This window comes from Leptonotus elevatus, chromosome 1, assembly GCF_054856555.1.
Source record: "Leptonotus elevatus isolate MCC_2025b chromosome 1, RoL_Lele_1.0, whole genome shotgun sequence".
Lineage (NCBI taxonomy): Eukaryota > Metazoa > Chordata > Actinopteri > Syngnathiformes > Syngnathidae > Leptonotus > Leptonotus elevatus.
This window is the reverse complement of record NC_141239.1, coordinates 295036-426273: the sequence shown is the minus strand read 5'-3', so window position 1 is coordinate 426273 and position 131238 is coordinate 295036. Positions and strand designations below refer to the sequence as shown.

Here is a 131238-nt window from a genome sequence, read left to right as displayed (position 1 = left end):
TCTGCTGAGGTTAGTTCCCAAGAAATACCCGTAATAAATGAAATCCGCAAAGTAGATAGCTTTGTGTTTTACATTCATTATAAATGTTATAAGGCTCTAAAACCCCTCACCGAATATTTTATTCACTTTTCTCATTGAGGCATTTACATTTTCTCACATTTCTCTTGTTTAAACATTCTCAATGCCCAAACCTTCATAAATTTAATAAAATGGGTACGTTACTGTAAAAACAACAACAAAAAAACAGCAAAATTGCACACACAGAAAACTGCGACCGCAAGAAGTGAATGGCGAGCGAACACGATGCAGCAGCAGGACATGATTTCAAGTTGACTGTGCCGAAAACGCTAACCTCGAGTATGAGCTGCGAATAATCGATTTTTGTGACCTTACCACGGAAATCGGCCAATCGCAATTGGTGGCCAATCGATTGAAGTGCCGATTGTAAGAAGTATTAGCCGCGTTTGCTGGTGATCGTAAGGTAAGGCCTCAACTAACGATTCTCTTAAATAATCCACTTATATGGTGATTATTTTTGGGATTATTCAATAAAAGACTTGTTTTTTTAAGCAACTAATTCTGATACCTTTATTCAGAACGGCATTATTTGAAATGGACAGTGCAGAAAACGCACAAAAACAAATATATTATGATTAAATTCCCTATTTTTTGTCTAACTTCCAAAAATCGGCCAAATATTGATCATTGATTTGTTTTACAAGTAAAAGCAGACTTGTTATGAAAAACTGAATCCATGTGCTTCTGCCGAGGAAGGACTACAGAAATGGACGAATGTTAATGTCATCAAAAGTCAAACACTGTTGACAGGATGAAGAGATCTGGAAGTACCGGTAGTTATTAGTCAATTAATTTGACTATTGATTAGTTGTGCATTGGTGGTGGCCGATGTCTCCTTGAACAACAAAACAAAAGTCACTTCATCTCCATGATAGGATGAAGCACTTTATTTATTTTTACATTTATTGAACATGGAGAACAAATACCAGTCAATCCAATTTACATGAATTGATAAATAAAATAAAAATATAGTTATAATAAATCATAAACATTAATAATAAATCATAAACAATAATAATAAATCATAAACAATAGCTCCAAGAGTTTTTTTTTTATATGCATGGATGTTATCAAATGACTTCTTGTTCGTTGCAAATTTTAGAGATTTTAAATAATTGTCAATTTCAATCAAAAATAATTTGAATAGAAGTTTCAAGTTTAGAAATTTACATTTATGGATTATTTTATAATTTTCATTTATTTCCCCAATAAGACAACCAAAGTTGACCCTTTTTTTCTTAAATTTGAAAAGGGTCATGTTTTTACCATCTAATATAATCTTGTTTTGATTCACACAATTTATATTAATAATTTAAATTAAAAATATATATATACAACTTTACAAGCAAACAAAACATTTTCCTCAATATTCATTGTCATGAAACATGTTTGTTGTGTAATATATTTTAATGTAGTTCTCTAACTTTAATGAAGAACTCAAAAGGAGCACGCCATACTTTACTCCGACTAAGATTCCTAAATTGAGGATTAACAAAACAAAACAAAAAGCACTTTTTAAAATTTTGGAATCCGGCGAGTGTGTGACGCTGGCTAGAAACGAAGTCATTTCCGGTGCGGGGTCGCGTTTCAAGCAGGTAAGCGGAAGTGACGCACGTCCTGATACCAGCAGGCGTCTCGGCCAAGGCGACACTTGTTGGTGACGCGAGGCGTGAAGAAAAGGAAAAAAATGTTCCCGCCGCCGGCGTGCGCGCTGCTGCTCGTCGCTGTCGCGCTCGTGCTCGTGCTCGTCATCAGTCGCCGCCGCCGGAAGAGGTTCGTGGCGCCAAATCACGGCCGCTCGCTCACTCGTGACGTCACAATCCAACTTTGTTGTTGTCTTAAGCTTGCGCACTTGATGGGCGCTTAGTTGTCACCAAAAAGCAAGCCACTTAAATGAAGTTTGTATCTAAAAATCGATTGGTTAGCAAATGATTGATCAAGTGATAAGAAGCTTGAGTGTAAAGGTTGTCCATCCGTTTTGCTGATGTTTCACTTTCCCTCGTTTGCTGAAGGGCGGGAAAGTCCCTCGACGGGTCGCGGTTCAATTCCAATCAATATTGGAGCATTCAAACTACTGTACAGTTATTTAATATGTCATTATTACTATGCACGAGAAAACTCATCCAACTTTTCAGACTCGTGTGGCCTGGCGAAAATGTTGACATGAAAGTCGTCATGCACGGTTCAAAAAAAGAAGAAGCTCTTTAGCATTCGTGACGTCACGCGCACGTCACCCTTGCTGGCTTTTAAGATCTTCTCATCACAAACAAGAATTGGGCACAAAAAGAAAAGCACGAAACGTTCTAGGTTTGCTCTTTAAAGAATAACTCAACACTTTTCCAACATTTTTTTTGCTGATAAACTGCTGTCGACGTGTACTGGTCATAAGTTGAGGACATGTTTTGTTTCACGCTTGAATTTGGGTCAAAAACTGTTTGGTGCCATCTTAAGGTTAAACACTGAGATCACAATTGAACTGTTTGTCATTACACGAGCCAAAATTCTAAATAAATGACTAAAAGTGAAAAAAAAAATATATCATTCAAAAATGTAATCCAAAAAAATTATATAAATGGAAATAATATAAAAAATATATATAAATACATTTGTATTTAATTTTTTTATTCCATTTTTTATGCTCGTTTTTCATTCATTTTTAGTCTTTTATTTATTTTGAATTTTGGTCCACACTGCAACGAGTTGAGGGCGTACCCGCCTACTGCCCGAAGCCAGCTGGGATAGGCTCCAGCACCCCCCGCGACCCTTGTGAGGACAAGCGCTTAAGAAAATGGATGGTCCGCACTGCCAGGACGAAATGTTTTTTAAATGAGGGGGCGGTCCTAAGCGTGTCTTGGGTTGGGCTCCGTCGTCGCAAACTGTCTTTCATTGGTGGAGTGAGTCAGCGAACAAGAAAGTCTCGGCGGTCGGCTTGCTCCGAGAACTCCAGCAATGGACGACCGTCTTGTCCGCCGTCGCCGCAACTTGTCGCCGAGCAGTTTTTTCACCCGGAATGCAATTCTTCATGGGAAATCAGGTCTTCCTTCAGACGTAACATTACCGTTTTTGTCCATAGGGTGGCGCCGTAATCAACGCAAACAAACCAAACAACAACAAAATGCGTGTTGAGCCAGCACGTAACACTTTAGATTGGCCAATCAATAGTTCAAACAGCTGTGGGCGGAGCAATAATAAAACATCTGGGGGAAATGGGCACGTTCACCAAATTTGGACAGAAGCGATCAACTGTTTACAGGGGCGTAGCCAGAAATGTTTCATTGGGGTGGCCAGGGGGAAACCATGACTCATTTAGGGGTGGCCATGAGTTCATACCTGAAATGTCTAAATTTGTGCTTCTTAACCATCAATACGTTTTATTTCATTTATTTTTCAAAGAAAAAAAGCAATACTCAAATTCAAAGTAAAGCAAAAGAATGAAAGGCGACAGAAAGAAGTCAAACTTGTTCCGTCTGCTCCTAATCAACAAAAAAACAAAACGCAGATTCAATGACAACGAGCGGTCAAGACGCTTTCGGTGTCACAACAAGATCATTGAAAATAATTCAGCGATTGTGCTTTTATGATTAAAAACAAGATTTTGTTTTACAACGCGGACAACTTGAGTTGAAATACATCCTTTTTGTTTTGTTCTGTATTTCGGTTTGGAAGAAATATCTGTTCCTCTTCCTTCGTGCTCACTTTCTCTTTTTTGGGGGGAATTTGATTTGCATGTTCATTGGTCCGATTTCATGCTGGGCTTTAAAGTCAAAGGTCAAAGCGTTCAATTTCAACGTTTTTAGTTGTATAAATTATGGATTCGTGCGGTCTCTGTATCCACATCCGAAAACGACAGGAATAGCACGTTTCTGTAGAAGAAAGATGGGTTCGATGTCGGTTTTTCAATGAAGGATTTAAGAAGAATGTTGTTGAATGATTCTCTCGCTTTGTGTAACGCGGCTTCGGTTTGGCGTACGCGCTTTCCATGTTCAAACCTCGAATTTTCATTTCCTTCGTCAGTATTGCTTCGACATCCGTATTTCTACAACTGAAAATCATAAACCTGGCACCACTTCGTAATATTCTTTTATTACTTGTAATACATTGACTATATTTTTCCCGGCATAAAACAAAAATGGCGTCATCTGCAAACAAAATACATTTGAACAATTTCAAAATGCTCGTAATATCATTCGCGTTACGAAGAAAAAGTACTGGCCCCGGAATGGATCCCTGGGGCACCCCACAGTTGACATCACTGTGTTTTGATTCAATTCAACATATTGTTTCCTAATTCTGACAACAACTGCGACAGTAAATCTGCGTGTGTTTGTTCACTAATCTCCGAACTGTTGAACTGAACAAAACTTTCCTTCCATCCTCGATCCCATATTCAAAAATTCCAAATTCAGTTGCGTCCCTCCATCCACTCCTTTATTCTATCTATGCATGTGCAACATCAAACAGTAAATGAGAGAGCGTAAAAGCTTGCGCCAGCCCGAATGGCAAATACCCGCGTTCCTCCCGTCCCTTGGCCAATTCCCACCAACCGACGGCATTTTGGCGAGAGGGACGTCGACGCCTTCAGCTGCGCCGCCGTCCATGAGTTGTGTCCAGAAGGCAGCGTGTCCGTCTGTGGACACGCCCTCAGCGCGTGCCCCCGTTTCGTCCATCGGCCGTATTTCGTCATCGCTTGACGGAGTTGACGGAGTTGACGGAGTTGACGGAGGAGCCATTGGCACGTTCACAAGTCCAACTTCAAATACATTTGTCCTTTTGCGAAGCTCGAAGTCCCGCCAACTGCCGAACGTTGTCTTCCTGGTGACGTGTTGTCTTCTTGTGTGTGTGCGTGCCAGTCGTGCTGGCGAACCTCCGCTGGTCAACGGCTGGATTCCGTTTCTGGGGAAAGCCTTGGAGTTCAGGAAGGACGCTCACGCCTTCCTGGAGGAGCAGCGGGACAACTTCGGAGACGTCTTCACCGTTCACATCGCAGGTTGGTCGCTCGCTCCCATTGTGGGGGGGGCCTCCAAGGGTCCCCTCGGGATCCTGACGGTTGGCATACAAATGGCCGCCACGTGTGTCCATCTTTTTCATTCGGACCACGTCCACCGGTGAGAGAAAAGCTGAGCCGAAAACGCAACGTGTGCAAAAGCTCGTGATGGCAAAATGAAGCTTCATGAAGCACTTGTCATACTTTTTGCCTCCTCTAGATGGCGCTCTTGGTTGAAGGATGCAGTGGAAATGTCATCAATTTCCTTTGCACTCGCCTTTATATTTAAACCAAGAGCACCATCTAGTGGAGTCAGAAAATATCACAAGCGCTTCATGAAGCTTCATTTTGCCATCACGAGCAAAAGCAGTTGAAATTGAAATCAAATCTTGCTGCCAGCAAACGAGAGATTGTCTGAATGCGCTGCCCGAGTTGCTCTTCGCTTCCGCCTTCCAAACTTGTTCCAGCACAATGTTAAGAACAAATTGTGGACTCGAACCCGTTCCTGTCTTCTTTTTCTTGCTGACGTCTTGTCACACGACGGACAGTGCGGGACGCCGTTCGGCATTTTGCCACTTTATTGTTAGCAACCGTCTTTGATATGCCAGGAAGGCTTGCGATCGACACGCCCAACCAGGAAGTGGGTGCGATTTTTCATGCCACAAACGAACAAATCTCGTTGGTTTGATGTCAGCAGGTCGTAGCAGGAAAAACGACCGGTTGACAGTCCAAGATGGACCACGTTGCGTTGCCAGTTTGTCTATCCGAAATAGTCAAATAAAAAGACCCCCCCCCCAAAAAAGCAAGGTGCCAATAAGCGGTTGCCATTTCCTGAAGAGTGGGCGGGAAGTTACCCGAGCTTGCGCGGTTAGCGACGGTCGTCCGTAATCTCCAGAAAAGACGCCTTGTGAGGAGAACCGGGCCAAGGCGAGCAACCTGCCAAGATGGTTGCCGTTGGGAAAAGATTGGATTTGTGGTCACAAATCCAGCTGAGGTCGACGCGTCGTCCTCAAAAGCGCTCCAAGATTTCCTCGGGTTTTTGCCCCCCCCCCCAAAACAAACGCCCCCAAAACTCTTTCTTGGAGTTCCTCATTGATTCGGTCCAGACGCGCTGACCGGACTGCGCTCGGTGGTCCATCTGTTGATTTGCGGGACCGGACTTATCTGGTGGTTCGCAGGCGTCCCGAGATCTCGGCTTCCCGGGTCCGACTCGACGACGGCGCGTTCCTCAAGTTGCTTGCAATTGCGAGTTGCTGCATGTGAAAGTGCAGCAACGCGTGCGTCAGGCGCTCGCGTGTCTTGTGTCGCAGGTCGCTACATGACCTTCGTCATGGACCCCCTGATGTACCCCAGCATCATCAAGGAGGGCCGGCGGCTGGACTTCCAGCAGTTCAGCGGGCGCGCGGCGCCCGCGGCGTTCGGCTACCCGGCCGTCACCGAAGGCAGCTTCCCGGGCCTGGCCGAGCAGATCCGCCGCTCCTTCCGCCTCCTCCAAGGCGAGCAGCTGACGGCGCTGACGCGGGGCATGATGGGAAACCTCATGATGCTCTTCCGCCGAGACCACCTGCGGCCGGACGGCGGCTGGCGCACGCGCGGCCTCTACGACTTCTGCCTGGACCTCGTGTTCGAGGCCAGCCTCCTGACCTTGTACGGCCGCCCGGCCGACGGGCTCCGCCCCTCCGACGCGGCGCGACTCCGGGCCCGATTCGTCCGCTTCGACGACGCCTTCCCGCTGCTCATCGCTCAGGTTCCCGTGCGGCTGCTGGGCGACGTCGGCGCCGTCCGCCAGAAGCTGATGGACTACTTTGCGCCGCCGAGGATGTTGGGCTGGTTGGGGGCGTCGCAGTTCATCCGGCGCCGTGCGCAGCTCTTGGAGCAGCACCCGGTCCTGGCCGATGGCGACAAGGCAGGTCAGTAGAACTTCTTAAAAGACTTTTTATCTGCGCGCAGGGGCGGGATTGGGAGAAAGGGCCCCCACCGATCGGAACCCGAAGCGATGACGATGTGGTGCCGTTTGCTTCTTCTTCAACTCTCACTGGAGCGCCTCACAGGGTTCGAGTGAAGCGGTTGGGATGAAAATCAGCACCTCCAAATCTGTCTGAAAAGGGCGGAGCGCTCTCTCCGGGTCGGGGACGAGATCCTTGGCCGGGTTCGACTGCATTGACCATGTTTGCCTTGCTTGCATTTGGACCAATGTCGCTCCTTTCCTGCCGTGTTGGGAAAGCACGTTGGCTCCATTGAGCGGCGAGAAATGGCGGGCGGGCGGTTGCGGGTCAACGTGAGCGGGCACACGCTGACTTTGGGCCACTGGCGTTGCTTTTCAGCGCACCACTTGGCCATGCTGTGGGCGTCGGTGGCCAACACGGCGCCGGCCGCCTTCTGGGCGGCGTACCACCTCCTGAGGCACCCGGAGGCGCTGCACGCCGTCCGCCAGGAGATCCGAGGCGTGCTGCGGCGCAGCGGACGCAGCTTCAGCGCGGGCTCGGACCTGCTGCTCACCGCGCAGCAGCTGGACGACATGATTCTTCTGGGTAGGGAAGGTCCGATAGCGAAATGCCGTGTCTTGGGTCTGACTTCCCACGGGTCCTCAGAGAGCGCCGTCCACGAGAGCCTGCGTCTGTCCTCGTCGTCCCTCAACATCCGCGTCGCTCAGGAGGACCTGACGCTGCGTCTCAATGGCGAGCGCGACGTGGCGGTGCGGAGAGGCGACATCGTGGCGCTGTACCCGCGCAGCGTGCACATGGACGGCGCCGTCTACGACCAGCCGCAGGTAGCGCTCGCCGCAGGTAGCGCTCGCCGCATCGCTGCCCGAACCGTCCGTCACGCTTGTCGTCCCGTCTTTGTTTTTGTCCCGTCAGACGTTTCGCTTCGACCGCTTTGCCCGCCAGACGGAATTCTTCAAGGACGGCCAGAAGCTCCGCCACCACCTGATGCCGTTCGGCTCGGGCGCCTCCATCTGCCCGGGACGCTTCTTTGCCGTCAACGAGATCAAGCAGTTCGTGTGTCTGCTGCTGCTCTACTTTGAGCTGCGGCTGGACGCGGGGCAGCCCGACGCGCGCCCCGACGCCAGCCGCGCCGGCCTCGGCATCCCGCGACCCGCCCGTGACGTGAGCTTCTGCTACCGCGCGCGCGGCGCCGCGAGTTAGCATTGCCCGGCAGTTATCGGATCTTCCGCCAAGCCGTTGTGAGCCGAGCTCCTCCGAAAACACCGTTTTTCATTTCCGTGGGCTGAAGGTTCGAGTAGTGCTCAACATAAATAACATCAACGTTTTAACGCGCTGGAGGTCGACGGGCTAATGAGACACGCCTGGAAACACAATCGGCTGAGGGCGCTGATTGGTCAAACACACACAGGGGGGCGTGGTCAGACATAACGATTGTCAAGGGGAGAAATGCGACAAACGCGAACCACAGACGAAAACACCCAAAACTAAACAAAAACCCAAACACACAGAACCAAAACATGACAATTTTCTTTTGCTGTGTAACTTTTCATACATTTTTAGAATTTTCTGCATTTCTGTCAATGTTGTGAACATATTTGGTCCTTTTCTGCCTCTCTTCTTCCTTTTTGGGACATTTTATGGCTTTTGCTGACATTTTTTTCTGCCAGCAATTTTCTGACATTTGATGGTCATTTTCAGGATTTCTTCTTTTGTGTTTTGGACTTTTTGAATGTTTTCTTTTCTTCAAATACATTCCAAAAATATGTTATGGTGATTTTATGTCCTTTCTTTTGTTTTTGGACATTTTAGGTTATGTTTTGAACATTTGCTTTTCTGTCTTTTTTAGAATTCAATTCACTGACATTTTTGGCAATTTCATCTTTTCTTTTTGGACATTTTAATGTAATAAAAAACGTTTTCATCTTTTTGCGATATTTAATGATATATATATATATATATATATATTAATCGAAATCAGTAATGAATTTGCAGAATATTGATCTGAAAGAATACAAATAATAAATAAATGAATGAATATCCCGATACCGGGCACGAAAGCACCGGCAGCCATCTTTTAGTGAGCAGCAAAATAGAGTCCAAAATACAACTCATAGGGTTCCGTTTATGCTTGGGTTCAGGCAATCGGTTGCGATGGTTAAGATTTGGGTGAGACCGCCCGGCAAGCGGCTCGGAAATGCCGTAACGCACGACGGTGCTGACCGGCCGCGGACGGCGCCGTGCGATCGCAAAAATGGACAACAGAAGATCTGGAAGTCCAAAAGCTTACTTTATTAAAAGGGACACAAAAGCAGCCCGTTTCATCACAATAATGACTCGTACGCGTCCGCAATGTCCGCGGCCTCAAAAACATTGAGGGCCAAAACAAAAAAGCGCGGCACATGCACAACTAAAATGAAGAAGCGCCACCCAGTGGCGCGGTGCCACACTGCGGATTGTCAAAATGCATTATGTCAATGAGATGTCTTCACTTGAAATGGAGAAACGTGCACGTGCGCGTGCACGTTATTAAAGAGACTCGGCAGTGTGTGCAAATCTCAAAGGTGTTGCCTGCGTGGCGCCATCTTGGCCGTCCAATCCAAAACATTGGGCCGATTGTTTGAATCTTTCTGAATATTAAATATGGAGAGGCCATGCAATAATTTGACATTTCAAGTCAACGGACGAATGATGCTGCATTCGAGGACGGTCCGAAGTCGGATATGCCAGTTTCTTTTTCCCAGTTCCCGCCTGAAAGCGTTTGAGGCAAAAGTAAACAAGCAACATGGCGGATCCCGGTCAATTGTTTTCTACTTTGGTCCTAAAAGCTCATTTTGTCAATTGGGATTTCCGAGTTCAAGGGCGCGTTCCCGTACACACTTCCTGCTTTGAACTCGGAAAAGTCCCACTTGCGACCATCCTGGAACGCGCCATTGGAATTTGAATTGGGATGGACCCCATCACCACGGGATGACGAATTGAATGGGAATGACAGGAATTGAATCCGGTGCAATTGAGAGTCTCATTTGACGGCGCACGGCGGCGCGTCCTCCTCCGCAACAGCGCGTATGGCGGCGAGTGGCGAGCGAGCGCTCAACTTCTCAGCAGGACGGCGCAGAAGAAGGAGTCAGGCAAGACGCTGATGCTGGCGCCGCTGGCGTTGTCCACGTAGACCGACGCGTACTCGCCAGCCTGAGCCACAAACAAAATGGCGTCACTTTCCGCCACCCTCGTGGTCGACCTCCTTCACGTAAAGACTTCAGGGTTAGCAACGTGCTCATTAGCATACGTTAGCATTAACGTGAAGCTCAGTAACCTTTAAGAAGAGCGTTCCTGTCAGAGTGATGCCGAAGGCTCCTCCCACACTGGCCACGCCCACCACCGACGCGATGGCGCTGGAACGCACACGTGCACGCAGACATCAGCGCGCGCACACAACCAGAGGCGGACGTTCCGTCAACGCGGACGCACGTTTTGTTGACGATTGACGAGAAGCTTCCAAAACGGACAGACCGGCGGGTTTTCGTCCATCGGTGTAAATCATCAATAATCGGGCAAGTACCGATTGACAGACTCCCGTTGTGTATTTATCGACACGTCCGTATGCCGGCGCGCACATTGTGGCGTTGTTGCCGTAGTAAGAGAAAATGCGAGAACGCCGCAGAGAAATCAATGGATTTAAGCTAGGCGCACTTAGCGAGTGGCAACGTAAGATGGCCGCCGGTGCCGCCGGCTTCACCTCTCACTACGGCAACTTATGCTGCATTTGAGGAAAGTGGCAAAGTGTGCGCGGGAACGCCCCTTTTCAACTTGAAGATCAGAGTTCAAAGTTGGAGCAAATGAAAGGAGAGCGAGCGACGGCGCCTCCCGTGCGCCGAGCTCGTGACTCCTCCCATCTCACAAGCAGAATTCCGTAGAAACTACAATTATATTCGTAGAGATGAAACCTCGGACGAGGTCTGATTAGACACGGAGCCCACGGATTGGTCGAACACTCCGAGCCCGTTTTGCAGCACTTGCAAAATAGAGTTGGACGAAACGACTCACGAGCCCAAAAAGACATTTTGTGGAAACGGCGGACGATCTTTACGTCTGCGGCGAACCTGGACCAGCGCTGCGATGCGTTTGCAAGTCGTCAATCAGTACCTTTTGGGAGACAAATTGTTTACTACTCTTTTAGAAATGTAAGTCATATTTCCATCAACACTCTTCACTGCCTCCTACAGGCCGGGAGAATATCGACCACCGCGTCTGCCGGTCGCCAATAAACGAAAAGAAGAAGAAGAAGAAGAAGAAGAAGTCGTCCTCGCAGCTGCGGAATGGAAGAAAATCGTGGTTTTTCAAGACAATACCAGCTGGTCGCGTCAAAAAAAGAAAAAAATGACGGACGGTGAAATTTACCGACGGTCCTTAAATGTAGCGCGTTTCAAATAACGATGACCAATTGGCGTTTACAGTTTGAATGAACGATGACGAAGCGTCCAAATGGGTTGACGTCCCGCCCACGTCTGCGCAATACTCACAGGTTGGCGTGACAACGTGAGTCGACGCAGATGGCCGCCTTCACGCGACCGCCGGGACGCACCTGAACGCGCTCGCCTGACTCTGAATGCACAAACACACAAACACACACGTTGGTCAGGCGTGTGTGTGCCGATGATGACGATGACGATGACGATGACATCACACGTCACATGACTGACTCAGACGGAGGCCGACGCTCAGCAGGTAAAATCCGCTCAGCGCGGCCACGTAGCGGCCGTCGCTAATGATGAAGCCGCGACCGCGTTGAAAAGCTGGCGTGGGGGGCGGGGCCTGCGGGGTCAGAGGTCACGGACGTCACCCAGCCGTTAAGCGTGATCACCGACTTACATGTGACCGGACTGTCAATGCCGCTTACTCGCCGTTGGGAGAAGCGAAGCCACCGGCGGCCATCTTACGTTGCCACTCGCCTTGAATACGTGGATTTCACATGATTATAAATCCGGGCGCGACTCAAAGACTGCTTCGCATCACGTTGTCGTCAACAATCAAGTGAAAGTAAAGCCATCTGGAGAAAAATAGAAATGTAACCTCTGACTAATAATTGAGATTCACTTTTATTCTTTGGCTTTTAGTTCAGCATGAATCGGGTGATCGTCGGGGCTATTTTCGTGTTCTGTTTTTTAAAATATAATTTCTTTATTTTAATGTATTTATCTTACTTATTGTATTTTATGGAGTGTTTTTTAATGTTTTTAATACTCGATTTGATGTGCAGCACTTTGGAAACGCTAGTTCATCAAACGGATTGGATATTGTGATCGGTCTGAATAGTGGATGCAAAGCGTGACGGCGACCCGAGCACAAAACGCGCGCGCTGCTAAGAGCGTTGTCAGCGGAAACAGATCCAAAGTTGTCATCAATGTGGCAACGCAAGATGGCGCCAATTGACAGTCCAGTCACGTAGAAGTCCGCGGTTGTGATGATGTCACCTGACTGAAGGGGCGGAGCTCCATCAGGCTGCGACGGGCCACCCGCACCTCCCGGGGGAGGCGACCGAGGAAGGAGGCGGAGACTGGAGGGGGGCGCTCTTCAGAAGACGCGCCTGCAACGAGAAATGCAGGTCGCCGATTGGTCGTGCTACGCTAGCTTAGCGTAACGTGATTAGCTGTGTGATGCTACCGAGAAAGTTGTGGATGGGCTGCAGCGGAAGTGGGTCCTGTGAGTCCTTGTGGTCCTGGCGGTCCCTGGAGGACATCATGACATCATCGACAACTGCGACGTCATCGGCTGACAACTTGACTGCCGTGCGTGCGTGTGTGCGTGTCGTCTTGCAAGTGACCTTTGGCCTTCTCCGGGAGATTTTGCGCACGGCGGAGTTGTTGACCAACATGTGCCAGGCGGTCTGAGACAAAGATGGCGAACGTGGAGACCCGCCCGAGGGCGGCAAGTCCTGGACGGAGGAAAGACGTCACAGCGAGTCAGCCGCCAACGACCACAATGACAAAGACGGCGAGAACATGGAGGACAAAAAGGACATTCGGGATGTTGAGGACAACAAAGAATGGATTTGAAATGTGCTTCGTTGTGCAGACGTTTTCAGCTGCTGTTTTATCGATCCGTCGACTCGGACTGCTGAACGTCCCACCTGCAGCCATCAAGTCTTTGCTCTTTGGCTTCTAAAGACGTTTTCTAAGCGCAATCCCCTTTTCTTGATCGCTTCCATTTTGTTTTGGTTCAGCTGAAGGAAACGCTGCTTCGTGTCGCCGTGCATTTGTTGCCGACAGCAGAGTTTGGATTTGGCTGCGTCCAAACTTCTTTCTGGTCATTAGCGAGAGTGCGCGTGTGCGCTCAGAGACGTAGCTTGCCATTGGGCAAGGCAGGCAATCGCTTGGGGCCAGCGGGGGCCCCAAGAGGGCACACACATTTCACGCAAACCACATCATCTTCACATTAGCGGCGCAACAACGACAACTCACCGGCTCAAATTCAGTCAGGTGGGTTTTTTTTCTTAAATGAACAAAAAAACAGTAGAAGGTTTGGTTATTTTATGATTATTATTATTATTTTTATAAATGACCCTGAATAGTAGTAAAGCTTTTATTTTAAAAACTAACAAACAAAACAACCATGTAGTAAAGCTTTATTTATTTGTTTGTTTATTTATTTTAATTTAAAAAAATGACCATGTAAGTCTTTTTCTTTTTATCCAAAAACGATCATGTATGGTACGACTTTTTTTGTTGCTTAAGTTAAACAAAGTAAAACAAAACAAGTCATTTGAATGAAGCACAATTAATGGTGATTGTTAATTGGAGGTACAGCTGTGCAATTTTAAAATGACGTACCATGTACGCTACGAATGGCCGCTGGGGCCCCCAAACTTCTTGCTGGGGGCCCCTGAGGAATGTTGCTACGCCACTGTGCGCTTCTTACCTGGACCACTTTGTCACCCCGGACCACCAGAACCTCCTGACTGCTGCTCATCGTCATCATCGTCATCATCGTCATCATCGTCATCATCGTCATCATCGTCATCTTCATCATCATCAGGCGTCTGAAGGCAACGGTTGACCTTCTTCCGCTCGTCGTCGTCGCACAAACTTGCCGTCTTCTTCCCTTTTTATCTGCGGCGGTCAGCACACATACATTGACGCGCACGCGCACACACACATGCTGGAGATAAGGCGGGCGGGGACAAGATGATGAAATATTCTGGCTAAGGACCTGATAGGCTAGAGCCCCGCCCCTTTTATTGCATCACCCCCATGTCATCATCTTCTGCTTGACCAATATGACATCATCACCTTCTTTCTTCATTTTCAATATCATGCTCGCAATTATTTACTTTTTTTCTTGCACTGCACAAAAAGTTTGTACTGTAAAGTTTGATCACTGATGGTATGTTGGTAAATAATACATCCAATAATAAATAAGATTCCCAATTTGTGCGCTAATTTCGTTACGGTCAACATCAAAAGTTCTGAGAGCAATCGAGAAGTGAGCAAGTTGCGCTTCTCTTTCCTGCCCCCAGGAGGCGACACTTTGAATGAGCAATGAACAGCCAGTCACGTGCTCTACAACAGTTATTATAGTTTGGGAATTTTCATTTTGGTTCGTTTTTCATTAGTTTTATTTCAAGTTTAGTTTTTTAATTCAAGTTAGTTTTTAGGATGGTTTTGTTTTACTTATTTAAAAAATGTTTTGTTTTAGTTTACTTTTACTTAGTTTCAGTATTAGTTTTCGAGGTATTTAAAAAAAAAAAGTGTATTACTTGTGCGCAGAGGTGGCAAATCCAGGTTCAGAAAGTCAAAGCCATTGATGCTAGCTAGCTAGCTGGCTAGCACCTGAGCAGGTAAACGAGCACCCTGGGAGCTAGCCAGGGAGCTAGCTAGCTGGCTAGCACCTGGGGTTAAAGCCAAACTGTAACAGGGTTTTGACTTTTTAATATTTATTAAACACCAATATTAAAATCATGAGAAAAGTAACTCATTTCTTAGCTTGCGTTGCATTTGGTTGTGGCCTCGGAGCGACGTCATCTCAAGGTGCTTTTCTATTGGCTGCTGCTTGATGACGTCACTTCTGTGTGACACTTTCAAACGTCCTTATTCCGGTTCATATCAAAATAAATCCACTTCAAATCACATTAAAAATCAACCCCAAAGGCTCATGTATTAAATGAATGACCAAAGACTAAAACCAAGGACATTTTTGCTGTAATTATATATTAGTTCATTTTTTAAACCTAAAATGTAGTTTCAGTTAGTTAAGTAAAAAAAAAAAAAAAAAACATTTTTGTTTTTATTTTATTTCGTTAACGAATTAATTTTGGGGGGGAATTTTACTTTTGTTTTTTTGGTTAGTTTTCGTTAACTAAAATAACCCTGCTTCCACACACGCTAAAACGTGCTTCCTTGTTGACATGTGCCAGACCATGAAGTGCATGTTGCTGCTCTCGGCAAGCGCTCGCCACAAACGACGGCAATTTTGGCCGTGGAGACGCAGATTCAGACATCTTTTTTCTTGTTTTTATTTTATTCTGTGCGTGTCTTTTGTTTTGATTTGGTTCTTTCGTCAGGTGACCTGGTTCCAGTGAGTCCGTTCTCGCCGACGACTGGGATCGGACCGCTCAAACGGCATGACGCCCATCACTGGAAATCAACGGTTAGGCAAGTTTAGCGAGTGGCAACGCAAGATGGCCGCCAGTGCCGTTAATTATAAACGTTGTCTTGTAAGGTCCGGTATATCTGCGAGGCTGGTCCGCATCACGTCGTCACAACCAAAAACATGAGGACAAAAAGAAAAAGAAAAAGAAGAAGTGCTGCTAAGCCGCCAGTAACCGTAGCAACGCAAGATGGCTGCCCTTTGGCTTCAGCTGCGAGGGCGCAATTGGGAGTCCGGAGGGGCTCGAGGGATTCCGTTTTTTCCCCTTTCCTAGCCTATCAGTTCCGGAAAGATGCCTATAAAGGTTACTCCCGTCCAGGGGTGACAAATCCGGTTCCAGAAAGTCAAAACCTTGAAAGACTTTAGCGTTTTCGGTCATCAGGTGGAGACGAGCTGCTTTACCTGCCAGTTAGTTGAACCAGTAGAAGCACCTTCATGTGGCAGGCTTTGGACTTTCACGACTGGACCTGCTGGATTCTCCAACCACGTGACACGCTCCCGCCTCTCGCCCATACTTTACCCACGATGCTTTACGGCAGCAACATGTGAAGTGAAGAGAAGTCGCTCGACTTTCACGCTCAAGGCTTTGAAAACAATTTGGAAAAATGTATTTTCATTTTCCAAAAGTACTGCATCAACAAACATGCATGAACAGAACATGGTGAAGTCGGCGCACACGACCGAAAGAATTCATGACAAAAAGTTGAAGGACAAGCGGCCGACTGGCCAAACAAATTAAAGTGGCGCCATCGTGTGGCGTGCTACCATACTACCATAATCATGATTTATAGAAAAGAAAATGTAAAACTAGAAAGTAAGGAACCGTATTGTTTTCATATACTTATGTTTTGTTGTATTTGTACTCAATCAACGAGAGAGAAAAAGTTTCAATTTAACCAATATCCACAAACAGGAAATAATAACATCAATACAAAAAAATTTTAAAGGAAGATTTTGTGTCCTTCAAAAGGCAGCTTAACGTCCCTAAATAAAAAAGGAGTCCTCGAGCTACGTCGCACGCGACCGACGTCGTTTCGAGTTTACGGCGCCCGTGCCTCGTCCATAGAACCTTCTTTTCGTTAATTTCCCACAGTAACCACGTCATTTTAAAATGATTTAAAGTTGTGTTGCTGTTACCTCCAGCAACGGACGTCGATCAGACGGTCGGCTCGCCATCAGGCGCGTCATATTTGCGTGTTTATAAACTTGGATTAGCTCCCTCTGCCGTCCGTCAGCAATGAATGTCCGTGCGGAAACGCCATACATTGTTTCCGGCATCTTTTGGGTCACGCCAATATGTTTTTCTGAAGATTCACCCCTCAACAAATGTGGTGTCTTGGAAAAAGTATGTATGTAATCATTTGGTCCTTCCTTGGTGTTTTCGGACTGGGTGGTTTTGTTTTGCTCGTGTCACGCTTCTGGCGTCCTCCGGGGGTCGCTATTAGGCTGACAATGCGCCACAAGAGCCCGCGAAGAAGCGAAAGCGTCTGTCGCATTAGCATGTTAGCCGAAAGGCTCGCAGTGTCGTCGTCGTCATGGCGGAGTTGAACCGGCAGCTTCAGGAGTATTTGTCGCAGTCCAGAGGCAAGAGCGCCCCCGCGTCGTCTTCGTCCGACTGCAGCACCGCGGTGGAGCTCGGCGAGCCGGAGCCGGTTGGCGGGAGTTGGTTCGGACGATGGTCCAGCCCGTGGTCCGGCGGCTCCGCGGCGGCTCCGAGCTCCGGCGGCAGCTGGCCCTGGTCGTCCGAGCCGGACCCGTGCCTGCCGGGCGTGAGTCGCCGCCAGCGGCTGGCCGTCTCCGGGATGCTGGCCGCCCTGTCGGCGCTGTGCTTCGGCCTGTCGGCTCTGTACGCGCCGCTGCTGCTGCTCTACGCCCGCAAGTTCGCGTTGCTCTGGTCGCTGGGCTCCGCCTTCGCCATCGCGGCCGCGGCGGTCCTGCGGGGGCCCAGCAGGCTCGCGGCCGGCCTGCCCGGCTCGCCGGGGGCCGCCGTGTACCTGTGCGCCCTCGGCGGGACGCTGTACGCGGCGCTGAGCCTGCACAGCACCGCGCTGACGGCGCTCGGGGCCGCCGCGCAGGTGGCCGCCCTGCTCGGCTACGCGGTGTCGCTGATGCCGGGAGGCAGCGCCGGGATCCGCTTCGTGGGCGGCGTGGCCGCGTCCGCCATCAAGAGGACCGTGGCCGGGAAGAGCCTGGCCATCTAAGCCGAACCGGGGCCCGTGACGTCGGGACCCGTGACGTCAGGACCCGTCTAGTGCCTTTTTGCGGACCCGAAGCCAACTCGGCTGCGCGGTCGCTTGGCCGGGAAGGGACGAGGACCTCCCCAACTCCCTCCCGCCCGGGTGCGGAGCTGTCAAACTCATCATTTTTGTCGAGGGGCCGCATCGGGGTTCTGAGGGCCCTCGTGACTGATGTCATGTCGATGTATGGTCTACTTTTGGGTAAAAAAAAGAAAAGAAAAAAAGTTTCCATTTATCTGAACTGTGGGATCGTAAACAAAGTGGGCACACGATTTGCCCCACATCAAATCATTTTGCATTTGGCCCCGGGTTTAGAGTTTCACACTTGTGCACGAGCGGGACCACCAACAATCCCTCAATTAAACACATTCAAACCAAGCTTATAGTTGAGGAAACTTTTGTTGTAAATCCACTACCATATTTTCAAATGTCCCCCTTTTTTAATAGTAACATTTGAAGTACACTTAAGTTGTATTTTACTTGACTACAAAAAATGTGCTTTTTAGGACCAGAACTTTTTTTTTTTGATAAGCCATGTGCAGTGGAATAATGGATGCCCTTATAATTGCCATGGATTTGAGTTAAAGGCAACTGTTTCCAGCCTATTTGTGGATTTTTGATTTCTTTTGGGGAGGGTGGGGGGAACCTCTCCTCCAGTTCTTACACCTATTCAGGTTTTTGTTGTTGTTGTGCTCAGCCCAAAGCACTTCCTATGTAAACAAATTGAATGAGTGGCCAGGCAGGAAGTTGAAGTGAGTTGAGGAGCTTCATGTAGCACGTCGTATCCATCTGGAGGCAGTTTGGAAGCTTTCTTGGGGGGGGGGTGTAAATGAGTCCCACATCTGCAGCAGGTCTCGACTCCCCACAAATAGAACAATCCAATCGAGTCATCGAGCAGAATTCGACGAATCGTTTAAAGATGGCGAATGCCGAATGATTGCCAGCACGACTCTCTCATCACCACAAAAGGATTTCTGGCGGACATCATCGCAGCTATCTCGGTCCACGATGTCCAAATCTGTCAGTGAATGATTGACGGATGAAGTTGAGATGCTATACTAATAATAAAATAAGCTAAGCTAGTGACAAAGCTTCCACGTGGGTGTTTATTGTCCAGTCAGTGAAAAGACAAAACATAGAAATTTCTTACAAAAAAAACCAAGGAGGAAAGATTGGCGGCCGATGAAGCGGCTCCATCCCGCCGGCCGCCGTCTAGCGTCCGCCGTCTAGCGCCCGCCGGCCGCCGTCTAGCGCCCGCCGGCCGCCGTCTAGCGCCCGCCGGCCGCCGTCTAGCGTCCGCCGTCTAGCGCCCGCCGGCCGCCGTCTAGCGTCCGCCGTCTAGCGCCCGCCGGCCGCCGTCTAGCGTCCGCGGCCGCCTCCCCTCAGCAGGCCGCCGCGCATGGGGGGGCCCCCTCTCCTGAGGCCGGGCCCCCAGCCGCCGCCGCCCCGCACGCCTCGAACGGGTGGGCCGTATCCGCCGCCGTCATCCCGCTGAGGAGGTCGACCTGCGGGCGGGGCACACGCGCGCATCGTCGTCAAGATGGCCGAGCGCTTTCAATTCAAAACCATTTTTGCTTGCGTCGCTTACGAAGGACAATCAACGTTCTCAAATCTTTCATTCCAGTTTTAATTCATTCTAAGGAAATCACAATGTCCCATCACTGCTGCGCTCATTTTAGAGCAGACCCCATGGTCTACTCATGTTGTCCCTGGGGCTAACTAATACACGCTGGCACCTTTCATCAGAAGGTATTTGTCAACTCTTCTTAGGAGTCTCTTCATCTCATTCCTGGAAGCAGCAGTAGTATTAGCAGGATTGACGACGTGCACCCTGGAACCAACTGGCGACCAATCCAAGGCACATCCGTCAGCCAGGATAGGCCGCACACGATCCCGGTCTCAATGAGGACAAACCCGGCGGGACGCACAATCAAAGGTCACCTGTATCTGCGGCTGCCGCGTCTCGTTCTCGGGGGTCGGCCGTTCCCGGGCCGTCCTGCCAGGGTCGCTTCCGCGGCGGCAGAGACGCCATGTCCATCCCCTGCAGGGACAGCGAGCGCTCACGGTTCGCCGGAGACGTGCCGTCGTGTAGGGGGGGTCCGTCGCGGTAGCCGTCGTGACCTCAACACAGCAAACCGTCAGCGCATGCGGCCGGGCCGGGCCGGGCCCCTGACGAGCAAATCAAAAGTGTGAGCCTACCTCCTCTCGGGGGGCCCCCGCCTCTGGGTCTGCCCCTGAGCCCGCCGTCCCAGCCCCTCACGTCTTCGGGGGCATCAAAGCCCTCTTCCTGGCCCGCGTAGTCTTCGGGGTAGCCTCGGCCTCCGGGCCGTCCCGGGCCTCCTCTGAACCTGAACCGTCGACAGTTTCAGTGTTCGGGTTCCAATCCCGAACCCCAAAAATGCGCCCGGCTCACCTGTCGTCTCGCCGTCCTCTGAACTCGCCCGTGTCCCGGGGGGGCCGGTCTTCGGGACCCCAGTTGGCCGCCGCCCCGCCTCCTCGGGGACCCGCCCCGACCCGGTGTCCCGCGCCCCCCGGAAAGGCGGGTCCCGGTCTCCAGGCCTCCTCCCCGCGGCCGTGGAAGTCCTGGCCCCCGTCAAAGTCCTGCGCTTTGTGCTGGCCGTCTCCCCAGAAGTGCTCGTGCCCCCCCGCGCCTTGGCGGTCCGGGGGGCCCATGTGGTGGTTGGGGGCCGGGCCCCGGGGGTCTGAGGGACAGCCAGACACAATGTCAGCATTTTCTCTCCGCATGCTTCTTGCGAAGCTTGCGACGTTTCACAGAAATGAAAAAACACTTTCACATTTCAATCTGGACCTCACAAGTTTCTCGCAAACGAAAGGACGCCATTGCTGGATGTTCACATCGCTGGCACGCAGGGCAGCTAAATGCCACAAAATTGGGGGGAATGAACAGGAATTTATGGGATTAAAAAAGAAAGATACAAAATTGGCGTTCAACAGGGAACCTGAAGGTGCAAATAATTTGTAGCAGAGAAATTTGGTTGATGTTGAAAATGTGATGGCGAGTATAAAGACTGCGTTGCGTGCCCTCGCACCACTTTGCCGTTTCGTCAGATTCTTATTGCAGCGCTATTGAGGCCACGCCCCCCGTCAAGTACGTTTCAGCTCAAAAAGTTTGTTTCAAGTCAAAATGTATTCACAGCTAAATGAACGTTACTTTTCATTTCATCGGCCATTTAAGAGCTTAAAAGCTATTAAATTGTACAGTTTGTTTGTTTTTGAGAATCTAAAATATGAATACTACGACGGCGTATTAGGGCCACGTGTAAATATATTTTTTTAGTGGGCGGCGGCGATATTCTGAGATTCTTTATAAACGTGCAAATTTGCGATTTTTTTTCACATTTTCACATGAAAGATGATTTGCTTAACGAAGGCTCTCTGCAAAAATGATTGCCATTTTTCAAACTATTGCACCAAATATGAAAGACATAAATGACTGAAAAGACTTGCATCAAGAAAATCATCATGGAAATATTTTTTAATGATTATCTCAATATAGAGACAATTTGAAGAATCAAAGTCATTTTCAAATCGAGCGACATCAAAATCCCCCCCCCCCCCCCCCCCCCTTGGCCCCAAAATGTTGATTGGAGCGAATAATACGGAAGATTGAAAACACTCAAAAAAAGGCGTGGCTCCGTCCGTGGTCGCCGGGAACCCTCGACAGCACACCTGATTGATCAACAAGATCGTTATCGGGCTTCGACAGTGTTTGCTGATGAGCTGATCATTTGAGTCAGCTGTGTTGGAGGAGAGAGACATGGAAAAAATCTGGAGGGCTTCCCTATCTTTGGTGCGGATGATTTTCATTCCAATCCAATCATGAGCGTCTTTCAAAGCATTTTTAAAATCATGTTTTCCGAAACGATTGGTCGCTCACCGATCCCCCAAAATGAAGGAAATGACGGCACCCCGACAATCCGACATTATTTTTGCTCAAGTAAGGATGAAGGCAATTTTGAGCATGAAGGCAAAAATGCAACATCGGCCATCACGTTGGCAAGCGAACCATAGACCGTTTTTTTTTGGTAATTTTTCTGTAAACACTTTTCTTCCATGGAATGGGGGGGGGGGGGGGCAGAACTCCAAAGCTCACCTTTGTTGTTGGGGTTCTGCTGGCTCCTCCCGTGCATGGGGGGTCCCGAACTCTGCGCCTGTAAAGAGCAAGACGGGGTCAGAAGGAACTTGGTGACAAGCCCGAGCACAGGTGCTAGCGCTCACCTGGTGCTGCATGTAGGGGGGCGCCGGCATGTTTCCCGGCGGCGGAGGCCCGTGCATCCCCCCCACCCCAAAGTTATTATGCGTCCTGGACGGGGGTCCCATCATCCCCCCCTGAGGTCCCATCATGTTTCCTTGGGGCGGTGGCATCATGGCCCCCTGAGGCGGAGGCCCCTGTAGCTCCCGGGGCCCCATCCCTCTGGTGGGGGGCCCCAACATCCCGCCTGGCATTCCTCTGGCTCCGGGCCCCATGTTGTGAGGTCCCTGAGCGCCCATGTTCCTGGAAGGGGCGGGGTGTCTCTGCATGTCCGGCGGGCCCATCATGCCCTGCCCGTGTCCTGACGAAGCGGAGGGCATGAAAGAGGGCCCCATTGAGGGGGGTCCCATGCTGTTGGACTGGGGAGGAGGAAAGTTCTGCTGTCCGGCGGGGCCCGGGAATGGGGGCATTGGGCCCGGTCCCTGCTGGGGGCCGTCCGAGCTCTTCTGGCTGATGCGCTCAATCTTCATCTGCTGCTGAAAGACAGCGGCCCATCAGCAGACGTCATTCCCGCCCGCCCGCCACCCACGGCACTCACCTCCAGCAGCTTGGGGTTGGTGTACTGCAGCGCTGCCATCTCCTGCTCCAGCTCCACCTGATTTTTCTTCTTGCCGTCCGCTTTGGGTTCCACCTTGCGTTCTTTGGGGCCGTCTCCAGGAGTGGGCATGGAGGGAACTCGATTCTCCGCCCAGGCCTGCGGAAAAAGGGGCCCGGCCGGGCGTTTTCCTCATTCAGACGTCACAAACTTGGTACAAAAATGTCCGCTCCGACAACGTTGTGTGATTGACGAGCGACAGCTGACCTGCTGGAACTGCGCCGGGATGGGTTTGGCGTAGGGGACTTTCTTCTGCGGGACCCGCTTGTTGTCCTTGCCCATTACCTCGTCCATGCCCCAGTCCAGTCCCGGGATGGACATCTCGTCTGGCTCCGCCTCCTTATCTGGACAGTGCGGCGCAGTTTCTGGAATCAATCAATGTTCTTGAGGGCTGACAAAGGCTTGGCGAGAACTTACCCGTCTGTTCCTGCTCCATGGCGACCTTCAGCTGCTCGGGAATTCCCATGCCTGGGATGGCGGCCATGTTGTTGGGCTCCATATCATCTGGCATGACACAGCATGACCACGCAAGTGAAAAAAAAAGTTGCTCCCACCAGTGCAAAACATTTGTCATTTCTAACCGCTGTGAATTATTTGCAGCGACTTGTACGTCTTTACGTTAGTGATTTTCCGAAACCAAAGACGTATTTTATTGTTCCAACTACAAGATGATTTTCCTGCTTTCCTTAGCCACGTTAGCAAGAATGCTAACAAACATGCTAAGAAATGTTGAGCAGCAAACAATCAAGGTGTGCACGTGGTGTGCACGTGGTGTCATGTCGTGTCACGCGTGACTGACCGTACTCCACGCCGTCCTCCGACATGCCAGGCAGAAGGTTGAGGTTGTAGCGGTCCCTCATTTTGTCGCCGGGTCGATTCCTGGTCCAGAATTTACTAACAAACATGCAGCACAGTCACTTTCTGTGTGCGCCATCACACGCGTGTAGTCATAGCATCGTCATCACATAGCATGCTGCACACGGCTAACATGTTTTTGCCGCGTTTTACACATGACGTGAGCGAGCAGGTTTGTACGCTTGTACATGAAGAAGGAATTTCACACGTTTGTACTACACACGCGCGTCGTATGTTGTTGCCATGTGACGAGTACTCGTGATCTATGGAACATTTGGAATATTTGACTTTTTATACCGTTTCCACGATGCCTCAAGGCTTGATTGGCGTCATTGTTGGAAAAAGAGAAATGAAAGGAAAAAGTGGGCGCGAGTCTGAATGGTGGCCTCATTGTTGGACCCGTGTGCTCCAGTCACAAGCAGCAAGTGTGCATCGCGGAGACTGCGAGGACCGACTTGGGAACGAGTCGGCAACATGTTCATGCGCAGTCGTAGCAAGTTGAAGCTCGTGGCGATTGCGAGCTGCTGCGTCGTATGCGCTGATCTGAATGTATGACTGGACAGCCCGTACAAGCAGTGCAAGCCATTGAAGCCACGGGGCGGCCATCTTGCTCCTCCCAGCTCGCCAGCAGACTACTGTTTAAGATCTACGCCAATATAATGGACGGATGAGACATACAGTTTAAGAGCGAGTAGCGCTGACGGATCAACTTTGGAATTTGTCAGCATCCGGTTGGATTCCTCACCGTCGTTTGCCGCACACGTCAGTCACCTGCAAGCTGAGGTTCAAGCCAGACGAGCTTTCCTTTTTGGCAATAAAGCCTCGTTCCCTCATGCCACAAAGTGCATGCCAGTGAAGACGACATTGTTGCCTATTCCTGACTATGGAGAGCTTATTTACAGAATAGCAGCAAACTCCACTCCTCAAAAAACTGGACACGCTTCATCGTTCAGCTCTCCGATTTGTGACAAATGCCCCATTTGGGACTCTTTACAAATGAGTGGGCTGGCCATCTCTTCAAACACGGCGGCCTCGTCACTATTATCTACCACACTTTTCTTGGCATGACACCATCCTACCTGTCATCACTTCTTCATCTTGCTCAGAATACTTACAGTACTAAGTCGAGTGGGTTTATTACGTTTTCCTTTTGCAAACATCATTTAGACAGGCAAGTTATTTAAGGCAAGGAGCAGAAAAGCGGGGGAGGAGGAGCCAGAGGCGTGGAGGTGGAGGTTTGCCCTGGAAAGGAGGGGAATGAAGGTGAGCCGTAGCGAGACGGAGCATCTGCGTGCGAATGGGAGGGACCCGAGCGGAAGAGGGAGCTTACAGGGAGAAGACACCAACATGGCGGAGGAGTTGAAGTATTTGGGGTCAACAGTCCAGAGCAATGGAGAGTGTGGAAAAGAAGTGTGTGCAGGCAGGCTGGAACGGGTGGAGAAAAGTGTCAGGTGCGATAGAAGAGTTTCAGCTCAAATGAAAGGAGAGCTTGATCAAACTGTGGTGAGAGCAGCCATGTTGTTTGGTCTGGAGGCAGAGATGAAGATGCTGAGCTTCTCTTTGGGAGTGACCAGGATGGAGAGAATCAGGAAGGAGGACATCCGAGGGACAGCTCAGATGTTAGACACTTTGGAGATCAAGTCTGAGAGGGTTTGGACATGAACAGAGGAAAGATAGTCCGTTTATTGGCAGAAGGAGGAGTTTCCAAATGCCGGGCAGGAGGTCGAGAGGAAGACAAAAGAGGACACGAAGGTCGTAGGTGTGAGAGCAAAGGATGCAAAGGACAGGGTTAGATGGAGGCAACTGATTGGCTGTGGCGACCCCTGAAGGGAAAGTCGTAAGGAAAAGAAGAAGAAGAAGATTTAAGGCCAGTAGTAAAATGTCTGAAGTCCTCTTGTTGATGTTGAACAAACTGAAAACATCCTAAATCCTGCCGTCTCTACCAAATGTTCTCCAATTTGGATACTGTAAACGTATAAGATTGTATGGCGAGAAACGTTTCTTGGGAGGAGCAATATGGCGGCCTGGCGACTTCAAAAGTCCAGTCCTATATTTAGATCAGCGGTCGTCTGTAACATCCACCTCACCCGGACCTGCCGGCGACACGCTCGTCGGTGACGTAGGCAGCCCAGCCACGCGTTTGGGCTCGTGTTGATGAGGCGCAAAATGGCTTATTTCAAGCTTTGTGTATTTAAAGGAGCAGCCAGCGTGCCTTGAGGATAGCTTTGTTTGTGTAAATACTTTTGAGTTATTGTAAGTCGTTAATTCATTCCCATTTGTTATTTGTGTGTATGAACCCAACTTGTTGATTGATTTTCATTGATGGTTATGTTTAATTTAGCTGTGTAAGGTTGTCACTTCTGTCCACCGTGTTCCATAGATTGTGAGTCAGTCTGCCACCTGGTGGCAGCTGCGTGGAACACGTGTCATAAAACCCTTAGATTCTGTCCTACTTATTGTTTGCTGTAAATGACAAATAATGAAAGTGACTCGACGACGACGACGACATATGCGGTCATGTTACACACGTTGTTGGAAAGCCGCAGCCATATTAGATGGAATCATCACATTGGAGCGTCGTTTGTTTTTTGCGCACGCGTCGTTAGTATGTTGCAGCCATGTCGTAAGGGTCTTCTCGTAGGAGTTACCTGGTGTGGTCATTGGATCCCGAACAGAGGATGTGACCCAGCGGGTGCCAGGCCAAACTCCAAATCATTCCCTCGTGCGCCATCTCCATGCCTCCCACTTCCTTCTCCACCCTGGCGCGCGCACGCACACGCAAAAGCACATGTTGAGGCGTTGGCAACGAAAGGGGGCGGCAGGCCGATCCCCGGCGTGTCGCTTACCCCGCGTTCCAGAAAAGCAACGAACCGTCCGAGCCTCCGCTGGCGAACAGCCCTTCGTGGATGGGATGCCAGGCCACCGCTGCCGACAGGAAAACGGTTTGCCGTCAGACCTTTGATTTGCTTCTTCTGTTTCACTCCCGTGGAAACGCGGCTCAAGTTTGGCATTCGTGCCAAAAGGCTCCCTCTAGTGGTACCTTGCTGAAGTACTTGTTTTCAACACAATTTGCAAGCAATCTTAAGGAACTTGGAAGGAGGATGACTTTTGTTTTTGTTGAGAAAAAAAACAAAGCCAACAACTTTCTTTCCAAACAAAACAGAAAAATTTAATATTTCTCATGCGTTTGACTTTCCTCCCTTCCCAGGTGACGTCCCTTGTTTTCAGTCAAATAAAATAAAAAGGGGGGGGGGGATATTGGCATCACATTTTTTTTTTTTTTAAGTACAAATGGCAATCTTGTAATGTCTCAAAGCATGTTTACTGAACAATTCTTCTGACTTCAAAATAGAGACTTTTTTATTTATTTATTCTTTAAACAATAGACAACCTTTTACATTTCTAACAAAATGTTCAGGGTTATCAGCACGCTTTAAAAAGTTACATTTCAATTACTATTGAAAATATATACGATATTGTATTGTAGCACAAAATTATGCTGTTGAATTAATTTGGTAAAATTGTTCTGTTAAAAATGTCTTTTGTGTTGATCGGGGCAGATCGAAGTTTGACTTCTTTTTGTCTCCTTTCATTTCTTTAAAGAGTGAAACAAAATAAATAATGGCAATTTAAACAAGTAACTGTCATAGCTCTCTATATTTTTCTACCGTAAATATTTATTTTCCAAAATTTTTAACTAACTAAAATGTCACAATTCTTAATGTCGAACAGAAACAAAAGGTTCAGAAGGTTGGCCGTCATGTTTTTGAAAAACGCCCAATATCGGCGCCTTATCCCGAATGTATAAAACGTCCATTTTGTATTTTTGGGATTGCGTGTCGAGGACGATTTTGGACGATTTGTCGGCGACCACTCGTCAAATGAGGATGAGCGAGCTGGGCTTCATTGGCGTTGTGAATGTGTTGGGAGCAGGACAGGTGATTGTGGCGCGGGCTCACCTGTGGCCTCCTTCTTGTGCCCTCGGAACACCTGCAGCTCCTCCTTCAGGTTGCGGATGTCGAAGAGTTTGCAGAGGTGGTCGCGCGACGCCGTCAGCAGCCAGTTGCCGTTAGTGTTCCACTTCACCTCCATCACCGTGTTCTTGTGGGCGTGGCTGAGGGGTGAAAGGTCACACAGGCTCCAACTCACTGCAAATCAGGCCTCTTTGTCTACGCGTGTCAATTGGGACGAGCTCATCAATACTTTCGCCGTCCGACGCATTGGCGACGCCTCAAACTGCGCGGCGGGCAAACGTTGCTCGTACTTTGAATGCATGTCATCGCCTGACATGCACTCAAAGCTATGAAAGCGCACTTGGCACAAATTGTATTTCAAAAATTCTCAATTCTCAATTGACATTTGACTTTCGACAGGAAGTTGAAATGAATCGAGTGTGATTGGGATTTATATCGCTGCGACTAACATAATGCATACTTTTCATTCATGTCGGAAAGCTGAGAAATATATGATCATGATTTCAAAGTAATGGAAAAAAAACAAAAAAAAACTTGTTGTTACAGATAAGCGAGTATCAGTAGCAGGTATCGGTATCGAGACAATAGCCGTCATTATTTCAAAGTATCAGGAATTTGAAATAAGAATAGAAAATGTCTTGCAATTTGAAGGGGAAAAATGCTCATTGGTTATTAAGAAAACAAGTCAGCTTTGTTTCTTTTTCTGGCGTGCGAACGCGTGTTGTGTCAAAGCGTGGCCTTCCTTCACTCACAGGGTTGCCAGACTCTGTCCCGTCTTGGGGTCCCAGAATTTGATGGGCTGCTGGCTGTCTTTGCTGCCGGACACCACCAGACCTTTGGAGGGGTGCCAGTCCACGCACTTGACATCCGCACCGTGACCTGCGCGCGCGCACACACACGTCAGCTTTCCTCATTGTGTTAGCAGCAAAAAACAAAAAAACACAAACAAGATGAAAAAGCTCCAGAAAGAAAGAAACGACAACAAGCGCCGATTTTCTCTGGACTTTTTTCGGGCAAGCGATTCCATTTGAGACGTTTCCGAGTCGGGCTAATGCGAGCTCAGCAGTGGAGATTTTCAAGTGAAACTTGCCAGCCAATCACAAAAGGCTTTCCCCGACTAGCGCATCAAACAAGTGTTGAGAAACAATAAAGTTGAACTTTTGACATTTTTTCGACAGGTGAGGTCACACAAAATAACACTCGTCGGCTCAAAGGTCAAAAGATGGAAGCAACGCTTTGAAACCTGTCGAAGCAAATAAAAGCCCAAGTGACAAACGCAGGTGTGATTTTAGACTCCCATCTTAACTTTATTAGTTCTTTTTGTTCCCATGTTCGGAATCTAGTCAAGTAAAAACATTAAAATTCATTGAGTTGATGGAGTTTAACCGCCTTTTATCAAATGTATAAAGCCCATCATGAAATTTGACCAAATAATATGCAAATCCCAAAAAAAAAAAAAAAGGGGAAAGTGAGTACAAATGAAGAGAACAGGTATTTTTTTTCTAAACCTAAATAAAGAACAAAACAGAAAGAAAAACAAATGTATAAAAGCTCAATTAGTGGAAAAATATATATAGCACAAGGCAATGCTTTCATAAACAAGCAGCAGCGTACGTCAGCGATCGCCTTTCATTTGACAGAAACTCCATTTCGAGCGTAATGGCGGAAATATTTCTTACTCGGGATGTAACGATAGACACACATCACGATATGAAGGTCACAATACGATAATTAGCACGATTTTGTGGGGAGGTTGGCGATAAAAAAAAAAAAAAAAAGGTCACAATATTGTAAAAAATTAATAAATTGAGCTCATACTAAAAAACACACACTCTAAACTTAACTTTGAGTCAAGAAATGGGTCTTTCAGCATAAAACAACTCATAACTATTAGTCACTTCCTTGACTTGGGTCAGAAAATGGGCTTGTTTTGTACAAAACAAGCCAGAAAGTTGCCTCAAAGTGGATCGGTCCATTTTTGACCCGCAATTGGCTTACTTTTGACCCAACTGGTTTTAGACTGCACAATATTGTGCTTTGTACATCACAGCAATGAAAACTTTCTAAACGTTATCGAAGAAGTTTCCAACGCTGTGAAAGCGCCCTGAATGCACCATTTTGCTAGTGTAGCATTAGCAACTAGCAAGTGTGTAGCGTATGTTATTCTGTTGTCCCCCCTAAGCGTCCTTTAAGCTGTTTTAATGACATCCCAGATGGAGTTAACTGTGCTAACCGTTAACTATGCTAACCGGAAGTTAGCATTAACTTCGTTTTTCCTTCAAATAATGAATATCCACACACAAATGTTGTGGGAACACATACACACAGGTAAGCTAACACTACACCAATGCACAAATTCTTCCCAATGTGTGAAAAAGTTGTTATTTTAAAATAATTCAAACCCAACTTTCTTCTCTACTCACTTTAAGTGTGTACACCATGGATGCACGGCACCACACTGCCCCCATGGGGCCAAAAGTATTTGTACTTGTATTTCCAGTTGCTATTATTTGAGTACAGTATATTCTCTTCTTATGTCACTTTAATTTTTATTCCGCAATAGACCTTTCAAGTAAAGAAGTTTTTAAAAAAACATCCAAGGATTTTTTGTTGTTGTCATGTAGTGTGTAAGTGATGCCCATTGAAAAGGAATGGAATGAAAAGAAAATATATATATATATATATTTTTAAATAATCATCCCATTAATCGGTATTTTTTTTCTGCCAAAAATCAGCATCGGCATCAACCTAAAAAACCCGCATATCGGCCGGGCCCTAGTGTGGTGTGGTGCGTTGAGGGCGGGACTCTACTACCTCGAAGGATGCGCTCCTCGTGGCAGCGCTGGAAGTCCCAAATCCGGACGGTGCCGTCGTCCGAGCAGGTGGCGAACTTACTATCAGTGGGCGAGAAACTAGAGAGGACACACAGGAAGTGACACGTCACACACAGGAAGTGACACGCCAAGGCCTCCGCCGGGCCGATGACTCCCCGAGCGCTTGGACGCCGGTTTCCGTGGCGACATGACAACTGCAAACGTTGCCGAGACTTTTGTTGACTTCAAAAAGGAAACTTTGACAATGTTGTTGGGAAGATGTCAATCAATACGTGCACCGTGACCTACTCTGACCGTCTCCCCCTGCTGGATGGCGACTGCAACAACGCGTCAGAGTGGCACCTCGTGTCTTTGACCAATCCATCGTCAAGGAGTGACAACAAAACCTCCTCCTTGGCCCAACCACACGCCAGAAAGGGGGGGTGAATATTTCCCAATCTTTTTGTGCTTCTTCTCATCAAGTTGCATTTTTAGAAGAAAGAGTTCAACAAAAACTGCTCAGCTTTTCCACACTCAACCTGTCACTTTTCACACCTTTAGGCAAAGTCCAAGTTTAGACCTTGGTTTGGGTCTGAGTTCAAGGACCGAGTTCAAGGTTCTAGACTATGGTCCAGAGTTCAAGGTTCAGTCTATGATCAGGACCGATGGGTTGCAGATTGCGGTTCGATTTAAATCTCGGTTTGGGGTCCACTTGGCGGTCCGGGTCTCAGGACCTAACGAGTCGTGCTTCAGAAATGATTTCGGTTCTAGATTCAGTACTGAGTTACAGCCCAGGTTAAGGACTGAGTACGAGCCTCCAATTCAGGTTTCGGACTGTAGTGTCGTTCGGTCGGAGCTCGGCACTGGATGCAAGTCCGGAATGAATGTCTAGTAGGCTTTTCATGCTGTCCATTCTGACCAAGCGCGAGTGAGATCGCTTGATACCGATTCAGACCGTGGATTAGCTGCAATTTTAGAGCCCCTTGATTATTTTAACAATCCTTTATTCTGCCAAATGTTTTTTTCAATGAATTGATCAGATGAAGGGGAAAGAAAAGCAAACAATCTGACCTCATTTTCATCTTTCAAGCATATAACAACAGAACTTCGTTTCCATTTGAGAGTGCTGAAAATGCACAAACTTAAATGATGATTTCAGTTCCCGTTTTGGTGCAAAAGAAAAGGGGCGGGGACGTGACGCTCCGCACAGGACGGTCTCGGGTTGGCCGCAGGCTGCAAAGCACGAGTTTCAGGTGATCGATTTTTGCCATCGGCAATGAAAGGCATCGATCGACATACGCCGATACGAGAATCGGCCGGTCGCGATCGGCGGCCGGCTGATCCATCGGTCAGTCCTAAAGCGAGTGTCTAGGTTCACTTCTGGGTTTAAGGAACAGGTCTGAGTTCAAGGTTCAGCACCGAGTGCAGGTCTGTGCTCATGACTGAAATCAGGTCTAGACTGAGAGGAAAGTTTCAGGCTCAGTTCAAGGTTTAGGACTGGGCTCGTCCAGCTGAATGACTGAAATTGGCTCTGTCTGATTTGAGACTTTGTGTCTTTGTTTCGGTTTGAGGTCCAGGGTCTTGGTTCAGGACTGTGCTCAAGCACCAGAACCCCGAGTTGACGCACTGAGTGGCTTTGGCGCGGACTAGCCGGGAGGAAGTGCACGTGCTTGCAGCTAGGTGGCGCCTTCACACACACGCAAAGTGTCAAGTGTGAAAAACTTTATTGATCCCTGACAGAGTGCCAGTCCGGCCTTTATTGACGCCACTTTATTAGCACACACATCAACAAGACATGAGAGCAGCTCGAGTAGGGAAAAGTGGAGATGGCGTGTAAACCTGGCTTCTCTCACGGCCTCCTTGTGCGCCTGGAACATCTTGACGTTGTTCATGTTGGACTGCCAGTACTTGACGTAGCCGCCGTGGTCCGCCGTCAGCATCCACATGTCGTTGTGGGACCAGGTCATGGCGCGCACCGGACTGTCGTGGGCCTGACGGCACAAAAGTCGGCGCGCATCAGACACAAAAGACAACGTCCAAAAGTCGCACCTTTGCAAATTCCTCACCAGGCAACTGGCAAGTTTTAAATTGACTAACTCAAGATTCGACGATACTGTGACGAAACGGTGACGATACGTGGCCCACGATAACCATCGTATCACGATATCGACGCTATATTGTCAGAAATGTGATTCATCACGATATTCGCTAAGTGAGCAAAAATGCAAATGTGTTGTTGGGTCTTGGCCAATAGACCGCAGACCTTCGCCACTGCTTCCGACGACTTGAGCTCCATTTAGGGGGTTAGCGCCCCCACCAACGCCACAGGACAGATTAAGTACTAACGGTGACAACTACTGGTGCAACGGATCACAAAAGTCACGGTTCGGATTGGAACGTGGATTTGAGTCACAGGATCAGAAAAATAAAAGATAAATAGTACTCGTCTTCCTTTATTTTGTAAAACGCTTTTGTCCATTTAATTCCATTTTCATAGCCACTTAAAACGTTTTTCTTTTATCAACTCAAAAGGGTCAAATATGGCCATTTTGGACTTAGGAACAACTTTAAGTGCAATGTAATGCAGCATTAGAGCCAAGAATTGGTCGGGGACAAAGAGGGTTCTGAAGTGGCCATCGACGCGTCCGATTCTAAATCCCCAAATGGTGTATTTTGTGGAAAATGTTGCCAATAATTTGGTCCATGACTGTATATGTTTATTTACGTGAGCAGAAACTTGGAGTTGGGGTGCAGCGTGTGCAGTCTGGCTTTCATGCGCCTCAAAACAACTCAAAATGTATATTATTAGCGCTGCAGCCGTCAAATATTTTGCTATTCGGGTTTTATCCGACTGAACATTCTAGCGAACAATCGGGTATTTGGATAGATATAAAAAAATATAAATATACTTTCTTGGTTAAAGAACAATTATAAATGGAGAAGACAAAAAAAGACATTTGCATGTAATAATGAACAACCAACTGGTTTTCATTTTTACATCATCAGCAATTTTGTCATTGTGGAGTGCAGGCATCGGCCAATATTACTTTTTGACGGTATGATAACCGAGAGCGAAAATATTGCGATGTCACGATACCACAGTATTAAAATTACAGCTCTAAAATGTCCCTTTGAAAACTATTTGGACTTAATAAAAAAAATGTTTTTAACACATTTTATTTCATTTTTAAACTAAATATAGAATATTTGGCACATTAAGAAACATGTACTATGCTAAGCTTAAATAAATAAGTGTTGACATTCTTCTTGTTTGGATTCTTCTTAGCAAGTCACAATGTCCCATCACTGGTGAGCTATTTTTAGAACAGACCCCAGGCTACTCATTGTCCACGAGGACACGCTTACACCTACATATGTAAACTTATTATTTATGTATTTATTTATTTTAAAGACAATAAGTTAGAAGAAGAAAGTTAATTGAAGGCAATTAACTTCAAATTGTCTCGTTTACGCAAGAGTTCATTACCGATGACAGACAGTATTAGCGGTTATTGATCTTTTAAAACCACGGTAAACCGCTAAACCAGTTATCGGCCCACGCCTAATGGAGTGCAATCATCAAAATCGTAATTGACTTTCGATTAATTGCCCAGCCCTACAACAATATATTGCAATATTGATTGGATTTCAATGTGTGTCGTTTAGCGATTGGAGGAGGCTCACCTGTAAAATGGTCTCAAAGTTGAACGTCAGTCCGTTCCACAGCGTGAACTCGCCACTGGACGCTCCCGTCACCAGCCGACGCCCCTCGGGAGTCCACTGCGCGCGCACACACAAAATCAATACCAACGTCGGCACTCAACGTCGGCCCGCCCGCCTCCCAAACTCACCCGGATGACAAAGACGGGACATTTGACTTTGTTGGTGGACGTGCGCACAAACTTGGTGGTGACGGCGTTCATGGGATTGTTCAGCATTCCGAGAGGAGGGACCAACTGTGGGACACAAACGCACGGCGGTTAGTCACACTCTTTGATTTGTACATTCGCCAACAGCAAAGCGCACACGCGACCACGGCTGGGATGGAAACGCTGAGGTCAAACACGCTGCTCACAGACAGGTCACGCTGACCAATCAGAAAGCGCCGCGTGCACGTCGGGCTTTCCCGGCTGCTGGCCAATGCTAGCCACTAAGCTAACTTGCGCTACACGGTGCAGCAGGAGTTTTGAGAGCTGCACGCTGCCGATCCAATCATCGCCTTCGTAGCAGAAAAAGTAGCGCTGTCACTCGAGGTGTCAAATCCAGGTCCAGAAAGTCTAAACCCTGCCACAGTTTGGCTTTAGCCATTGATGCTAGCTAGCTCCCCAGCAGGTAAACGAGCACCATGGGAGCTAGCTAGCTAACACCTGGGATCAAAGCCAAACTGTGGCAGGGTTTTGACTTTCTGGACCCGGATTTGCCACCAGTCTGCTTGTGCGCAATATTTAATAAACACCATCAAATCATGAGAAAAGTAACTCATTTCTTAGCTAGCGTTGCATTTGGTTGTGGCCTCGGAGCGACGTCATCGGAAGGTGCTTTTCTATTGGCTGCTGCTCGATGACGTCACTTCTGTGTGACACTTTCAAATGTCCTTATTCCGGTCAAATCGACTTCAAACCACATTTAAAATCATCCCTAAAGGCTCATGCATGAAATGAATTTTTGCTATAATTAGAGTTAGTTTTGTAAACCTAAAATGTCGTTTCAGTTAGTTTTCGTTTAAAAGAAAAAACAATTTTCGTTTTTATTTTATTCCGTTAAAATTGTTTTTTGAATTTTCGTTTTGGGTAACTAAAATAACCTTTGGAGACACAATTTACTCTTAACAAATGAACCATCACTGCCGTATCTTGGAGACGCACAATTTCATGAGTTTTAATCACACATAAATACTAAATGAATTTGTAAAGCTGAAATGGACCAAGAGCAGAGCCGCAAGGTCAGAGGTCAGAGGAGACTGTGACGTGCCTTACAGACAAACTACTTTTGGACAGACACGGAACACTGACTGGACCGCTCAACATCAGAAAATGCCCCACTTTTTATTCCTTCAAGACTGAAGTCAAAACATAGCTCAAGCCAATCAGTCATTTAATCGTGTTTTTAATCAATATTTGTGCTTTTTCTTTTTGATGTTTTGTTTCCGTTTCTGTGATCGATCTGGGGACAACGGATGGAAATTAAATGAGCCTACGGCTCTAATCCAATGTGGTGTGATTACTTGCAAGTGTCCCATGTGGTGTTCAGGGTTCATTCCTGTGAAGTGTTCAAAGTAGGGGTCGGTGAACACAAATCACAATTTTCTGGCCGATCGCCGACCTTTTAAGAAGTCTGACCTGCCAATCCCGATTTTTTCCGTTCTCCATTTTTTTCATACCAAGCAGCATACGCCTTCAGAGTTCCAATCGTATTTTATTGGAAAACATTGAACAATATCTGTGAAATAATACAAATGGATAGTTTTAACTGCAAATTAAGTAGTTCTCTGAAATAAAAATGAAAAGCTCATTAGTCATCTCAGCAGAAGAGGACAATGGCTGACTTTTTCAGACCCCTGAGGAGGGAAATGAGATCGGTGGAAAAGATCGGTTAATATTTAAGGGATTGGCTGATCACCGATCCCCCAAAACCAAGGAAATTGGGGCCGATAAATCGTCCGGAAGATCGATCGATGCACCCTAGTTCAAAGTCCGAATTGTTCAACCTCTGAAACATTTTATCCCATAGGAAATAATGTAAATGCAATTAATCCGTTCCTAAGCTCCAGAAACAGAAAATTCCTATTTTAATTTCTATTTTTTACATTTACAGCACAGTGCAGTATTTAAACAATTTTACATTGGGCATATTGTTAAACTACTAAGGGGTCCTTGTGCGCAGTTTATCGTCAGGCATGTTGTTGAACAGCTAAGGGTGGTCCTCGTGCCAGTATTTACGATAGTAGTTACGACGACGTGATAATCTCCTTCCTAAATCCATTGTGGTTTGTAACACTGTAGGTTTGTCTCTGCTGTCTTTCTTTGGTCCCATGTCAAAGAAAATTGTCGTGGGAAAATCCAAATGCACTGGCGAACGTACGGAGCACCTCCGGGAGCGTTCGCCCGCTCTGACTGGAAACGAGCAGCGCTTCGTCTCCACCATCGCAACGTGAGCATTCGGCATCGCTCGGCGACCCGATCAAGCGACGTTCGGCTTTACTTGAGTGTACAAACTCCGAGAATGAGAGGTCAAACTCTGAGGCATTTTTTACTCCCATTTTTGGGCCAAAGTCCGATTTGTACGAATTCCGAGACGTTAGAACTCCGAAGGTTCCACTGTATATAGTTTTACTTCAAAAATGTGTTGAAGCCAGAAAATGATTTTATTTCCTGCACCCACGTGACGAAATCAAACTGGTAAAACCATATTTTCTAGTGTAACTCGAACATTTTTGGTTTGGCCCGCTTCTTGATTGGATGACGAGTTTCACTTGAAAATATCCACCAATAAAAAATTCTGACCAGTCAAAATGACTAAAACGCCCCAAAAGTCCCACTTGAATAGCGTAGAAGTGACAGAAACATCTTTGTGAGACGTCAGCACGCACTCAATCGTGGCTTGAATGATTTGCTGGGAACGATTTGACACGAAAAACGCAAACAAGATGGTGGCCACCTGCCAAGGAGATGAGAGGAAGACAAAAAGGCCAGAAGGAAACGAGGAGGACTCACGTCATTGTAGCATCCGGCATCGGGTTGGATGGCTCGCAGGTCGCGATGGTCTCGTTGCCACTGACGATTCTGTCCGCAAAAACACGTCACAAAAGTCACAATCGGCCGCACGCACAAAAACTACGGACAATAAATACACAAATATGTAACAATAACTCAACAGTGCGGAAAAGAGTACTACATAAGATAAAAGGTGTATCTTATATAGGACTCTTTTCCGCACTGCTTAGACATTTACTGTTGGTACCTTAATAATAAAATAGAATGATTTATTTATTTATTTTAAATAGAACTGCTCCATCGTCTGATTGAATCTGTGACCAGTTATTGCTTTTTTTTTTCCTTTCTTTTTTTTTTACTTGTTGATCGCAGATCAGACGAAAGATCTTGAATGTGTGAAAAACCTGCCACTTGTTGTGCTCATGGGTACGAGTAGCACCGTTTATCTTTTACAACAAAGTTGGCATCATCATCATCATCATCATCATCATCATCACGTTGCACTTTATTGCTACATGCATCATTTGTTTTCACAAGGATTTGATTCAAGGCAGAAGTTCTGCACTTTAATTGCAAACAGGCTTACCTAACGTATGTTAACTCATCAACTAAAAGCAAAACTTATTGTGATTTTTTTCTGGGGTTTTTCATTATCGTTTTCGTTAAAGGTCAAATTAGAGAATAAATTGTAAAGTGAAATGCGTTTGTAGGAAACTAATTGAGATTTGACTTTCGTCATCCTTGCCCAATCGTGCATGCAAATGGCAGTTTGCGACGTCACGGGCAAGAAAAATGTCCTCTTCGAGCCCAAATACTGCATCAATTCTGATTGAAATTGAAATCGTAATCATCAGCGCGTCAGGTTCGAGGTCATTTCGTGCGCCTCTCCCAATGTGGGCTAAAGTGCGCATAACATGCAGCTGCTGTGCGTGGCAGAGGAAAAGTCAGCCAGATGTTTACCGTCCGGGTACGAGTGAGCAATCGTGGAAAATTTGAATATCAACATTTTTTTAATTAGAAAATCACTATTTTGATTTGATCATGATTCTTTAAAAATTCATATGAAATAGAAATTTGAGTCGTATTGAATCAATACTAGGCTAGTAAGGCTGCACTTATGAGTTTGTGAAAATGAACACTGCAATACTAAATAAATGTTGTAAAGAAATATATTATTATAAAGCAGCAAAACAATAACAAAAGTCACCGTTCTGTTGTCAAAATAGCAAATATCTTAAAGTGCACACAACTTGGCTGATATAAAGTCATGAGGGAAAAAAGAGAGAAGCAAGTTAAAAGCACCTTTTATAAATAAAGGGCAATATTGTAACAAGTTGGATCACGGGTTATGTAGTTTCCTATGGTCTGAACGGGCCTTGAATGCAACACAGACAGACTTTTTTTTTTCTTTTTCTTTCTCGCTACGCTACGCACGTTAGCGAGTTGTTTTCTGGCATGGACGGGTAACTTTTAAAAATTGGCATTAAGGTGTTAGTTTGCCGCTTGGCCTGATCATTTCACAAACGCTACAGAGGTGGCTTGTAAAAAAAAACGGCACGTTTTGTATTTTTTGCGCCGCTGCCACTATTTGTCTACAATTTGCATACTTGCGAGGAATGGCGGCCGGGGTTGGGGATGGGGGGGGGGGGGGTGCGAAGTGTGTGCGCTACTTGACCACACTGCTAAATGAGCTGACAGTCAAATTGTGCTGAAATGCTTGACATCGCGATCCGACAGAAATGACAGACGGTCCGCCCTGCATATCGATCGTCACACGGTGGAATATCGTCACATCGCCCAACCCTGCGTCCAGGTTAGGGACCGTCCACAACAAGAGTGACCGATGGTAATGGTGACTTGAGCCAACTTGCAGACGGTCCCTAACTTCGACTCGCTAACGGGCTGGCTGAATCCGTCCTTATCTTTTTCTTTTAGAGAGTTCAGTACCGATTCAACATGTCATCATCATTGCTCTCGCTCTCTTCTTTTTTGGGGGGTAATCGTAATCCATCCTTATTGAGCCACACTTTCATCTTCCCTTTCCGCCTGACACAAATCTTCGGCGGCTGAACGACTTTTGAAGAAATGCTTCCTTGCTTTTGGGCGCAATTCCACCGCGATAATTCCTCGTGAGTCTCTTTGCAGTCATTGGCAGCCATGTTATTCTATGCGCGTTTATAGCACGCGATACGTCACGATGATCACGTGACTGACCAAACGTGGCCGACGGTACGACACTTAATATACTTGGTGCAAAAGGATTCATAAAAAGTGCGATAAAAAAATATTCCGCTCAACATAAATTGTCAATATTTTCAGGGACGTGTATAAATGAACCATTTCACAGAATAGCCGGTTAGTTTTTAATAAATCCTGTATTGCTTTAATAATTGGTTCTTCATCCTGTCAATCAATCGGACACAATGTCGTGCATGCTGGTTCCGAGCTGCGCGCGTTTGTAGCATGTCGCTGGTGCGCTTTGGATTTCGCCATTCTCGGTTGCAGCGCCGCTGATCTCACTGCGTTTTTTGAAAATGGCTGAGGGGCGCAAGAGGACACGCGTGTGTGAAGCCAGGCCGGCTGCAGGGACAGTAAACACAACTGTGCACGCTCCCAACATTTTATAGCTCAGGGCAGGGGTGTCAAACATACAGATCAGTTTTGTAAAGTAAAAAAAAAAAATGAGTCGTCGGATGGCCACAATCAAAACATATCAATTGGTCGTTTCACAATCCTCAGATGACATCAACCTGCCAATCGCCAGGTTGATGTTGTGCTGCACCCGAGGGCGTTCGCCACAATATCAATGTGGGACTGCGCCGCGTTGATTTGCTCGAGAAAGGCGGGACATTCTGCAAAATACTTCCAGCTGATTGAACAATGCGGCATCTTGTAAACGTTTGTTTTGACCAATCACGGCCACGGACGAAAATGGCGTCTTTGTTCTCGTCGAAGGGGAAAAATAAAAAATATAAACCACGAACATATTTACCTTACCAGCCCAAAAAGCTCCTCTCGCTGTTCAACATTCAACAAGGAAAGGGTGAGTCATTCTGCCAGAACTGAATTCATTGCAGCGTCCATTGGCTTCCTGAGTTCATCCGCCTGGATGTCATTATTTTACACACCACCTCAAGTTACGCTTTGTTTAAAATAAATAAATCATAGACCGACACATAAACGTGTTAAATACGACACAGATTCAATTACTGCCAACATAAACACTTACGACAGGTATTTATGTCCTTATAACGTCATTAACTGCACAACAATGCATTCTGGGAACAATATACGAATATGCAAAACGGGTCGCTTGAACACGTCCAGAACTCATACAGGCAAAGTGTTGCTGGGTTTCATTTGCATTCATGTTATTTTATGGAACAATATAATTACAGTTGAGCCCCGTAATGCAGGGTTAGCCCACAAATGGCGAAAATCTGTGTATAATTGACAGCAATTGTTTTGAACTTATCGACCATGATTTTACCGATCTGGCCCGCTTGGCAATATATTTTCCTCCATGTGGCCCTCGAGCTCGGGCCCGGCGATGTGGCCCAAAATTCATATCACCGTATAAACTGCATCCCTTCACGGTAACGGTACATAGTGTTCATTATTTAGCTTACTGGTTTACGTAGTCCTTCATAGAAGCTAAATTGATTTTTTTTTTTAACAATGAAAGAATAAATTTACTTTCGATAACATTTACTGTGCAAATCTTAAATTTCTCAAAATTATGCTATATGCAGTATGGCTTGTGGTGTGCAAGCCACAAAACTAACTAAAAATGTATATTAGGGCTGCAGCTATCAAATATTTTGGTATTCAGATAACCTACTGAAAATTCTAGCGAATAATCGGGTATTTGGATAGAAGTATGTATTCTTGATTGGTTAAAGAACAATTATAAATGCAGAAGACAAAAAACACATTTGCACGTAATAATGAATAACCAACTAGTTTTCCTTTTTTAGATAATCAACTTTTTTTTTTTACTTTACACTATTTTCCTCTCTCAATCCCTCCCCATAGATTTTGGTCTATGCGACGATAAGTGACGTCAGAACCACAGTAGCGATTTGGGCCAACTTTAGCACTGCTAACTAGCGCGGTTAGCTTGCTGCTGCTAGCTGGCAGCCTCCGTTAAAAGCTGGCAACGTCAACGGTATGTTGTGCGCGCCGGCGTATTTACGGTAGTTGGGACAGTCCTGATGTGATGACGTCATCAACATGCGCTACCGCGATAAGACGGTAGAGTCTAAATCTCCTTTTGGCAAAATGTATACCTTTTATTGAATATACCGTTTATATCGCCCAGCCCTACCTTGAGCTAATATGAGTTTGACACCCCTGGGTTAGGATTTGCCCCTGGACGAGCAGGAGAGCTGCTTGGGTGGTCTTCCGCATGCGCATTTTTTAAAAAGGGACAAAGACGTTTGGCTTCTACTTTTCAAGAAAATCATCTGTTCCACCACCTTGAAGTTGTACGTTGGCTTAACCATGTATGAGGTCGAGTACGCAGTTTTCCTCCTCACTCATCAGTGCATTCACGGTCACTCACCCCGATACCTTAAAGAAGCGTTTGTGCGCTGGATGAGAGAGACGGCGAACACATTTTCACCAAGCTGGGAGGTAGCGTCGGGCGAGTACGCCATCGCATGTGAATGGATTGTGAACGCCGGGGCGGACGTGTCTGCTGGCACTGTTGTTGGAACTTTTGCGAAAGCCGGCATCATTGCTAAACAGCCGCACGGAAACGAGACGAGGGGGAACCTGCCATGTTTGAACCAGCTGTTCAATTTGGATACAGAAGATGAGGACTTTGATGGATTTGTGGATGAAGACTGATCAAAAAAGTACATTGTTAAATTGTTGACTAAATTACAACTCAACTCACTGTTTTGATGCTACCGAGGCAAGAAACACTGAGTGGTCATGCCCAAGACCTCCTCAGACCTCCGTTCTACATCCTCAAACCTCCTTCAAGCCCCCAAAACTAAGCTCCGCTGTGCACTATGGGCGACCGGAACGTCTCCTCGGTGGCTTCCAGGCTGAGGAATGCTTTCCCCGACCGCATACTGGCGTTTTTAAACAGGCTCTTAAGAACTTTCTTTTTGCAAAAGGCTTTTTACTTTGTAGCACTTTGCTGAAACACAAATAAAAATGTATTATTATTATTATTATTATTATTAGAGAAGCGTGTCGACTCAGTGACCAGAATGCACGTGACAATAGCGCTAGTGGCGACAAGGCAGCCATTTAAAAAAACAACTCCACAATCTCCACTCGACAGCAGACTGTGATTTAAGCAAATGTAGAACCTGCAGATGAAATAGTGAGGTGTGTCTTAAGTGGATAAAACTCAAAATATCGCCTATGAGAGATGAAAAACGTAACAAAGTGTTGATTTCATCACATCATGTATTTGTAAAAAGTGTACTGCTGGCCCAACGGCGACCCCGGGCCACCATCAGACGACCGCGGCGGTCAAAAGCAATCGGACCGGTTTCAAATTCATCAGCCACGTCGTGGGTAGTCAGGGATGGATTTTTTCAGCGCCAAATACGGTGGCCAGCATCGGCCTCCCAACTTCCCAAGTCAAGCGGGCCTACCTGCAGGTATCGGATGACGGAGGGGTTGTAGTCGATGGTCTTGCGGTTGACGGCCTTGCGCATGCGCTTGCCGTCGAAGGTGAGCTGCTGCATGGCCTGCTGCTGAGCAAAGTCGGGCCGCTTGTAGAAGACCTGCCGCGGCGCCTGGTGCTGGAAGCGCGGCATGTGGAAGAAGCGCTGCGGCGAGCTCACGTCTGTCGCCATGGCGACACGCCCCACCGACCTGCCACAAGACGGAACATGCGGGAAAACTCATTTAGCATACGACTCAAGACTGGCATCCATCGGCCATTCTTCGGCCCTTCTCAACAATTTCATTGAAGTGCATTTAAGCTAGCGATGCACCGAATATTCGGCCGCCCAAAATTTGCGGCCAAAGTAAAATGAAAGCCGAAAGAATATGGCCGAAATAGGATGTTGTGGTGACGCAAGCAAAAAAAAAAAATAACGCTGTAAGCAGCGAACGCGGGGGTGAGCGTCGGCCTTTTCTTCTCGCTGGCTTTTCACCGTGCGAGTTTGCACCGGTCGGCAGCAGCAGCTCCCGGGGTCATTGCGCACACCGGAGGACAGCGGCGTCGCTTGGTGTACAACATTTAAGTGGGTCGCAAAAAAGACAGAACTGCCGTGTAGTGCAGTACAGGTGAGACACTTTCTCCTGCAGCGCTTTCCCTTCTTCTTCTTCTTTTTTTTTTTTTTTATAAGAGCCCCTCGAACGCTTCCACTTTTTCCCCGGCATCCCGGTGGCCGTGCTAAATACTTGAGCTAAAGCTAGCACTATTGCTATCAACAGTTTTAAACACGCAAACACTTACCGCTATCTCCGGGCGGCAACAGACCCGTACAGGACTGACTTGGCAGTCCGTACCCGAAGCCGATGAGCGTGAACGTGCCGATTTTAAGTGCGCCGCACGCGTCCGTCCCCGCCGGTGCCAACTACATTGACTATAAGGTGCAATGGCAGCGCCAAAAAATGCACAACCCTCGTTTGGTGTTTAACGTAGCATTAGCCAACATGTCCGCGGTGTGGCCACATTTCTATTTATACTGTGCTTGGTTAAAATGCCAGTGCTAAATAAATATTTTAGAATAATCTTATAATTTTAATTAATTATAATAAATGCAATTATAGTAAAAATTCCCCCCCCCCCCGCTTCGACTTTTTGGCCAAGCATTTTTCATTTTCGGTTTTGGCTAAAAAATGTCGGTGCATTCCTAATTTAAGCCAACTGACAAAGTTTGAAGAACAATTTGGACCCGTACGAGCTTATTTAACTATTTAACGAAGAGTATTTTCCTGCAGGCCTTCAAGTAAAAACAATTCCTGAGTCTGAACTTTTTGGGGGGAGCGGTGGTACAGTGTCCAACGTGCCGATTGGTTGTTCGACCGATATCAAGTCAATAATTACTATTGGATTCGTGGCCGTGGATGGACTGGCCATTTGGGAAATTACCGATGGCCAGTCCAACCCAAATGTCAGCTCATCTCTTTCATTACCCATTTATATTTTGTATAGTGTATATATATATATATATATATATATATATATATATATATATATATATATATATATATATATATATATATATATATTGCAGTCCCCTCTTGTGCTGCAGCTATCGAATATTTAGGTATTTAAATATCCCACGGATTTTTTTATTGAATAATCAGGTATTTGGATACAAATAATTATATAATTATGAATACAGAAGACATTAAAAATATATTTCCACTTACTGATGATCGACCGAGTTACTTTTTTTTTTTTTTTCTTAAATTGTGCTTAACTCTTTGACTGCCATAAACGTTATAAAACGTTTAGCATAAACCTAGGGAAGGGCGCCGAGGACGTTAAAAGACGTCCCCTATGTTTTTTTTTTTTTTTTTCAAAAACGGGTGCAGGAAAGCCTTGGGCAGCTGTGCTGAAAGAATCAGGCTGATCTGATTAGTCAAAGACTCGTTTTGGCCCCTAGAGGGCAGCGATGACTCTCTTTGCACAAGGTTGGATGGGCCGCCCACCGTGGGCGTCAGTAGAAGACGTGAGGCGGAGCTAGAGTGTTGAGGAGACAATGGCTGATCCAAGCCACAATGGCTAGACCAAGCAACCGGTTACAAGCAGCTCACGCTTGAGCATTTTTTTCAAAGACGGAAAGCATCAATCAATACTAAAAAGCGCATTGATGTCAACGATGATGATGACAACGAGCTCTACGCCAAAGTTGGAAGCTTTGGCCTGTTACTATCACGTAGTAAGCCTCACCGGCTACGCGCGGCTAGCGCGGCTAGCGCTGCTAAGGCCGGAAAACGCGCACAATAGCCGGCCGGGTACTTCTACACAATCGGACATTCGATCGGGCGATGGAGAGTTGGCATCGACCAATGCAGATTGATGATGATGATGATGAAGATGACAACGAGCTCTACGCCAAAGTTGGAAGCTTTGGCGTGACTGTTATGAACAAGTAGTAAGCCTCATCGGCAAAGCGCGGCTAGCGCGGCTAGCGCTGCTAAGGCCGGAAAACGCGGAGCTGCACAAGCGGACATTCGATCGGACAATGAAGAGTACCCCGAGTCCAATGCATATTCATCGGAGGAGCGGGTACAGTCTGATCACGGAGAAGACACTGTTTCTGGACTACGATGCCACCATGAATGGAGTGGATAAAATGGATCAGAATATCTCCTACCAACCCGGTATAGCAACTGAAGGACACGGGGAAGCGAGACGTAACACCACCGTAACGTAACCGTAGCATGATCCTGATATTAGACGTGATGACACACTGCAGTATATACTTGCTATTCCCCGGAAAAAAACGGCCTGCAAGAAAGTGGCACACGCGAAGAGGCAATCTGTTGTGCAAATGCTGTTACGTCTCTTTGCACGCAGGAGAGTGTTACAAAAAGAAAAACTCGTTGAAACATCCACATATTTGTAAATAGCACCACAGTTGCACACATTTGTAAATAGTTTGCCAAATTGTTACACTGTTGAATGTAAATAAACGTATTTTGCTATCAAAAAACACTTTTTCATTCTTGGTGGTAGTGTTTTATAGAAGTAAAGCACTATTTAGGTGTTTGTGGCATCATTCATGGACAAAAAGAAGTGTCAAATTCACTAGAATGCATGAAATAATATCGTTTCACTAAAAGCTTGATTTCTCCGTATTTTGGTCCAACACAGGCGAAATTGGGTCAAACTAACCATTTTCTATTGTTGATTACTAAAGAACGGAATAAGGTAGAAACAAACTCTTTTTTTCTGATGAAAGATGAAAGTCCAATCTTTCATTTGGTAGTACGTGTGTTTCCATAGTCCAAACAGAACATTTTCTGTGGACCTTGAAAATCAGTCAAAATGCTTAAATCGGCTGGCACTGGCGGCATCCCTTTTCTGAAAACGTCTGGCAGTCAAAGAGTTAACAGCACATTATTTTCCTGTCTAGAAAGTTGGTGAGATTTTCAACAAATCTCTCCCCATGGATTTTGGAATGACCTTCCGTTAAATATTAGGCAACCTCCCTCTCTACGCACTTTTAAAACACATCTTTGTTCTTTGGCGTTTGACCCGGCATGAGACTCATTGTTTGAATGTTTTATGGCGCCTGCTGGATTTTGTTATTAATGCATTTAGTTTATTTACTTACCTACTTGTTATTTTATTGACTTATTCATTTACCCACTTAAGATCATTATTAATTGATTTGGTGTTCTTTTTGTTTGACCTCTCTTTATTCCATGACTGGTTTTTACTGCAAATGAAATTCCGAGTTGAGTACATTTTGGTCCGTGAGACAAAGTGACGTCAGAACCGCAGTTGTGATTTTGCCGACCGTCCAGTACACAATTGAGTGAGCTCGGTTTATTAAACCGATTTCTGGAAACGGCAACTGTGTCCGGCTGTCAGTAGCAAAGTGTGCAAATCATCACTTCGATGAGACTGCCGTCGAAAAGTAGCTCGATGACTCTTGCTGCAGCCGCCTAGCATCGTTAGCATGCTAACACCGTAGAAAGCCAAAACACTGGCACCGTGCAATACAATGCCGGCGTAATTTAGTGTTCGTTTCGTGCCCTTATTCGGTGATCGAATGTGATTTCTGTACAAAGTTGTTTTGTTGACTTTTGGCCCATACAATATGCATATCGTAAAAATATTTTTTTAATGAACAATCAGATGCAAACGTGCATCACCATCCAATAGATGAACATTATCTAAGGTAATTACAATTAACTAAGAGTGCTTATTGTGCTGCATGAAAAGAAATTAAATTCTTACATTCGATAATAATTTCATTGTCATTTCTTTAGGTACATTTTTAAATATCGCAATAATATTAATATCACTATATTTAACAACTATATCGCCGATCGCATGTTTTTCCAATATCGTGCAGCATGCTCAGCCACGTGTGGATCAAATAGCGGCCTTCGATGGGAATTCCTGTGCCAAAAAACGCAAGTTTTTTCAAGTGCAGCTGTCCAAGTATCACTGACATTCATATGTGTGATTTTCATCAAAGTTGTAACCCCACCTACAAATGTTGTCTCAATGTAGTTGCCGTCTGTAGCAAGCTTCTCCCCAAGCGCAGCAGATCGTGCAGAGGCCGCAAATAAACGCTTCACAAATCAGGCGCGGAGCCATAGCTGCCGTCGACTGGGCTTTTTACTTGACTACTACTTTCCTGTCGTTGATATCATTCTAAGCAGCAAAATTGCCAAAACAACAACTGCTGCTGCAACGTCTGATGTCTCGGATCGACCACAATGGCACAAGTTGATGACATCACAAGACGCGCTGTCCCAATTCTGCAATTTCCGCATGCTTGTAAACTTGCGCCCTCCAACACGACATGCACCTCCATTAAGTGAACACTCCATTGAGGAGCGTAGAGTGTAGTTTGGGGTATAGCGACGAGGCCAAAAATCAAAACATGGAGTACCTTGCCAGTTGGCGCTACAAGGTGACACTTCGGAAAATGATCACATGCACTTGAAAGAAAGGTTTTCGTTAAAAGCAAAAGTAAACCCCTACCTTTATGTGTGTGTGTTTTCAACTTGAACACATCACTTGTGTGACCACAAATGAATAGATATTTATTCTGGTCAACATTAATTGGGGTCAATGTTGCATTGGTGGAATAAGAACAAAGCAGAATACAAACAGCAATCATCATCAATCTCAGGGGGTAAGTAGCATGACCTTCTGCTGGCTCCCCAAATAAACGTCACAACTATCGTGGCGAATATTGTGAACGTCACGTGAGCAAACCCGGACAACAGGTGGATGACGTCATACAACATTTTAGCAAGATCAGTTTCAAACAATCAGAGGGTTGATTTTTAGATTGATTTTAAGTGGGACATTGGCTATAAACAATTAATCCATGATCAAAATTGGTTGTCGATTAAATTGAGAATTAATCAGTTAATTGTTGCCCCTCTACGCAACACACACACACACACACACACTACTATAACACACTAAACAGTGCGTAAGGTGAGGATTCGATCAATCGGTGACGCCAAAAATCTAACAAGTTTAAGTTAAAAGGTGATCAATTAAATGAATCAAATTCCGATGAAATGCGTTGCTATCGCCACAAAGCCTTCAAATTGTTAGTGAGCCTCAATGTTAGCATGGCGCCTCGCTAGCTAGCTAGCTCGCTAGCGCGGTTAGCGCGAGCGGCTCAATCGTGAAAACAAGCTGAGCGCGTGTCAGAGCGACCCGCTGGCGTCCAAAAGAGTTTGAGGCATCCTGTAAATGTTGAACGGCTGGAGAGTTGCTTCGGTTCGGACACATTTCGGGCGAGTGCGCGCTTTCTCCGGCTTGTTTTGTCGCGTTGGTTAGCCGCGAGGCTAACTCGGCGGCCCGCTGCTCCGGAGGGCTCCGAAGGTTTCCGAAAGCTCGTCGCCAATCGCCACTCACCCAAAGTCTCCGCGGCAAGCTTAGCTCGCAAGCTAGCGAGCGAACACCAGCTGCGGGCTCCACCCGCCGAGCTTCTCTCGCAACTCGGCACCACAGATCTGCTCCAATGAGTCCACTTGGTGCCGCTTTAGCCGGCAGCTATCGTGAGTGGCGGCGCAAACATGGATCGCGACGTCACCACGCTCATGCGTACGCCCCGCCTCGAAACCAACAGTGCGCGGTCACGTCATCACGCATGGTGACGTCACCGAGGCGTCGCAAACCAAAACAGCCGAGGCGCAATAAGCGAAGTGCGCATTACGTTTGCGCATGCGTGAAAATCCCCCCACAAAAAACTTGCTACCAAACAAAGTCGCCATTTGAATGGCGGCGAATGGAGTGCTGAAAGTGTTTGCGTGACTGCACACCTCAAAGCTTGCAAGCATTTTTTAAACGACTTTTAGCCAAAACAGCAGGTGCACTTGGTGCCATTTTTAACTGTCCTAATGGAGTTTATCGGCAAAAAAACACCATTGCAAAGCTGGAGAAGACAGAAGTGTACGCTTGTAAACGTCCGTTCACTCTTCCCAATTTCCAGACAGAAAAGAAAGATCCAAACAGACGTAAAAGAGGCTGAAATTGATTTTTTTTTTTCAGAAAAGAAAGATCCAAACAGACGTAAAAGAGGCTGAAATTGATTTTTTTTTTTTAAACACATTTATTTTGTCAATATCCTGAAAGCGAGGGAACAGACGCAAGCATCACGAAGCTCGCTAGCGGACGTACGTAATTGAAGTGACGGTCATTTAAGAACCTGCTTCAACCTTCAGTGAAGAAAGCTCGTCCCGGTGTTGTGTCCTCGGTCCAACTCCCGCTACAGTGCACTCATTCATTCAAATAATAAGCACTTAAATAGGCTTAAGTGTCGCGTCCCGGCAGTGGGCAGTCAGTAACGACACGCTATGCATGTTTAAAATAGATTCGATTCAAAAAAATATCCACTTTCCAACGGTTGAAATGGTCCAAATCAGCGCTTGCCCCGTTAGGTTTTCAATGACAAGTGACGGCCTACCCATAATGCACCGCGCTGCCGAGATGCGCACTTGGCTTATTTATAGTCCAGTTTACTATGTTCGGACAAATGAGTGTGTATGATTTTTGGGGAAATTTGGCAAACCTTAAACCCTAACAAATCAGAAAATGTTTTTTGCCAGTTTTTTTCGAGGTTGTTAAAGTAGCCATATTGGATCTTTAAAAATGGCTACTTTCCAAAACGAATTTCTCAACAGCTCGCCTTCAAGATGACCTAAAATCATAGTTGAAGCGGTCAAACCTGTATTTCTGGGGCCAAAGAATCAAATGGAGCTGATTCCATTGTGAATGAGACATGTATTTGTGGACCTTTTGCGTTTTTAAGCATATAATGTGTGATTAAATGGCATTAATGGTAGTCCTATTTTTCTGGTAAACTGGACATGTATATATCTTCCAAATCATATGGAATATTTCCATATTGCATACTTTGGAATGTTCATACTCAAAAGTAATCTCACATCAGAAGATTTCTTCCACTAGGGGGCGCCTGACTACAGGAGGCGAACTCAAAACCAGAACGTTTTCAGACCAGTTGCCATGTTGACAAATGGTCCTTAAATGCTGGTTTTAGTCATTGCTCATGATTCCACTGTGAAAATCATAGTCATCATGAAAATTATGAAATCATACACCCACACACACACCAGATGCATGTTGTTGTTTTTTTTATCATTGTGAGTTTAGTACCGCCTTTTGTTCCGCCTTCTAAACTTGTGAATAAATGTGTAGAGCAGGGAGGTGGAGGCAGGAAGTCCTTTGGTGCTGAGAGCATCCACTTCCTTCTTTCTGCAGAAAGACAAATGTGGGTGTGGTCCTTGATTCCTGTCTCACGGAGTTGCATCATTTGAGGAAGATTTCAACGTAACCCTGACAGTTCGTACCGGAACGCAGGCGGAACTTGTGATTCGAATCACTGATCCGAGACCTGCTTCAGAATCACAATGTCACGTGACTGTTTTATTCCGCCTTCCTTCTCTCACAGTAAATTAAGTAGAGTATATTTTGCTGAGAAAAAAAAAAAGGGAAAAAATAAATGAAACTGAGTCAAGTCTACACTTGGAAGACAGTAAAATATATAACACTATAAATAAATCAAATCACTACAAGGTTGCGCAACGATAGCAGAACTGTCACGTGGGAAGACAGCCTATGTACTGACCCATGCTTGTCCAGCTGTTAATCATGACATCTCTGATGACATCTGTGGTGTCAGGTTGAATAGAGCGCACATTTATGAATCTGCAGGCAGAACCCGGCGCACCTCAAGTTTATCCAGTGGTCATCTCCCATGCTGAACTGGGCGGGTTCGCTCCTCATCCCGAGAGTGATTCTTTCTTTTTTTTGCCCTTAAATATTCTACTCTCTTCCAAGTGTGAAGTTTGCTCTGCTGAGTGGTCCCGAATATAGTTTTTTTTTTGTACTGAGTGCAATTAACTGCATCGGCGCATTGCAAGCAACGCAGATGTGCATTGCGCCACCTACTGTACAAGAGCGTGTAGCACTCATGTCAACACCTACAAAAAAGCTTCCTCGTCGTCATTTGCATCCCGCGTTCCATGACACCTCCAACTGATTCGAAACGTCACGTGACCATATTGATCATGTCCTCGTAAACAATATGCCCTTGCAACAGTAGTTTGACAGCTGCTGCTTGGCTCGCTTGCTTTTCTTATTGTTTCAATACAGCTATTGTGGACCTGCGCTCTTTTCTAATCCACTGTCCGTGTTTAAACGAAGGGAATGAATGTGCCTTTAATTGCACTTAGATGTATTTTTCATGATGAAAATAAATAAGCAGAACTTTGCCTTCATGTATAATTATTTTTTATAAAACACTAGCTTTAAAAAAACAAACAAACAAAAAAACATTCCAAATGTCCAATACGGCCATTTTGATTTTAGGAACACAACTTCAAGTGCATTACAAGTGCAATATAACAAAAGGCAGGATCAGGATACCTTGTTATTTTAGACGCGGACATGTCGAAAACAAAGTTGTCTTCCTAAATCCTAATGGCCATATTAGACATTTTAAGTTGATATATTAAAAAAAATAATGGGCAAAAGCATTTTGTAAAATAAATGAAGACAAAATTCTATTGATCTGATTTCAGTTTGTTTTTGTTTTTTGAAAAACAATCCGATCCGTGACGTTTGTGATCCATTGCACCACTAGTTGTTTGGCTACAAAAACGATGGGGAAAAAAATTAATGAATTGCTGAATGTACAAGATGACGTCACTGACAAAGAGGCAACAACTTCAAACTTTGTTCAGCATCTGAAGTTGCACAAAGAACGGTAAGTAAGCTCATGTCAGTTGTTTATCAGCTAATTATTGTTGCTCGCTGCGAAGTTAACGAGACAGTCGACAATGTTGACAATCTGTTGTCTGGGTTCACATAACCCAGAGTGAGCATCAAAGTAGGAGTCATGACTCCTACTTTGATGCTCTCCCGAAATAATATCATCGACGATGTTGTTAAAAGGACTCGAAAGGACACTCAAAACGTGGAGGACTTGTGAGTCGCTTGAGACTTGTCAGTCTTGACTCGGGACTTGACGGCAAAGACTTGAGACTGACTTGTGACTGACTCCCACCTCTGCTCATACGTCGCATATTGTTGAACATTATTTTTATCGTGATCTAATCATTTGGTGTAATAATCCTTCTTACATGCCATCATAATACTTTTTAATGTTATTTTGGATTTCCTATACCTTTGTTCTGCCTCTTTCGTTTTAAAATTGATAAATAACCTACACAGAGTATTCCACGGATTACACGCACATTATTTACTCTTATCACTGTACGATGTTGGAGGTTCTAATATTGGTGTTCCTAATGAAACGACTGCTTCATATTTCATTTCACTGGATGGATGGATGTTTATCATGACGTCGTTTTGAGATGAAAAACAAGCAAATCAAAAAAGCAACCCTCAAACTTGTTCCCCCTCCCAGCAATTTCGTCACAAAGACGAGGTGGCGTACAAAGAGTGACGTCATGGGCGAAAGCGTCTTTGATCGGGCGGGCGGCGGTTGGAGGTCAGCCGTTGGACGCTCGCTCGCCGGCGGGGCGGATGGACGGACGAGTGACTTTTGACTTTTGACTTTGGGACGTCACCCGCACTTTCGCCTGCCGCCGCCGCTTCCTGCCGCTTTGAGGGATGACACCGCGCCCGCTCGCAGCGGCCAACGACCCAACGGCTGCCCGCCGAGTTTAGCTCATTTGCGCTCACTTTTGTTTAGCATAGCTTAGCTTAGCTTAGCTTCGCGAGCGTTTGATCTTTCAGGTGAGTTCCATCATCAAACACACGTCGCGTCACTTCCTTGCAATCCACATCAAAGGGCTTCTTTCAACTTCTTTGGACACTTTCAACTCATTTCTTGTTGCCGTTCGAAAGTTTGATCTCTTTGTGATTAGGAATGTACCTTTAATGCCGAAGTTAATGGATGTACTTTAGTTTTTTTTTAAGAATGCCACAGACGCATTTAGTGCCAAGACATGTGACGGTATGACAAATGTAGCCCGTGTATGTTTTTATTTAACTGGAATATATGAGGCGAGGCCAATTGCAATGCCGTGTGTTGCTTTTGCGCCAACTTGATGTTATGGAGCGACGTCGAAGCGAGGGGAGGAGCTTCATTTTGACCTGCCGTGCTTTGCCGCCATCTTGTGGCATCTGTGGGTGGCCAGCAAAAAGGTTTTTCGGGCTGTCAGTGCTCAGTTGCTGATGTTGAAGGGCCCTGTTCCAACACTATACCACACTATTAAGCGTGCACTTCATTTTGGTGCACGTAGTATTTGAGAGTGCAGGTTACAAGTGTGCAAAAATTCAGCAACTTGCGCCACTGGTCGAGCAGCAGTTGTTGTTTTGCCACTTTTGCTGTTTAAAATGATATCAGAATGGCAGGAAAGTAGTAGTCAAGTAAAAAGCCCACTCGATGGCTCCTACGGGTCAAGGTTTTTATTTGCGAATCATTTATCTGAAGCATGAGCTGCGTCTCGTGCGTGCGCAGAAGCTCGCGCAGTACGGCAACGACGCTAGGACAAAATATGTTGGTGACATTAAAACAGAATATGAATGACACGACACGCGAGCAAATGAATGATACTCCAATACTTTGACTTGAAAAAGCTTCTTTTTTTAAATGTATTTGTATTTTTTAGGGGCGGCATGGCTCAGTGGTAGAGTGGCCGTCTCCCATCCGTGAGGTTGTGGGTTCGATCCGCACCCCTGGTGACCACGTCAAAGTGTCCTTGAGCAAGACACTGAATTCCGACTTGCTCCCAGTGGACCTGGCAGCGCCGACCGCTGGTGCGTGAATGTGTGTATGAATGGGTGAATGCGAGGAAGAAATAAAAAGGAAAACGCTTTTTTTTCCGGCACAGAAATTGCCATCGAATGCCGCCATTTGCCGCTATCTTGGTCAAATCCGCAATGAATTGTGGGTAGTACAAGTTTGCAAATGGGACGGGGCGACTTTGGACAACTGGGACACCCGACACTCTCACACCCATCAACGGGAACGCGCAATTGAGGGGCACAAGGATAGGAGTGCGAGTATTTGGAACAGGGCCGAAATCAAGCGCCTCCCCAACAAAAAGTGCGCCCAAATGTTTTCCTTGGCACCAAGATGGATGACGGTGTTGATATTTTTGCCGACATGTTCATCGTGTTTTTTTTGTTTGTTTTTTGGCAGGCCCACTTGGAACGTTGCCGCCAGCCGCGCCATGAGCGGCCGAAGCCACAGAACCGGGTCAGAACTCACGCACGCACGCACGCACACGCCGCGCCATTGCTTCCCAACCGTCATTGTCTCAATTTGAAATGTGACAGGACGTGCTGCCAAAACCAAAAGTAGCCTGAAACACGATGACCTTGTCTCGGTGCACTTTGTGAGCGAGGTCACACAAAGTTCAGCCTGCTCGTCATCATACATTTAATTGCGTTTCAGGCAAAGGTGCGAATTCAATTTATTCCTTTATTTAACCAGATGAGAAACTCATTGAGATTAAAAATCTCTTTTCCAAGAGTGACCTGGCAACAGGGCAACAAAAACACACAATTGTTACAACAATTTAAGACAAACAACAATAGATATGCATACACAAAATTCTCAACATACTATCAATTAGGGATGTAACGATAATGGCAATATCGTGATATCGCAATATTACAACTGCCGCAATATATTGTCGTTGTCATGTCAACATATTAAAAGCAGCACATCTGTTCAAAAGGTCGGGTTTATTTGTGCAGTTCTAGCACCCTCTGGTGGCTAGTTTTTTTTTTTTTTTAGTGCTGTTTAATTTTCACAAGGCATCTTTTAGCCCTTTTATGTTTAAAATCCTGGTCAGGTCAAGGGGAACATCATATGCTTGTGAAGCGAGTTCATACGTGGAGGAGCTCAACGTGCGCGTGTTTAATGATTAAGTGCCTCAATATGAAGCGTTGTTCGAGATTGTCGGTTGTTTGTATGCATTGCTGTTATGTACAAAAGCACAATATTGGACTTCCGGTATGGCGGCGTGCCAAGAGGCTGGGCGTCCCGCAAATTCTCGCCCAAAATTCTGCAAATAAACGCAACCGAGCAACTCGGGGTGAGCCAGGCAGGCGGTCACTGAAAATCACCCGATGGCGACTGCGCTGGCGAAGCAGGGCAAAGGACGCCGCCAAACGACGACGCGTCTGCGCGGAGAAGCTACATCGAAGTGCTAGCACGATGGCGGAGGTTGAAGCGAGCGGCAGCATGGAAGAAAGAAAATGCTCATCCCCAGCACGGCCGTCCTCGAAGCCACGAAGGAGCTAAAGACAGACTTTGGCAGCAGGTTTGATGGCGTTTTGGCGGCCATCGAAAGTGTGAGGAAAGAAATCGGTGAATGTTTCGAACGAGTTACGGCCGCGGAGATTCGCATTGGCGAAGCGGAGGACGCGGTGGATCGCCTTGCGGCTAAGGTCCGATATGGAGGAGGAGATTGAGGACCTCCAAGCAAGATCCAGAAGATCAGACCTAAGGCCGGTCAATCTGCCGGAGGGGGCCGAAGCCTGCGCTTTCCTTGAGACGGGTTCCGGAGCTGCTGGGCGTGGCTTGGCTCAATACGAGGCCAACCATTGAACGTCGCCGCGTTGGACCGAGAGGCCACCCGGCCGCGCCTCCGACAACTCTGATCAAGAAGTTCTTGAGCGATCGTGAACAAAAAGCAAATACTGTACAAGGACAGAAGCGTGCGGTTCTGTCCAGGCCCGGCGGCACGGATGCACCAGAAGCACAAGGCTTTCCACTCCGCGAGGCCGAGGTTGCGCAACATGGGGATAAGAAATGGAATCTGGTTCCCGGCGAAACTTCGACTGACGTACGAGGGCGTCCGTCGCACGCACCTTCCAAAGGCCGTCCCCGGCGGACCACGTCATGAAAAACATCCCAGAAGTGCAGAGACTGATTAACGGCGTCGGTCAACACGCTAACCGGCGCTGATACCAACAGAGCGTGCGGGACGAGCTCATGCTTCTTTCAAGCGCCTTCGATTTGGACACGACGTCTTTGACTGGCCTGCTCATTGTTGGTTAATAACTGGCAAACATTTCTCTTTGTCTCCTCGTTTCGATTCAAGATGGCCACTCATGTCAATTGAGGGCTGGAATGACTGGTTCGAGTCGAGCGAGCGAGCGCCATCTTATTTAGCTTGACTTGCGTTTTCTGTCCGTATTCAATCACGTTACAGTTGCTCATAAAGCATCTATAGAAGCTGCTCGTTCAGTTTAATAGCATAAAAATGACATTTCAGCATTTATACACGTTTAGGTTTCTAGTTTTCCTCCAATTGAAATACTTGCGGTTGCAACGCACATCTTTACTTTTGGACGACGTTGTACGTCTTTAAACAACAACAACAACATCTCTTATCATTTAAGTACAAGGATTTATGTGGCAAGTTCTCTGAATTGGTTTTATTCATTGTTGGAGGCAAAAATCCAAATGTTGCAGGATACTTTTTTCAGCAATCCCGCCGCTCACTTATTGAGGCTCAAGCGGCGCGTTTTCGATGGAGGGGAAAAGCCAGGAAAAATTCTAGCCTGGCGAATAAATGGAAAATTCGTCTTAAAAACAATAACGGAAATCCTATCGTGGATCCTTTTTGATAAATGAGGAATTTAATACTTTTTATTAAAAACAAAAAAGATATACATCTGAACTAGATGCTCGTTTGACAGGTTGTGGTTTGGATTTGTTTGTAAATGACGTACATTTCCTCCATATTGAAGAAGGAGAGGTCATTGCTGGGGTCAAATTTGACATTGGAAGAGATTTCAGCAGCGATAAGAAGTATGAATTCTGATTCTCTGCCCATTGAAATCCATCAAATATGAAATACCGCTTCTCAAAATGTTTACAGAATCTCTCCAAAGGGGGGCGGGGGGGGGGGGGGGATTGTACTTTCCCCTTCCCTCATGGGTGCTCTGATTACTCTTACTTCCAAAACCGGGCAAACCTCATCAGTGCGCGAATACGAGACCAATAAGTCGTTTGAATTCTGATTGAAGACTTGTACTTTATCGGCCTTTAATAGATCAAAAGGGTTCGGTGTGAGGTCGTCAGGGTTCCATAATGTGAATCTTGAATATCCTGCATGATCAGCAGGGGGTTCCGGAAACTGCCTTCCACAGAGTTGAGTGGACTTTTTTAGTTGCGGGCTTTTGTAATTGGCTTAAACTCTTGTACAAGAGTCCAAATGCAGAAATCATCGCCGACAAGAACATTTCACTCCCGATAGAGATCAATGGAGTCTGTAGGCGGGGCTGCCCCCGATCACCTTGACTTTGCGTTCTTGCAATGGCCGTGAGAGACCATAATACGATTACATTAAGATAGCAGACGCCGATCATCGATCATCGGATTGCGCTTCACGCCGATGATGTTATTCTATTTCTTAGAAAAATTGGAGCAAACTATTCCTTCCCTTCTGGACTCGATTCTGTCATGTGGCAACATTTCGGGCTATCAAATGAAACATTAAATCATCTTTAATGTTCCTTCATTTGTGATGTAAAAGATTGAATTGGACATGCAGTTGTTTTTTTAAAACTTTTTTACTTCGTTTAATATTGATACATATTCTGTATGCAAACACACTACATGTTGTTTGTTTTGTTTAATATTTCTATTAAAAAAAAAATAAAGATAATGTTGGGGAAAAAGCACAATATTGTGTGTTTTTTAGTATGAGCTCTTTTGTTACAATATTGTGACCTTTGTTTGTATCGCCAGCCTCCCCACAATGTTGTGATAATTACCGTATCGTGACCTTCATATCGTGATGTTCAGATATCGTTACATTCCTCCTATCAAAACATTCCACCGAGTAGAATAAGACGAACAAGGACACGTTGTTTGTGGTAATTGTTGTCAAAAGCGAACGCGCCGCCGCCGCCGCTTGGGCGTCATCGCGACGCCACACGTACGACGTACCGACGTGCTCTGCTTGTGTTGTGTGCCGTTGCCGTGTGCCAGCGCCAAGCGATGTTGCTGCTGCTCACCGGCCAAAGACGAGCGCGGACGATTTACCAGAGTCAACCAAGTCAAGCCGGACTGGGCCAAAGACGAGGCAAGTGCGCCGCGCCGACGTGTCCTTTCTGTTGCGTCCGCGGCCAAGAGCTGAAAAATGGGACAGCTGTGGACGGTGGGACCGCGTGACTGGCCCAAAAGAAGAAGACAAAAAAAAGAGGAATTGAAAGGCGACAGGCCAATTAGTCAAATGCGTCCACTCAGTTTGGAGCCCAAAGCATTTTAGACATTTGATTGGAATTTGGAATGAAATCCTTCTCGTCGTTTGCTATATGGCGGATCAGAAAAGTCGACCCAAGACCAGACCTGAAAAGTGGACATGTGCTTGCGTGTGATTGGTCAGTTGTCAACATGGCCACACCCACTCGTGTTATTAGTTAGTTCATGAAAAAATTCTAATTGAAAAAACAAAAAATAAAAGGAAAATGCTTTATAAGAACTGAAACTACATTTTATGTTTACAAAACTATAATTAGAGAAAAAATGTCCTTGGTTTTAGTCTTTGGTCATTCATTTCATACACGAGCCTTTGGGAATGATTTCAAATGTGATTTTAAGTATATTTATTTTAATATTAAAATAATGTAAAAATCTATATATGGTGTTAAATTTTAGGGCTGGGACGATCCCATACATACTGCGATCCTTTTTTTAAATTTTTGCTCGTTTTGGGGCGGGGGGGGGGGGGGGGGGGCTTCCCCGATGATGGAGAGCCGTCGGGCTGTCGCTGTCGCTTCGACCTCCGTTCCGTTCCTCCGAGCGCAGAACGAGCGCTGGGCCGGCCCGCGTCCCTCGCCAATGCCGGTGGAGAGGACCCGTTCCCTCGTTCCCTCGTCCCCCGTTCCCTCGTTCCCTCGACCCTCGCGTGCAGCCCGCGTCGCGGCTGCTGAGGCAGCCGCCTCCAAGTCTCGCCCCCGCTGAGAGGCCATTCGTAAAGCGGGGAGCCCCTCGCTCGCCCCTCGCTCGCCCCTCGCTCGCCCCTCGCTCGCCCCTCGCTCGCCCCTCGCTCGCTCCTCGCGTTACGAATATGTTTATTGGTTATTGGTATTGCAAAAACGTTATTGTTTCTACGCATATTCCCCCGCGCACAGCCCGCAGGCCAAGTCGCGGCCCGAGGGGGCCACTTTGAAAACCTGGACGAGGCGGCGGATTCCTCACACCGCCGACCGCTTCTCTGACCTGAGATCAGACAAGACGACCTGCGGAATTTAAGCACATTACTAAAAGCAGAGGAAAAGAAACGAAGCGATAGCGAGTGAAGAGCGGCGGCGCAATGCGACTCCCCCTCTGGGATCGCAGATTAACATATGGCTGGCTAATAGTTACTAGTTACTAGTTACTCGTTACTCGTTACTCGTACTTGTAATGCAGCCGCACTGCACGCCAATGTATGGTATCGATGAAGAATTACGATAGCACCTAATGGATCGATACTGCAGATCGTGTGAACAAGTATCGCGATGTATTGCCAAATGATATTTTGTCCCAGCCTATTAAATATTACGCACATCCAAATAAATAACGAAAACTCATCGAAACTAACTAAATCATTCGAGCATTTTTCTTTGAATAAAAAACTAAAACTAATAAAAACTAACAGAAGCATACTGAAAACTACATTGAAATAACAAAACAAAATAAAAAGTCATTCCAAAACTATAATAATTCTGCTGCACATAGAGATTGATTTCTTTTTTGTCCCATCACAGAAATCGGGGGGGTGTTGACTTTTCCTTGCTTGCCATGCTCTTTTCAAATCCCAATCACCTCCTTGCTGATCCCAACATCAACCCTTGACAATTTTGTGTATAGAAAAAGTCCACACACCCTCGGGTGTGTGGACTTTTTCTATCCCGTTGAGCTGTCCGGCGCTCGGAAGGGCGATAATGACGCCGACTTGGCCGCCATCAGGGCGAGGCCTCGGCGGCCGAGTGGACGCAGGAGAAGTCGAGCGTGGAGCCGGTGAAAGGCCCGTGGACGCTGGAGGAGGACAAGCGGGTGAGTGCGCGCGGCGAGGCGAGACGCGGCGAGGCGAGACGCGGCGAGGCGGGGCGGGGCCAGGCCGGCGCGTGACGCTGCCGTGCGGCAGGTGGTGGAGTTGGTGCGCAAGTTCGGCAAGAAGCACTGGTCGCTGATCGCCAAGAACATGCGCAGCCGCAACGGGAAGCAGTGCCGCGAGCGCTGGCTCAACCACCTCAACCCCAAAGTCATCAAGAGCCGCTGGACGCCGGAGGAGGACCGCATCATCTGCCAGGCGCAGCGCGTGCTGGGCAACCGCTGGGCCAACATCTCCAAGCTTCTGCCCGGCAGGTAGGCGCGCCGCGCTCACCCGGGGCCGGGCCGGGTCCGAGCCGGGTCCGAGCCGCCGCCATCGCCACCGCCGCCTGCCCTGTGCGTGTCTCCTCAGACCGGACAACGCCATCAAGAACCGCTGGAACTCCTCCCTGAAGAGGAAGGTGCAGAGGGAGAGCGCTCGCCAGATGCTGCGGCGACGCCCCGACTCGGCCGCGCACCGCACCACCTCGTCCAGCTCCTCCGAGTCCAGCTCCTCCGACTCCACCTCCTCCTCCTCCTCCTCCTCCTCCTCTTCCTCCTCCTCCGCCGGACAGGTGGCCTTCAAGGCGGACGCGGCGGCCAAGGTGAGCGGCAACGGAGCAAAGTCGTAGCGAGGTGAACACGAGATCTTGCGTTTGATCAACAATTGCAATTCATCCAAATTCAATTTCAATGTCAATTATGACACTCCACAATTACAAAAAGGAAGATGAAACCACTCAAAAATGTTTTTGAAACTTGAAACTGAAAATTGTTGATCTTGAATTTTGCAAAATAGGTGGGTCAAGCGTTTTTGTGTTTTTTTGGCTCAAACATAATTTGGATTTACTTTGGTCATTCTTTTGAATGAATGATTTATTTTCCCTTTTGCTTCCCCCCAAAAAAATTGAAACTGAATTTTTTGGGGGGGAAACTGTAAAAAAATCGGAATCTGAAAACTAAGAAAAAATTATGCAACTGAAAAAAGATCTCAAATGTCAAAACAGTGAAAAGTAAAAATAAATGAAAAGAATGACCAAAGTGAATGCAAACGATGTTGTTGTTTTTTTACTTTATTTTTGTAACTTTTTCAGGTCTAACAAAACAAAACAACAAATATTCATTTGGTCATCAATTTGACATTACAGAATAATAAAATGCAGTCATTACAGGTCTTTTTATACAGCAATGGTTCAAGAGTCGCATTTTTGATTTAGAAACGCAATCCATTTTTCCCAAATGTTTCCATTTTTTGGTGTCCAGAGAAGGTCATTCGCTCCAAACTTTCGGTCTGCGTTGGAGGTTCGGATTGCAGCCGTCCCCTCGTTACGGCCGCCATTTTTATTTTTAGCAGATATTTGTCCCTGTTTGGAAGGCGGAGTCAATTGTTGTTTTGAAAACTTTGTATTTGACGCCATCACCACCTGAATCCGTGGACACGCCCAAAATGGTCGTCCATCTGTTCTCGCACTTCCTCCAACAGCGGATTTTTGGAGTGAGAATCCAAATGATGTTTGACACAAAAAAACACGTGTATTTCGAATACATTTGTATCATTTGTCAAATTCACGATCAACGCAACAATTGTCAGTTTCAAGTTTTGTTTTGACAAGTGGACAAACTAATTGAACTCCATATTGTTGAGGCACGCCCGTTTTCATACGTAGCCACGGCGGAGCCGCAAGACTCGCGCATCTCGAGTCCCGTCGAGTTCCGGAAGCTCCGCCCATGCGCCATTTTCTTCAAATGGCGGCCGGCTCGCTCGCAAGCGTGCGATGAAGGAAGACGTGAACCGGATGAAGCCCGTGTCACGTGTGCGCCGCAGGAACACCTGATGAGCAGCGAGATTCTCAACATGCTGACGGACTGGAGCCCCGCCCACAGCGGCGAGCACAAGGACCGGGCCGCCATCTTGTCCGTGTCGGAGGTAAGCGGATAAATGATGGAGGGATGTTAACTGCTGAGATGTTACGACTGCCACTTGATTACAATTCAATCGTAAGTCATCGCATCATTTATAATATCATTTTTTTAAAACGTCTTGTTAATCAACCGAAAAGTGGACTCATAAGAGTTCGATCTTTTACTTCATTCAAACTAATTTTCTAGAAAAGTCATCATAAAGTCAAAAGGATAAACAGTTCAAAGGAGTGCGAGTTTAACATTTGTGTCACTTGGTGGCATCGCCGTTGGTGCAGTTACGACTCGTCTCCGCACAAAAAAAAATCGTCATATTGCTAAATTGTGTTCTTGTCACACTTTTGCACAATGTTGTATGCGTTTATTTTGTTAAAGAGGAAGTCAACCCACCGAAGATTTCTTGACAATAATGTTCTATGCAACCCGAGTCTACATACGATATTCTGCTTAACTCATTTGCTCCCCAAAACATATAATTACGTTCTATTTGAAATGTTTTACGTGTCCCAAAGACGTATTTATATGTTTTTTTAAATATGCTAGAGTAAATTCATATCACGGTATGAACTGCATCCATTTTAAGGTAATGGCATATATCACGCCACGGCATAGAATTACGTGGTTTTTTTTTATAAATATTTTGCTTACTGGTTTACGTAGTCCTTTATAGAAGCTAAATGGATTTATTTTTTTTAAACAATGAAAGAATCAATTTACTTTGGATAACATTTATTGTGCAAATCTCAAATCAAAAAATAAATCAAAAATCCCGTCCCGTGACTTGGAGTCATTCCAAGTGTCCCTCAAAGGGGGGGGGGGGGGACGCGTGAGTGCCCGTGCAGACCTCTTTGAGGGATGGCGCAACCTCGCTCGCTGCGAACCGGCAGCCCGCCAAGCCAACGCCTTTGTTTTGACAAACTTCCTCAGTCAGCCACGCAAATGTGCCGACCTGTTGAGCTCGTCGGCAGGACGGCACGTTACAAACGTTCCGACTTTTTGGGTTTCAATTAGGAAACGTTTCGATGATCACAATAAAGTGTGCGGCATTGAAACGAGGGCCCGGTTCGGCAAGTGCGTGGCGTTGCATTGAAAGCGGGCGGACGGAAAAGGCGAGGTTGGGAAAAATGCAGACGATGCAGTGAAAGCCAAAAGCGGAACTGTGGTTGAGTGTTTACGTTTCAGGATCATCCCATGAGCGGCGAGATTCTCAGCATGCTGAGCGAGTGGAGCCCCTCCCACAGCGGCGAGAACAGGGACCGAGCCGCCATGTTGTCTCGCTCCGAGGTGAATCACCGTCCGTGGCGCCCCTCCGGCCTGCCGCCATTAATCCTCACTGGATTTGCGTCCAGCTGTTGAGTCTGGGCGGCGTGGAGACGTCCTTTGAGGACGAAATCCTGGTGGGCGGCGCGCAGCCGCCGGGAGGTCCCCGTGCATTGCAAGGACGCGCGGCGGCGGCGGCGGCGGATGACGGCGAACTCTTGTGCTTCCCCATGGTGGGACAGGAAGTGTGGTGGTGCCTGCAGCCCGTGGACAACGCCGATGTCGGCGAAACGCTGAGAATCAAAAGCGAAACCTTTGAGGTGAACACCGCACACGCACACGAATGCAAAAAACGAGAGCAGATGTCGGCCGGCGAATTTGGCAAAGTGGCGACTCGCGGCAGCGATTCCCGAAGCAGGCTGCCGTAGGAAAGCACACCGTTGCTCTTGATTGGTACCTGAGGGTGACACGGGAGTGGATTTTCAGTCCCGTGTCATCCCGCTCCAGTCACAATTACTCCCACTCGTACCGCTTCCAATATGGAGGTCAACTGTATCATTAAAAAAACAAAAACGCGTATGGAAAGAAAAACACAAATGGTTGCGCAAGTGTGCATTCCCAAACGGATATTGAATTAATCCCGTGAAGATTTGATCATGTCCCATCCCAATCCTGGTTAAATTCACTCTGGAGAATATAAAACTATTTTGCACGCCTTTCTTTTGAGGAAAAACGCCATCTTTTGAAGGATGGCAGACCAAAGCCTTCGCTACCGGACCTTGGGCAAAGTAAGGGACCAAGAATTATTCGTGCTTTTCACAAAGTGGTGCAAAAGGAAAGATTGGCTTTGTGGGTGTGCTTGGATTCACTGGCTGCTTGACTTTGGTGTTTGGCTTTGCTAATGCTATTGCTAGCTTGATTTTGTGAGAAATTGGGCAGTTTTTCAGAGAGATATTCACTTTATGACGTTCTTTCCGGCGTCCGGGCGGGTTTGAAATTGTGCGTTTTTCGTTGTGCGGCAAATGGGAGGCGGCGTGCACGGCAACGTTTACCGGGGCTGGCAGACGGCGCACTGGCTGACGGTGGCCCACAACTTGAGCTGAGTGGCAAATGTTGAGCTGCCGCACCGGAGGCGATGGGTACGAACCCCGCTCAAAGGAAAAAAAGAAAAGAAAAAAGATTGCGGGAGCAAAAAATGTGAGACTTCAAAAGAGAGCAATGTTTTTTTGCTTTGATTTTCTACCTAATACTTTGAATGTCCTCTTTTTTGGAAATGGAAATATGGTCACCCTCGGATAACTTGCGTGTGCGTCTCAATTGGCGACTGCCTGCCTACCCAAACCACGTCACTGATGCGGACCCGTTTAGCCTCAAAATGTAGGACACTCGCGCGTACGCTGGGGACGGCGACACGCAGGGGCAAGGGGGGGCACAGCTCCCCCAAATAAATGTCTTGCCCCCTCAAATCACAAGTTCAAAATCACATTTTTAATATACGCGCAAAATCAATAAATTACAAGCTGACAAATGGCGTAAATATGCGCCCAAAAGTGGACACGAAGACGACATTTGGGTGCCGACTTGTCTTCTTGTAACGCCCGCTTTCTCCTCCGGCGTCAACTTGCGTGACTTGCTGCGCGCTGCGGAAGAAATGATGGTGCGATGCTTTGGGAACGTAACATGCAACCAACAGGTGTAGTAAAAGTTTTGCATGCAAGGGAGGTGACACCTCAAATTTGAATGAAACACTTTTGGCGACTCGTGGAGTCCGTCGTATAAAAGCTGAGCAGTGCGCGGCGTTTACGTGCCCGAAATCCAAGCACTCGAAGCAGCAGCAGTCGGACACGGACATCTAAAACAAAGTCCCGCTCGCGGCCCTGCCACTCGCTGCCGGTATGTTTGAAATGGCAGACGACATTGATGACTGCGGTCGGGTTACCATCCAAATGGTTCGAAATTTTGATGCCAATTTTGTGACATGCGACTTTTATGCCCGTCGTTTCCATCAGCTCTGCTTTTGCGAATATGCGCCGTATTTGTGACATTCGGTGCTGTGACATGGACACGTTTGGTTCAACTCTCAAACCTGTACAAACTTCACTGGAGTCTTGCAGGAGGAGCAAAGATGGAGAAGGAAGAAGTTTTGTGGTCAACGAGGAGGTCTCGAAGGACTCTTCGGAGTTCCTGGATTAACAGCGTGCATTCACAAAGGTATCCAAGGAACAGTTGAAGAAACAAGGAAGGGGGGTGGAGTAGAGAAGGAAGAGCTGAAAGGAAGAATTCAAAAAGAGGAGGTGTTGAAGGAACAAAGAGATTACGTTCAAGACCAGGAAAAACCTGGAGGAGGTCCAAGGGGAGGAATCACAAGAACAAAATGGAGACCTCCAAGTAAGAACTAGATGTTGGGACCAAAAGGAACAATGAAGAGGTTCTAATGGAAAAGAGTTGCACTGACGTAGGAAGGAAGGGATGTTGAGGATCCGATGTCATGTGGAAGTATTGGAAGGACAACAAAAGAAGTTGTGAGTGCTCGAGACAAGTGGGAGCAATCAAGACATGATCCTGAGGGCAAAGGATGTGTTGAAGGAACAAAGAGCAGCTCTTGCAGTAAGACGGAGATGTTGAGGAAATATGAAGAGTTTCGGAAGGAAAAGAGTTGCGCTGGAGGAGGGAGGAGGACATTTTGAGGACCAAATGTAACGAGGTCGAGAAGGGATCTGGAAAATGATGTGACGGACAAGAAAGCGTGGTGGTGGTGTTCAGGAGGGGACAATCCCGAAGGAAAAGGAAAGAGGTGCTGAAGGAACAAAAAGGAGAGTTACGGTTTTCAGGGGGAGGTCATAGAGTGAGGAGGTGTTGAAGGAATAAAAGGAGTAAGAAGGAAGTAGATGCTCAATACACGAAGGAACAATGGAGCGGTCCCAAAGTAACATGGAATGCTTTGAAGGAACAAGTAGGAAGTCTTGGAATGGGAAGCAGGACATGTTGAAGGAAACGGGACAAGGAAGAGGTCTAAACAACAGAGAAAAGGTAAAGAGAAGAACAAGGTGGAGGTCTTAAAGAAGGGATGTGTTAAAGTCTGTCATCGAGGACATTTTGGGGCAAGAAAAGGCTCGCTCTGGGGGAGGTGTTGAAGGAACAAGGAGGATGTCTTGGAGTAGAAAGGAAGACATGTTACGCATAAGAAGGAACAATGAAAATGGAAGTGTTTGAAGTACAGCTTGAGAGAGATTTTGAGGACACAAAGGAGCTGTGGGGAAGGTGTTGAAGGAAGGAAGGACGTTGAAGGCAATCCGGAGGAAGGCGGCCCCTCGGGCTGACGCGGATTTTTCAATATCGGCAAACAGGAAATGACCAGGCCACAGAAGAAGATGACGACGACTGTCATCTTGAAATGAAGGCAAGAGCAGGCGGTGGCGAGGTCGGGAGGTAAGAAGTCATGAGGACGCCTCAGCAAGTAAAACGCAGGACAAACAATCCTTACCTGTGATTATTGTTCTGATCGGTCTACATGTGTTGCTAGCCATGCTAACTGTGAACACATCGATGGGATTCCCCATCGTATGTTAGCATCAAGCTAAACGACCTTCATTCGGGCCAAGCGATGTGCTCGTTTTCAACACGCGGGACGTCGTTCTCCTTCGATAAACTTCAGCCGGGAGTGGCGAGCAACTTTGAAATTGCCCGTTTTGAAGTCTCGCTGTTGAAAAGTAAAATAACTACAGAGTAATTTAGCATGTTATTAACGGAAGTACATTTTTAAAACTAACGTTGCCAACCTTGCGCTTGTAAATGATGCTAGCACGTCTCAATTGGGGCCGCACAAACAAGTTAGCTCGTCTTTCTGCAGCCCATCAGCAGAATTTGCCTCATCTGGAAACTAAGGCTGCGTTAGCGACCAGCGTGCGCTAGCTCACCACGACCGTACGGAATTTTAGAATCAGCAATTTAGGATTGAAACCTCCCCCCAAAAAATCTTAACTACTCCCCAGAACAATGTAAACATAATTGTTTCGTCATGATCCTTTATACGACGGACGTGAAATGCCGTTGCTACTCGATGGAAAGACGACAGGATTGACGGCTGCATGGCTTGTTAGTAGCGGCTAAACAGCTAACTTGTGTGCTACTCGTTCAAATGATTTCATTGGTTTCATTGCCTTGTTTGTGACACCATCACGTCTTCATCTTGCCAGCGCAGTGGCTTAGTGGTAGAGTGTCCGCCCTGAGACTGGGAGGTTGTGGGTTCAGTCCCTGACCGGGTCATTCCAAAGACTATAAAAATGGGACCCGTTGCCACCCTGCTTGTCACTCAGCATTAAGGGTTGGTTGGGGCTTAGGTCACCAAATGATTCCCGAGCGTGGCCCCTGCTGCTGCTCACCGCTCCCTCGGGGGGTTGGGTCAAATGCGGAGAACGAATTTCGGCCCACTTAGGTGGCTGTGACAAACAGTGGCTCGGCGTGGTTCCGGAGATAGCGGCGCCACACAAAATGGTGGTTAGTCGACTGGAGAGTGGAAAAAGGCACCTGTGAATTGTAGCAAAAGAGTCCAAAGACCGCTTCAGTAATCTCCAGTAGGCGGAAGTGGAAGTGCATCTTGGCAAAATGATTCCACTGTAACAATAGTCACCATTTTAACACGCTAATCTTTAACACTGCGTTTGGCAAAAATGACTTCATTCAATCAAGCTAAATCAAAGTACAGTATTGACAATTCTGAGCTTGAAAGGAAGCTCTCCGCTCATTGAAAAGCTTTGGACTTTGGGTGGTTGTCACTTGATTGGCGAGGATTATTTTGATTTCAAAATGTGATGAAATGTCGTTTGACTACTATAGAACAATACGCCTGCCTGGCGTGATAGTCACAGGCAAAAGCAATACAATAAGCTGTTTGTTTTCATCGTGTAAAGGAAGCATTTGCGCTGCATTGCGGAAATCTCAGAAATGCCGCATGTTCGCAATTGGCAACGATACCTGAATAAATGTTGACAAACAAAACATTTTGAAAAGATTCAATTGAAATGCATTGTACTTCAAAGTAATTGAAGGACTATTTTGATTTTAGAAGGCCACGAGATCTCGTTTGACTACTATAATAATCTATATGGTTATGGTTAGTATGATAGTCACTGGCTTTTGTTGTCACCATACAAATGAAGCATTTGCATTGCGTTGCATTGGGGAGGTATCAGAAATGCCCGGATGTTCGGAACTGTCAAGTCCATACCACTAGGGGCAACCCGCCTGGCGCACTTTAGCCGCACACACGCGCACACGCACAGTTTTCAGTTTGTCCCAATGTACAATAATTACACTGAAAAAAACAGCGTGTCTTTATATTATCTTTTAATGTGAGGTTATACATCAATACAGTCCTACTTTTCTACATGATAAGCATGCATAAAAACGGTTTGGGGCCAGAACGAATACTGTATTCATTTCAGATGGGGGGGGGGGGGGGCGTACGCTGTTGGGGAGTGCTCGTCAGTGAAACTTGACGCCTCGCCGACGTCGAGTGTTTGCAACGACAGACGGCGGCGGCAGCCAATCGGCGCTCGCCGTCAACTGGCTCGACCAATGGGAGTTGTCGCGGGCGTCCGACTGGAGTCAATGCGGGCCGTTTGTTCGGTTTGAGTACCGAGTGTGAGCCCCATCCCCCCACCCGCTAAACTACTGCGCCGAATGGCCCTTCTCATGTTCCGCTTGTAAAAATGGTTACTAACGTCGGTAAGCAGAAATCAGTGTTGTTTCATAAGAATGTTCACGAGCACACGATTTATATGTTATTTTATTTATTTGGGGGGGGGGGGGCACTTGTCTCGCCGCATGTGTTGTGTCGAACTTCTGTCTTCAACAAAAGAAAGAAACGAGGCCACGCGCTCGCTCGCCACGTTCACTTTAACCGCGTCTTGTTGTCTTGTTTGGAGCGACTCAAATGGCGTGCAGTCGCCGTTGCGGCCGTCGAACGTTGTCGACGGGTGGGGGGGGGGGGGGTAGAAATGGAAAAAGGAAGGCGAAGAGAAAGAAGTGCGCCATTGTGACGAGGGAGCCTCAAGATGGCTGCCGGCCGATCAGGGGAGGGGCGAGCGAAGAGCTCAAATGGCGGCGGTGGCGGCGCTCCGCTCCGGTTGTGCCTCCAACGACGCTTTTCTCTCGTGTTGCGACCCGATGACGGCACGCGAGGACACGGCGCGATATACAAAACCCTCAACCGCCGTCAAACTCGGCGGACAAGTAGACATTTTGCCGTCGCTCTCGCCAAATTATTTTCCCTCCGCCTGAGTGGGCGGGACGCCCAGGTTGCAAGACGCCGCCTCATTGGTCCAGACGTGCATCAATCAATCAAATGGTGACATCTGTCACCCATATGGAAACCGTCCGTCAATTTTTCTGCATAAATCGACGCCGACGGGATCGTTTCGCCTTCCCGCTGGAGCTGGCCACCACTTTGTGCGCTCCAGTCGCTCGTAATGACAATTTGGAGGCGAAAACCGCCGAGCATCTGCGCGGGCGGGAGGGGGCGTGGCCTGCGGGATTCGTAATTCGAGCAGTTGTTGGAGTGGAGAAGAGCGCTGGAGCGACGGCAGCCAATCGGCGAGAGCCGAGCCGCCCTCGGCCCCGCCCACTAGCCTATATCAACCACTCGGCTGCCAGCTTGCTCGGCCATTGGCACAATAACACACCGAACGCCGTCGCCGAGGATTTACTTTTGTTCGTCGTCTTTAATTTACTCACCTAAACAATGGCAGACGCCAAAGTTGACTCCGCGTCGGAGCTCTCAGCCAAGGTAAGAAGACGACGAGTGATTTCTTGTCACGGGTGCGTGCGCTTCTCACTAAGCCGCTCACCTCCGCAAAGCTGCGCGGGCTCACGCGGCACTTTCCCCCCCTTACAAAAATAACAACAAAAAAAGCATTTAATTCCGAAACAAATCATGGGTCGCGCGCGCGCTCGCGCGGCTTCCGAAGAAGCGAGGAACAAACAAGCATCTCGGCCGCTTCCAGATGTCACTCGAATGACGCCAGCTCAGCCTCATTGTCTGCCTCCTGCGATCGTCTTTGTTTATACAAGCAGCTCGGTTCCGCTCTCAGAAGAATCGGCGGACGAGCGACCCGCGCCGGGGTCCGAGCGAGCGGCCGGGATCTTCTTTCGTGCTGGACAAATGTTGTCGCGGGGCGCCCAACGGCTCTGCTCGTTCTCTTCGCACGGTTCCGGTTCCGAAAGTTGCTTTGAATGGAGGCTTCCGACCCGCTGCTTGTTGCCGGGCTCGGATTCGCTCGCTGGCGTTCGTTTCTTGCCGCTTCCGCGTCTCCCCGGGAAGCTTAAACATTGATCTTGCGTGTGCGCGTGTGTGTATATATTCTTGCTTTTAAAAGGCGGGCAATGCGGAGCACTTCGGTGCGTGCGTTCGTGCGTGCGCGGAGGTGTGATGCGTCGTGCGCGCGCTTCGTGTTGGCTTCACAACCTGCTCAAGTTGAGCGCTGCGTGCACGCGCGCAAAGGGATCATGAAGGAAGCTGGACTTTTTCAAAAAGTGATTTTTGTTCGTTTCGTTCCGCCTTTTAAGAGCTCATCGGATCACATTTTGTCGGAAATGAACCAAAAAACGCCAAATCGATTTGCGATTTTGTTTTCTTGATTTATTTATTTAGATTGAGGAACGAGCGGGAGTTTTCCGGTGTGATGTCGGCCATGTGTCTTCTTCTATTGTCCTCTGTTACACGCCCCCCCCCCCCCCCATCCCACACACACACACACACACACAATTTGCACTCACCCCTTTCCTTCTACAAACACGTCACTTCTCCCCTCCCCCTTGGCGCCTCTTCATCTGGTTTTCAATGGCGCGTTGCATTCTGGGTGACGCAGTTCCTCTCCCGGGCGTGTCTGATGACAGATGGCGGCTGACGCACTACAATACCCACAATGCTCAAAGTATCCCCAAACAGACCTGAAGAGGGGGGGCGGGGTGGCAACAACAGGAAGCTTAGATTAGAAAATGAAGATTTTTGACAAATGTAATTTTTTTTCAGGAGTTGAAGGAGAAGAAGCTCGTCGAGGAGAAGGAAAATGGCAAAGATGCCGCCACCAATGGAAAGGTGACGTGATCTGCTCACAATCACTTTCATCAAACAAAAACACAAAAAAGTGCCCCAACAAAACACAAGTTTGCCTATTGATGTAATTAATTACGTCGAAAAGAGAAATTAAAAGAAAGAAAAGGCATGACATTATTTTGGGTTTTTTTAAGTTTAGTTTTTTCAATTATTTAGATGTGGCAAAGCACTACTTATGTCCACATAGTTCCTTGACACCAACGTGGCTATTAGGACACAATATATGTAAAAGGTCATGACCTAATAAAACCTAATTTCAACATTGTGTTTCTTGGCACTAAGCTGCCATAAGAGGGCGCCCAAGCGCTATTTTCAAAATGACAGTTCAATTAGAGTTTTTCAGCAAATGACAGGAAAAGTTGAAAATGGCGGGAAGTTCATTTGAATGTATAATTTTTAACACTTGGAAAGAGAAGAAATGAAAGCAAGTGCCAATAAAAGGTTTGGACTGTTTAGGAGAACGAGGAGAACGGCGAGCCCGAGATCGACGAGGACGACGACGAGGTGGACGAGGAGGACGAGGAAGACGACGTAGAAGGTGACGGCGGCGCGTCCCTCAATTTCTCATTCCCGCCAATGCAAGTGCTGACCGACCGCCGCCATTGTTTTCGCGCAGGTGACGAGGAAGACGAGGAGGACGACGAAGACGAGCTGGAGGGCGGCACGAAGCGGGCGGCCGATGATGATGATGACGACGAAGATGACGATGAGGTGATACATTTTTTCCTTTCTTCAAAAAGTCTGAACCACAAGATGAGCTGAAACGTGACGAGTACAACCAAGCTGTCCACTTTTGAAAAGCAAAGCAATTGAAAAGACGTCCTCACGTGTTTATTGTGGCGTGGACGGGACGGAAAATGTCCCGCTGCGCCGCCGTCACGTCCCGAGCGGCCAAATTCACCGAATGCCGTGTCGATGCCTTTTTGTGGCCGCCAGGACGACGTGGAGACCAAGAAGCAGAAAACCGACGATGACGATTGATGGCGGCGGCTTCCCGCGGCGGCGCCGGGCCGCTTCCTGTGGTTCGGCTCAGGGGGCGGGGCCGGAGGAGCGCCCGTCCAAACGAAAGGAAAGGAAAGAAAGAAAATGTGGTCATTAGCCAGTAGATTTCAACGCCCGACCGCCCGCCTTCCCGCCCGCCTTCCCGCCATCCTCACGCACAATCCGGCCTCCTCCACCGCAACGACGACCACGACGACAACAGCGACGGAAGAATTAGTTTGTATTTTTATTTACATTTTCTATTTTTGTACATATTGTTGGGAAGGAGGCAGACGGGTCCTCAGCAGATCTCTGAGCGTGTGACACCCAAACAAACGTCTTGATGGCCGTTGAACATTCCAGTCAATTGCATTTCGTGTTCCTACTTGAGCTGTACCATAAAAACGACGACTTGTTGCTTGCTTGCTTGCTTGCTTGCTCGGAGGGAGGAAGGCCAAAGAAAAGAAGAGCCGCTTTCTTTCTTTTCTTCTTCTTTCTGCTTGTTTTCCGGCCGCCTCTTTTGGTGTACGTGCGAAGTTTGTTGTTTGACAATAAACCCCACTTTTATTTTGTGACTTCTACTTTGCTGAGTCGTCGGCTTTTTCTTGCAAACCTCTGGAAAGCGAGCGATCGATCATTGAAAGAACATTCCAAATTCGTTTGACAAAATGAAAGCAAAAAGGATGCCAAATGGAGGAGGAGCTAAAAAAGAAAGGGACGTTTTTGCACGTAGTTTTGATCACATGGTGTCAACCGCGCCATTTCACGTGCTGGCCCGGAAAAGGGAGTCGCGTCTCATCGGCCTCACCGAAGTTTCACATTGTCATGTGCAATAAATAACCTTGACATTTTGCTGTCATTTTTTTTTTTGCAATAATTGAACAAACTAGTAATTCATCAATTTGTTGCGTAATGCTATGAGAAGATTAAACATTGATTTGGTTTTGCTGTCAAAACCACCCAATGAAGGAAGCCGGTGTACCGGAACGACGCAACATTTAAAAGCCAAGTCAAGAAATCCAAAATGGCGGCAAGAAGAATTTGGAAAAAGATTTCCAAAATGCTTTGAAATACTTTTTTTTTTTTTTAAATGTATAATGAATGGTAAGCACTCTGGACTCTGGAAGACTTTTCTTTGTGGTTGTGGCAAAAGAGAAGGCCTGATCAATTAATTGGTCAATTATGATTTGGCTGATCACTTTAACCTTCGTATCCTCTAATTGTTTACAGCTGTGTATTATACAGCGCTGGTCTGTATATTTCGTACACAGAAATGTGTCGTCTCAGGCACCACCAGATGGCGCTGGTGAGCACTATGCAGGCTCATAATAATTGGTCTTTTATTTTATTTTATCAAGAATAATATATATTTTTAAACAATTATAAGAGGTAATTTTTCGTTGTAAACATTTATATATCATACAAAGGCTTTACCAAAGCCAAGTAAGTTCAATGGTCTAACTTTGTAAACAGGGCCGGCCCACGAGCTCTTGTTTAAAGGTTAGCTCAACACCAAATCAACTTCTTTTGTGTGCTGATAAAATCAACTGATGTCTACAAATGCCGTCAACATGTCCTCATTATTTTTGACATTTGAGTGCATGTTTGTTTCAAGCTTGAATTGGGGTCAAAAGGCGCGTGTTTGGCGCCATCTTCAGGTAACACACCCCAATGTGTGGCTGTTTCTTCTCATGACGCGAGACGATGCGTACTACGTCACTTGTTCCACATGACGTAGTCGCCCCGCCACCCACCCGCTCCTTAAACGGCTTCTTCGTGAGTTGCTTCTGTCAATCACAGCCAGACCACGCCCAACCCTCTCCCCATTCGCAAGCCAACGCTCCTCCTGGCCACACCCCCTTTCCTTTGGGCGCCAATTTCAAATCTTAGTGAGGGGTGGAGCAAGAGTCGACTTCCTGTTGAGTTAACCTTTAAGTGATGAGCTACTCAAATCATAGTGCGCATGTCCAAGCCCCTCATCCAATTAAAAAACAGGAATGATGTCACGTGACGTCAAGACGCACTCAACACACACTCACTTTTGGCGAGCTCCATTGGTTTTCATCGGGAGCAAAATACTCGACGTAATAACAAACCAACAACGTGAATGAAGTTGATCAATGACGTCGGATGGACGCAGGAAACCAGAAACACGGCAGCAGTTTTGAAGGACGTTCGTGATACGAGTGAAGGAAGCGCGAGCAGCGCAACTTGTCACGTGGGCAGGAAGTTCAGCACAAACATTTCAAGCAGAAAATCACAACGAGAGCAAATATGAAGCAACGGTGTTCATTTGTGGAATGATTTTGGAACTGGCCTGAAAAGAAGTCAGTCACTTGGTGAATTTAAAAATGGTTTAAAAGCAAAGATAGAAAAAAATGACTTCCATCAGACACGAGCTGTTAAATTTCTGTGGATGTGTCGGCACGAGTGTAATGCAAATTGTGAGTATGAGGATATGATTTATAAATGTATTACGGTATATGAATTTCATGTACATATGTCGCTGGCAAATGTGCATATGTCAAAGTGCACTTGTATATATGACCAGGTTTAGACATTTTTCTTTTATTGAAATACATGAACTTATTGTCATGAAATAAGTCAAAACAGAACGAATGAGGGACGAGATCAGTTTTCAACTTCTTCCTTTTCAACATTTAAACTATAACTAATGATGTTTTTTATAAGCTTGTGTTTTTTTTCCTCTTCTTTAAATCTTTATTTTTTTCTGCTACTTGTTTATATCTTCAATAGACAAATCAAAACAAAAAAATCAACCATGTGCTGAATTTGAAGCAGCAAATGAAATCTGGAAGTCAAGCGAGCAAGTGAGATGAAGTCGTCGAACGGAATTGCGCGCTGGCAACAGTCGGCTGCTTGTGAAGGACGTGAGACGTCACATCTTTCATTCTTATTTCTTGACGGTCTGTTTCTGCTGCAGTTGATTTAGGACCACAAGCAGTCACGGCTCCAAATGACGATCGCAGCATCATTGATCGCCGCCGAGTCCGAGGAACGTTTCTCCGCCGAAGAGACGTTGAGAAGTGCGAATTAATTCGGCAATTCTTGGACTTTGACGGACGGCTTATTGACATTGACACGTTTGTCCGGATGAAAGATGGCCGTGCATCCTCTCTCGTCAAGAAATGAGGAGCAGCATTTTTATTCGTAAGGCTAAATGGAATTGAATTGGAACGTAACGCGTAACGTGTCGGCTGCTTGTGAGCGTCAACGTTTCTGTTTGGATGTTGATTCATTTACGCGGATAAATAATAGCGGAGAGTGTTCATTTTTATCAGCCATTTTGAAATATGGTCTCAGTTTTAGTCCAATTTCAATCACACTTGTTCGCTTTTATCAAAGTTAGTCAACCTCATCCCTTTTTTATTTGCTCAACTTTTAGTGGACATTAAGTCCGGCCTTTCAGTCGAGTCCAAGAAAACATCATTTTTTTCGTCCGGTTTTAGTCAACAGAAACGGTCAACATTTGAGTCTGGTTTTAGTCAGGACAGTCATTTGACACCCGTTTGCATTTTTTTTGCCAGCAGATAATGTTGAACATTTCCATGGAATCGAAAACGACTTCACGGCAAATGTTCTCTCGTCTTTTTGATTGAAAACAATTTCATACACAATGGCAGTCTATCAACACGTGGCTATTACGACTCCATGCTACAAGCTAGTAAATTAGCTAGCATTAGTTAGCGCTCAGATGAACACTGTTTGAACGTTAGCCTACACTTGTTGCATGAATGTTACGTTGCAGATTTGAAAGGGGGCGGAGTCACTGTGTGTTTGTGACAGGATTTGACCTCAATTCTCGTCTTTATTAGTTGACAAAAATGCGGTTTTGGTCGTTTGCTCATTTCAGCCTAAAAGGTCTACGCAAAGTTGAAATCGGCTTCAAAACAGGTCACATGGTCGTCCTTTTGGCACGTTCTATCGACCAAATTGTAAGCATGCATGAAGATGCTCAGTAAAGAAATGCAAATAAAGCGTACTCATCCAGTTTGTTACAATAGCTTTATTGTTCTCAAGCCACGTGTGCGCTTTGCTGCGCGTCCATCGGATGCTTGGGTCCAGATGAATGGCACCGTGCCCTCCATTTCTTTGCCCTCCTCCTCCCACGTTGTTTTAGCATACGTCTGAAACGGAGAACATGTCGAGGGGAACAATTACTTGACCAAAGTATCCTGAAACATGTCAACAGTGGCAACAAACACCGGCGGCGGCTAGCTATAGCATCTAGCACCTAGCATGGCGCCCAGCCTAAACATGTACCGTTTTTCAGCCGCATGGCAAAAAAACAAAAAACGAGCTCAGCAGGTCCTTCTTCTATTGATAATAGTAGTGACAGATCGCAATGCAACATTGAAACGAAAAGTATAAATGTGGCTATAAGGAAATAAAAAGTACACCCCATTTACCTTGAGCAGATCAGCAGGACTTCCTGAATGCACAATATATATATATATAAAATTGGTATTTCTTTATTGAACAAATATACAATTACAATCAATCTTGACACCGGGTTAGGGTTACGTTAGGGAACCTATTTTCCCAAGGACGCAGAAATACGCTCCACGGCCGGCCGACGCCAGACGGACGTGATCTGGAGGTCCATTGGACGTCGGAGGTTTAGTGGGCCGCCGCACCGAGGAAGGCAGGTCGCGCCACCACGAGAAGAGGAAGCCCGCCTTGGACATGTTGCCGCTTGCCACGAACAATGTTGCCAATCGTTGCCATCTTGGCCTGAAGGACTTGAGCCGCACGAGCGGCTGCTGGCCGGGTTTGGGTTTGGCTGGGCCGGGCTTCACCGCGACGGAACACGGACGACTTTCTGGCCTGGCATTCGCGCACGTGCCAACAACACAACGGCAGGGAACAATTCATAATCAATCTAAAGAAGAAGGCAGGAGAAAAAACGGTCTGTAATGCCCCGATTGGCCACTAGATGTCTCTCACTTATTGGCCAACGACACTCCAGCGTTCCTTTGCGCCCCCTGGTGGAAAAGTTTCGGAGCAGTTTCCCTTTCCGCGGTGAGCACGTCTTCCTCGCAGTTCCGAGGGTGGGGGTTCGATTCCGGCGGGGAGGGAAAAGGATCAACTTATTGCTCATTTAAGGTCGCTCTTGTTTCATTTGGACGGAAATGAGGTGCTATGATGCGACACCACATGCAATATTGCAATTCCACTTGGACAACCGCCGAGTACGCGCGCGGGGGGGGGGGGGGGGGGGGGGGGAAGGGGGGGTTGTTGTTTGCAGTTGAGCCATCGCCGGGACAACCGCAAGCACGCCGAGTAACAGATGTGGTGATAATAGGCCCCCAAGGAAGTGGACACGCACGCGTCACGTGACGCTGTCAACAACCTGCTGCATCCACAAGCGCTTCCTGTTGTTTCAAGCTTGAAACTCACCTGCGGAAGTTCACATGACAGCATTTCAAATCACTCGTTCTGCCCTTGGATGATGATATCTTTGAAGTCCAAATTCCTTGAAAACTCAACTTGAAATCGAACTCAAAAGGCCAAAGAGAAAATAAATGCGAAAGTAAGTCAAATAACAATACGAGCAGTTTCACAAGAAAAAGCAATGCTGGCCGCTTAAATGCGTCTGAGGCGACGTTCACACTGCAGCAAATGCGACCCAGATGGGATTTTTGGTTCCGAATGCCACCTGTATCGGACCTTTTTTTTCATGTCGGTCTGAACGGCTCAATTGCATTTTTTGGTCCTCGATCGGAGACGTATCCGAATGTTTGCAATACGCACGTATCCGACCTCGACGTCATCAAAAGTTCAAGAAGCGTTAGCTTGTTTTACGCTTGACGCATCGGCTCGGTCCGCTCGGCTCGGGAGACGTACGCGAATCGGCAAAGTTGTTTCGAGGAACAGTTGTGGCTTTTATATTTGACTTGAAACACGGAGTATAAAGATGATGAAGATTTGCGCTGACGATATTCGTCATTGTCATTTGATGTCGCCGCGCAGTCGCCACATTTATTACACGCGCGACATTGACGTGAAGTCGTCGTGATGGAGAAAAAAGAAGATGTCTTCGCGAGATGAGCTGCCGGAACAGGCTCGCTTCATTTTCACCAAATATTATTTCTACCTCCACCCGCCGACGGCCTTCAAAAAGACCGTACTATTTACTTGCGCAAACAAAGCGTTGGGCGTGACGTCGTATCTTCTTTTGCGCATGCGTGCCACTTTGGGGACGCGTCACGCCCACACAGCAGACAGACTGAGGTCGCAATTAAAAGGTCACGTGAACGCTTACTCCCAAAAATGGGATTTCCCCCAAAAGTCGCAATTGAGCTTTAAGACCCGCAGTGTGAACTTGTAGCCTTAGAATGAGATAGAAGACAGCTGCCATTGAGATCTATTAATAGAAGTCTTTTTTTCACAGATTGGGAAGAATGTGTGCCTTTGAGTAGTATTATTTGACCGTGCTCTCATTGGACCCGTGTTTCCACAGCATTTGTGCGTTATCACCCAATGCTAATTGCTGTTAGCATTGGAATGGGATCCTCCGCCACTTTAGCATTAGCACTAGCTCTACGTGTAGTAAAGGCTGAGCATTATGTGGAATTTAGTTACGCGAGTTCACGTTCGCGCACTGATGTCTCGCGTTGTGACGCATTTTTTCCCTGTTCTGGTTTGAGTCCGTTTCAAACTTGCGATCCAGTTCAGCTCGTTGAAGTCTGTTGATCTTAAAACGCACTTTGGCTTGCCTGTTGATGTTCCTTTACGCACGGAGTCGATGACAACAAAGTAAGGACTCGTGTTGTGCCTTTCTCCTTTAAGTCTGCCGCAGTCCGTCTGCTCGTGAGCCACTTAGCCACATTAGCCCGCTAGCATTGTGCCGCCGTCATTCGCGGTCATTAATATTCCAGTTTATGCTGTATTGTTGTATTTGCATATTGTCGCGTCCCGCTAAGTGACGAGTTTCGCTCCTCCGAGCTGCGTTATTGTGGGCGGGGTTGATTTGGTGGCTGTTGAACGTATGTCGGCTTCTCATGCCGTCACTCAGTGCAGTGATCTTTTACGGCCAATAGATGGCGGCCTTGCACTGTTTTTCCTTACAGCCTTTTTGTATCGTTGAGATGCAAAGTGTTGTTGCGTCCGCATTTTGGACATTACGAGATAGCTTGGTGATATATGTTGAGCCTTTGTGTATTTGTACTAATATTGAGAGCTCGTAGTAAGTATTCTTTTCCTCTGCTTGTTTTGCAGACTCCATTTCAGACTCATTCAATTTGCAGCTCAATATCGACGTCAAGTCAATTTCAAGATGAATTGCAATTTCCTTTCAAGTCCATTTAAAGCCCATTCAATCAAACTCATGCCATGTCAATCAATGTATATTCCTGGAAATCCTCCATTCAGCAAAGGCTCCTGAATCCCACCCTGGAGTCCGGTCTCTTCCCGCCTGTGCTCACCGTCGTGTTTGCAGCGAGCCCCTGAAAGCACCAGCAGCTTTCTATTATCTCCATAACGGTACGTTTTAGAAACAGAACCAATTGTTTTCAAATATACCAAGCGTGTCGTTCTTGTTGTTGTGTGTTTAGCGAACGCCGCCTGGGGTGTCATTGAAACGGTTTGAAACGGCAGAACGATACAATTGAATTCCAAAAGTCTCGTGCTGTCTTCACCGTCTCCAGTTTTGGCGACCTTCGCTAGAATTGCGCAATTTGGCGTTGCAAAAACTCCCAGTCACGCAACTCAACTGGAACCCGATGCAAATAGCGCAATTGAACCTGGCTGTCAATCAATCAATTCATCAATAGATCCATGATGTAAGGAGGCGCGCCGCCGAATTCCATAAGCTTTGGCAAAGTGACAGCGAATGGCGACGAATCCGACAGCGGCGCGTCCTCTCGACCTCCAACTCAATTCGGATAAGATCGCTTCGTGATGGCGTTTCCGCTCATTTTAGGGTTAGTCCTTCGTTTGAATGCCGTTTGCTTGAACACATTTTTGTCAGTCCTTTCATTTGGATTCTTGTAAATATTGCACCTTTTTGTGTAAATATGTTTTTGTTTTTTTTCTTTGGCGACTTTTTTTTTGTTTTTCTTTGAATTTTTAAAAAGTCCATTTCTTTTCGGCGATATGTGGTGCGGCGGGTGACCGAGACATTTTGCCTTCCTTACGGGTGCGTAACAATGCCAAAAGTTCTTGTTTTGCTTTGTTTTGGAGCTGCGGAAGGCCGCGAGAAAACCGACGTCGGGCCACAAGTCGGTGTCCAAACCGCAGATTTGTCGGTAGCGCGGATCCAATGCAATCAATATTCTTGCCGATTGGACTGTCGTGTATTCAAATGGAATTTTCCATATTGATGAACGAAGCAAAAATGAAGTCTGGTGGTTGAAAGAAGCCAGAATTGTGCTTTGATTCCAAGTCGAGCTGTCAAACGATGACCTTTTTTCATCAGATGAATTGCGTTTTAGAATTTGGATTCAAAAAGGCTTTTTTTTATGCGTTCAATGATTTTGTCATTTCATGCTCTGAGGACGTCTTCCACATTTTTGGATCCACTCTCCAATCGGTTGCATCATTTCAAATGACCCCCCAAAATAACACCGATTGTTTACATGAGCAAATATTCCGAATATCATCCGCAAACATTTATCAAACGTTTGACTTGAATGCGTGTCGTTATGTTTAACTTGTGCCGCCTTCAACGTAGCCATCCGATGTCAAGGTCATCTGCGCTCAAAATGATTCATCTGCGTTAATACATGATTAATGCGATCATTTTTTGTGATTCATTAATTAGTTGACGCTGCAACTGTGAAGATAACAAAAACCCACAACTGGACTTCACAGTTTGTTGTCTTCATTCCGCGACCCGTCCTGCCGGCTGCTGCCAAATTCATCGTTTGGCAGCCAATGTGGCGTATTTGGACCCAACTGGCCTTTCCCGCCAGTAGCAGTGCAAGCGCCGCTACGGCGAGCAGCCCGGGAATCAACGGCCGCGTCAGCGCTCGCCCATCGTATCACCTTGCGAGCAGCAAATTTGGCCGGCGGGTTCGTCAGCTGTCGCTTCCAAAAGCTCGCTGAGCCCCGCCTGGCGTCGATCGTCGTTCAGAGCTCAACGGTGGCAGGAACGCACACATTTGCATAATCAACACACGCCGACGCGCGTGCGCTGCTAACACAGTCCACGGATTGTCAGAACGCTTGAACGGCGCCATTGTGTGTCTGCGCGACAATGACGCACGCATTAGCGGCGGGCACGTGTTCCTCCGCTGATGTCAAAGTTGCGGCCGGGTCAGTACCGCGCCGTCCCCGGTGTCATTGTCGTCGTTGCCGCGGCGACAGCCTCCCTCTCACTTTCTCGTGGTCGCACGCACGCGGGGCCGAGGGCTCTCCTCAGACCGGCCCAAGGTTGCCTCAGACACACGAGGACATCTTCACACTTTTACAAAACGGTTTTAACTGTCGGGATGAAAATCAGCACCGACAAATGCGAGACCAGCGTCCACGGTCGGAAAAGGCTTGGGGGGGGGGGGGGGGGTGGGCATCCCGCCCCACCTGGAAGGGAGGAAGCGTATCGATTGAGTCCTTGTTGACCAAGCGGGACGTCGTCCAGCTGTACAAGCGAGCACACGTGACGCACTTATTGGACTTCAAACGTCTCTCGGATCGCATTCGTGGACGCCCGTTTTCAAAGGGACACAAATAATAACTAAAAAGTCAAGCCAAAACTAAGACAGTGTCCCCCATCGACGCATTTGACGGATTGCGTACACGTCGGCAGCCGTCCTGTGTGTGTTCATTTGTCCATTTGTAAGCTACGGTACGACACAAGAGTTGATTGGAATGTGGCAAAACGCGCTCGACTTCAAAAGAAACCTGCCGGCGCGGCGGCAACAAACGAACGCACGCGCAGGCGGGTTTAGCGGCCGCGAGCAACGCAGAGCCGAGCGGGAAATGTGCAGGAAGTCCACAGATTAGCGCGGTGTGTGCGTGCGCGTGCGCGTAGGTGGGATTTCCGATTTGCTGGCCACCCGCCATGAGAGCCACTGAAGTGATTAGTGATCATGTCACAGCGGCGCAACATGCTCATAATTAATCGGACGCCGCTAAGCTGCTGCACTTTGGCACGCGCGCACGGACGGCCGCGTCCAGATCAAAACAGGAAAGTAACATTCGCTTGGAGCAAAGTGAAAACCGTTGGGATGTCAGCTCGGCCGCCGCGTACGTGGCGATAAATGACGGACTGGTCGCCAGGTTTTCAGGGCACATGTGGCCAAAATGCGCATTACAGCCGACACGAAGCTAGTACACGTGCTAGCGCAAGTTAGCAATGCTCGTAAACATGCTGACAGAAGTTGCTGTAAAAATGCTCACAGATTGTAGCTACCAATGCTAGTTAGCGAAAATGCTAACAGAAGTTACTACTATGTAAAGCTATTGTAAAAATGCTACCAAATGTGATAACAGAAGTTCAGTCGCAATACTAAGAAGATGCTCAAACAAGTCAGCTCATGTCATAAATGTGCTAAAGGAACTTAGAAATGAAAGTAAGCATGCTAACAAAAGTTAGCTCCGCCAGTGGAAAAAGCGAATCGATGTAATGCTGCCTTCGAGGACGGTCCGAAGTCGGATATCCCACTTTCTTTTTCCCAGTTCCCACCTGAACGCGTTTGAGGCTAAAGTAAACAAGCAACATGGCGGATCGCGGTCAATTGTTTTTGACTTTGGTCCTGAAAGCTCATTTGGACCTCCAGCAAACTTGCCTTCTCGCAATTTTGCTTCATTTATTGTCAGTTCAGTAGTTGACCGTATCATTTGGTGCCGGGAGATGGCGACGTACCGTCGCGTACGTTTTGTTACCTGCACTTTTCTCGAATATTTATCAATGAAGAAAGCGAGCGCCAGTAAATTGCCTTTTACCGTTCCAAAGGCGGCGCCATTGTAGCGACGTCACAACGAAGTCCGTCGGTGAAGTCGGCCTACTTTTTTTTCTTCCAGACTTCCCAATTGGGATTTCCGAGTTCAAGGGGGCGTTCCCGTACATACTTCCTGCTTTGAACTCGGAAAAGTCCCGCTTGCGACCATCCTGGAATGCGCCATTGGGCGCCAGTGTCATGCTCTCGCGGCGCTTGAAATTCCCATGCTAAGAAAAAATTAATTGTCGGGGAGGGCCCTATAAATCGGCCGATATTATCGTCAAACTTGATTTCATAATCAAGCTGAAAAACAAACGGGTCCGTTGATTGGCTGCATAGTAGGAGAAAGTGATGAAATCGCCATTTGACGAATCAGTGGGAAAAATTGATTTGGGAAAAATGGAGGCGTGTCCCGTCTCGCCGTCGTAAGTCTGCGTCCCGAACCTGGAAATGATTTGGGCTTAAAATAAGTCCCGCCCCAAACACCGTTAATGAAGCTACCGTGCTAGCATGTTTTTGGAGTGCTGACGGAAAAAGCCACTCGAGGATGGGACAACATGCTAACTACGTGTGTCCTCATATTTTTATTTCCTGGCAGCTTTCACACATGAAACTTGTTACAGTCCTACTGGCGACAAAGAAGTGAGCCTAGGAATAGTTTTACTCTTAAGTGCGAAGGAACTATTTCTTTAAGACATATGTGAGTCATCTGAGTCATGAAGTAATTCCACTTTTAAGGCGAAATCCAAGTCACGCAAAACTTTTAAGTGCTTAGCACAAGTAACGATATGTATTACTTTTTCTTTTGCTCAAGTAAATGTGAGTACAGTATTTTGGTACTACAAATAACAATGTATTTTTTAGGGACAAAAAGGTGAGTATTTCAAGTTTCAAGTCAAGTAATGAATGAAGTCACGTAACTGATGACTGAGTTCTTAGTACAAGTACTACTTTTTTTTCTGCGTCCCTCACAAGAGACCGACTGTGATGTGCGACCATTTCGCCCGCTGGCCACCACGACATCCCCTGACCCAAACCCCAACGAGGACCCATGAAGCGCCTGCACACACATACATTGAGCTCAAATAGGAAGAGGGACACCATTTTGGAGAAAGTTTCACATTTTTCAAGGAGGAGGAGGAGAAAAGTAAGAAGCAGAACGCAGAGGAGGCGGAGGGATTTCTTCTCCCAACTTTGACACGAACGCACTCAAAGCGCGTGCACGTCCCAGCATCTTGAGCACAAACAAGTTCGGCTGATTTTCTTTTTTGCATCTTTTTCGTCTGCGCGCACGCGCGCACACAGGGCGGGGAACAGCTTGGCTCGGTTCGGGTCGACCTCAGTGTGTGCGCGCATGTGTATGTGTGCGCGCGCGTGCGTGCGTGCGGTTCGGGACGTCTCGAGCCACCAGAGCGGCACCGTCCGGTCCGGTCCGGCCCTGGACCGTTGTCGGCTTGGCGCTTCCCATTTGGACTCGCGCCGGTGGGACACGTCCCGCCCTGTCGAGTTTGAGTTTGGAGTTGTCCACTTGGTCGCTTGCTGTCGTCGGGACGGACGGCGACATTCTGCTTGTCGGACGTTCAGCCGAGCGCCTCCGAGTCGAAACGGAGCGGAGGCGCCATGCCGGTCCGAAAGAAAGGTAAGACGCTAGCCTAAAAGGTGGTGGCGGTTCCGGTTCTGCCGTGGGTAGCCTAAGCCGCTTTCGAACTAGCCAGCTAGCATGCTAGCCGCTACTCGCTGGGACGGCGAAAGTCCAAATGGCGTCGCCGCTCGCTCGTCCGCTCGCACGCTCGCACGCACGACGAAGCGGAGCCCATGTTCTTAGTGGGACGGGGCGTCAGGCGGGCCCGGCTCGTTCCGTCGGGCCGAACCGGGCCGCGGAGGCCCGCGTGACTGAGGGAAGGCATTAAGGCGAGCTAGCCGCTTAGCTCGACGTGCTAACTCGAAGAAGCGAGTTGCGAGTGACGAAGCAGCTGACGACAAACTTCACGCAAACTCCACAACAAGCTTGAAAGGCGAAACTTGCAAAATGCGCCACAAAATGGACGCAAACTCGGCCACTGCTGCTCGTCAACCGGACTTGAGCACTTTTCTCTTGCTTCTCTCGCGAGTTGAACGATCGCAATAATAATATTGAGTCGAACCGATGCATCGGCAATGGCTGACGTCAGATGAAAGTGACTCGTATGGCGTGAGTGTGTCGGGTAAGTTACTCAAGATCAGTAATATAGGAATTATTAGTTACTTGCTTACAAAAGGAACTGGTTACTTGAAGTTACTTTTTTCCTTCTCGCCCTGCATCGTTTCTTCCCAAAAGTTTTACTTTGCATGTTCAACATAAGCAGTTGCCCCCCCAACCCCCCCTTTTCGACATCCTACATTATAATATCTCATTCATCTCATTGTTGTTTAAACTCAAAAAGTGTCGCATCACAGTCCATTTGTCCCCTCATTTGAATAAAATCAACGCTAAGTTTTTGACTTTGTATGAATTGCTGACGAAATGAAACCACATCACGTCCTTCTTGACATCAAATGACAAAGTGTAACGTTTATGAATCTTTGGTCCCCACAAAATCAAAATACTGGTTGTATTTCCCTGCAGTGACCGTCGTGCCGCCTCCACTCGTCCTCCATGTTTGCTGCAGTTTGGGAAATACGCAACCGCTGGCGCGTCGTGTCAAATTCATTCAGACCAAATCCAATGGATCGAGTTTACGCCGCCGACCTTCAAAAAGTAGCAATTGTTTCAACTAAAAAAGAGAAGAATTGTTTCTGCAGCCGGTCCGAATTAAAATAGTCATGGATACAAGTAAATATATTCGGGATGTCACGATTTCTCATCACGTGATCGGAAATTGGGCCCGATCACGTGGTTGCTGACTCGATCGGAATCGGATAAATATATGAGGTTCTTTTTTTTATAACTTTTGATCAGATCTGCGCGGTGGCACAAAGTGAGACTTATAAAGGTGTTGGGGTCGTTAAAATATATAAATAAATAAATGAATGTTTTCCCCCCTCCTTAATAAAGAATCGGCCAATCTCAAAATGAGGCGACTCGGGTTAAAAATAATATTACTCAAATCTTGAAAAGATTTGGTACTTGTGATTAGGGAAAAGTAATATACTACTACTTTCCCAACATTAGCTAGTGGCTACCAAAACGTTAACTATCACAATATTACACGATAAGTTGAAGACATTTTGTTGTAATACTTCCATCCAAAAATGATCTTTAAAAATCGATTCGGCCGCATATTGAATCGATACGAGAATTGTGCGCTGTAACATGCCGATATATTGCAGAATCGATTTTGTTTCGGCCCCCCTATTGTTTAGACGAAGAACATATTAATGCAAAGACAATTTTGGGACTTCTGCTTTCGATAAGTTGTTGTAATAGCACAAATGATATATTTAAAGTCTTGTAAATTGAATTGCATTGACTCTCATGTGTCACTTGTGGGAGGCGCTCCAAATCTTGAGCTTTTAGACGGTAGACCAGGGGTGTCAAAGGTACGGCCCGCGGGCCGGACCAGGACCGCAAAGGGGTTGAGATGATATTGTAAACGGCGGACCAATTATTCAGAGGGCCAAAACATACGCATTCGTAATTTCACAAGCAATCGACCTGGATGATGTCATTATTTTACACACAACCTAAAGTTACGGTTTGTTAAAAAAAGAAAAAAAAAAGATCAAAACATAGATCTACATACTGTGTGTATCTAGATCAATCTGTGTATAACTGACACAAAGTGTTTATACCATGATTTAACTGGTCCGGCCCATTGTTAATATATTTTCCTCCATGAGCTAATAGGATTTTGACACCCCTGCTGTAGACGCAGAGATTAGAGATATGACAACTACTGTTGTTCCGATACCGTTTTTTGGCCCCCGATACCGATTCCGATAGCCAGCTTTGCAGTATCGGCATTGCTCGTTTTTTTGTTTAGCTTTTCAACATGAAAAAGCTGCCCTGTCATTGGTTCAGAGCATTGAAGGGCCAATAGGATGTCTTGGCTCGACACGCAGCGAACACGTCGTGCACAAGCGAGACACCAGATGCTGCGTTCAAAGTCCTCTATTAGCGTCAGGAATAATAGTATGGGCTATATGCCACGGAGGAGGCGGGACTCCCGACTTCCTGCTTTTCCGCGTCATTTCCGTTTCCTGTTTGCGACGTGTGGGCCGCGTCCCAGTTCGTGCGCTTCCGCCTTTGCGCGTTCCCGTCGACGGGTGCGAGTGTGAAGTGTGTGTCTGCTGAGACGCCATCGGCGGGAACGCGCGGTTGGGGGGTGCGAGTGTTGGAACGCGGCCGGAAACGACGCTGATGTGTGAAACCCGGAAGTCGGCGGCGTCTACCCCTTTGGCATGTGACTTGCCGATGCCGCTGCCGATGCCGATGCCGCTGTTTTCGTGCAGTATTGGGGCGTCTGCCGACACCAGTATCGGTACGGCAACAACACTAGGGACAACTAACGATTATAACAAGAATCAACCCCAATTTTGTTCAGTGATGAATGTTTTACGAGACATCCTCTAACTAACTGGAGGAAATGTCCAATTTCTGTTGTCCGCCACGAAAGCAGACGTATTCGCTTTGCGCTTCTCCCAAATCAGACGTTAGCTTCAATCATGCAACAATCGTCATTTGTGCGGCTGTTCGTCCCGATTTTGGGCGCCGAAGCGCCGCGTGGATGTTGGTCGGCTGAAGCGTAGCAATTGTTTGCCGTTTGCGAGCATCAAGTGAGCCGCGCCGTCCGCTTTGCCGCGCAGATGCCCAGCGAGCGCTGTCCCTGCTGGAGGAGTACCGAGCCAAACTGCAGCACGCCGACGAGCGCCAGCTGCGCGTCTCCATCCAGAGGGTCATCGACATCTTCCGGAGCAACCTCTTCCAGGCCCTCATCGGTACGTGGCGCGCGCGTCTCCGCCGCCGAGCTTCCGCCGGCGAGCTTCCGCCGGCGAGCTTCCGCCGGCGAGCTTCCCTCGGCGAGCTTCCCTCGGCTCCTCAGCGCAGCGCAACCTTTGGCTCTTTGGCAAGCTCGGAAATCGGCTTCACGCGTTTTCATTGGCATGACATCATCTGGATTGGGACGTTTGCGAACACTTTGGATTTGAATTTGTTTACCAATGCTGGTACTTTTAACGCATCCAATTTCCTCCAAAAAGAACGAGCGATCATTCGAAAGAAAGACCCACCGAGAGCAGCGCACAAGTTGTCCAACGATATGTCAAATACACAAAGCCAGCATTGACACAGCGTTTATCATCCACTGATGCCATCACACCACGACAAAAACATACTGTGCAGGGTTTTTTGTTTTTGTACATAAAAATACATTCAAATAGGAATTTTCCGTTTTTGGAGCTTGCGAACAGATTCATTGAATTGACATTATTTCCTATGTGAAAAAATGTTTCAGAGGTTGAACAAATCAGACTTCAAACACGTCATAGGAACAAAGTGTGTCAGGAGCGTGTGCGTGCGTGCGCGCGTTGGGTTCCAGAGAGCAGTCCACAATTGTATTTACAAAAAAGGTTGCACAAGATTTATTTCATAAATGAAGTAGCGCGGCAAAAAGATACGCGAGAATGTATCGTCGTAAAACGAAAGCGCACATAACGAGCCGTCGGCAGCAGCTGCAACACGCGACAAGGTCAACTGAAAACGTCAAAGTATCAACAAAGAGCGTGCGAGACGTCTTAAGCCGCTGCGGAAAAATACAAACGGAGAACGATACCGAGCCAGCATACTTTGCAAAACCAGAATTTCAAAGTCGTCTAAGCAGCCAGCAAAGCAGCTCGCGGGGACAAAAAGAAAGAAAAGACACCGAATGGGTGAAGGAAAGAAGTTCTTTTGTAGTGTCCAAGTTTGGGCATTCAATACATTTATAATTAGACGATGTTTTTCTTTTCTTTCACAAATGTTGTCGTGACGTATCTTTGATAGCATTTCTGACACTATATCATCGCTCTTAGACAGTGTTTCCTCTACATTCATTTAGGAGCGGCGGCACGTGAAAAGGCCAACTTGAACATAAACCTTACTTTACAAAATAATATATGGACCTCAATGGCTTGGCACGCTCTTATTTTGAAGTTGTTGCCAACAATGAATCACGGCGTAACGAAGATTTAGACTCGTCGCTGATATCGTTTTGATATCGAGTTCAATTGATAATTATGGACGCAAAACAAAAAATCGACTTAACTGCACTGACATTGTATTATATGGCACCTGTTGCTAGCATTTAATAGCAGCTACAGTGCCTCTAATGCTAACTAGAGTAGCGCTACTAATGCAGCTCGTGTTGCTAATGCTAATACGGCTGCCGTTTGATGACTTTCGAACGACTGAGCATTTGGATGCGGACTGCCTGACGCACTTTTCATTTTCTGACAAAGCAGGCGTACTCGGCTGTGTTGATTGAGACGGCAAAATGGCTGCTGTGGTTCTGACGTGAGAACAAAATCTATGGGGAAAATTGTGTGCTCTGCTTAGCACAGCTTAAATTGAAGTCAAAGAAAAAAAGAAGTGGATTTTCCAAAAATGAATAACGGCTTGTCCCTCAATAATAAATCAAATGTTTTTTTGTCATCTGTATTTATAATTGAATGTATTTATTTATTTATTTAATCTGAATACCCGAATATTGAATCGACTTTTCCGCCGGCTATCTGAATAGCAAACGATTTGATAGCTGCGGCCCTCAACCTATTCCGTAAAGATGTCAGCTGCATCGGTTGTTGTTTGGCAGCATTTGAAAAAAAGGAGCCTTTAACAAAAGTTTATATTTGCACTTTAGCGCTACAGCGTCACTTTTCTTGCAGTCTGGTAAACATTTGGAATACGGGAACATTAATATGAGGCCTTTTCTTTGAATATGACAAAGTTTGCCCAAAATCTTGTCTGCTTCTCCGTCCCGTGCATTCAATCTGGTGTTGTGGGATTTGCGTCGCGTCCCACGCGAGCCTCTCGCGCGCAGTCCCTTTAATATGTCCCTGACAGGAAATAGGAAAATTGCGATCAAATGTTGAGGAAGTGTCATTGTATGGCGGTTGTGGAAACACGCGGCGGCTGCGGGCGCGACTCGTGCACGGGCGCCACTTTCTCTGGTGTCGCTTGGAGCAGAAGGTGAGTTTGCTGGCGTCCCTGAGAGGGAGAAAGGACAGACAGACAGACAGCGGCGGCGGCAGGCCCGGGCGCTTGTAATCCCTCTGCGGACATGACGATTACCCCGCGCCCAGCCCCCCCCCCTTTAATCCAGCCCCCCGCCCCCAAGAGTCTCGTTCCACTGTGCTGTTCTTGTCCTTCTTTCTCTGGCCTGCATCCACGCCAGCAGATGGCAAACATCAACTGCGCTCATCTTTTTCTTCTTCTTCTCTTGTCCTACATGCCGACTTGACAACACGCACGCACACGCTTCCGCACACGCTTCCGCACACGCTTCCGCACACGCTTCCGTACGGTGTGTGCGTGCGTGTTTGTGTGTCCCGAGAGGACTTTTGAGTGTTGAATTTGTAAACGTTTTGAAGCAGTCGCCTGCTGGCCTCCATCAAGGGAACAGAAAGTGGGCGGGGCCAAATCCAGTATTTTTACTTCTTCTTTCATCTATTTTCATCTTCTTTTTTTTTTTAATGCTGCGCTTGAAACGTTCTCTAAATAAACTTGTTTTTGTCTCGGCGTTTCTGAGCATCTCGACTCGTTCTGCGAGGCCGACAGAAATGTGTAAAAAGTCCCAATCAAACGTTGTTCTTTACTCGTGTTCATTTTGTCCGCCTTTTTGAAATTTTGTCTCCGTTTTAGTCCAATTTCAGTCACACTTTTTTTATCACAGTTCGTCAACTTCACCCCGTTTTTATTTCGTCCATGTTTAGTCGACTATAAATCTAGCATTTGAGTCTTGACATGATTTTATTTGTCTCGTTTCAGTCAACAAAAACGGTCAACGTTTTAGTCTCGTTTTCGTCACGACAATCATTTCGCGCCTGCGTATTTTTTTCTCCGCAGACGATATCGAACCTTTTCGGATCCAAAACAATTTCACATCAAATGTTCTCATCTTTTAGATGAAAAGCGACTTGACACGCAATTGCAGTGGCTATTATGGCTGCACGCTATGAGCTAGCAAGTTAGCTAGCAAGTTAGCTAGCATTAGTTAGCAGTCGCGTTAACATTATTGTTGGATTAATGTTACGTTCTAACGCTAATGTGTTCGTTTTTTTAAGCGTGAACGCACCTCCCGCCTGTTTGTGCATGTTGCGCTCGCTCGCTGCAGTTTTGAAAGGGGGCGTGTCACTGTGTGCCACATGCAGGGCCGCCTTTCCCTACTCCTCGGTCCCGGGGCTCACCGTCAAACAGAGGCCCCCCTCCCAAACCCTCAGCGAGATGCGCTGCTTCTTTTCCCGCCATTGACAACCAATTCAGCGCACATATAAAGCGCGTGGGCTGCACGTGGCGCCCACTCAGCTTGGGGGTTGATTTTCCTGGAGCGCGCTCGTACCCCTCTGCAGGCTCCAGACATATTGCTGCCATTATCGTAGCACTGCCTTCCCCCCCTGCAATTTGCAATATCACCCCCCATCTCTTGTAAAACACGTGTTAGTGAGTGGAACAGACTTCACCGGCGTGCTTCGCTATTGGCTAACGTTTTCCCAAGCGCTCTTCAATGCAAACATCCGGTGACGCAAATCTTCGGTAGAAATGGAGAAATATTTCACCATTTTCACTTTTTTACCCATCGGATCCATGAATTCCTCACACGCATTTTAAGATAAATATGAGGTTGTTTCCATATTTTTCTATTTCCAAAAAGTCTCCAATTGGCTTAACATTTTCATACATCCCAAATAGTCGCCATTGTGGACATCACCAAGTTGGCGGAGGCTTCGTCTCCAAGCCGGTCTCCGCTCTGAGAAGAAAGACGAAGCGCATTGGACCGGTACTGACATTCATAGTTCAGAATCCACCTCGCCGTGTTCAGCTGACTCGTTAGTAAAAGCCATCAAGGCCATTCGTGCTCACGGAAGCGCTCGTCTGCTGGTTTGCATTTTCTTCTATTTTTACTCAAATGTCCGTCGATTTGAGTCCGGTTTTTAGGAAGTACATTTTCGTCTCGACGAAAACTCATACGGATTTAGTCCCAGTTATTGTTTATTAATGAGGGTTTTAGTCTAGTCTCGTTTTAGTCTGATGAAAAATGCGCGTTGACAAAATCATTTGTTTTTAGTTTTGGAAAGTTGACGAAATGAACACCAAGAAGGCCGCAGTCGCCATGACGCTCATTGTTTGCTTTTGTGACAGCCGGCTGTCGTAAACAACAAAAAACGCGACTGAGGCCGAGCGTCACACTCTCGTCATTTTGCTCTCCCAGCTGTTCATTCTCTCCAACCGGACCTTCTGCCACACGCCCCCCTTCCCTTTTTTCTGCCGTCTTCCGCTCCTCCCACCACATTCAAACGGATCCAGCATCATTCAAAGCTGCTGCCGTGACTCCAGTTCTGAAACCACACGTGGATACAAAATTGTTTGGAATTTGGAACCATCTTGAATGACATGGAATGAGTTCAACATGTTGAAATAGGAATGCTTTGAATTATTCCAAAAACAAATACGTTTCTTTTTTGGTGCTTTTTATTTTGACGTTTTACAAAAAAAAAAAAAAGAGTTAAGATGAACAGATTAAAGTTGGAATCACTCCAAAATGTATAGAAATTAGAGGAGAAAAAAAATTGTTTTGCCTTTTATTTTGCAATTTTGAACAAAAAAAAACAGTTTGAAGTTGAAGAGAAAAAACAACAACAAATTTGTAAGTATTATTTTGAAAAAAAAATTGAGTTAAACTGATAAGATCCCTGCCCTGCGATTGGCTGGCAACCAGTTCAGGGTGTACCCCGCCTACTGCCCGAAGCCAGCTGGGATAGGCTCCAGCAATCCCTGCGACCCTTGTGAAGACAAGCGGTACAGAAAATGGATGGATGGATGGATGATAAGATCCAAAAATCAAAAAATTTAGAAATCAAAAAATAAAGAGAAATATGGCCTTTTATTTTGAAATTTTGTCAAATAAAAAAATAAAAAAAATTGCAGTAGGGATAAGAATAATAAGAATAGTTTGCATTGGGTAAGAAATGTAGAAATGATAAGAGATGAACAAACAAAAAAGTCAGCTTTTTATTTTGGAAATAAATTGCAGATAAACTGAACAGTTAAGTGTTTCGAATCACTCTAAAAAATATAGAAATTAGAGGAGAAAAAAGGCCATTTTATCCAAAGATACTTGGTCTTTACGAGCAGCCAGGAGGTGGCGCTCATCACATTGTCACGTCCCAGAATGGCTGCGTTACCATGACAACATGTTGATGCTGTTGTTGTTGTGGGCTGCAGATATCCAAGAGTTTTATGAAGTGACCTTATTGGACAGCCAGAGGTGGGCGGAGTCTTCCAAGCCGGCGGAGGGCGTGGCTCTGTGGGACTTCTCCAGCCTTCAAAGCGCCACCGTCACCTCCGACACGCTGCCCAGCCTTAGCACCAGCATCGAGGTAAGACGCCGTTCCCGCGCCCGGCTTGGCCGCCGTTCATGTGCGCCGCTGACGTCGCAAGATGCAATCTATGGATTGCCGTCATTTGCGGCGTTGCCGCTGGCTCATGAAAGCTTTTAGCTCATGTGGCTAAGCGGCGCCAAGCTCTCGGAGCCACGCTTAGGCAGCTCGCCGCGGTGTCGCGCGTTGACGTCTGTGCCGGCCGTCGTCTTGCGGCGCGCGGCAGAGACTTCGAAGCCCGAATGACATCATCGCACGCTTCGGGGAAGATTTTTCGACTTGGTGGCCTGGAAGTTCGGATGAGTGTGGAAGTGGCGATTGTTCCAAACTGCCACGTGTGCCACGTCGATTACTGTATGAGGAGAGACAAGTGCAACATGGCAGACGACGGCCCTGAAGACGTCGAGCAAAGGACTGAGTTAGTTCCGACTTAGTCCATTGGTGGGGACCAAAACACACCTTTCACCTTTTGTCCCCCTGCGACCCTGAGACGGTTCATTCTCTTTGCTTTCCCGCACACTGCGGTGCAACGGCTCATCTTTGATCCACGATCCGTACGCATCAAGCACCGCGGTTCGGATCGCATTTGATCCGTAGATTCGTCAGTGGAAAAACAAACACGAGTGCACAAAATGAACTTTAATAACAGCAGAGGAAGTCGAAAGCCTTTTGAAGAACACGCAAGTCGCACGTACGGGAGCGTTTTGCCAACTCGGGTCTTGTCGTTCAGACACGTCAAGGAAGCTGGAACTTCAAAACAAAATAAAGTTGACCAAATAAGACACGGACCCCCATTTGACTATTACGTTGAAGTTGACCCGCGCGCGTCATGGCACGACGGTTAGCTTGACTGAGCTTTTCCACGCTTCAGATTTTCTTATTGCAGTTTTTATTGACATGACATAATTGCGTCCAACATCAACACAACGCTATCCCAAACTCGTATTCAATCGCTAATTTAGAACGCTACGAAACCGTAAGTTGATGAAGCCGTCATTGTATGATACAGCACAAATCTCCGACGTGAGTGGCTAGCAGCTAGCTGTTAGCATTAGCAACGAGTGCCTGGCTTGCAACACTAAATGAGTTTAGACAGCTGTTACCTGGCTTGCTTTCTTTGCTTTTTTTTTCTTCTTCTTCTTCCCAATATTCTGGACTTTGTGATTCACTCTCCATGTCGATTGAAATTTGCCTTTTTCATTATGAAAAAAAGAAAAAGAAATAAACTTTTCCCCACTAAATACATAAATGAATGGATAAATAAACAAATATTCATGAACATGGACCATGTATAAACTAAGAATGTATCTGCCTCATATTGCACTTAAAGTTGTAAACAGCCATATTAGACATTTTGAGTTTAATTTAATTAGCAAAAGCATTTCACAAAATAAATAAAGACAAAGTTCTATTTATTAGCGATGCACCGAAAATTATACACCGCACGCATCCGTGGCCGCCGCTGCCAACGACTACATCGAAATGCTCCGTTGCTCACCGCGCGTTTGCCGTTTTGTTTGACATGTCTCTGATGTCTGCTGCGTGGACGCATTTCAATCGATATTGTGCTTCGAAATTGGCATCATTTTTTTTCGATTTTCAGCCAACCAGCATTTCTCATTTTCGGTTTTCGGTTTCGACCCCAAATTTTCATTTCGGTGCATCCTTACTATTTATCTTTTTTTCCCCTTGATCCGAAAAATGATGCGATCTGGTCCGAACTGTGACTTTTCTGATCCATTGCACCGCATTAGGGATGTTTGTTAGCGCTAGTATTTCAGACCGATAGCAATAGCAATAGTCATCGATGCCAATACCAAGTACTGACACCACCACGTCAAATTTCCACCCAAAAAACGACAGATCATTTTAAAGAAAGATCTATACATTGCGATATGTCATTTTTCCTTGAAATTGCATGAAATTTAAGGCAATTGAAAAAATCGTATTTGTAACTTCCAGTACCGCATCTTAAAACAGTCACATGAGGGCAGCCCATGCTGGTATCGGCCAACATCGTAAGTACCGATACCTTAAAATTAGGCTGAATTCGGCACCTGGTATCAGTACTCACCCACCCCAGCATATGAATGAATAAAAGTTGCTCTCTATAATGTTGTACTTTGCAAAAATGTGCAGTGATGACATCATTAAAAAGAATTTCAAAAGCTAGTTTTTGTTCTTCTGCATCAAATAAATGTCCATGTTCTGCATCTTGTGCTGTGGCCCCCTGGGGTCAAAATATAAGATACTTATATTGTCTATTGCGACATCTCAACGCCTCATCAGTACAGCACTGATAGCAGTGTTCTACGCAGAGGATAAATAATATGACTGAGTACTGTAATATTGTCTGTCTGCTGATGGATGATTCCAAACGCAGCAATGGTGATTCCACTGAATTGGAGCGTTTTTTTTCATCCTGTATCCATGATGATGATGATGATGATGATGATGATGATGATGATGATGAAGGCAATCTCTGTGTCCCCCGCCGCCAACGGCAGGACTCGGCCCTCCTAAACGAAATCCTGCACATGTTGGTGCAGGCTTCGCGCTCGCCAAAGAGTGATGCTCAAGTAAGTAGCGCGGGGGGCATTTGGTGGGCGGGCTTTCGCATGCCGCATCCAATCATCTGGGTGGGAGCATGCAAGGGGGCGGGGCCCGCGCATGCCGGCTTGCGCAACATGAAGATATCGCTGCGGCGCGCGATTCTCCCGATGCCGGCAGTGACATGTTGAGGCCGTCGCCGGCGCCATTGTGTTGTCATGAACTTGCTGATGATGTCATCATGCATCAAATGCACGCCAGGTTTGGTCCACCCCATCTCGCTCTCGCTCTCGCTCTCGTGTGTGTGTCCATATATGGAGGACCAAAACTGCCAAAATCCAAAATAAATAAATGACTAAAAGTAAAAATGAAAATGGATATAAAAAAAAACATATATATATATATATAAATGGAAATAACAACAACAAATGTATAAATAAATACATTTGTATTAAATTTTTGAATTACATTTTTTTATATCCGTTTTTATTTTCACTTTTAGTCATTTATTGAGTCATTTATTTATTTATTCATGTTTAATTTTGGAAGTTTTGGTCCATACTGCCAGGTCAAATGTTATTGAAATGAGGGGGCGGTCCTAAGCGTGTCGTGGGTTGGACTCCGCTGTCGCAAACTACCTTTCGTTGGCCGAGTGAGCGGCTCGGAGAAGAAGGAAGTCTCGCCGGCTTGCACGGAGAGCTCCGGCAACGGACGCCACCGTCACCTCGACTTGAGTTTCTGGAAAACGCGCCGAGGTGACGGTGGCGTCCGTCGCCGGAACTCTCCGTGCAAGCCGACCGCTCACTCGAACAATGCAAGTTTGCAATAGGGATGCTCCCATCCACTGTTTTCATGACCGATTTTATACCAATACTTTGGGTTCGGTCTCTGCCGATCCCGATCCCATCCATACTAAATTGTCTTTGCACTTGCCCCCCCAATAATATTCAATATATTTCCACAAAAGAACCTTAAATGCTTTTAGATGTTCTTTAATGTCTTTGAAATATTTTTTGAACATTTATTGGAGTATGATTTTCGTTATGCATGTATTGAATTAAGTGACGGTACAATTTTCTTTTCTTACATTCAAGCAGTGTTCATGTTTCAACTGCATAACGTAGCCGAGGCTCGCTTGATTCCAAGCGCTTCTGTTTACAAAATGAGTTCGATGTGGCCAAGGCTCCGGCGCCACTCGCTTCTGTCGACGCACTGTCCGTCATGTCTGCACGTAAAGAAATATTCATAGGCTACATGCTTTTTTTTTGTTTCTCTTGATAGTTGAAGAAAATAGATGATCACTGTTGTGATATGTTGCCATGGTTATAGTAGTCGCAGTCGTGATGTCATCAAGAAGAAAAGGCCGACGCTCACCCCCGCGTTCGCTGCTTACAACGTTTTTTTTTTTTTTTGCTTGCGTCCCCACAACATCCTATTTCGGCCATATTCTTTCGGCTTTCATTTTACTTTGGCCGCAAATTTTGGGCGGCCGAATATTCGGTGCATCGCTAACTTCGCTAACTTCGCCGAACAACACGAGCTGCTTGCGTCCTCCTCGAATGTTTTCAGCCTGCGCTTATTCCACCGTGCGTTAAAGCTCCGCTTTGTGTTTGCTCTCAACTTTACGGGCTGATGTCGTCGCCATCCGCAAGTGACGTAATCGGCAACTTCTCGTGTCATGAGAGGACAAACAAACAAATTGTGTTTGAGCTAAAGACGCTCGCTTTTTGCCCCAAATTTAAGCTTTCAACAAACATGCACTAAAATGACACCAGTTAAGTTAAGCATAAAAAAAAGTTGTTTTATTGTTGAGTTACTTTTTAAGAACACATATTCATTGATTTATTTTGTAACCTCATTTTATTTATTTTCTTTTTTTCAAATTGGACCTAAAGTGCAGGGAGCTTGCAGGTTAAGCAGCACATCTCACAAAGTTCAAAATGGCCATTTTCGAAAGCAAATCAACTTGTACAACATTTCAACACAAAAGAAACAGAAATGATCATTTGTCACTTTGGAACGCGCATCCTTATCTTTCTTTGAATTCAAAAAAGAGAGAAAAAAGTTCATCCTCAACGCAGCGACGAGCCAGCAGGGGTTCCGCTTACCCGTGTCACACGCCAGCTGACAATTGAATATGGCAAAAAAACGCACACTTTTACACGATAGCTGTTTGTTTGTTTTTGTCTCCGTTTTTGCTTTGAAAACTGAAAAAGGAACGATTGCCAGATTTTTCGAAATCACACAGAAAAGGAAAGCTTCGATTGAAACGTCCTGTGCGTGCGTGCGTGCGTGCGTGCGTGCGTGCGTGCGTGCGTGCGCGTGCCTTTGTCTTTGCTACATTGTGCGGCCCATACACGCGTGTTTTTCCAGGTTTTAACTACCATTGAAGGGACCGACTTGTAATTGTGGGGACACATTGTGGTGGTCCCCACAAGTTCAGACCTCTTTTTGAGGGTCAAGACTTGGTTTTAGAGTTTGGGTTTGAATTGGTTTAGGGTTGAGGTTAGGGTAAGGAATGGGGGTCGCCAATCATTTTGGGGGGCGGGGCTACCAAATGCATCAAGTCAATGAGATGTCCCCACGATGATACAAAAGTAATTGTGTGTGTGTGTACTTGTACATAGTACATTATGAGGACCAAAATACGTCTTTAACCAATAGATTGAGGACATTTTTGTGAAGTGAGGACATTTTGGCCGGTCCTTACAACTCAAGACCTCTTTTTGAGGGTCAAGACTTGGTTTTAGAATTTGGGTTTGAATTGGGTTACGGTTGAGATTAGGGTAAGGAATGGGGGTGGGCAATCATTTTTCATGGTTGGGTTTAGGGGGAGGGGCTAGGAAAGGCATTATGTCTATGCATGTCCTCACAGTTATATAAGTACAAGTCACAGACGGACAGCAGGGGGCGCTTTACCCCTGGAACCTCTTCAACAACACCACAAACATGTTCTTCACAGTTGCGGGCTGCTGGGTCATGTGACGGATGCGCACGCACGCACATGGAGTCAGGCTAAATTTAGAAAGTGGAAACCTGTCATCTACCATCACTGTCACTGTGTGTGCGCGTGCTTGACGTACTACGTTTCCCATGATCATCTGCTGCTGTTGCTATGGCGAGGAGGAGGAGGAGGAGGAGGAGGAGGAGGAGGAGGAGGAGGAGGAGGAGGACGTCTCCTCCTGTGATGGAGCGTCACGTCAGATCTGCTCGTCGCAAAGTGACGACGGCGACTTGCTGACATTTGTTGCTGTGATGTCACTTCCTGCCACTTCATCTTCCTCCTCCGTCCTACATGCTCGAACTTCCCTGAGGCCGCAGCCCGTCGAGCTTCTCGTGAGTCATGTGAGCTCATTGGACCATCACTCCCCCACAGTGGAGCAACACACACACACACACACACACACACACACACCCCCAGTGAGGAGGAGGCGAACGCCAATGAGGAGCTTGGCAGGCGAGGAGGACTTCATCCGACCAGAAGAGGAAGCGGTGGAGGGTGGGGGTGACGGTGGAGGAGGTGGGAGCTTCTCCCTGGATGAAGGAAGCTCTCCGGGAGCGCTTTCCCGCTGGCCGCCATGGAGCGAGGCGAGGAATGAGGGCGGATGGTGAGGGCAGGAAGCAGCAGCAGCAGCAGCGGAGGAGGAGAAGGAGGCGAGGGCGGAGGTGGCCGTGGAGGTGCGGGCGTGGGGGGGGCCGGGAGGCGCGGGAGGTGGCGCCGACGCTCGCGCAGGAGGCGGCTGACGGCCAGTGACAAGATGGCGCCGGCCGCCAAGAATCTGGAGTGTTTCTCGCCCGTCTTGTGCCACTGCAAGGTGGCGTGCACCAACAGCGCCATCTCGCTCATCTTTGGATGCAAGGTGGGTGCGTGCGCGCGTGCGTGCGTGCGTGCGCAAAAGTCTCCAACTTGCATTCCCGCCTCATTCGCTTGCGAGCCTTGCAAAAACTTTACAACCACGGGACGAGTAGCAACCCGACTCCCATTTTGTTTGTGGAAGCTTCTTTTTAAAAAAACAAAAAATAACATGGATGAGGTCAACTGCAGTATAACAATAAAATTAAGGGTAAAAATGAGCTTTAACTAATTCATCAATCACAAAAAAAATTGGTGTCAAAAAGCACATTGTGTAAATGCCATTATGCATGTTTGATAAGAAACATTGCAGGGCGTTTCCAGGGTCGTCAGCATGTCCAAGTGCTCCCTAAACTTTTGTACTCCAGCTCAGGTGGTTGTGTGGCAGTCTCCCAAACTGAAGGTTGTGAGTTTGTTCCTCAACCCTTGAGTCGCTTGTTGTGTTTGTTATTCTCAGTTCCGAATTTTACTTTCTTGCAAGTGTAAATATGAGCCGGCGCTAAAAAGGAGTCTATTTGGTCCCGCCCGAGTCAAATTGACGCTGCAGTCATTTGTTTGTTTTTCTTCTGCAGAAGCGCTGATTGCGTGTTTTTGGGTGACGTTGCTACTTTTAAGCGTCCCGCTCATTTTGGCGGCTCTTTGCCATTTCTATGAATTGGCAAGCAATCAGAGAAGGTTCAGAGCCAATTAAAAAAATCGAAACATTTGCCGCGCTCTCATTTGAAGAGGATCGGTTCCGTGGCACCAAAACAATGCGACTGCTCGGCCACTTTTCAGGAGCAACGCGACAAGATTGTCCCAAAATGGCGAGTCGGCTTCGATTGGCCTCACCAAAAATGTCCTCACAAATTCCTTTCTGCTGATTCAGGAGTGACTGAAAACGTACTACAGTTAATATTTGACTCCCGGGTGCTTTGCGCTAATTGGCGTCAGACAATTGGCACCCAAAAAAAAATTCCGTTTTTTTTTTCACATCAAAGCAAATGTTTGTAAATGTTCATTCAATTCATAGCGGATAACAGAAATGGAATAATATTGATTCTTGAGCGGCTTTTTTCAGCAAACGAGTTAAGAATGACACACAGTGGTGAGTCGACTGTCAATTGTTTTAGTGGGACAAATGAGCGCTGCTTTCGCGATCGTTTCTTTGAGTGGGAGCGTCTGCTGCCGATTGTTTTGTGGATGGCGTGTTTGTGTTTTGGTGAGTTTGATGTCGCCGTTGCTGCTTTTCATCTCATCCCTGGTTGCCTTCCTCCCGCTGATGCGGCTATTTTTAGCCTCTGTTGTCAGCCGGCCCGGGAGGCGGTGCCTGCCGCGCCTCCTCGCCGCTTCAAGGCCCGCTTGTGGAGGTCGCGATGTCGTGCTCTTTGGTTTCATGCAAATGTCACATTGCCGCGATTGCGAACGGAACGCTCGTCTGCGCCCGACGGGCGCCATTTCTTTCAGGTTTTGCAATCCGAAGCCACAAAATAATGGTAAGAAAAACGCTGCATCGCGTGATGATGATGTGCTTGCGATCACATGACAGCCGTGACGATGTTGGATCGTCAATCCATCTGTAGGCTTTTGGAAAGTGAGAGGAAAACGCACGCAAGGCACAGGGAGAGAACTTGAGTCTGGATTTGAACCCGCGACCTCTGAACTGTGAGGCGGATTTGGCCACCAATCGACGTGCACTATTCTGCACGAGCGCATAATCATGCACTTGAAAACCAGTTGAAAAGCGACATGAGGTGACAGGCAGGTATTATTTTTGTCCCTTTGGGCTCACATTTGACACTGTAGTATCTGTGACTGCGTGTGAGAGTCGTCTGAGGTTCAAATTGGTGGGCTGTGACTTCAGGTTGCCGGCGATCCTTCAAAACGAGCGCTCTTCTTCAACGCGTGACTCCGGTGGAAGGTTGTGTTTGCGAGCTCCGTGCGCAAGCGACCTTTCTTTGCTGGACAATTGATTCATATGTACGCGTTGATCATTGACATCATTGGCAACAGTTGATGCGGTCCACGGGGGCTCCATGAGCAGGGGGAGGAGTCTTGGAGGACGCAGCGTACCAACGTCAACGAAGGACAGCGTATTGTTGGCGCTCCGTTAGCCGAGGAAACGTTCGTTGCCCTCGCGTGTCGTCCTTCAAAGCGCTTTTGTTGCGCTTGTGGCGCTCGCCTGCGTCGTATCATTTTCAAGCCATCGACACGTTTTGTTCTACGATTGGCGCCGGCCGTTCCGAGATGTGGACCGAGCGAGCGAGCGAGCGCCAGCAAACACGTTTCCCGTTTCCCGTTTGATGTTTCAGAAGTACCGGCACCACGATGAGGACTCGTCACCGCCGGAGGAGCTGACGGAGGAGGCGGGCGGTCCGGAGCTGGTCCAGGTGGCTGAGAAGAACCTGTCCCAGATCGAGAACGTGCACGGCTACGTCACCCATGCGCACATCTCTCCCATGAAGGCAGGTAGCGCACGTTTGCAAACGCTTCGCATGCCGGAAGCACAACCGGAACACTTGATCACGTCACGTGATCTTATTTGCCTTCGAGATTATAGTTACTGTTTATTTGGCTTTCAGTTTGGTTCTTTTTGTTACTTTTAATATTCGTTTTTATTTTAGAAAAAGTGTATTACTTGTGTGCAATATTTAATAATTTCCATGATCAACTGAAAAAAGCAACGGCCTTCTTACCTGGCGTTGCGTTTCGGCTGAATTCAATGAAAAATTCGGCGCGGCGAGCCAAAAGTCAAATGCGCAAAATTGTGGCCTCGGAGCCGAATATGTTGAAAATTCACATTTAAAATCATTCCCAAAGACACATAATTATAGTTTGTTTTTTGGAAACATCAAATGTAGTTTCAGTTATTTTTCGTTGTGATTTTATTTTTTTGTTTTGAGTTGTAGTTATTTTGTTAGTATTAGTTAACAAAAAAAACAAACCTTGCCTCTGACCTGTACCCGTTCGGGTTCAAGTGTATGTTTGTAAGAGATTGCTCACGCTATGAAGGCAAGTAGCAAGAAAAGGTCATTGAAACGACCTGGATTTCATCAAAGATCTTCACGATAAACCGCGGGTTCAACAAAGAGCACACGGGCCCGTCATGCGGAAAAAAGTTCTCTCTCGGCAAACGACCGTCTGATCTTTGAGCCAGCAGTTTTCAGGGCGCACGTTGGGGTGATGCACTTTCTCACTTCGGTCTGCGCAACTGCATGCCCATATTTGGAAGTGCTGATGCGACCAGCACGTGGAGGTGTAACGGTTTTTGTCTGGTTTGGGACGTCACCGTTCGGCGCAGACGGTCAAGTGACGAATATGCCACTTCGTTGTAGTACCTGCACTCCAAACTAGGTGGCGCCTGAATCAGTTTGCCAACTGCAAGTAAACCAAAAACAGGAAGGGGAAAAAAAGTTTGAAATGGACACGCTGTTGAACTTTTGTTGGATTGTTGTTGCCGTTTAAACGAAATCATGCCGTATCGTATCATTCCGTCACCTCAAGCAGGAAGTCAACATGAGACGTGGACAAAATGTTGATTGTTGCAAAAAGAAAGCTCTGCCGTTGCTCATCAGAACGAGGACGAGCAGAGACGAGATCAAGACCTCCTCGGTACACAACCACGTTTGATGATTTTATTCCTCGTACAGCGTGAAGACGAGGGATAGACCCATTATCGGCCTGGCCGGTTATCGGCGCCGATATCGATATTGGGCATTTTGAGTATCGATACCGGCTTTTTTTTCAAAATCTAAAGCTGCTTTTTCTTCGTCCTTCGTCGCCGTCGCTGGTGGCCTGTGATCTCGTTGATCGGGGCGGCGGGGTCCCCCCCCGCCCCCCTTGGCTGCGGCGGCTCTGTGTATTTGGACTTTTGGAATTTATGTATGAACGTCGGCGCTCCCCTTCCATCTTGACCCGATCTCCGCTCCTCGTCGCTGAGTGCGGCTTCAAGTTTGCGAGCACGTCTGGTGGATGTCGGCGACTGTTGACGTCTGGTGGATGTCGGCGACTGTTGACGTCTGGTGGATGTCGGCGACTGTTGACGTCTGGTGGATGTCGGCGACTGTTGACGTCTGGTGGATGTCGGCGACTGTTGACGTCTGGTGGATGTCGGCGACTGTTGACGTCTGGTGGATGTCGGCGACTGTTGACGTCTGGTGGATGTCGGCGACTGTTGACGTCTTGCCGACGCTTGCTTTGACTCGTTTTGAATATAACTCGCTCGTTCCGGTTACTTCGTATCCTTTCCTAGCTTGTATTGCCTCGCAACTTATGCGGCTCCGTCCGCGGGTCGCCGGCAGCGGCTCTCCAGGGGCGCCCATCGTCGGCGGTGGCAATGGCCCCCCCCGTCCCCGCGGGCGTTGGTTGGGCAAAGCGCAGGTCCGCTTTTCCCGCCGCTCTTGACCATCGGAGTAAGAAGAGTCGAGCGGACTCTCCGATTGCCTTGTTGAGCCGTTTGCAGGCGAGTGCGATGGCAACGCAGGCGCAGTCGGGTGATCGGAACCCTTGTGTTTCTCAGGCCTCGGCAGTGGACTTGCCCAATGCATTGGCGGACAAACCCATTGGTTTGGACCGTATGCCCAATGTCGAGTATTCTGTGGCTTCACTCATCGCCTGCCCGGAGGAAGCCCTTCGAGAGGCTGTGAGATGTCGTCAGTGGCGCTTGATGGACGAACTGGTCACTGAGTGGCGGCGATGGCGGTAGCACGCCACGCCAACGCCCCGGCGCATCTCCTCGTATGTCTTTGCGTATTCAGACGCGCCGTCTGGTGCGTTTGGCTCAGTCTCCCTCCCGGGAGGAACGGCGTCACCTCCCTGTGGTGCCGGGTCGCGTTTTCGGTTCGGCAGCGACAGGCGCGCCGGCACGCGCAGCGCGTGCTAATGACGCAAGGCGTAAGTTTGCTAGCCTTGCCAGGCCACATGCTCCGTCAGACTCGGGGGAAGTCCGCTCTCTCGGTCGCCCCTCTGTCACGTACTGGGAAGTCCTTTCGGCCTTCGGGGGGGTACGGGCCTCGCCGTTCCACTCGAGGCCACGTCACAGACGCCCGTGGGGTTCGCCCCTCTGGCCGAGGGCCCCCATGGTCAGACCTGAGCTTCACGCACGGTCCGGGAGGGCCAGGGATTGAGCCCGAGGGGCCGGCAGTCGGTCGGTCGGTTACTCCTGGGCTGCCCTCGCTTCGGACCCCCATGGGTGCTTTCGACCTTGTCTCATGGGTAGAGGATTCAGTTCGGACCCGGGCCCTCTCTCTCTCCATTTGGCCCTGATTCATTTTCTGCCCTTCTCAGATGGGCCGCCCCCCGTCTTGCCAGCCTGCGGGCCGCGTTTCTCCCGGGCATTGTCAACCAGTCGGCGGATTCCCTCTCTCGCCGTGGTCCGCCTCACCGGGGGTCGGAGTCTCCACCCGCAGGTGGTGAGCGCCGTCTGCAGTGGCTTCGGAAAAGCGACAGTGGATCTTTTTGCCTCCGAGGAGTCCACTCATTGTCCCCTCGTTCGCGCAACTTGCAGGAGAGACCCCGTGACTTGCCCTATTCCCACGGTTTTGGAATGCCTCCAATCTGTTCTACGATCAAGGTCTACGTGGCGGCCATTTCGGCCTGCCATGTTGCAGTGGATGGCAAGTCTCTGGGTTGCCGTAACCTGGCGGCCTCCTTCCTCAAGGGGTGGCGCCCTTCGGCTTCGTTCTAGGAATCCGCCTCGAGTCCCCGCCTGGGACCTTCGTCTGGTGCTCGACGCACTGTGTCGGTCCCCTTTCGAGCCGTTGACCGTAGGGGAACTTCGCTGGCTGTCTTGCAAGACGGCGTTTAGCATCCGCTAAGCGGGTGGAGGAGCTCCACGCCTCGTCTGTTAGCCCCGAACGCCTTCGCTGGCGCCCTCTTTTCATCCACTGGATGTGGTTCGCGGTCCTGCGGAGGCCCCTCTGTGGTAAGTCTTCGTGACATCGCTGGTGTTTGGCGTTCCGTGCTGTTTCAGCAGCGCCGCCTGGTGGTCGGGAGGGATGAAATAGAACGAAGGTTCCGTATGTAATTACGTTTCTATGAGTCCCGAACGTCCGCCAGCATTGCTCGTCACTCAGAGCCCTCGTGTTGAGTTGCACGAGAAGGTTCTGAGAGACCCTGGAAATGTCCTTTTAGGAATTCTTTCTCGAGTGACGCATGCGCGTGGGGGATTTCCGTGCTGTTTCAGCAGCGCCACCTGGCGGTCGATCGGGACTCATAGAACCGTAGTTACATACGGAACTGTCGTTTCCCCCCCCCCAAATTTTGATGCCAATATTTTCTTTCCTAGCTTGTATTGCCTCGCAACTTATGCATCTTTAGTGAAAGTGAATATCGGCTTCAAATATTGCTCATCGGCATCCTTGACTATTAATAATCAGCATCAGTAGATGAAAGATATTCCACATATTTCTCAACAGTGTTTGCAGCCACCTCTTGAACATTCCCAAACAAACAATGGAGCATAACACGCGCGTGCTTGAATAAAAATGACGCTCCGTCACACAATGTCTCTGTCTCGTCACTCGCTTGTTGACAACATTTCATCCAAACACATGATTTCACTCGCATTTAACAGAAAAACACGTGCCTGTTTATGCAAATAACGTCGCCAGAAGACGAGCGAGTACGTTGGGAGCTCTGCCGTTCGCCCGCCGGCCGGATGGCGGCAGAGCGTCCGCCGGTCCGTGTGTCCTCGCCCCGTGTCAGCCTGCGCCTGTTGTCCCGCAGGTGGCGTCGCTGGAGTGCGTGTTTGAAGGGTCGCCATCGTTAGGACTCCATGGGCCGGAGCGCCCCTCCTCCCCCGCGCCCTCCTCCCTCTACCCCCACGGCGACGACAGCCCCCTCCCGTCCTGCTCCTCCAACCCTTACCCCCCCGTCCAGGTAAACCCTCGCCCCCTCCCCCTCCTGCCTTGTGCGTTTGTATGACACAAAAGTGTACTTGAGTACTGGACTCCATGCATGAAGACCATCAAGCGGTTTTTTTGTGCCGTGTGTTGCCAGTGAAGAGAGAAAAAAACGAGTTTGGCAGGATTCTCACTTTAAAGTCCAAATTCTGAGAATCAAGTCAGAATCTTTTAAAGTCCGAATTCTGACTTTAAAGTCTGGAAATGCTAAACTTACTGACTTAAAAGTGCGAATTCTGAGAATGAAGTGAGAATCCTGCCAAACATTTTTTTTCTCTCTCTTCACTGGCCCGAATCGTCTTCCGTAGCCACCAAGGACAACAAACGTCCAACTGTCGTCTTTCTTTCCAATTTCTTCTGACTGGCTTTCCAAGTGATACAAAAGCTCGTGACACTCTTCGCTTCACATCACGCAAGTCAAGGTTCGATCTTAAATGGCCGGCCAATCAAGTTTGATCACTAATTAATGATGCTTAAAAAAAACGTCCTTAATTCCTGGCATTGTATTATACGTGCCTGTTGCCGGCAATCAGCGCCGGCTCCAGCGTTAGCATGTCCAGCATTAGCTGCTTGTTGCTAGCTAGCATGTAGCAAGAAAGGTTTCATTTGGATAGCACATTATTTCAATTTCAATGTCAGAGCGACCAACGATGTAACAATTCATTCAAGCCTCCGTTCAATTCCATTTTCGATTTTCATTTCCTCGTTTTCAATTCAATTCCATTTTTTCTTTTAAATATTTGACTCATTTGATAACCAAAAGATGTTTTTAATTTAACATTTGCATTTTGGAAAAAAAAGGGGCAAAAACTTGAATGAACTAATAATCCTGACTGTTTTGTGGTTAAGGTTAATTTTGTGGCATGGCGACAAATTCTTTGTTGTTGATTGTTTGACTTTTTTCCTTCACAAAAGCCAAACAGATGTCTGTTCAACATGTGTAACAACGAGGCCCTCTACTGGGCTAATAAGACACTACATCAGCGGCATGTATTTGACGGCGCGTGTGATTTGTGGCCGCAGGTGCTAAAGACGTAGATGATGAATTGCCTCTTTAAGTCAACAAGGAGCCCCTGACAACTTTTCAAACATGAAATTGATTACTTACAAAGATCGAACCCCGTTTTTACTAGCGTATACAAACACCCGCCGGCCGCTATGAGGAACAATCCCAAATAGCCACAAAACGTGCGTCTGCCCCAAAAAAGGGTTCGACGGGAAACGATGAAAAACTGCAAGGCAAAACACGGCGTTGCCAATCCATACCTTTCTTTTTTTACATCCAAGCATATCTTTTTATATTGATATTAAATTCATTTTACATCCCTAAAAGCCACTCAAAAAGTTATGATTTTTTATATTTTTTTAATGAATTGATAATAAATGCGATTTGATGTGCAAGTCAACGCCCCAAAAATGGTTTGCAATAATACGTTGTGCTGTATGTGCACAACTTAAGGCGTAAAGACGACATTCTGATCAATCTTGCGTTTGTGGAATACCAGTTAAGAAGCAAAATGCGGCCATTTTGCTCCATCTCAGCGGGTGGCCATTTTGACACTGAAAATGACATCACAGGTGCTCAGGTAACAAGCAATCCTTGCTCAGCGGTTTTCTGAAGCCGAGCCGTCATTTTCAGCGGTCAGCAAGTGGCAAAATGGCTGCCGCCTCAAAATGGCTGCCTTTGGCTGCTAAACTTAACAAACAAGTAAAAGCAAAAGTTTGCCAAGAAGTGGTTTGGATTCGGGGAGCGTTTGGAGAAAGGTGAGACTGAGGCGGGGCTCCATTATGGCGAAAATATTCATCACAAGGATTTTGCACATAATTGGAATCACTATTAGGACGATTATTAATTTTTTGGTACAAAACAAGAAAGTGTTTCAATGTAAAAAAATATGAAGACAAATACAATTATTTGAAACGCTATAATTATTGAAAAAAAATGTATTCAGTTATTTTAAAATGTATAAAAGGTGCAAACATATCAATTTAAACAACTCAACTCAAAATTCATATGAACTCATTTAAACCCAAAAACGTCCAAATACGTTTTTGTTTCCCCCCTTCCCTGCACTCCCAAAAAACGTATTTATACAATTTTTGTTTTGTTAAAATTTTTATGCTAGAGCATACAGAATGCTTCTGACATGAAGAGGTGGCTTAAAGCAAATGGTAGTTATTACAAAAACGGCCAGCAGGTGGCAGCAGAGTATAAGAGATTCGCCATGTTGCCAAAAGCTCGTTTTGCCAGTGTTTCAACAGGTTTGTGAATAATGATGAAACTTCGCTATATTATTATATTGTGCGGCGGGCGGTCTCCGGAGCGCGTCACCTCCGGGGTGAGCTAATTGCTGCAAAATGGGAACGGATAGAAATATACTTTTTTCCTGCTCTTTCTTTTGCTAGCTTCCATGTGTTGATAGCAATAGAACACCTTGTGGGCCTTGCCAGATTTTGTGGAGGGGATTTCTTGTTGTGAAAATGACTGGGAGGCAATGAGTTAATAATCTTTTTTTCTTTTTCTTTTTTTTACGATTATGCAGATTTTGTAATTGTGAAGTGTAATAATTGTAATTGTAATGACATTTGGATGAATTGTCACCTTTCAGGAGGCTTTTGATGCGATGCCAATGAAAGGCATCGATCGACATACGCCGATCACAAACGGGGAAATGAAGTCGCTCGCTCGCTGCGTCTTTTCCGGCAAGTGACGTGGTTTGCGTGCGCCTCCTTTAAGAGGAGGAGCACCTCGCTGTTTGACTCCTCGGCTGCTGCCTCATTCGCGTTTGTCTGGCGGAGGAAGAGGAGGGGGGTGGGGGGTCCCCCCCCCCCCCCCCCCCTGTTTGCTCCCCAGCACCACCTTTTGATAAGCGACAAGCGCTATGCTCCACTCGCTGTGCTACGCTAAAAAGATGGGTCGCCGCATCGTGGCCACCCTGAGGAGGAGTAAGCACCTCCGTCGCCACCTGCTGGTAAGTCAACACACCCTCCAAGCTTACCCCGGAGGTGACGCGCTCCGGAGACCGCCCGCCCGCCGCACATGGGGGCCTCCTAATTGATGAAGACGAGGGTGAAGTTGCTGCGTCATGTTGATGGCGTGTCGTCCGTCTTGCATTTCACGCGCCTCCTCGCCGTGCGTGCGTGCGTGTTGTTGCACTGTAATGTTGTGTTGTGGTTTGTGTATTGCGCAATGTGCGTGAAATCGTCAATGATGACGAGGGTCCGCTAATTGTTCATCATCTGACGCGCTTCCCGCGATTTCCGCCTCCAGGATTTGCTGGAGAGCAGATTTAGTCTTGGTGAATTCTTCTTTGCTTGAGTGCGGTTTTCTTTGTGTGTCGTGTGACCTCCTGACCTCCTGACCTCCACGGGTATGAATCCTGGTTCAATTCAAATGTCGGCCTGCTGCAATTGAGTCCAGTTCAAGCCCAGCCCAGTCCGTCTTTCACCCAGGTTAAATCCGGCTAATCCATGTTTTAGGTTCAATCTCGGTCCGAGTTGACCAAGTGGATGTTGAACCGATACTCCTCGATACCAAATGCAAATTCTGTTATTCAGAGTGTTTTTGCCACTTTATTTACGTAGTGCTGTTGTTGCAATGTCTTTCAATGATTATTTATTGTTTCGATCAGCTCATGTTCAATAAAACATGCGTGCTTCATGTAACTGCATTGGATTCAATGTTAAATGTAAATATGAATTTGTTTTCATCCTAACGCACCAAATTAAGAGCAAGACGTTTCTACTTACGGCATTGATACTTGTGAGAATGTCTTCCATATAAAAGTCCAATTGGTACTGCAGGAAATCCTTCACCGAATTCAAAATCAAGGGGAACGCAACGGAATCGGGCCTTTGTGAATCCAATCCAATCGATTTTGTAAACGGGAATCGAGAGCCAGCCCGAGTTCAAACCTGGTTTAGTTCTGCCGCTGGCCCGACACTTCGTCGTCTCCCTGCGCACGCACGGCCAAATTCATTTGAAGCTTTCGTTGTTTGTTTTGAAACGTTTGACTAATCTTGCTCAGAGCTGCGGCGAACCCGAACGGGCCAAACCCGATCCTTGCTGACCACTCGCTTGTGGCAGTTCGTAAAACAAGGCCGAAGCTCGGAGGCGACGGCGCGTTGGTGTTTGCTGCTCCCAACTTGTGGAATCAATTGGCACAAAACGTCTTTAAAAGCACGCTTCCTTTTCTCTGGCCTTCCAAATAGTGACTCAATCTGTTGATATTATTATGTGACTTTAAAGTGTGTTTTTTTCCCTTTTATATCTTTTATCTTATTTGGTTCCCGTGTGGATTTTTCAACGTGCCACACAAATCAAGCTGATTTGATTTGACATTTGTCGGAGTCCAGGTACAGGATCCATCTATCGATCCATCTTTAATCTGGTTTATACCTGCTTGAATCCAGGATCAGTCCTAGTTTTTACACTTGCGGCAAACCAGCTTTAGTTCCAGTGCAGGCTTACTTTTCGTGTTGTCACATGGTTTACATTTAATGTCACGCACGCGACGGACTCTGGACAAATCCACGTGAATCCGAGTTTAGGTCGACTGCAATCTCGTCCAGGTGTAATCCAGGTGCAGACCTGTTTTGAACCAGGGTTAGACCTGGTCTAATCCAAATTTAGTCCTGATGTCATCTCGCTTGAGGTTGAGTTGAATCCTGTTGAGTTGTTTTTAAACTCGCCATCTGGTTGGCGTGCGTTGAAGGTTTTTCCCCGCCATGGCGTTGCCTAGCAACCTCCTGACACGCTGTGGCGCTGACGCCACGTTGCGCTATTGTGTTGTCGGCTCAGGATGATCCTGATTGAATCCAGATTTAGTCCTGCTTTCATCAACGTGTTGATGTGGTTTAAACGGGCCCTAAATTTGGGTCTGGTTTACACCTGGTTGAATCCCAGTCGAGCACTGGTTTTGATCCAGTTGTGTCCTTTTTCTCTGGTTCAATCCAAATTTGGGCGTCTCGCTTTAGAATGAGTTCAGTCCGCGTTTGTTGGTTTAATTGCGGTTCATTCTCGGTGTGGTCTGCTTCATGTGGTGCAGTCGTGATGTCATCCCGGTTTATACCAGTTGAATCCAGTTTTTATACCAGCGTCGTCCTGGTTTAATTCCGGTTCAGTCCTGGTGGAATCAACATTTAGGGATGTTTCCTTTTGTGTGAATTCAGGTTAAATGCAGGTTGAGTTTTGCACGGACGCAAGTTGATCTTGTTAACGCTACATTTTATGAGCGCATGACGTGACTTGAGCTGGTGTCGGCGAATCGGATGACTCGTGCGACCACTCCGGTCACGTTCCCTGGCCAAAGCGTTGACAGACACGCACGCGCCCACTGAAGGGAAACATTGATTATTCATGTGCTGGGCGCCCACCCCCCCGTCCCTCCCGCCCGGCGCCGACATGTGCCTCCCTCGCCCAAGGCCGTCAGGCGTCACACGCGGCCGGCACGCTGTCGCAACCTTTGCCTGGCGCCCGCTACGGCATCGCAGTCATTCCAAGCGCCGGGGATCTCCTCCATGTCCTCGCGGCAGCTCTTCACTTCCAAGGGTGCCGAGCGGAAGCCCGGCCGGGCGGAGGCGGGACCGCCGGACGCCAGCGGAGCGGGACGGCGCGAGGCCCGCCCGCAGGTGCGAGCGTCGCTGGCCACCTTCACGGCGTGCGCCGTGCCGGCGTCGTGCCGCGCTCGCAGCCGCTTCCTCAACCTGCGCGACAGCGTCAAGAAGAGTCCCACCAAGACCGGCGCCAAAGTGGCGGGCGGCCGCTCGCATGCGGCGTGGGTGCCCCTTGCCTACGCCAAGGTAGCGTTGACGGTTCGCGTGGGACCTCGGCCCGTGATGGCCTGAAATGTTGCACGCGTGGATCGTGTCCTCGTTTGGGATTATTTGCTTTTATTTGGAGACTGGAGTCGTAGATCGCGGGCGGCGGCGGCGGCGGCTCACAAAATGGCGTCCAGTGACCGAAGGGTCATGTGACGTGGCGCGCTTGGGCAAGACTTTGCCTCCAGTGCTGCTGTCGTTTGGTGTCGCGTGAATTTCGTCAACAAAAACGAAGGAGTTTAATGTCGTCAACAACGTTTTTCATTCCTGGCCATTCGATCTGCATCGCGATTTCATCAGTCGCGATTTGATTCGATGCCGATTAATCCCGATACGGATTGTTTGTTACAATTTGTTTTACTCAGATTTAGAAAATATCAACCAGTAAACGTATACATGTACAATGTAAGATTTGTATGAAAATGTATTGATCTGAAACTTCAGGCTTCTCAAAGTGAGCCACTGAATTTAACAAACAATCTGTTTCGTGTTTGAACTGCATTGAAATCAAATATTAAGTCTTTATGTTCCGTTAATATAACATTCTTTCATGCTTAACGTGTGAACCCTAAATAAGACGTTTTGTTGAATATTTCCATCCATTTCCAAAATATTTAAAGGCGCGCTGTAATATGGCGATATATTGCCGAATCGATTGGTTTTAACACCCCTGCTCATTAATAAACAATAACTTGGACTAAATCCGTTTGCATTTTCGTCGACTAATGAAGACAAGACGAAAATTTACTCCAGTTCAAAAAAACTGGACTAAAATCGATGGACGTTTTAGTTCAATACGAGACAAAAATGATCTGATTTTGTCAACTCGAATCTAATCTGCTAATCTGTCACTGTGACACGCCCCCTTTTAAATCTGCAGCTCGCGAGAGCGACGTGCATAAACAGAAGGTGCATTCAAGGTGAAAGGTTAAAAAAATAAGTACATTATAGTTATAATGCAACATTAATCCAAAGGCTTTAACATTCCAACAATAATGTTAATCCGACCGCTAACTCATGCTGGCTAACTTACTAGCTTGTAGCATGAAGTTATAGTCGCCAAGTCAAAGTTAATCAAAAACATGAGAGAACATTTGATGGGAAATCGTTTTCCATCCCAAATGTTCAACATAATCTGCTGACAAAAAAAAATAAAATAAAAATATATATATATATATACAGGGGTCAAATGATTGTCATGACTAAAACGTTGACACTTTTTGCTGACGAATAAAATTGTTTTGTTGTACTAAAATTTATAGTCAACTAAAAATGGACTAAATGAAAACAGGATGAAGTTGACTGTTAAAAACTAACAAGCGTGATTGAAACTGGACTAAAACTGAGACTAAATGAAAGAAGGTCACGACCTTGGCGGTTGTGGGAGGCACCCTGAGCGCATACTGTTAGCCACGCCCTCTTGCCGTGCAGTTTGTGGCTTCGCGCCAGCAGGCTGTCCAAACGTGCCACAACGTGTGTGAAGCGTCTTTCAGTGTGCAAAAGAGGAAAGAAAAGTCTGGCGAGTCTGGCGACTTCTGGATTTTGGATTCATCCCGGATGTCCGCCTCACTAAAAGAAAAGAGGACGAGGGCCCGTGAAGAGGATTCTCACTTTATTCTCGCAATTCTGACTTTAAAGTGAGAATTCTGCCAGCTTTTTTTTCCTTCTCTCTCTTCACTGGCCCCAAACCGCTTCATTGAAACCTTCATTTGTAGTCCATCATTTTCAGCTTGATTGGCTGACGAACAGGAAGCGCTCGAGTGTGCTTTTGTCAAGTCGCGACGGTGAAGCAGCAGCCGAGATCAATGCGCTCGATGCGTGCTCATTTCAGCCAGCGGGCGGCGTTGCGTAACGGAGGTCAGCGGGACGAAGGCCGGAACCTCCCGCCCGCCCGCTCCTCTTCGCACCCGCTGCCGCAGACGTTGGCCCGCACGTGTTGGCCTCACCTGAACATCTCGTCACCTTGTGGAAAGCGAGTTGACGTGTTTCCTCCTTTCAGGCCAACCCGCCTCCCGTGCTGGTCGACGCAGACAGTCTGGACACGCCCCCTTACGTGAGTGTCACGCCTCCTCCGTTTGTAGCGCTTTGCCGTCACTATTTTATTTGTTCCTTTCTAAACGATATAAACATTTGCCGTATGTCACAAATGAAACTCCCTTTTTTTTCTGTATGCGTCCCTCGGAGGGAAAATGTTGTCTTCGGTGCGAGCGAGCGATGAACGGCGATCATCGCTCGCTCCTTCCCGACTCTCAAATCATTCGGAGACGCGTCGGCGCTTCTCGGGCTGAAAGCGTTCCGCCCGCGCTTCCTCATTGCTGTTAATGACGTCATCGCTCGGAGGCGTTATTGATCCGCATCGGCTTTCGGCTTCCGTGATGAAGAATCTCCGTGTGAATGAAAACATCACACGGGAAGTCGTGAATTGCGCTTTTGCAAATGCACCAAAAGCGAGTTACAGAAGTCGTATTCGTACACCGCTTCGAAAGGTCGCGACCTTTAACCTCGAGGCCACACGGTGTGGAGGTTTCCCTCTTCCGACACAAGCCGATTCCAATCAGCAAGCTCGTTATCAGGCTGATGAGCTGATCATATGTCAGCTGTGTTGGAAAAGGGAAACATCCAAAACCTGCAGGACTCCGGCCCTCCTCGAGTCGAGGCTATCCAGCCACATGAACTTTAGGGCTTTATGTATAAATGTAACCTAGAATTTTGGTTCCTTACTTAGCGAGCGCCTTCGAAGTATATACTACAGTATGTCGACTTTGAGTTTACTTACAAGTACACTTCACATTTACTTGGCGGAGTCGACTTCCAAAACATCATTTTCAGTATACTTCAATATACTTCTTTTTGCTAAAGATAAGTCTGTGGTGAGGACATCATGACAGGAAGTACAATGACAGGACGCAACATTCAAGGAAGTTGTGACCAGGAGCGAGTTTAGCGACTGGAAGTTAAGATTTACACGACAGCTGTCAAACGATTCTGTTTTGTAATCACGATTAATCGCTTCATGGAAAAGGCTTTTTATCAACATTTTTTTTTCCCGCCAAATCTGAAGAGCACCGGCCGGTTATGTGTTCATTTCCTGTTGCGAGGACGTCTTCCCCATTTTTGGATCCACGGCGCACGCGCCTCGTTCTCCGATCACTTCATGACTCGCATCATTTCAAATGGAAAAAAAAGGACCCCAGTGTTTTGACATGAACAAATATTCTAAATGTGATACGCAAACATTTATTAAATGCTTGACTTGAATGCATGTCATTATCATCCGCTGCCACGCGACAGGATCTTCTATGGCGAAAAATTATTAATCTGCGTTAATTCTAAATGAATGCCATCATTTCTTGTGATTAATTAATCGGTAAACGCTTTCACTTTGACAGCACAAATTTACACCTAAAGGAAGTTTGAAACTACGTTTTAAGGAACAACAACTAATGTGTGTGTAATTAGTAAAAGAAAGAAAAAAAAATGTTTTTACAGGAAGTAGTAATCTGTGTGCCGTGTTTTTGTGTCTATTGACGGAACGCGCAGGTGAACGGCACGGAGGCGGACTACGAGTACGAGGAGATCACGCTGGAGAGGGTGAGTGATGATGATGATGATGATGATGATGATGATGATGATGGTGATGATGATGATGATGATGATGATGATGATGATGATGACGCGACGCGTGCGCAGGGTAACTCGGGCCTGGGCTTCAGCATCGCGGGCGGCATCGACAACCCGCACATCGGCGAGGACCCCAGCATCTTCATCACCAAAGTCATCGTGGGGGGGGCCGCCGCGCAGGACGGACGCCTCAGGTGTGTGTTACGCACCCCCACGGCCCTTTTCAGCGCCGCCTGCATTATGCAACGCTGCGTCAGACGATCGTCTTCACCCGCCGCTCCTCGGCTTTCGCATCTCGCGTGTTTGATGACATCATCCATAGTTGAAGGCCTTCGACAGCCAGTTCGAGGATCAGATCGATCGAAATCGGACCGAATCCGTCGAAAATTGCTGCCAACAAAACCTGACCTTGTTTGAACATGACAACATGGCTGCCAAGAGGGACCAGTTGGTTTACAAAACGCACATTCACGAAACACACTCTTCTCACAAAACAGACGTTTGTTTGTTTGTTTGTTTGTTTGTTTGTTTGTTTGTTTGTTTGTTTGTTTGTTTAGCCCAGGTTGCCTTGCTTCACCTGCACAACGCTCTCTCTCTCTGTGTATCTCTCTCTCTCTCTCTCTCTCTCTCTCTCTCTCTCTCTCTCTCTCTCTCTCTCTCTCTCTCTCTCTCTCTCGTAAATTAAGTTGCATAACAACATTTAATTTTGTTTTTAATATGAAACAAAGTGAAATTATATCTAGCATATAGTGGACACACATTGTCTACAATACGAAAACAATGTGGGACAATCATTGCGGTTTTTGAGAGTGGATGTAAACATTGCAGGTTCTCTTTAGCAGGCGGGACCTCCATTTAAAAAAAAATATATATATATGAATATAAGTGAGTAACTAACACGTTTTTTTTGTCATGGAATTATTCTTTTTTTTCAGGCAAAAATGAAGCAAAAACTCAAATGGAAAGCATTCATTAAGACGATGACCGTAATTAAAATTGACTGACGAAAACCAAAACAACGCAGTGACGCAAATTCACAAAATCCGATCAGAGGAAAGAATGAAACGCGGGTGCGAGAAAAGAACCACCTCACAAACTGTTCACTTTTTTTCATGTTCAAAACACGTTTACGTTGATTGTGCAGCTGTTACAATTAATCTCAGGCTTTTTTTTATTTACGTGAAAACTAAGTTTTAAGATGTCTCATAATCGTCAGTTCAACATGTTTGATTGTAAACGTGTTAAATGTGTCTTACATGTTCAACAAAATAGGCGTGTTATTATTTTGTGTATAAAAGCTGAAATGTATGCTGAAGGAAAACAGCAACTAAATTGTCAATTTAGTGGACGGAAATCGGATTCAAACTCAAATACAATCAGATGACGTCAAAGTTGAATTTTAGTTCAGCTGAATGAAAATTTCCTGTGAAAATGAAAACTGTCGCGTAAGCTTGCCGTACGTTTGAGTCAAAAGTGTCACCGCTTTTCAGGGTGAACGACGTGATCCTGCGCGTGAACGACGTGGACGTCCGCGACGTGACGCACAGCCGCGCCGTGGAGGCGCTGAAGGAGGCGGGCTCTCTGGTGCGGCTGTACGTGCGGCGCCGCAAGCCGCTGGGCGACAAAGTCATGGACATCAAACTGGTCAAGGGACCCAAAGGTAGACGGAGGGACGGACGGAGGGACGGACGGAGGGACGGACGGAGGGACGGACGGACGGAGGGACGGACGGACGGACGGACGGAGGGACGGGCGGAGGGACGGACGGACGGAGGGAGGGACGCACGGAGGGAGGGACGGACGGAGGGACGGACGGAGGGACGGACGGACGGACGGAGGGACGGACGGGCGGACGGAGGGACGGACGGAGGGAGGGACGGACGGAGGGACGGACGGAGGGAGGGACGAGGGACGGACGGATGGACAGACGGACGGAGGGACAGACGGACGGACGTCTTCATGGTTGGATTGCCGTGACTGCACGCCGTGGCCTTTGTGTGTCTTTTAGGTCTGGGCTTCAGCATCGCCGGCGGCGTGGGCAACCAGCACATCCCGGGCGACAACAGCATCTACGTCACCAAGATCATCGAGGGCGGCGCCGCCCACAAGGACGCGCGGCTGCAGATCGGGGACAAGCTTCTGGCGGTGAGCGCGGCCGGCAGAAGCGTGCCTGAAGCGTGACGTGTGTGCGTGCGTGACACGTGTGCGTGACACGTGTGCGTGCGTGCGTGCGCAGGTGAACAGCTGCTGCCTGCAGGAGGTGAGCCACGAGCACGCCGTCACCGCCTTGAAGAACACGCCCGACGTGGTCTACCTGCAAGTGGCCAAACCCAACAACGTCTTCATCGCCGACACCTTCGACAGCCGTAATTTGCACACAAAAACCTCCTTCGCTCGTCTTTCCACTTTTCTTTTCTTTCCACTTTTTCTTTGATTGCTCATTTTTCTCGTTCTTTTCTCTCTCTTTTCTTCCCCACTGCAAAAAAGGACAGTAGCAAATTGAAGAAGAAGAAATATCGTAAAATGCGAACATTATGACTTCAATTGACCTGCAAGATTTTGAAAAATAAGAAAATAATACGATGGCCGTATTAAACACAGCAATCTTGAAAATAATATTTTGAGACTCAAAACGTGTCATGCTGACTTTTTTCAAGCTGTAATAAATACAACAATTTTCTGAACAAATACAACCACTTAAGTTATATTGCACTTTTGTCTGATTGTTTTCATACTTGTATTTTCCCCGCTTATCTTATTACTGGATTTAAGTTATATTGCACTTTTGAAAGCCCAGTTCAGGGTTCGTGGGTTCAAACGCTTGTTTTAAGCCTCACAAATACTTCAAACGTGCTGTTATCTTAGTTAAGGTTTCTGTTTTTTTACACTTCTTTTTGCTTCCTTTTTCTTCTTTTTTCTTCCACGCTGTTGTTGTTGTTGGTGGTCCTGACGGCGTGTGCGCTTGTGTGTGCGTGTGTGTCTTGTTAGCGTTCTCTCAGCACCTGGACAATCATATCAGCCCCCCCAATTTCCTGTCTCAGCCCGCGGCCCCGCCGGCCACGTCCGGACGCTTCTCACCCACGCCCAAGAGCATGCCGGGAGATGACGACGTCTCACGGTAACGGCGCGCGCGCACGTTGGTCATGCGCGTAACGTAACGGCGGGGGGCGGGTTGGCGGGGGTCCGCCGGCAGCTGCTGCTCAGTTTGTCGTAAAACAAGCCAAAGGAAAAGACATTTGGGCTCGGGAAAGCTCAAAGTCAATCAACTCCTCCTTCCTTGAAAATGATGATGATGATGATGATGATGATGATGATGATGATGATGATGATGGAGGAGGAAGGAGCACATGATCTTAAACCTCAGGAAGTGTCGTCAAGTTCAGGCCTTTTGCATTTTTGTCTCTTCCTGCTTGATGACGTCGCATGCTACGATGCTAGCTTCTGTTTGCTTGATGACGTCGCATGCTACGACGCTAGCTTCTGTTTGCCGTACAAGAAGTTTCAATTGACGGTAGATTGGTTTGAAAATGCAGTTTTTCGGCTTTGCAAAATGTGAATTTAAGATATTTGCTTGTTTATTCTAAAGTGAAATGTATGAAGTCGAAATATTGCTTCCCCGAATACACAATGATTCGTTGGTAGGATGCTCAAATACTGAAATATTTGACAGCACGTGTTGTTCCTCTTCCAGCAGGGAACCCCGCAAGGTGGTCCTGCACCGCGGCACCACAGGTCTGGGCTTCAACATTGTGGGCGGCGAGGACGGCGAAGGCATCTTCATCTCCTTCATCTTGGCCGGAGGACCCGCCGACCTCTGCGGGGAGCTGAGGAAGGGCGACCGCCTCGTATCCGTACGTTACGCCGCCGCTTGTGCTTGCGACCGTGCCTGACGCGCTTCCGCCAAAACTTTGGACTTGGTTAGGATTTCTCAAACCAAGTAACATTTTCTGCACTATCGAGTGCATCTGGTTAGAAAAAATAGATCTATCTTTTTTTTTCATATATTGTCTGCGCAGGCCAAAACGCCACCGTTTTGTACGGTACGTTGTGAAATGAGGTGCTTACAGATACACCAATAAAAAATGCATTGAAAAGAAAATAACATCAAAATGTGCGCAAACAAAAGAAGCGAAGCGTCCGAGATTGCGAGCGGCGCTAATCGTGCGCGTTGTTGCGTGTGCGTGCAGGTGAACGGCGTGGACCTGCGCAGCGCCACGCACGAGCAGGCGGCCGCCGCGCTGAAGAACGCCGGGCAGACGGTCACCATCATGGCGCACTACAGGCCCGAGGGTGAGTGGCGGGCGCGTTCGCACGCAACACGGCAACACGGCCACAAACACGCTTTTGCGGAGGAACGCCGCCAGTTTGCGCCAAATGATTTCGTTGCTTGAGTTCACAAACTCCCGACAATCTTGAACGTTCCCGCTGATAACGTTTGCATCGGACTAGTCGGGCGTGGTTTCGGCAGGACGAAGCCAAGAAGCGCCGATGGCGGCGGCGGAGACCGACAAACCGAACGGACGCTGCAATTAATTATTCCGGCAGAATTACTCGCCGTTTCCTTGTTCAATTTCAACAGCGAAATGACTTTCCTGCATTTTTATCGGCGAAACAAACAAAATGTTGGGATCGTTTTGTTCAAACAAAAATGGAAAGAATTTGTGTTTCGTGGGATTGCGAGATTTCGCATCGGGACTCGACGTGAGCAGATCCTCAAAACGAGGCCACTCGACGGCACATTTAGGGATGTTCAATATAAAAAAATAAAAATAAAAAAAAGTTATTATACTGTATGAAAATATTGTAAACTACAAAAATTCCTTCTATTAAAAACCACCATATTGTGCTTTTGGACAAAAACAACCGCACTTCGTATTGAGGCACTTACTTGCTAACACGCATCGAGTGCCACCACAAATGGACTCGATGGCACGCAAACGTCATCTGATGATGAGGGCGGGTCCTAATTACACGCCGGAGGTGGACAAAACATGCCCTATGAAAATGAAACTGCACTCCTAAACTCACCACCAGAGGGAAATTGTGGCCGTTCCAATCTGGCCATATTGTGGTTTTGGCGAGCGCGGGCGAGTGCAATTCGTGGCATTCCACGGCGCTCGCCTGACGCGTCGCCGCCGTTTCCCGCGCAGAGTACGGCCGCTTCGAGGCCAAGATCCACGAGCTGAGGGAGCAGATGATGAACAGCAGCATCAGCTCCGGATCGGGATCGCTCAGGACCAGCCACAAGAGGTCGCTCTACGTCAGGTCAGACGCGCCGCCGCGCACGCGCCGCGCGACCTTCCGCGCGACCTTCCGCTCCTCTCGCAAGTCCTGACGTGCGCGCGCGCGTCCCAACGCAGGGCGCTGTTCGACTACGACCGGACTCGGGACTCGGGCCTCCCGAGTCAGGGTCTCAACTTCAAGTTCGGGGACATCCTGCACGTGCTCAACGCCTCCGACGACGAGTGGTGGCAAGCGCGCCACATGACGGCCGGCGGAGACGTGCAAGAGGTCGGCGTCATCCCCAGCAAGAGGAGGTGGGACGCCACGTGCACGCCGCGTCCTCTCGTGCGCACGCTTGTTGGCTTGACTTGAAGCGCTTTTCATTTGGTTGACAGAGTGGAGAAGAAAGAGCGAGCCCGGTTGAAGACGGTCAAGTTCAACCCCAAGTCTCGAGAACGAGGGGTGAGTCGGGCCGCGCCCGCTTCCTCGCTTAGCGGCCTAGCATGTAGCCCGCTAATGCTTGCATTTCACACATGAGCACGGCCGTTAGCATCTAACACGTTAGCTCTCATTTGTCTCAGTCAGCTGATGTGTTAGCACTTTGGTTAGCATGTCATTTGTGTTAGCATGTAGCACGTTAGCCCCCACTGTTGGCACGTCACATTAGCTTTTCTGTTAGCATGTTAGCGACAAGGGGGGTCAAAAGAATCAATTCCTGTTTGTCTGATGGATTCTGGTGTAAGTTCAAGTTTGATGCTCGCAAAGTTTTTCAAGTTCAATTTGCTATGCTAGCTACTAGCACCGCATACTAACGAGCGCGTGCGTGCGTGTGTTCGTGCGTGCGCGCGCGCGTGCGCCGGAAGCATCCCGCAGCTGATCTTAACTGCATGTCGCTGATCTTTGAGCATCGCGGCGGCGGCGCGACCGATCGCTAATGGCCCGACTGACAAGCGCATGACCCAATGTAACCTTTGACCTGGACGTCTTCCTCATCTTCCTCTTCATCGCTCATATTCCAAACATGTGGATAGGCAAATATTCACATGTTTGCGCTGTTGCTGTGGCAACGCTTTCGTCTCCCCTGGAATGGCTGCACGCGCATCTCTCACACCTTGCTCGTGCGTGCACGGGTGAGAATGTGCACTCTTGTGTGTGTGTGTGTGTGTGTGTGTGTGTGTGTGTGTGTGTGTGTGTGTGTGTGTGTGTGTGTGTGTGTGTGTGTGTGTGTGTGTGTGTGTGTGTGTGTGTGTGTGTGGTCCTTCCTCTGCATCACCTCTGCCCTTCCGTCAGCATCCGCAGTTTGAGCGTCAGTGGTGGTTTGACGCCGTACTTCCTGTCCCTGTCATGTGTACTTCCTGTAGCCGTCGGGCGACAAGCGTAGAAAAGGCGTGTTGGCTCGCTCCTTCCTGTTCGGGAAGAGTCGCGACGGCGGCGAGCAGGACAGCAGCGACGTGGAGCGTGAGTACGGCGCCCGCCGCTCGCAGCCGCCACCGGGGGGCGCCGCGTGCTCATGGGTCAGCGACAGGAAGAGAGATCAGCCGGCGACCCGGTTGCCATGGCGACGAGGCCGCCCATCGTTGTCTTTTTTCTTTTTCTCAATTGGACACGAGCGGCTCAAACGGCGTCGTCCTCTCTCGCATCGCGTCTGCTCTCTCGCTCTGTCGCTGTGACGCCGTAACTTCCTGTTTGTGCTTCTTCTTCTCTTGTGGCTTTCAGGACGCCGTCGACCTCCTCGCCAAAGGACACAGTGAGTCCCGAACCCCCCCCCCTCCCCACCTGTGACCCCCCTCCCCCCCATTACACATAAAAACAACAACATTACAGTATTTAACATCTGCGTAGCACATGTAGGCTAACTGACGTTAGCAGCTAACGGCTAATAGCAACGCGCTACCGTTTTAAAGAACGTTCGCCATTTAGAAACTTCAAATAATCACAAAAGACAAATCAGCATTCTGACTTCCATATTTTGCTCCGAAATGAAAAGCAATGTTGAGAGAGGGAATCGCTGCTATTCGGACCTCCCGTGCTGCGACTGCGTTTCGTATACAGGCTTTGGATCGTCGAGCTGCTGCTTACATTGCTTCGCCAGTAGGTGGCTCTGTTTGACAAAATCAAATATGTCAACACACATGGAACTATGGCAAGGCTGACCTCTACTGGCGAAGGAACAACATAACGAGTTGTCTTGGCAACAGATCCGTTGGCGACACAATTGACTAACATGAGCGACACGACGCTTGTTGACAAAAACGGCACGTTTATTTTTGGGGCCGGCCCACTTTCCATTCTGCGTCCACGCGACAGGCGGCGCTGATTGATGGGAAATCGATTGAATATCCACGTAGACGGCATCGGAAAAAAATCAATTGGATTGGCAAGTGTCAAAAAGTCTCAAGTTCCGTCTCACTGCGTTTGTGTCCTTCCTTACCAGGTGACGTGCGTTCTTTTGCATCATTTCTGCCAGCACCATTAATAATAATAATAATAATAATAATGATGCATGGGATGTATAGAGCGCTTTGTTGGACACTCAAAGACGCTTCACGATGGAACGGAGACATTATTCGTGCACATCGACACCGCGTGGCGGGAAGGCAGGCTGACGCAAGGACGCGCGGCTGCCGGCGTGCGCCTACGGCCCCTCCCACCACCGCCAAACATTGGCGCCTTCCATACACCGGTGTGAGGAGCAACACATCGGCGTGCGTGCCTTGCTCAAGGACACGCCGCAGATAATGGGGATCGAACGGCCGCCACCGATGTTGTCTGGATTCAACTTTTTGGACAAAAATGTCGCCCGACGACATTGATTGTTTTTTCAAATGAATTGAATCACATGTTCAAACCATTTGGCAGGAATGGCTCGATTGAATATTGCCAACGATATCGGCCACCCAAACTCGGGCAACGCCAGACCACATACACAATCTTACAAAAGTGAGCACACCCCTCACATTTGGGAACGTAAATCAATATAGTCCAAAAAGGACCGGTCGCCCGCCAACAGAAGAGTAAATGTTAGGGATGGACCCGTTTGGTACTTCGAGACGATATTCATTTGCAGGAAAGACAAAATATTCACATCAAAACTTTTCAAATGTAAATATAAGGAATTGACAGCTTTGTGCACAAATGATAACAAAAATGGCAGGAATCAAAAACTAAGCAAGTAAAAGTTTTCGACTGTAGAAAAAAACACTTACAATTTCTTTTTTAATTGTATTTTTTTTTTTAAATAAAGTGTCAGCATCATATATAAAAAAAAAATATGAAGCGGAAATTTAAATAAATCCAGAATTGAAAAAGTATTCCTCAGCAACAAATGCATGCGAACGTTGCTCATTTGGGTTTTTGGTCGTAGTTTGTAGTTTGTAGTTTGTCGGTTTCAAAAGATGTTTGCAGAAAGGTCAACTTTTTCTGAATGTCTTCAAATTGTCTTGACAACATTAAAAAGTCAGCAAAGTTGCCGACGTCTCGCTGAGCATTCGTCAACTTTATCGGCCTTCAGATTCGTAAAACAGACCATATTTGTCAAAAAGCCAAATATCGGCACCGATCATCGGTCTATCCCTCGTAAATGTAGGCCAAAAAAAGGACTGGTCGCCATCCAATGCGTAGGGCAGGCGTCATGTCAGCAGTTGTCCAACGAGCTCACCACTGACATGCACCTCTTTTTAGATCTGTATAGTTTTTGTTTGCTTTTTTGTAAAAGGAAAACAACCTTTTTGTCACACTTGCATTTTTGAAGGCGTTTATCGCAATATGCTTCATTAGCGAGTCTCAAGCGGCCAAATAATGTCACCAAGTCGAGAATCAAACGGCGAACCCGGAACGGCAACCAGGACGTCCCGACGGGGACGGACACGCTCTGGCCCCGCCCCCTCCTTCCTCGACCCCTCCCTCCCTTTCCTCACCACCTCCAGGAATCTTCGCGGCCGCCGGCGGATGTCGTCGCCATCGAGATGGCCGCCCTTCAGGCTCCGCCTCCTGCTGATCAGCACTTTGTTTATTTGTTTTTGGTTTGTTTGTTTCTGCAGAAAATGCAAACTTGTTTCACGTGTGACCTTTTTTGCGCTGGCGTTGGTTTCCATGCGATATTTCCAAGTTGGGACTGACGGCCGTTGCGCTTTGTCCTTGCAGAACACGCCACGTCCAACGCCAGCGACAGTGAAAGCAGCTGCCGTAAGTCTTTGTTGACCCCGTGACCCCGTGACCCTCGTGACCACGTCACTGTCTTTTCATTCTGTCGCCCCAAAAAGTGGAATTCTTCCAGAAAGGAAGTCGTCCCCCAAAAAGTTGCATATTATCATTTGAAAACGTTTTTTAAACAACAAAAATCCGTCATAGTCGCATTTTAAGGGGGAAGCTTTGTTCTAAAAAAAAAAGTGTTTTCCAAAATAACTTTTATAATAAATATATAAAATAAATCATCGTCCTCAGAACAGGAAATGTCCAAAGAATGAACACATAACCGGCAGGTGCTCTTCAGATTTGGCGGGGGTTTGATTAAAAAGCGTTAAGCCATTAATTGTGATTAATCAAAATTCTAAGATGTGATTCATCTGATTTTAAAAAATTATATTCACAAAAATAATTGTGTATGTTTATAAAAGTCATACTCGATGATGTCGCTTCTCAAAGGACGAGCATTTTGTTCCGATGTCCTTCTGGCTAATACCCCAAAATACATAAGCGACCAAATAAGCGAGTCGTCTGCAACTTGTAGATAAAAAATATGTAAAAAAACATAAGTTGTCAGAAAATAAGAGATGAAAGGTAAAGGAAAATAAATGACCGAAAAAGAAGAAGAAGAAAAGCAGAAAATGATCGTAAAATTTCAGAAAATGGAATTGAAAAAAGGCAGAATAGAAAAGTAACCATAAAATGTCCCAAATCAAAAGAAGGCAGAAAAGGACGACACGTTGCGCGCGTGCCTCCGTCACAGCCGCTTTGGCCAGTCAGAAAGAAAAGGCGTGAAATGGAAGCAGAATATCCAAAAACAAAAGAAGAAATGGCAGAAAATTCATAGCAACAAAAGCACTGCATGAAAAAAACGAAGAGCCATAAAAGGACCACATGGACAAAATATATGAAAAACGTTTGCCAAAGCAAGAAGAAGGAAAACGTCAGCAAATGAACTCGTCCGCTTTGGAAGCCGCTGTCGTGTTTTTGTTCGCCTGCCGGCAGCGCACGCGTTCCTTCGTCGCAATCTGGGAAATGTTTTCTTTTTTCTTTTGGACCGAAAACGACAGCAAAGCTTGTTGAAATGAAGAAATGAGTCGATTTCCGTCCGTCCGAGGAACGTTGCGTGTTTTCCTCAATGTTGTTTGCAATCACGTCTTTTTGTGCCGGCAGGCGGACCGGACGACTTTGTGCCGTCGTACGAAGCCGTCACGCAGCAGGAAGGTAACGTGTGGCGCCGTCGCCTTGGCGCACGCCGCCGCGCTTTCTCGGCCTGACGCCGCCGCCATCTTGTCTCGTCCAGTCGGCTACGCGCGACCCGTCATCATCCTGGGGCCGATGAAGGACCGCATCAACGACGACCTCATCTCCGAGTTCCCCGACAAGTTTGGCTCCTGCGTCCCGCGTGAGTGCGGCGCCGTCCGACCGTCCGTCCGTCCGTGTCCGACCTTGGGTTCGTTCTTGACCTTGGGCGCGCGTCTTCGCAGACACCACGCGACCCAAACGCGACTACGAGGTGGACGCTCGCGATTATCACTTTGTGGCGTCCCGGGAGCAGATGGAGAAGGACATCCAGGAGCACAAGTTCATCGAGGCGGGGCAGTACAACAACCACCTCTACGGGACCAGCGTCCAGTCGGTGCGAGAGGTCGCACAAAAGGTGCGTTCAGCATCTTGCCTTCTTTTCGGGGGCTCGCGTGCTCGCTTTAGTTTCTCTCCAAATGATTCCCACAAATCCATTTTTGTGAATTTTTCAGATGCGCAACAATATCTAGATATTTTGAGACCAACATCACGCGGGTTCGAGATATTCGCGCACACACAAGCTCTCAGACGTGTCTAAGGCCCGTTCCTCCGCCGTCCACAGGGAGGCAGTGTTGCTGTCTCCATTGAACGGAACGAGCTGTTTCTCGTTTAAAATTGGAAATCAGAAATCGAGTCTTCATTTGAATTTTCATTTTGTGTTTATTTTGCACAAGTCGGGAAACAAAATGCGACTTTTGTTTGTTTCTCCCGAGCTTGTTTTGCTTTCACTCCTTCTGCTGTTGAATTTTCTTCTTCTACGCCAATAAAGCAAAAGTGGCTTGTGGTCACGACGTGCGCGACGATCCGCAAACTTTCCGCAACTCGCAAGCAAAAGTCATGCAAAAGGCACCAAAATGAAAAAGACGTGAACATCGCGGATGAAAATCACAAACGTTTTGTGTGAATATTTTGGAGATTAATCTCTCCCCAAATGAAGTGCCGAACTTCACCAAAGAAGAAGAATGTCTTTCGACCGAATCGAAAACGAGCTCAAGGGGAAACAAACGAAGGTCGCATTTGGTTTCCCGACTTCTGTCAAATGAACCGATAATCGAGATCAGAAAACGGCTCCATTTCCGTGTTTCGATTTCCAATTTGAAAGGAGAAACGTTTCGTTCCTCTCCGGTCCGATGCGCGTCAACGACCGCATCGCCGATCGGTCCACTTTCGGAGCCGCCATATTGCTCCTCCCGAGAAACCTTTGACGGCGCACGATCCGATACATTGACAGTATGGAAATTGGACAACATCGGAGACGGCGTGATTTAGCATGTTGGACATTTGTTCTTCACACATTTTACTACTTGCCTTAATTACGTGTAGAAATGATTTGCATCGTGATGAGAAAGTCAACGTGTGTGCGCGCGCGCCTTTCAGGGTAAGCATTGCATCTTGGACGTGTCGGGCAACGCCATCAAGCGCCTGCAGGCGGCGCTGCTTCATCCCATCGCCATCTTCATCAAACCCAAGTCCGTCCAGAACATCATGTAAGGCACACACACGTCAACGCGCACACACACACACACACACACACACCCCGAATGACACGCGTGTGTGTGTGTGTGCGCGTCAGGGAGATGAACAAACGTCTGACGGAGGAACAAAGCAAGAAGACGTTCGAGCGAGCCGCCAAGTTGGAACACGAGTTCACGGAACACTTCACAGGTTGGCAACAAAACAAAACAAAAAGTCCGAAGGGAAGGCAAGCGAGCACGCTGCAAAAAAGGACAAAATTGAAGACAAAAATAAGAAAATGAGGACAGAACAAGAAAATTGAAATTCAATTCACTTGCAAGATTTTGAAAACGAAGCAAATCAATGAAGCCTTGAAAAAAGTCTTTTTAAACTAAAAACAGTCATATTGACTTTTTGCAACAATTCTTTCCTTAAAATTCATACGTGCGTGTCCCATTTTGAAGCCAGCCGGGGATTGAACCCACAACCTCCCAGTCTCGGGGTACACGCGCCATCGACTTGATAGAAGAAAAATGAGTTTCCTAAATAGAACAAAATGCTGACAATAAAGTTGCACTTATTATTATTATTATTATTATATTGCACTTTTGTTTGACAATTTTCCATTCATCTTATTACTAAATTATGCAAAATGGAAGAAAATTCTAAGGCTAAGACGGCGTGATCGTTAAATAATAAGTATCTTCAAATAAGCAGAATCATCTTGTCTCGGCGTGTGCGTGCGTGTGCGTGTGTGCGTGCGTGCGCAGCCATCGTGCAGGGCGACACGCTGGAGGAGATCTACGAGCAGAGCAAGCAGATCATCGAGGATCATTCGGGCTCGTCCGTTTGGGTGCAGTCCAAGGAGAAGCTGTGAACGCCATCGCCGTCGCCGGCCGCTTTTGGAAACGACCCCCCTTACCCCCCCCCCCCTCCTCCCCCTCCTCACGCACACACCCCAACCTTGGAGCTTGAAGGGGCGTGACCCCTCCCTCTGCTCACATTAACCCTTTAACGAGCCCACCTGAGGGGGAGGAGTCAGCTTAACGGCTTTCACAAACGAGCGAGCGGCCTGCAGGGGGCGCCAGAGACGAGTCCGACCTGCTCGGCTGCCTATTTTCCTACAAAACAAAAAAGTCTATATTGAAGCTCATGATTATTGTCACCATACAAGATTTCAATATGATCACTTCCTGTCTTATTTTTCTTTTTTAACCAAATAAAAGCGCAAACAGGAAGCGTGTTGTGTTTGTGTTTCCGTGGAGACGACCAGCGCCATCTTTACTTGCTGGCACGCTGGGATCAACTTTGACCTTTCACACTTGAGACAACAGGAAGAGAAATAAATTCAACCTTGAAAAATAAAAGCACAACTTTTAGCGTCAAAACTTTCAAAAATGCTTGGAGGGCCGGAGTCCTGCAGGTTTTGGATGTTTCCCTTCTCCAACACAGCTGATCTATGATCAGCTCATCAGCATCAGATTAGTCCCTAGTCCCGAGTCCCGAGTCCCGAGTCCCGAGTCCCGAGTCCCGAGTCCCGAGTCCCGAGTCCCGAGTCCCGAGTCCCGAGTCCCGAGTCCCGAGTCCCGAGTCCCGAGTCCCTGTTGTGGCCGGTTGCCGTCCTGCGCGTGTCGCGGTCTGGGCGGGCACGGCCGGCACCGCCCGCCGGTGACACTTGAGTGTCACAAACAAGCATACGCGCGTCGTGTGTGACGCAGCGGGCGTCCGGTACCGGCGCACCGGAATGAACTCCGCTGAGCTCCAAGCGCGCTGCTGATGACGTCAGCACACTCGAGTCCGACCACACCTGATGCCAGCCTGAAATCAAACACGGAGATTACGTGAAATAATATTCACACAAACCCGTGGATACAAAACATGAATATACTTTTATATATGAAGAAAAAGCTTACACAAACAATGCAAAACAACACACACACGACTTGTCAATAATATGTCCATTTTTTATTATTGAAAATAAAATAGTGAATGTCTAGCCATGAATTGATTGGAAGGTTTGTTGGTGTGACAATGCTGCCGCCTGCTGGTCGTATTCTCTTACTGCCACCATGCAATATTGTTGGAGGTCTTTGCAAACCTTTGAGTGGTCCTTAGCCAATGGTTGCGTTGAAGATTGCGCTTGCTGTGACGTCACTCACCTCCCACAACGTGAGGCCTGCACGCACGAACACGCGCACACATTCAAATGAATGAAGTGCACAAATCACATCAATATGCATTCACTCATAAAGCGATAATAGACGAAAGTACGTCACCTTTGTT

The 131238-nt window shown here is 47.2% G+C and overlaps 6 protein-coding genes and 1 long non-coding RNA gene across 26 annotated transcripts; 4 read left to right on the top strand and 3 right to left on the bottom strand.

The window, feature by feature from the left end:
- The first annotated feature begins 1658 nt into the window (after nt 1-1658).
- On the top strand, nt 1659-8776 carry cyp7b1 (cytochrome P450, family 7, subfamily B, polypeptide 1). Of its 2 annotated transcripts, XM_086090701.1 has the most exons (6): nt 1659-1851; nt 4929-5065; nt 6373-6972; nt 7387-7593; nt 7654-7832; nt 7921-8776. In XM_086090701.1, exons 1-6 carry the CDS (start codon nt 1766-1768, stop codon nt 8206-8208), a joined length of 1497 nt encoding a protein of 498 aa, XP_085946827.1. In that variant the 5' UTR covers nt 1659-1765; the 3' UTR covers nt 8209-8776. The 2 variants fall into 2 exon arrangements, with proteins under 2 accessions (XP_085946827.1, XP_085946818.1); XM_086090692.1 differs by having other exon boundaries at nt 7387-7832.
- A 500-nt stretch (nt 8777-9276) lies between these two features.
- Nucleotides 9277-17938, bottom strand: LOC147180215 (erythroferrone). Of its 4 annotated transcripts, XM_086072182.1 has the most exons (10): nt 16789-17938; nt 16054-16235; nt 14977-15638; nt 13924-14114; nt 12670-12940; nt 12480-12592; nt 11709-11820; nt 11529-11610; nt 10322-10400; nt 9277-10197 (listed from the first exon to the last, which is right to left on the bottom strand). In XM_086072182.1, the coding sequence occupies exons 3-10, from the start codon at nt 14978-14980 to the stop codon at nt 10099-10101; spliced, it is 951 nt and encodes a 316-aa protein (XP_085928308.1). In that variant the 5' UTR covers nt 14981-15638; nt 16054-16235; nt 16789-17938; the 3' UTR covers nt 9277-10098. The 4 variants fall into 4 exon arrangements, with proteins under 4 accessions (XP_085928308.1, XP_085928318.1, XP_085928327.1 ...); XM_086072192.1 differs by having other exon boundaries at nt 14762-16235; XM_086072201.1 differs by lacking the exon at nt 14977-15638.
- Nucleotides 16975-18982, top strand: sft2d3 (SFT2 domain containing 3). Its single transcript, XM_086072222.1, has one exon. The coding sequence runs from the start codon at nt 17187-17189 to the stop codon at nt 17850-17852; it is 666 nt and encodes a 221-aa protein (XP_085928348.1). The 5' UTR covers nt 16975-17186; the 3' UTR covers nt 17853-18982.
- Nucleotides 18969-48868, bottom strand: wdr33 (WD repeat domain 33). 2 transcript variants are annotated; one of them, XM_086072160.1, is made up of 21 exons: nt 48654-48868; nt 42727-42949; nt 37112-37180; nt 34250-34354; nt 34083-34178; nt 32238-32389; nt 30400-30497; nt 28338-28464; nt 27571-27725; nt 26458-26536; nt 26260-26370; nt 23556-23650; nt 23174-23260; nt 22964-23100; nt 22700-22855; nt 22128-22637; nt 22003-22060; nt 20302-20590; nt 20088-20236; nt 19830-20009; nt 18969-19393 (listed from the first exon to the last, which is right to left on the bottom strand). In XM_086072160.1, exons 2-21 carry the CDS (start codon nt 42928-42930, stop codon nt 19248-19250), a joined length of 3003 nt encoding a protein of 1000 aa, XP_085928286.1. In that variant the 5' UTR covers nt 42931-42949; nt 48654-48868; the 3' UTR covers nt 18969-19247. The 2 variants fall into 2 exon arrangements, with proteins under 2 accessions (XP_085928286.1, XP_085928294.1); XM_086072168.1 differs by having other exon boundaries at nt 22128-22634; nt 48654-48867.
- Nucleotides 48869-52758: 3890 nt separating this feature from the next.
- LOC147180212 (uncharacterized) lies at nt 52759-73188 on the top strand. Of its 3 annotated transcripts, XM_086072374.1 has the most exons (15): nt 52759-53021; nt 53900-54047; nt 54122-54336; nt 54433-54489; nt 58243-58336; nt 60208-60294; nt 60386-60606; nt 60704-60935; nt 62156-62257; nt 63433-63534; nt 63600-63830; nt 71543-71608; nt 72083-72164; nt 72243-72337; nt 72563-73188. In XM_086072374.1, exons 4-15 carry the CDS (start codon nt 54464-54466, stop codon nt 72605-72607), a joined length of 1383 nt encoding a protein of 460 aa, XP_085928500.1. In that variant the 5' UTR covers nt 52759-53021; nt 53900-54047; nt 54122-54336; nt 54433-54463; the 3' UTR covers nt 72608-73188. The 3 variants fall into 3 exon arrangements, with proteins under 3 accessions (XP_085928500.1, XP_085928506.1, XP_085928515.1); XM_086072380.1 differs by lacking the exon at nt 54122-54336; XM_086072389.1 differs by lacking the exons at nt 53900-54047; nt 54122-54336.
- A 3426-nt stretch (nt 73189-76614) lies between these two features.
- LOC147180211 (uncharacterized) lies at nt 76615-79611 on the bottom strand. The gene is made up of 2 exons (XR_015097282.1): nt 78029-79611; nt 76615-76755 (listed from the first exon to the last, which is right to left on the bottom strand). It is a non-coding gene; the product is annotated as an uncharacterized LOC147180211 (long non-coding RNA).
- A 5115-nt stretch (nt 79612-84726) lies between these two features.
- Nucleotides 84727-130193, top strand: dlg1b (discs large MAGUK scaffold protein 1b). Of its 13 annotated transcripts, none has more exons than XM_086097040.1 (26): nt 84727-85150; nt 88297-88428; nt 93908-94062; nt 96570-96641; nt 102757-102909; nt 107171-107323; nt 115166-115219; nt 116707-116757; nt 116857-116981; nt 118278-118447; nt 118796-118932; nt 119024-119153; nt 119776-119905; nt 120482-120638; nt 120975-121077; nt 121938-122052; nt 122148-122324; nt 122406-122472; nt 123372-123468; nt 126154-126195; nt 127369-127419; nt 127499-127600; nt 127683-127855; nt 128878-128987; nt 129074-129165; nt 129726-130193. In XM_086097040.1, the coding sequence occupies exons 1-26, from the start codon at nt 85132-85134 to the stop codon at nt 129830-129832; spliced, it is 2874 nt and encodes a 957-aa protein (XP_085953166.1). In that variant the 5' UTR covers nt 84727-85131; the 3' UTR covers nt 129833-130193. The 13 variants fall into 13 exon arrangements, with proteins under 13 accessions (XP_085953166.1, XP_085953157.1, XP_085953237.1 ...); XM_086097031.1 differs by having other exon boundaries at nt 84728-85150; nt 120479-120638; XM_086097021.1 differs by lacking the exon at nt 84727-85150 and adding an exon at nt 85559-85715.
- The last annotated feature ends 1045 nt before the right edge of the window (nt 130194-131238 follow it).

What these genes read in the sequence shown, in the direction of transcription:
- dlg1b (XM_086097013.1), top strand. Translation starts at nt 85,658, where the DNA reads ATGCATCGGCAATGGCTGACGTCAGATGAAAGTGACTCGTATGGCGTG. An exon ending in GTATGGCGTGAGTGTGTCGG is followed by an intron (nt 85,716 to 88,296) that starts GTAAGTTACTCA and finishes TTTGCCGCGCAG; the next exon opens with ATGCCCAGCGAGCGCTGTCC. An exon ending in CCTCTTCCAGGCCCTCATCG is followed by an intron (nt 88,429 to 93,907) that starts GTACGTGGCGCG and finishes TGTGGGCTGCAG; the next exon opens with ATATCCAAGAGTTTTATGAA.
- LOC147180212 (XM_086072389.1), top strand. Translation starts at nt 54,464, where the DNA reads ATGAGCGGCCGAAGCCACAGAACCGG. An exon ending in CGCTGGAGGAGGACAAGCGG is followed by an intron (nt 60,295 to 60,385) that starts GTGAGTGCGCGC and finishes GCCGTGCGGCAG; the next exon opens with GTGGTGGAGTTGGTGCGCAA. An exon ending in TCCAAGCTTCTGCCCGGCAG is followed by an intron (nt 60,607 to 60,703) that starts GTAGGCGCGCCG and finishes GTGTCTCCTCAG; the next exon opens with ACCGGACAACGCCATCAAGA.
- LOC147180215 (XM_086072182.1), bottom strand. An exon ending in AGCTCCGCCCCTTCAGTCAG is followed by an intron (nt 11,821 to 12,479) that starts GTGACATCATCA and finishes CTGACCCCGCAG; the next exon opens with GCCCCGCCCCCCACGCCAGC. An exon ending in TCACGTTGTCACGCCAACCT is followed by an intron (nt 10,401 to 11,528) that starts GTGAGTATTGCG and finishes TGTGCGTTCCAG; the next exon opens with CGCCATCGCGTCGGTGGTGG.
- wdr33 (XM_086072160.1), bottom strand. Translation starts at nt 42,930, where the DNA reads ATGGCGACAGACGTGAGCTCGCCGCAGCGCTTCTTCCACATGCCGCGC. An exon ending in GGAGGACGGCGTGGAGTACG is followed by an intron (nt 23,261 to 23,555) that starts GTCAGTCACGCG and finishes GTGTCATGCCAG; the next exon opens with ATGATATGGAGCCCAACAAC. An exon ending in CGCGGCAGCCGCAGATACAG is followed by an intron (nt 19,394 to 19,829) that starts GTGACCTTTGAT and finishes CCCCGCCCGCAG; the next exon opens with GTCGACCTCCTCAGCGGGAT.
- cyp7b1 (XM_086090692.1), top strand. Translation starts at nt 1,766, where the DNA reads ATGTTCCCGCCGCCGGCGTGCGCGCTGCTGCTCGTCGCTGTCGCGCTC. An exon ending in CTTCACCGTTCACATCGCAG is followed by an intron (nt 5,066 to 6,372) that starts GTTGGTCGCTCG and finishes CTTGTGTCGCAG; the next exon opens with GTCGCTACATGACCTTCGTC. An exon ending in CCGTCTACGACCAGCCGCAG is followed by an intron (nt 7,833 to 7,920) that starts GTAGCGCTCGCC and finishes TTGTCCCGTCAG; the next exon opens with ACGTTTCGCTTCGACCGCTT.
- sft2d3 (XM_086072222.1), top strand. Translation starts at nt 17,187, where the DNA reads ATGGCGGAGTTGAACCGGCAGCTTCAGGAGTATTTGTCGCAGTCCAGA.